At 44.3% G+C, this 144179-nt stretch overlaps 1 protein-coding gene across 1 annotated transcript; it reads left to right on the top strand.

Annotated features, from left to right (window-relative positions):
* Window positions 1–42143: 42143 nt before the first annotated feature.
* LOC131095433 (DDB1- and CUL4-associated factor 12-like) lies at window positions 42144–114495 on the top strand. Its single transcript, XM_058043134.1, has 9 exons — window positions 42144–42215; window positions 42946–43200; window positions 88801–89007; window positions 90193–90253; window positions 91916–92109; window positions 92753–92818; window positions 99483–99645; window positions 113398–113582; window positions 114337–114495. The coding sequence occupies exons 1-9, from the start codon at window positions 42144–42146 to the stop codon at window positions 114493–114495; spliced, it is 1362 nt and encodes a 453-aa protein (XP_057899117.1).
* Window positions 114496–144179: the final 29684 nt, after the last annotated feature.

Raw genomic sequence — 144179 nt, 5'->3', positions numbered from 1 at the left:
AGTATCACCGCTTCAACAGAACCACATCTATCCCTTCAACAGGACTGCTACCACCACCCTGACCAACAGGGTGTCAGGTTGTATCCTGACTGTCAGTTTAAGCCAGTGTTCTTTGCCTTTATTTTAATTTTCCTATTAAATTGCAGTTCTGACTTGGAATCCTCTGCTGGTTTGTTTTCAAAGTAGTACAAAGATGTAGGAAGATAAGCTGATGGAATTTCTGACTGACAGACATATAATTTTACAAACTATAAAAGCTACACAAAACTTTCACAAAGCAGAAGTTTTCTGCACAGTAATATGTAGGGCTGCTTCCCAAAGTTTGGATGCAAACTCCATGGTTACTTTTCCAGAAATTGAGTGAAAGGACTTTATGCGTACTCCATCATCAATTTGGTGGTAAGTTACATTAACTCCTAATCTATACTAATTCTTTGCTAGCTGTAATATAGGTACGTTTTATAATGCACTGTTATTTGTATCTGCTAGAAGTTCTTTGTTTTATTCTGTGTAGTAAGTCTGTTTAAAGTCTTCTGTCTGCTAATCTTGTGTCTATTCAATAAATAATTCATTTTACAATAGCGTTAATTGGCCATTCTTAAGAACTTGTGAGTGAGATCAATTTGAGGTGCAGGCCGCCTCAGAGCCACTGCCAGAAATCTAAGCCTAAGGCAGGATTTGTGTAAAAGCTCTTGTCTCCATTCATAACACTGTCTAATAGTTTATTATCTTTCTTTTATTGTGGTGACCAAAACTGCTAACAATATTCAATGTGAGGCTGCACCAGTGCAGAGCAGAGCGTGACAATCCCCTTCCTTGATTGGCTGTCTTGGTGCCCCCCAGGACACAGTTGGCTCTCCTGGCTGCCAGGGCAGTGCTGACTCATATTCAGCTTTCTGTTGACCAGGACCGCCAGGTCTTGTCATTATGTGCTATCATCACTTAAACTCCCATACTATGCACCAGTGTCTGGTCCCAGAGTCCTGTTGGACAAAAGTATTATTTCTTCCAGCTTTGAAACCATCAGGCCAAATAACCTATATCCTATCTACACCATCAGGATGAAAAAGTGTTCCAGCAAGAATATAGTAGTATTTTCACTGATCCTTAGTGAGAAGCACGTATTCAAGCATTGCACAACACAGCATCCAGATGGCACCTCACTAGCCACCTGATGCCTTAAGTTTTAGCTTTCATATTTTTCAGATTCTGTGCTGCCTTGGTGTGTAACTCTGAACTTCATATTAAGTGTTAGTAAGTTCTCTTCACAGGGTAGTTAGACTAAACAATCCTTTTCCAGCTTGAGAATAAAGGACAACTGTTACAGCCTCAGGCATAAAATCATAACCAATGGCAAATTGAAGACAGCAAACCAGGAAGATGGGACTTCATAACATGAAGCTGTAATTGGACAATTAACCCCAATATGTAAATGGACCAAAACTTATAAAAGTGTGAAAACTCGTGACCCTTTGTCCATCTTGTGACCATCTTGAGTCCATCTTGGGTGTTAGCCCTGGCCAGGCTCTTGTACTGCCCAAGGTGTATCCTTTAAGGCTTTTTGATAAATACCTACCATATTAACTCTGTCTAGTCTCTGTTCTAGATCAGCCTCTTTAGGCATCACACCAACATAGTTATTTGAAGCATGGCATCCAAATTGCATTTGAACTGGCAATTTGAGAACCCGGATATGCCAAAGCATTTGCTTATGTAGAAATAACAACTGACAGCCTTTGCATTGAGACTGATATATCATGACCAGGCCACAGACCGCTAGATCTCTCATCTGCTCAGAGTCTGGTGCGACTGCTGCTAGTATGCTCTGCTTAGTCCCCCTGGCACAAGTCATGCTCTAAGCAGGATGATTCAAGTGAAGCAGTATTGTGGAATGTCCCTGTTCCTAAAAGACAGGAATTTGATCTTACCCTTCTTGTGTTGCTAATAACTCCTCCCTTGACCCAAACTCTGAGTCTACCCCTGTGATACCCTATAAAAACCCCACCACCCTTCCTTTGCCCCATCTTTCTGTCTACATCCCGTCCTTCCTCCCTGGGGGTAATAAATGGATTCTTGAGCTTTCTGAAATGAGGACCTGTCTCGTTTGTTCCCATGCCTGGCGCCAGCAGCTGCACCCTCCCTGGACACGACGAACCCAGTTGCAACGCACTGCAACAAATGGTGGAGAATGCGGGCAGCCAGTGAGAACAGAACTACCGGCACCCCGTAAGTCTTGCAGGACTCCCATGTTAAAAGGGACATGAAGGTAAAAAGCTTATGGGGAGGGGAATCCCCAGTAAGGGCACCAGCTTACTGGGACCGGGCAATGGGACTGACATCTACCGTCACTCAGCGAGATGCTTATGAACGGTTTAAGTTTTTTCGTTCTTCATGGGAGGGAGTTTTTAAGAGCTACAAGCGGCTAGTCTGCCTGCAAAAAGGAGCATTCCGTGGACTCTTGTCAACTTTCCCGACACATCAGCTGCATCTTATGGATGGTAAAAGACCTGGAGGGTTCTTATGGACAGGTATGGATGATTGCATACAGCGTGGTGATGCTCTGAATCTGTAGTCCCCCCTCCTGTAAACCCCCATGTTTTTCAGTTTCTGTGAAGCTGCACATATGTGATAGGTGAGTGAGTAATGTGATGATTGACTCTCACAATTAACAGACAAATATCATCTGTATAGGTTAAGAAAGGTTTTATAGATTTATTGTTATGTTTTACCCCTTCATGTTGTTATCAAGAGACAGCCAGGGTTGGGACATCTGGGAAGGTCAGCTTGTCACTATGGCGACAGCTGACCTCCAATCAGGATTTGAGGAAGAGAACTCCACCACTGGACAGCGAAGAAGGGGTTGATGGACAGAACTTTGGGAAGGGTTAAAGGGTTAAAAGGTGAAACCTCCATTGTGTGGGTGAGCACACGGTCAGGAAAATCCTTTGCTCCCGGCACCGTAACTTTTTCTCTATTCAGTCTTCTGTTGTATTTTTGATAAGGTTTAATAAACCTTTCTAAAATTATGAAAAGCGAGTAGCCATTTCTCATACATATCTTTCCGTACCCTTTTGTTCCTAAGAGTGCGGCAAGGAGTGAAAACTGCCAGGATGGCATGGAGTTGCTACCATCTCTCTGTCATTCTGTGCCCCTCTCTGCCACCCTATCCCCCTTTCCCTGAAGGCAGAACAAGGGACGGAATCCGTCCAGAAGTGACACAAAAGTGCTACCGTCCTTTCGCTGTCCTGTGTCCTCCTTCGCCCCCTGTCTTTCCATATCCCCTGTTCTCTACTCTGGAAGGTGATGGCTGCGCTGTCCCGGGCCCTCTTTCTAAAAATGGCGCTTACTACGCTGTTTAAGAGTTCCCTTTTTCCCACCTAAGTCCTTCTTTTCCAATCCTGAACTTCCCCTTCCCCCCTACCTACCTCCTCCCTCTTTGTGCCACCCCTCTGCAGTTGGCCCCGCCCCAGGCCCGCATGGCAGGGCTGCTCAACCCTGTGAAGAAATCAGCCAGCCTTGCCACCGCACCCCCAGCGCTGGCCCCGCTCCAAGCCCTACGTCTGGGACCCTCGCCGCTTCCCTCGCTTTGCAGTCATCATCATTCAAGATAACAACACCCATAACACCAGTACTAAAGCCGAGACCAAACACTAAAGACTGTGCCCCTCATAAAGAGAAGATCAAAGAAATGCACCCCTTCTGGTGAGAAGATCAAAAGGTAGAAGAGATTAAACTGTTAACTCATTAAGTAAAAATGCCTTCATTTAATCAAGTATCATCATTTCTGTTACTTTATCCTTTATGATTAAGTCTCAAATGCTTTTCTATTCCTTGGTTATTTAGCTTAATAATATTCAGTTTGGTTGTGTAAATTATTAAGCCATATTCCCGAGAATCCCCTTATGATAAGTTATTCAACATGCATTAATCAGTTTAAAAATGGGGGAATTGTGGAATGCCCCTGTTCCTAAGAGACAGGAATTTGATCTTACCCTTCTTGTGTTGCTAATAACTCCTCCCTTGACCCGAACCCTCACTACACCCCTGTGATACCCTATGAAAACCCCACGACCCTTCCTTTGCCCCATCTTTTCGTCTAGATCCCGCTCTTCCTCTCTGGGGGTAATAAATGGATTCTCAAGCTTTCTGAAATGAGGACCCATCTTGTTTGTTCCCATGCCCAGCGCCGGCAGCTGCACTCTCCCTGGACATGATGAACCAAGTTGCAATGCACTGCAATACAGGATCACCTCTATGCACTCATCTCACAGTCCAAATTACTCAAGTGTTGCAAATACTCATCTTATTAGACCTACTGACATACTAAGTGGTGTTGTTCAAAACAACACCTCCCCTTATAAGACATCTCCCCTTGAAGAGACTTCTTGTTTGTCTGAAATTGATACTAGCCACTGAGAATACAAACACACATTGTGGTACTTACATAGCAACACTGTTTTGGTACAGAAATGGACTAACACTGAAGAAGTTTGCGGAGAACTGTCTCCTATGGGAGAGACCCCACAGTGCAGCAGGGGAATGACTCCTCTCCCTGAGCAGTGGGAGAAACCACAGGTGATAAATGGACCATAACCCCCATTCCCTGTCTTCTTGCCTGGCTGGGGAAGGAGGAATGGTGGAGGGAAGGCGTTTTTAAGGGTTTATTTTACTTCTCATTACCCTGCTCTGATTTTGTTAGCAATAAATTCAATTAATATCTTTAATTTTTGTCTGTTTTGTCTGTGACAGAATTTGGGGAGTGATTTCTCCCAGTCTTGATCTCAACCCACAAATCCTTTGTTAGATTTTCTCTCCCCTATGCAACTGGGTAGGGGAGTGAGCGAGCGGCTTTGGTGCGTGCCAGGCATCTGGACTGCATCAATCCACTACATGAAGTTAAAATCTGACCTAGAAAGACAAGAATCCTTTTATTTTTGTAAACCGATGACCCTTCTGCTTGAACACACTGATGGGTAAGAGCGCAAATTGTGTTTAATGAAAGATTCTAAAGCAATTAGAAAAACCTATGTAGAGGAAGTATTATACAAGCTACAGTTGTATAGTCACATCTTAAAGTGGAGCAATGAAATGGGTTTTTTTTAACTGTTATTTAATATGGCTGTTACCCACTTCATCTTTTGCGTTAGTTTAAAACAATCTGGGTTTTTTTTAGTGGGCAGGGGAAGCTACAGAGGCACCTTCTGAGAGAGATGCTCGAAACTTCTACTATGTCCAGTAGAGCCAATCCCTGAAGGCTCTGACAATAGACATGTTGCTGGCCCAATTAGAGAAGTTGATAAAGCCTCTGTGATGACATATTTAAGAAGGAAAAAGATGTGCACAGTCCTTTTCAACTAACTAACTACTTCAACTAGTTGACAGGTGTCTGTTAAGGAAGGCAGGAGCCTCCCTTGAAATGGAAAATGTAAAACCCCTCCTTCCGAAATATGATTTTGAAATTAGGGAGCACTCAGGAAAAAATATGGGAATAGGAATAACAGCTGTTTATTAGGAAAATTAAAAATACAAATGCAATTGTACAAACAAAAGAAAAACAAATGACAGAGTCAGAATACAACCTAACATGCTGTTGGTCAGGATTTTGGTAGCAGTCCAATTAAATGGTGGCTGCAGTCCTCCTGGAGTGACAGATGTGGTTCTGTTGAAGCAGTGATCTTGTAGAAGTGTGTAGTTTTCCTCTGAAAGTCCAGTGGTGTAGATGGCCCTCGTCTTCCTCTGGGAATCCAGTGGGATAAGGCTGTCTGTGGTGTTCTAAATCTCAGATTATATCCAGGTAGGAATGCTTGGCTCCTCCCCCTGGGCAGAGCATCTCACAATGGGATTATGTAATTTTATCAGTCATGCAGTGAGACTCAATGGCCCATTAACAGAGGATATTTCCCCAGAGAGAGGATTGGTTGTGGAAGAGATAAAGAAAACTGCCGAATTAACAGAAGATAATTGCCCCACCTCTATCAGATGGCAATAGGTTACACACCCCCGGCCACATCTTGCAACCTAAGACATTATCTACCCCTTATTCTATTAATATCTGCATCATACCCAAATCAATAAACTCTACACAATGAAACCTTATACACAGTTCTCACTTAAGACTAGGTTTCCCTGTGGTACACAACGGGCTTCTCCATCTTTCTGCATTACCCACCAAGCGTAACCAGGTCCTTGAGCAAAAACAATGCCATGGATGGGTTTACATTTGCTTGAGGTGGGACTAATCCAAACAGTCTTTCCTAAAATACCATTCACTAGTACATGGACTTTATCTCCATCAACTGTGTGCAAGGGTTCAGACAGGACAGGACCAGCTCAATTGATGGACCCTTGGGTGTTGACCATTCAGGTAGCTTTTGCTAAGTTCATTTCCCAATTCCTAAAGGTACCCCTGCCAAGTGCCTTCAGGATAGTCTTAAGTAGTCCATTCCACCGTTCAACTTTCCCAGCAACTGGTGCATAAGGGATATGATATACCCATTCAATACCATGTTCTCTGGCCCAGGTGTTTATAAGGCCATTCTTGAAATGGGTCCTGTTGTCTGACTCAATTCTCTCAGGGGTGCCATGTCTCCACAGGACTTGCTTTTCCAGGTGCAGATGCTGTTCTGAGCAGTAGTATGAGACACAGGGTAGGTCTCCAGCCATCCAGTAGTGACTTCCAACATGGTCAGCACATAGCGCTTGCCTCCGTGTATGTGGAGCAGTGTGATGTAGTCAGTCTCTCAGGCTTCCCCATACATATATTTGGACCACCACCCCACCACACCATAGGGGCTTCACCTACTTGGCCTGCTTGATCTCAGCACATGTCTCACAGTCATGGAAAACCCGAGAAATACTGTCCATGTTTAGATTCCCCCCTCTGTCTCATGCCCACTTACAGGTAGCATCTCTGCCCTGATGACCTGAGGCATCATGGGCCCATTGAGCTAGGAACAACTCTCCCTTGTGTTACCAATCTAAGTCTATCTTTGACATCTATATCTTTGCAACCTGATCTACCTGCTTGTTGTTTTGGTGTTCCTCATTAGCCCAACTCTTGGGGACATGGGCATCTACATGACGGACTTTCACAGGTAGTTTCTCTACCCTGGTAACGATGTCTTTCCAGTCATCAGCAGTCCAGATAGGTTTTCCTCTACACTGCCAGTTGGCCTTTTTTCACCTCTCCAGCCAGCCCCAAAGAACATTGGCTACCATTCATAAATTGGTATAAAGGTATAGCTTTGGCCATTTCTCTCTTTCTGCAATGTCCAGAGCCAGCTGATCAGCGTTGAGTTCAGCAAGTTGACTAGATTCACCTTCTCCTTTAGTAGCTTGTGCAACCTGTTGTGTTTGACCCCATACGGCTGCTCTCCATTTTCATTTCACCTGTACGATGTGACAGGAATCGTCAGTGGAAAGAGTGTATTGTGTTTCTTCTGCTGGTAGTAGGTTGTATGGTGGAACTTCTTCAGCCCATATCACTTGTCCCTGCTCTTCTTCATCAGTGAGACCAAAGTTTTCACCTTCAGGCCAATTTGTAATTACCTCCATAATCTCAGGGCAATTCAGTTTTCCAATACAGGTGTGCTGTATGAGAGCAATCCACTTGCTTCAGGTGGCATTGGTGCCATAGTGGGTAGAGGGAACCTTTGCTTTGAACATCTACCCCAGCACCGGTAGTCGAGGTAGCAGGAGGAGTTGTGCTTCCATGCCAATCACCTCCGAGGTAGCTTGAACTCCTTCATAGGCTGCTAAGACTTCCTTCCCTGTGGGAGTGTAGTTGGCTTCGGCTCCTCTCTAACTTCAGCTCCAGAATCCCAATGGTCAGCCTGGAGTCTCCCCAGGCACCTTCTGCCACAGGCTCCAGGACAAGTCACTGTTCCCGGCTGCAGAGTAGAGCACATTCTTCACCTCTGGTCCCGTCCTCACTGGGCCAAGCACTACTGCATGAGCGATCTCCCGCTTGATCTGGGCAAAAGCTTGTTGCTGCTCAGGGCCCCAGTGGAAATCATTCTTCTTGCAGGTAACCAGGTAGAGAGGGCTCACAATCTGGCTGTATTCAGGAATGTGCATTTTCCAAAAACTTATGATGCCTACAAAAGCCTGTGTTTCCTTCCTGCTGGTCAGTGGAGACATTGCTGTGATCTTATTGATGACCTCAGTGGGAATCTAACACCATCCATCTTGCAACTTTACCCTCAAGAACTGGATCTCTCAGGCAGGTCCTTTGACTTTCCTCTTCTTAATGGCGTGGCCGGCTTCCAGTAGAATCTGGATGATCCTCTCTCCTTTCTCAAATATTTCCATTGATGTGTTCCCCCACACAATGATGTCATCAATACACTGCAGACATTTGGGAGCTTCACCCTTTTCCAGTGCAGTCTGGGTCAGTCCATGGCAGACGGTGGGACTGTGTTTTCACTCCTGGGGCAGCTGGTTCCAAGTGTATTGTACATCCCTCCAGATGAAAGCAATTTGAGGTCTGCATTCTGTGGCCATAGGAATGGAGAAAAATGCATTAGCAATGTCAATAGTGGCATACCACTTTGCTGCCTTGGAATCCAGATCGTACTGGAGTTCCAGCATGTCTAGCACAGCAGCGCTCAGCCGCGGAGTTACTTCATTCAATGCACGATAGTCTAGAGTCAATCTCCATTCTCCTTCAGATTTCTGCATAGGCCAAATGAGGCTGTTGAAGGGTGAGTGGGCCTTACTGACCACTCCTTGGCTCTCCAGCTCACGGAGCATTTTGTGGATGGGGATCACAGCATCTCAATTCCTCCGATACTGCCGGCAGTGCACCGTCAAGGTGGCAATTGGTACTCATTGCTCTTCCACCCTCAGGAGTCCTACTGCAGATGGGTTTTCTGATAGTCTAGGCAAGGTGTTGAACTGTTTAATGTCCTGTGCTGTTGCATTGTGATTTCAGGGTTTACCTTGGAACCTCGGGTCTCTCCCCTGATAATTCCCTGCCAGGTGTGTCAGTCACCTCTCCTTTCCCCTGCTGAGTACTGTCTGTCAATCTTGGCATTCCAGAAAGGCATCAAGTGACTGGCAGATTCAAAAGATGCCCTCTACCCCTGGGGGGACATTGGGCCATCCAGGTGTCCTTTGTCCTTTAAGACCTCCTCTCATGTACCTGGTTGGTGGGCTTCCTACCCCTTCCCTCCCCATCTCCCTGGGGTTAAAAGAGCCAGCAACCATGTGGTTCGGAGAGCTCTGTTGGAGCTGTTGCTGGATTCCGAGGCCTGTGGATCTGAATAAAACTCTGGATCAAAACCCTCCATCAGAACCAACTCCTTTCCTTTGCTATCACCTTAAAGCTTCTCTGTCAGAGGTAAACTTGAGGAGCAGACCCTGTTATGGGGGAAGCTCCATCCCGCAGCCACCGGAGTTCCTGCATGCCTGGACTTGTCTCCAAGCACCCAGCTGCAGTACAGAGCTATCCAAAGGTGTCTCTGGGGTGAAACACCACAGTTACCACTATTTGGTTAAGCACCAAGGGTCAGACAAGCTCAGGCACATCACATCCAGCTATATTGGTATTATTCCGATACTCTGCCTCTACAGTAGCTCTTCCAAAAGCCCACCTGAGTCCCTTTGGGTCTTTGCAATAGCCATTCTGAAGGAAGACTGTTATGAACAAAAATTCGGTTAATGTTTTTTTTTATGAGAAAAAGTTTCAAAAAGGCAGCCAGATCACTGGCCCTGCCCAAGTTCTGTGTGTTTTGTTATTGTAATCACGGGTCGTTGAGGCTAATAGCTCCTTTTGTATCAGCAGAGCCTTGCCCGAGGCTAAGTTGTACCTTTCTCATAGTGAAGACACCTGAGAAGGTGGGGGGGGTTATGCAAAGTGACTCCAAGAGCACAATGCAGCATGGGTCCACCACTGTACTGAGAAGCCCCCAAAAACAACGAGCCAAATAAGAGTTGAGAGACTGGAGTGATGTCTGGATGTGAGGAGCAGAGCGCTAGGCCTGCAGAGATGCGGGAAACCTTCATCGTTCCTCACCCTGTCTTCGAGATCCCCCGGGCCAGGTCTGGGAGGGAGCGAGACCTGGACCGAAGCACCATCTGACGGGGACATCACGCCCTCAAGGCTCCCACGAGGACTGGATTCCCCCAGCCCTGCCCCTAGTGGACAGAGCTGCGCATATCCCCCTCCTCTGAGTCACCCAGGGAGACAACGGACGCTGCAGACCCGTCGAGCCGCCCAATCCTGAGCTGATCACTTTTAATAAAGGCATTAAAAAGGAGAAGAAGTCCCCTGGCCCTGTTTATTTCAGCTGGGGACTCTCGTCCGGAAAAGCCACGCCGCAAGAAGACTCAGGACTGGCCATCTTGGATCTTCAGAGGACAGCTGGCTACCAGGACCAGAGAGGGATGGGCTCAGGACAGCGACGCAGAGGAACACCGGAGCACCGGACTGGTGAGAAATCCGGTGGCAGGAGTGGGAGACGTGCACATGTGTGTGTGAGGGAGACGAGGGCCGGCAGCCGGACCTTCGAAGTGAGAGGGACCCCTCAGTACCCGCGTTTCCTGACTCCTGCGAAGGGGCAGGCCGGAAACAGGGGAAAGCGAGTGGAATTAGCGTGAGTGAAGTCATCTCCCAAGGGGGAATAAAGGGCCCCCCCACTCCAGGCGTGCGGAATGAATTACTGTGTATGAGTGGCACGCACCCCAAAGTCCTGAAAAAGGGAGGTCAGGCACAAACCCCAGCGAAGGAGGCTGCGGTTTGCTTTTAAGTCCTGATACGGTGAAGCCTAAAAATTGGCGGGTTAGGCGAACTAAAAAAACAGGCAGTTGTTTTTCCTGACTGAGGGAGTCAGGCACGACCCGGATTCTTGGCCGAGGCTTCGTGTGTTCAAGTCCCGATAGATGTAAGACCTGACACTGGGAAGTTGGGCAATCAAGAGATTGGGCAGTTGTTTCAGTATAAAGTCCTGAGCATCAGGCAGAAATTTGAAGTTCAGTGGAGGAGGCTGAAGCTCCTCAAACAATGTTTTTTTGATATTCCTGGTGAGTAGAGGCACCTTTGGGACTTTTTTATTGAGACCTGAAAAATGGGATGTTGTAATAGTAGAAAGACTGGCAAGAGACTGAGGTATATACATCCCAATAGTCCCTTAGGAGAACTGTTAGAAAAATGGGATTCTATAGAGGCCACGGAGGGATTAGATAAAGTGAAAATGATCCATTATTGTATGGAAGCGTGGCCAGAATTAGAGTTGCAAGGAGGATGGCCTTGGTGTGGGACGAAGGATAAGTGGATGTGCCAACAATTAAATAATTATCTGACAGCTTGAAGAGATACTGATCCTGAACAATTATTGTATGTGGCTTACTGGTTAAAGAGCGCTGTTGGGGATGAAGGGGTGCGAATTTGTAAGGTACAGAGGAAAAAAGAGGGGAATAAACGAGGGGAAGTTAGAACTAGTAAAAGATGGAACCCTCTGGATTATTTGCCTCCTTCTGCCCCTCCACTTTATAATCCTCTTCTTCAAGCACCTCAAATGGCAGGTCCGGTTCCTCCCCCGGCTGCCATCTCATTACCACCTGCTCAAATATCTCCTTCTACCTCTTCAGCTTCTGCTATGATGAACCCAGTATCTCCTCCAGTTCCTTCTGCACCACCACAAGTGCCTACTCCACCTTCTGCATTCTCCACCCCTTCTCCAGCTCCGATTAATATCTACTCAGGTCCCTCTCCCCCTCCTATTGCTGTCCCTTTACCTCCTTCTACCTGGGAAACAAATGCCTCCTCGCCCAATAGACAGCTATCAGCAAATACACCTGCTGATGGGCAGAACGTTCAGGGTAACCCAGATGTCCCTCAAAGTAGTTTGGCATCTGAAGATGGGCCGTACTGTAGCACCAGATCCAAGACCTCCAAGGCGAAGAGACTCTTTCCCCTCAGAGAGGTTCCTATGGGAGGACTAGCAGGAGGTGTTGGGTTTGTGAATGCTCCCCTAACTGCTTCTGAGGTGAGAAGATTCAAGAAAGAGTTGGGGCATTTAGTTGAGGACCCAGTGGGCATAGCCAACCAAGTGGATCAATTTCTAGGTCCAAATATCTACACTTGGGGGGAGATGAATTCCATCCTGAGTATATTATTTTCCCCAGAAGAGGTCCAGATGATTAGGGTGGCTGGCATAAGAATGTGGGAGATAGATAACAGTCCAGGACCCCAGGTGCCAACAGGTGAACAGAAATTGCCACTAACGGATCCCAGCCGGAACCCTAACCAGGAGGAGGGGAGGAAGGCCATGAGGGAATATAGGTCTTTGATAATACGGGGGATCAAAGAGTCAGTTCCCAAAGGAACTAATACCCAATTGGCATTTGAGGGTACACAGGAGAAAGATGAAGCTCCTGCTGCCTGGCTTAATCGCCTAAGGCGGAACTTTCAGTTGTACTCTAGAATAGACCCAGACACCCCAGAAGGTCAAATGCTACTAAAAGTCCAATTTGTTACCAAATCTTGGCTTGATGTAAGGAGAAAATTGGAAAAGATGGAAGATTGGCAAGAGAAGGACATAAATGAGTTATTAAGAGAGGCATTGAATGTGTATTTAGGGAGGGAGGAAGATAAAGCAAAGGCCAAGGCTAAGATCACGGTTGCTGTAGCTAGAGAAAGTGCAGGGTGGGCGGGTCCACCACCAGGAGGAGGCAAGGATAGGCCAGTGCTGTCAGGTGCAAGAGGGATGGAGAGACCTCAAGGCTCTTCGACAGAACGACATTGCTCTTACTGTGGAAAGGCAGGACACGTTAGGAGGTTTTGTAGAAAGCTCAGTCTCGATGTGGCAATAGCCAGGGAACAAGATAATTTAGGGAAGGTCCTCAGAGGTGACAATTAGAGGGTCAGGGGCTTTACACTATAGGGGACCCGATGCAACATCTAGAAGAGCCCTTGGTAAACTTTAAAGTGGGACCCCTAAATGAAGAATTAGAATAGATACAGGAGCAGATAAGTCCTGTCTCAACAAAGTAACATCTGAAGTTAGACAAAAACAGCTAGGTAGAAAGGATATCCAATACCACAAAAACTGGCCAGTAAAACTAAACTTGTAATAAGTGATGTGAAAGTAAAAGGTACCTTATTGTTGTCTTGTTGTGTGTGTGAGAGTGAGTCACAAAGTCAGCCTCAACTTCCTGGGCAGGTGGGAAGGGGGCAGTGGAAGTGTGTGTATGTGTGACCTGCAAACCAGGCTTGTGTCCCCCGGGCGGGTGGGGGCTGTGACCAAAGAGTGGGTGTGACCTGCAAACCAGACTAGTGCTCCCCATATGTGTGAGGGAGCCGTAGCTGTAAGAGCGTGAGTGACACGCAGACAGCCTCACAGGTGAATGTGCACCAGAGGCAACCAGAGCCAGGGCCCTTCCAAGAGGCCCAGGGATACTGAGACCTGTGGGCCAACCCCAAGGTGAGGGGAGCCACAGTGATTTTCAAGCAATAATGATCCAGTTTGTGTCTTGAGGGCGTGAAGGAATGTGTGAGAATGAATATAGACAAATTAGAATAGAGGTAATGTAGATTGTGCATTACAAGTTTTACCACATCTCCTTAGAGGGAAGAGTACTGTGTAGAAGAATGGTGTAAAAAAAAATATATTTAAGTGTAAGGGGTTGAAAGAAGTATTTAAGCTGTAAGTGAAAGTAAGAAACAGAAGCAAGAGATAAATAGATAACATCTTGAAAAATAGAACAGAAAACCAGTGACTTAAATTCACAGAAAAATAGGGGAATAAAAATACTTTGGGGAGTTAAGTTAGCTGAGAAATACAACTCCTTGCAAAATACAGAGTATGTAGAAGTTGATGAGAGAAACATGCAAGCTATGGGAAAAGAGAAATTAACCAATAACATTTAACAGAGAAACTGAGTTTTTATAAAATCATTAAATAGCAGACCATTAAAGCCTGTGTTTGAAAGTCCGTTTCAGGTACTCTTCCTTACTAATTCGACGGTGCAGACCAAAAGGAAAAGGTTGGACTCACATCACTCTCACCCCCTGGCATTGGACCAGGATTCAACATCAGTTTTTTTTCCCTCTGGCATTCTGGCATTGGACCAGACTGCACCCCATTCTTCCTCTGGCATTGGACCGGACTCCACCCCTTTCTCCATCTGGCATTGGGCCAGAGTCCCAGTTTTTCCCTCTGGCATTGGACCAGAGTCCACATCACTCTCACCCCCCGGCGCTGGACAAGATTCATCTGCTTCACAAGTTAATTCACCTGAGTATACTGTGATTTAAAGTTGACTCTCAGAAGGAAGAGTCAAAAAGACTGAACTGTGTGGGAAAAAAAAATTGGTATCAGAGTTCTAATATTGCTTAAAATGTTTTAAGACTGTTCTGTGTAAACTATGTTGGTAAAAAGTTTTAAGACTGTAAATAAGTAATTCTGGTTAATTCCCCAATTTATTTCTAAAGACTCCAGGTTAATCCTCTACAGAACACTCCCCTGGGGGAAGCCAAAATTGGTAGGGAACAGACCAAGAGAGGTTTAACCAGAGAAGCAGGTAGAAGGGACTCTAAAGAGCTTGGAAGCTTTTCCTCAGTAAAATTCCCCAAGAGGCAAGGCCGGGTGGGCAGGCTGTGTGAGATGACCCATACCGGACTCTTGGGAAGGGGAGTACTGATGGCTCTGATGGCTGGTGGTGCTCAGGGGAGCCCAGCTGAGCCGTGCAATGAATGCTACCAACCCCTCTATGAGGAGGAAGTGAGCTCCTTGTTGAGAGCCCACATCAGTTCTAACCCTGATTGTGTTAACCTCTCCCAATTGGTCCTTTATCAGAAAAATAAGAGAGTGTATTGGATAGCATACAATACTGCCACTTTTAGGCAGCCACTTCTAGGAGAGTGCCCTATAGGGGAAGCCTGGTTGTGCTTTGAATGTGATGCTGCTGAAACAAGCTCAGCAGATCTAGTAAAAAGCAAAGAAATGGTGAAAATGGTAAGAAAAATTGTTTGTTACAAGTATCTATATGAGTATACTGGAAAAGAGATAAACTCCTTTTGGAACACATTTCAGGGGAGCCTTAAACCCCTAGATTTGATCTTGTCTGGCAGCTGCGCCGCTAGAGTGATAAAACCAATTTTCTTATTACCCAAAGAAATTGGATCAAGTTTGGGAGTTCCTATATATAATGATTTGGGAGAAATTAAACAGAAGAGGCACAGTGAAATAGAAATGGAGAAAATCCAAAATTGTAAAAGCCAAATTCGGATCCCAATATCTATGTTAAACAAAGTTATCTGGCTCCAGGCAGTATTAAAAATTAAGAATTAAATTATTAGGAACATTTCAAACAAAATAAAAAGGTTAGCATGTGTAAATAATGAGGAACAAACTCCTACACTTGATCCCAGTGGGTGGGAGAACCTAAAGATTTTCAAAAAGGATGTATGGGAAAATACTTTTTCTCACTGTGTGTGTACTTGGAGGATTGCTCTTTTTACTATGCTTATTTATCTGTTTTAGTAGAATAGTACTTGCCGTGCAGACCAACCTGAAGAAACCAAGGACAGTAACAAGGTTAAGTAACCATGATTACCGAAGTGCACAAGAGATTTATAGTAGATTCAAAACAAAAATTGGGAGTTGATGCGAGCTTAGAATTTAAGCTCGATCAAAGAAAAAGAGGGGGGACTGTTATGAACAAAAATTTAGTTAATGCTTTTTTTATGAGAAAAACTTTCAAAAAGGCAGCCAGATCACTGGCCCTGCCCAAGTTCTGTGTGTTTTGTTATTGTAATCACGGGTCGTTGAGGCTAATAGCTCCTTTTGTATCAGCAGAGCCTTGCCCGAGGCTAAGTTGTACCTTTCTCATAGTGAAGACACCTGAGAAGGTGGGGGGGGTTATGCAAAGTGACTCCAAGAGCACAATGCAGCATGGGTCCACCACTGTACTGAGAAGCCCCCAAAAACAACGAGCCAAATAAGAGTTGAGAGACTGGAGTGATGTCTGGATGTGAGGAGCAGAGCGCTAGGCCTGCAGAGATGCGGGAAACCTTCATCGTTCCTCACCCTGTCTTCGAGATCCCCCAGGCCAGGTCTGGGAGGGAGCGAGACCCGGACCGAAGCACCATCTGACGGGGACATCACGCCTTAAAGGCTCCCACGAGGACCGGATTCCCCCAGCCCTGCCCCTAGTGGACAGAGCTGTGCATATCCTCCTCCTCTGAGTCACCCTGGGAGACGACGGGACGCTGCAGACCCGTCGAGCCGCCCAATCCTGAGCTGATCACTTTTAATAAAGGCATTAAAAAGGAGAAGAAGTCTCCTGGCCCTGTTTATTTCAGGGACTATGCCCAGAATACACGGGGCCTCTGGGCCGGCCACAATAGGATGTTTTTGCCACTCCTTCCCAGTCAGGCTCACCTCAGCTTCCCACAGGGTCAATTGCTGTGATCTCCCTATCACCCCAGCAATGGAAACAGGTTCTGCCCCAACATGTCCCGATGGCATTAGGTTACTACACGCACCAGCATCAACTATGACTTCATATTTTTCTGGCTCTGGTGTGCCAGGCCATCAGATCAACACAGTCCAAAAGACCTGGTTTTCCCATGCCTCTTCCTGGCTAGAGGCAGGGCCCCTCTAATCCTGGTTATTGTTTCTTTCCTGGGTGTACATACTAGAGGTTCCTTCAAGGGAATCTGACAGATCATACCCAGCAGCTCAGTCATGGGAGTTTGAGGCTGCCTTTACTTTCGTGGAACTCCTTCGATTAGTGTTTCCCTCCGTGAGTTGACGCACCTATACTGCCAGGACAGAAGTAGGTTTCCCATCCCACCTCCCCATGGTCACACAGGAAGAACCACAGGTCAGCTTGTGGGGTGTATCCTTTCTCTCTAGCTGGGGGACGTTGGGCTCTGACTTTGGGGCCTGTGACTCGCACTGGTGCCATATGGGAACTGTTCCTCCTCACCTCCTCCCTCACCACCTCTCTCCTCCTTTTTGCGGTCCTTAACCATGTCAGAAACATGAATCTGCATTGGGCCATTGATCATACTCTCATAATTTCCAAGCTTGTTGGCAAAAGAACCTACTGTCTCTCAGTTGGTATTGGCATCAATCGTTGCAATGAAGGTGGTGTATTGAGATGGCCCTAGATTTGCCATATTCCACAAGATTTGTCCTGTGCACCTGGCCTTGTCAGAGTCATTATCATGCTGTCCATCTCTCCCAAAGCATACCTCCAATATTGCCACTTCTCTCAGCTGTTGGATCCCTTCCTCCAGGGTCTTCCAGCACATTCTATGGTGGTGCTCCTGCATTCTCTCCCTGTGGAAAAACCTTTCTCTTACACTCATTAAAAGCTGCTCCCAGAGGGAAAGGGACCCTGGTTCCCTTACAAAAATCTGATTAATACATGAGTCTGGGGTCAAGGGTCCCAAATTCCTTGCCTCACCACCATCCAGTTGCACACTTGCACCCATAAGGTCCCAGAGCTGGAGTAAGCCGGTTGTATAAGCCTCACATCCCTGTCGTACAGTGTCTTGGTGCAGATTATGGAGACTTTCATACATCAGGGACTTGGTGATGATCTCAACTGTTGGCTCCCCTGTGGGTTGTGAGGGCCCTCTTTTGTTATCCTTATCTGGGTGCTTTGATTTCATCTTGGACTTCCTCATTTCCACAGGGGCAACTACTGCTGGCTGTGACTGTCCTTGCAGTTCAGCTGGAACCTGGATGGTTGTAACATCTGTGGGTTCTACTGCTGCACCATTAGACTCTCCTTCTTTGAGGTAGGGGAAGTGTTTCTAACCAGCTGGGGAAATGTACTCCTTCAGCATTTGGCTCATTTCACGTATCTCCTTCACCAGAACCCCCACTCAATCCGGGTGGTTCATTTCTGAGGTGGGCTGTGGGGCAGGGTAGGGCTCTGGGACAGCAGCATCCTTAGTCCCCAGGGCAGTGTCAGGTTTTGGGGCAGCATCCCTGTTTTCTGGGGTAGGTGTCAGGGTGGTTATTCAAGTCAATCTTCACTTATCTCTGAATGCTAAATAGAACAGGCCTATCAGCAACACTAGCCATTGTATATCATTAGCGTTTAGAGAAGATTTGAACCCTTCAAAAACTGGTGGGGCAGATGCAAAGAGCTGGGTGAAGGGTTGGGAGAAATTTTCACCCAGTGCCATTTCCTCCCAGTAAGTACCATTATTAAAGTAACCCCCAAAAAATAAAGTTAGTGTGTGATAGTGCTGAATCCATGTGCCCGCCTTCCAGAGGAAGTTACAAATCCATTAGTTCCTCACCTTAGTAACGCATAAAGCAAAGTGGATAACAGCCACAGCAGTCTTAGTTATAGGACCCATGTTTAGATAAGGGCCTGCAAATGGGAGAAATATAGCCACAACCACGTGCCACCCAAACCAGGGTAAGCTAGACCACATGGTGACACTCAACGAGGTTTCTATATCAGCACAAAAAAATAGATTACTTAAGAACTGTTATTCCCTTTTTGTTTCTATGCCCTCGAGCCCCACATTAGGTGCCAAAATCTGTCTTGGTTTGAAAAGACAGGTGTCTGCTAAGGAAGGAAGAAGCCTCCCTTGAAATGGAAAATTTAAACCCTCTCCCTCCAAATTATTATAATTTTGAAATAAGGGGCTCTCAGGCAAAGATATGGGAATAGGAATAACAGTTCTTTATTAGGAAAATTAAAAATACAAATGCAATAGTACAAAAAACCTCAAAACAATACTGACAGAGTGAGAATACGACCTGACACCCTGTTGTTGGTCAGAGTATTGGTAGCAGTCCGATTAAATGGTGGCTGCAGTCCTCCTGGAGTGACAGATGTGGTTCTGTTGAAGCAGTGATCCTATAGAAGGGTGTTGTTTTCCTCTGGAGACCCAGTGGTGGTATAGATGGGTCTGGGAATCCAGTGGAGAAGAAAGCTGCTCCTCTGGGAATCCAGTGGGAAAAGGCTGGCTCTGGTGTTCTAAATCCCAGATTATATCCAGGTAGGAATGCTTGGTTCCTCCCTCTGGGCAGAGCATCTCACAATGGGATGATGTAATTTTATCAGTAATGCAATGAGACTCAATGGCCCATTAACAGAAGATATTTCCTGGAGGAAGGATTGGTTGTGGAGTAAAGAAAACTGCCCAATTAACAGAAGATAACTGCCCCACCTCTAACAGATGGTAATAGAATACACACCCCCAGCTACATTTTGCAACCTAAGACAGCTGCTCTAAACCTTTTGCCACAGTTCTCTGATTTTCTGAAGTTGCCAATAAAGTTTTTCTTCTTGTTTTGACCTCTTGAGACTATCTTGTTGGTATTTCTCCCATGCATGTAACTCAGAGTACATGAAAAAAAAAAACATAAGCCCTTTTAAGTGCCTCATCAAGTGACAATTTTGTTGTCTTAAAGTAGCAGAATTGAAACATTTCAGATAAAACTAGTTACTAGTTATAAATGGGGAACAGTTTTGAAACCAAGTGGAACTTAGTTTTCGTGGTCACAAAACACACATAATTCTCAGAAATTGCAAGTAGGAGCTTTCAAGTTATATAGTGACAGTGAGAATACAACTATATTAACATACTGCACTTGATATAACAAACCTTTTGTGCAATAGATGAGAGCTGTATTTCTAGATGGTACCTATTACTGAAACTTAAGCTTGAATTTCCAATTATCCAAATGACAAGAGCATTTGAAGTTACACGCTTAGGCATAGTTATAGGTGTATGCTAAGAATACCTTCCAAAACAGGAAAAGTGTTCCTTCCTCTCCATCCATACCTTATGTTCCCATCTTCATCTCCATCTGAACACAGTCCTGAGTAGGTGCTTTAGGTGGCTCTGCTTGAGCAGGGTTTTGGACATGACCATCTCCAGAGGTCCCTTCCAGCCTCAATCATTCTGTGATTCAACAACAGTCCTCTAACCTCCAATAAGCAGCTCAATAATAAGTATAAGAGATACATCAACTATATTGACTGATTCTATCAGCCTGCCAGAGACACTGAACTGATAAAAAACAGGTAGCTGTTCAACTAGATGCTTTACAGCAAGCCAAAATTCACTCGGTCAAAATAATTCTTAACAACCCTGGAGAAAACTGAAAAGAATTGTCTTGCTAATTACTTTAGACATAATAAGCCAAGGAAGTTGCTCTACTACTCCTCAGAAACAATACTATGGCAGTGTCACTGGTATCATTAGGAACAGAAAGTACACAGAAGAGTAGACAAGTTAAGCAGCCAGCTTACGGTACCATTTATTTTGATTTTGTTATTTTGAAGCCAGGAGCATGTTCCACCACAGCATACTGTTTTGAGAAATATTTAAGACAGATTGAATTCTAGCTCTGAGCAGTGTCTTTGCTAGTCTGGTTTAGGAAGCAAAAGAGAAGTAAAAATAGACTCAGAAGACAAGCAGATCAGAATGTTCATAGATACAAGAGAACAAGTGGTAAAAAGCCGGCAGATAGTAAATAAATAAATTCATTATCTTGCTGCAGGATCACTGGGCCACAAAGGAGACCATATAAAAATTGAGTTTTGATTGGTCATTTTTATTAATCCTTAACCACGTATTTAAGTGAGGCATTTCTTATTCTGTAGTTCGACTTTTTACTTGCAAGATTGAATAAAAAGCTGAAAGAAAAATGGAATTCCCCAGGACTCTCTTATCAGAAAAATTACCCAGAAAGATCAATGCTAAGTTTCTATAGCATGAAAAATTGTGTTAGAAATTTCCCATGAACTGCCCTGTACTGCATTGAATGATTGCTGATTTGAAGAAGATACATGACATACAACAAACTGGACTTTAATGTTCCACAGAAATATTAATCCTCAAGAGATAAGCACATATACAGGTAAATAATTTTTATTATACCAATAATCTTCATGACACTATGCATCTCAAATGTGGAAGAAAATATTCTCTTCACTTGCCTGCTGAACCAGATTAGTCTAATTTAGGAAAAAATTCACTGCTGAGCAAAAAGCATAGTTCTATGATATATTAAAAGCTTCACTTTCAATCCAGCTGTTCACGTGACTTCCATAGAAAGGAGCTACAAATCTAGCGTCCACTTCAGTAAACATCAAATCAGTATAACAACTGCAGTTCAGCTTTGATTTTGAAGGGGGAAGTGAGGGGAAGGAGAAGGTATTATTCTGTCATGAGCTGAACAGATTAGTTTCTATGGACTATCTAGGCTGAGACATGAGTCAGCAGCAATAGTAGGATTCATCTTATTGAAGAGACAGGAATACCAAATTTTACTTACCATGAGACTCAGATCCCAACTTCTTAGAAGCCATTTAGAACCTGAAAAACATTTTAAAACAGCTTTAACAACATGTAGTACAGCATAAGCCTATGCAATTCTACACTGTCTTATCTCTAGATTAAGGGACATGTTGCAGACACTTGCTGTGTATCCTGTTCCCAAGACAGATAAGAAAAAACATTTTATAGCTCTGAAAATGAATTAGGCAAATAACTTAGCCCAGGGTATGACAATCTAACTGGCAAAATGAAGAAGAAAGGTCAAAACAGAGCCAAGAAGCAGCTAGGTTGATCAGAAAGGCAGTTTTCCAGATCACAGTGCTCAGAGGCTGCTCTGTCCCAGCACCATAAAGAACACCCTGCCTCCCCTAGCATTAAGACTAGCCCTTCCTACCAGAAATACCACACTTATTCTCTTCAGTTTAATCCTCACTGCTCTAAAAAGGGATACTATCATACTAGGTATGCAGTCAGCCAGCATGGCACTTGTCTTGACACAGTGGATAATGCACAACAGAGCTATATAATAAATGGTACCATTAGGAAGATATTTTTGGATACACACAAGAAAACAATGTTAACAAGAGGCCTCATTCACTGCCCACAGAATTTTATTAGCAGCTTAAAATTTGGATGCAAATCCTACATGGTCAAGATGTTAAACACAGAAGCGCCTAGCCAGCTTTTAACAGTCAGCCTGTCCTGTGAAAGAGCTGATCCAGCATGCTCATGGTGTGTTCAATAACATAATTGGCTCTTTTGCTAGATTAGAAATACATCACAATACCTTTTTTAAGATACCACAGCATAATTCTTCAAATAAATTATTTTTAAAGTCCTCCTTGTGGCATTATACGTAACAAAGAATCAGAGTTTCCCTTTGTTTCTGAAGCCTTCCAGCTATATGAAATATCCAACAGCCATTTTTCCAAAACATTATCTGGTTGTTGTGGTTTAACGTAGTTTGGTTTTTAGTTAAGGAAAAAATCCATGAGCTACAGAAGTGATTCCCTGTAAGGACCTTGGCAGCTTCCTTCAGACCTGAAAGAACCAACCAGACAGCTAGTTTTGAATATTGACACCCTGTTAAATCACTTAAGAGAGCTGAATATGGTTCTGTGAAATCGCATTTAAAAATGAACAAACACCGGGAAAAACTCTCTTGCTTCCAGCTTTTGAACAGGTAACTGGACGCTGGCCGAGCTAGGCTCTGCTCCGCGGCACAGCCTGGCCAGCTCAGCCCGTGTCACAGCTCAGCTGAGATTCTGCCACGAGCAAGTTCCAACCACGGGTGATGGGCCAGGCCGGCTCTGCTCGGCTTCGGGTGGAACCAAACCGGGCCCTGTTCCAGCCGTGAGCTGCCGAGCTATCCTGCTGGCACCGTGGAAAATCATGCGGCTAAGAACAGAGGCGGCCCAGCAGCCCCACGCAGAAAGCAGCCCCGCGGCTGGAACTGAACGCGGCAAGGGCCGGAAAACAGCCATGCAGTCAAAGCAGCCGCTGCCCGGCAGAGATCACATGACCACCCACAGGGCTGGGTGAGACATTAACTCATTCAGTGCACAGATGAAACTTGCAGACATCAATCCTCTCTCGAGTGAGAGAAAAAGGACATGGGGAAGACACGTAAAGAAAACAAAATGGAGACACCGAGGTCAGTGAAAAAGGAGTCAAATCCCAGATGGGAGGAGAATGAGGAGATGCCTTAGTCTTGGGCTGAAATTCTCTTGTAAGGCTTTGGTGAAGATATAATTAATACGCAACACTTTTTTCCTGTAATTCATGAAATGCATTGGGGGGATGTAGCATTCTAGTCATAGCCGTGAGCAGAAGCACCAGTGTTGAAGCAAGCAGATGTTGAAGTAGCTGTGATCTAATGAAAAGCTTGAACAGAGAGAGATGAGAAACCTGGCCTCAGGGATGGGAGAAGAAAACCTCTGTTCCCAGAGATAAAACAAAAAAACTTTTGTTTCTATACTAGAACAGCTCATCCTTAAAATTGCACCCCAATAAGCTGAGATAACCCATGGTGGTAGTTGCGGGAAGACTACCAAACCATGGGAGGGACTTCACCACTGCAGATTTCTGGCCGGCTGCTATTCGTGAAAATTAAAAGCATGAGAGAACTGTTTCTTGTGGAAAAGTTTCCATGGTATGGCATGAGAGGCTGCTCTCCCTAAGTAAACTGAAGAAAGATTATTTTAGAAGTGGTAAACTGACTGAAAATACCAAATTTTGTCTCTTTACATTGTCAGTGGGAAAAGAAAGAGGAGTTGGGGGGAGAAGAAGTGTTCTGAAATTTATTCTGATTTATTATTTTTCTTTTAGTTCTGTTAATAAAGTTTTCTTTATACCCTTTAAAGTTTTGAGCCTGCTTTGCTCTCCTCCTAATCCTTATCTCGCAGCAGAAAATGAGTAAATAATTCTAGTGGGTGCACTGGCGTTTGGCCAGTGCTAGACCCACTACACTGGTACACCCCACCAGCAGCAGACAGCACTCAAAGCACAACGTGGAGCAGATCTAACATTCACATCCATCATTCCCCTACCAAGATCTTACTCTTAGCCTCATTGTTTCCATTGCTGATTCTAACTACTTATGTTACCTTAAAGGGTGTCATAAGGTGAGGATTATACAGACATCTTAGCTATTCCTCCTGATAGCTGCTGACACATCTGGACGCAGGAAGAGCCAGTTTCAAGTACTTTAGGAAAGCCCCTTTCGCTGTGCTCTGTGGAATCCTCTGAATCCCTCCCCCTCAGGGAAATCCCCAGGGCCTTGCCTTGGAATAATATACCATAGTTTTCCTCACCTAGGCTAAAGAGAGGACCTAGCCCATGGTGCTCTGCAGCACTACTGCAGATCTACATTAGATTTCTTCCCTCATTGGCCAGTCGACACTGCCCACCCCAATTATTCATCCCTCATTCCCCCTGCAGGTTGCTGCCCTTTACCCTGTCCTTTGCACTGCCCTGTGCCCTCAGGTCATTGGTCACTGACCCCATACTTAAGTCTGTGCAAACCACACGGTTTTGTCTTTGCCCCTGATCCCTTCAGCACACTTTGGAATAAACCTTCACTGGAATACATTATACAAAGATCCTTCTTGCCTTTCCTCTGCTGAGCCATCTGTGGCGTGTGTGTGTGCATGGACTTGAAATGGCTGTTCTGGTGGTCTTACTCTGAGCGGCTTCTGAAGGAGACACTTCAAAGAAGGTTGCAGCATTTCTACCACCCTGCCACTCTGCAACAGTGCTCAAGTCCCTTTCAACATTTTGTTGAAATCAATAGGTGAACCAACCATATTGGCTAATGGAATTTCAACACACAGCTAAAGCCAAAGCTGTATGGAGATTACCTGGGTGCAACCAGACTGTGAAACACAGTGAGCAGGAGCTGGGCCATGGTCAAGTGAGTCATGCTGGACAGCTCCAGGTGTACCTTGTACATAAAAGTGTCATTCTGCTCAACATTTGTCAGGTTCCTCTCAGCACATCTCACCATCTCGGTCAACGTTGGCGTTATGTCCAAAACCAATCCACTAAAGCCAGAGAACTGGTTTCAGCACTAGCTGGCAACTGCTTCTCAGAAGCAAACAAAACATAGCAGTTTCAAAGGCAGAAAAAAAAGGTGGTGAAACAGTGCTGAGCCTGCCACCTCAGGAAGGATGTTATGGGCAAAGCCACAAGACCACCCAGTACAGTTGCATGTCAACCACTAGAGATGAATGGGCTTTATTAGTCCCAGTGCCACAGAGGGGGAGATCAGACTGCAGACTACAGCACCCTGAATACCTTGAATACTACCTACACATGAAATAGGCTTCACCTTTCAGACACAGATCACACTGTCAGACAAGCTGCTACATTGCTAGTTCCTCTGTATGAGAGTAGCAATTAAGATGCCAACTTGATATGTTATTATCAAAAAAGCCAGGCCACATGTGAAATCATACAGACTCCATGTACCTCACTGGTCTTCTGTATGTCATTGGAGACTGTGAGGCACTGTCTGCAAGCATGTACTATGGCTGCCAATTGTTCACTACTATTATAGCAGAGTTGAACTTGGGAGAAGGCCTCTACACACTTTCTTTAATTTCTCCATGTTTGTCTTGCTTCTAGTTTTTACCTCAGACTGAAAAGCAAGTGCTACTTTTCTAAAGGATTTCATTTTTTTAATGAAAGTAACCTACTCACTTTGGCAACTCAATTGACAAGGAAGTTTTTTCAATGCAGAACCAGTTATCTACAGGCAATAGGGTTTATGCTGTCTACCTCATTTACCAGAAGTCTCTTACTCCAGACTGTACCTACATAAAGGACATTGAAAAGAAAATTCAAAGAGATAATTTTTACAATGGTAATTTATAACCCTTCTGTCGCAGACATCTTTTTCACAGAAATCCTTTCTTTCAGATTTCTGCGTCTTCTGGAGGGCAGAGGCCTCAGAAGAGAATGTAAACAATTGTTATCAGCTGCTGTGGAATGCAATGGGATGCACCTTGATTGGCTCATTTTCTATGTTTATAATTAAGGGCCAATCACCAGTGCAAGCTAGGGGACTGAGTCCCTGGACACAACTTTGTTTTAGATTCTTGCTTTCTATTCTTAGCTCTAGCAAGCATCTGCAACTTCTCTCTTTATTCTATTTAGTATAGTCATAATGTATTATATATGATATATCAATAAATCCAGCCTTCAGATCAAGAAACAAGATTCACCGTCTCTCTCTCACCTCCAGCGACCCACACAGGGCATTGTAATACCCTTCTCCAGTAGGCCATTGCAAGGACATTTTCAGTTTACCATCTCACACACTGATCTTGGGCAACAGAACATTAAGTCACCATGACAAAATCAATTTACTCCAGGGACACTAGTAGCAATGCATAAAAATCCTGCAAAGATAAAGATGTGCACATCTAGCATCCAGGGAGGTTTTAAGTAGTATATCAATCTGGAGCTGCATAAATCCTTGGATACATCCTCAGTGTCAAAATATTCCACATAAACAATAAGTATCTTGCTTTTGTCAGCAATCTTTTAGTAAAATCCTAGTGCAGACCAGGCATCTGCATTAAGTTTAAGGCACAGTGGGAAAAAAATATTCCTCTGCCATATTCAACACCTTATTTTAACTACAGAACTAGCTAAGGCACATAAATAGCAAACTAATCATGAAATGCACCATTTCTAGAGAGACAATCACACTGTAGATTCAAGTAACATTTGAGTTTATATCACGCTAGCTCTTCCTGATGCGCTGTGTGTGTACTTCTTAAGAGACCATTACTGCAGAAGGTACTGTCAAAATTGTTAAACACTGCACACAGTAACACTAGAACAGGCTGCCAGCCACATTTCATCACATTTCCAAAAAACTTTTAGTTAAAATAGTGTCTTACAACTAATCAGATTTGATAGGCTATTCAGAGACCACTATCATAAGCATCTTGCTGTTGCTCTGTCTTGCTGGCTTGGAGGGAAAAAAAAAATTAAAAATTGTAGCCAGTTAGAAAGTTACTGATGTTGCTACTATGCTTCTGGGTCTGAACTATATTTGCTTTAGTCAAAGTTGCTACACTGTGCAGTAAAGGTTTGTTTACATTTGTTACTGCTCCTTTAGAAATTTAAAGGACTTGCTCCCAAAGCCTTACTCCAAATGAGTTAATGGAAGACTGCAGCCCTATCATTGTTGCCTCTGGAGAACAAAGTCCAGAACAGGATGCTGAAGGGCATCTGTGGGAATGGCACATAGGGGAACAAATTTTGGTCTGATGCTTTACTGCATGTTTTAAGTTGACAAAGAACATAAAACACCTTTCCTGATCTAGGGAAACAAGTTAGCTGCATAGTACTACAAGGTTTTCTTAAAGCCACCTACAAGCTCACTCCTATAAATGCAGACATCCTTAGCCTCATTCTCTCATTCTTGGTTCTGGCTAATTATCTGAAGAGGAGATCAGGAATACAGGTGTTGTATTCATATTGTTGCATAATTATATTTCCTGAGTCTCATACCTTCTGGGTGGTTTTCTCATGGCAGATCTTCACAGCAGTGGTGTTGTTGCTTCTCGGTCAGGGCTCCTCTCCAAGCTTTCCCTGACCACCCCGCCTCCTTTTATCTCAGTTACCTCCATGGGCTACAGCTGCTGCCCAATCAAGGACATCACAGCTGCAGCCCATTTACAATAACTAGAATCAGGGCAGGGTCACTAATACAATACAAAGATCTTTCACTGCCATACATATATTTACAATACATAAGTTAACTCAGGCCCCTACATTTCCCCCTTTTCTTTTAACAACTTTACAATTACAATATACATATCTGTCCCAGCTCTCAGGCTGCCACAGCTCTCAGCTGTCTTTTCTCATATCTGTCCCAGCTCTCAGGCTGCCACAGCTCTCAGCTGTCTTTTCTTCTAGAGTCCCAGCTCTCAGGCTGCCACAGCTCTCGGCTGTCTTTTCTTCTAGAGTCCCAGCTCTCAGGCTGCCACAGCTCTCGGCTGTCTTTAAACACACACACAAATCCCTAGATGTTCCCAGGCTCTTCTCCTCAAAGGCCATAGTCTTACAGCTCTCTGAAAAGCCATAGTCTTATAGCTTTCTGCTGTTACAGCTCCTTGATTTAAAGGCCTTTCTATATTCTAGAGTCCCAGCTCTCAGGCTGCCACAGCTCTCAGCTGTCTAGTCCCAGCTCTCAGGCTGCCACAGCTCTCAGCTGTCTTGTCTTCTATAGTCCCAGCTCTCAGGCTGCCACAGCTCTCAGCTGTCTTTTCTTCTGTCCCAGCTCTCTGGCTGCCACAGCTCTCGGCTGTCCTATCTTCTGTCCCAGCTCTCAGGCTGCCACAGCTCTCAGCTGTCTAGTCCCAGCTCTCAGGCTGCCACAGCTCTCAGCTGTCCTTTCTTCTAGAGTCCCAGCTCTCAGGCTGCCACAGCTCTCAGCTGTCCTATCTTCTGTCCCAGCTCTCTGGCTGCCACAGCTCTTGGCTGTCCTATCTTCTGTCCCAGCTCTCTGGCTGCCACAGCTCTCGGCTGTCCGGGGGATTCCATACCTTCTTTAGATGTTCGTTGTGGCTGCAGATCTTTATCACGTCGGGGTCACCAGATGTTGTATTCATGTTGTTGTATAATTATATTTCCTGAGTCTCATACCTTCTGGGTGGTTTTCTCATGGCAGATCTTCACAGCAGTGGTGTTGTTGCTTCTCGGTCAGGGCTCCTCTCCAAGCTTTCCCTGACCACCCCGCCCCCTTTTATCTCAGTTACCTCCATGGGCTACAGCTGCTGCCCAATCAAGGACATCACAGCTGCAGCCCATTTACAATAACTAGAATCAGGGCAGGGTCACTAATACAATACAAAGATCTTTCACTGCCATACATATATTTACAATACATAAGTTAACTCAGGCCCCTACATACAGGTGCCTAAAATTATAAGCAACTTTAATGTCAGCAGCCACCAAGGCAACCTCTTCCCTTCCTGTATGTTCATTTTCCACTTAACACTGAGTCAACAGGGCAACATTTTTAAAACCAGACAATCAGAGGAACATGGCATACCAAAGCCCAAGATGAGAGCAGAGGATCTCAGAGTTATGATGATAAAAGGGGAGGAGGGGGACTCATACAGGGAAGCAACCACAAAAACAAACAAAAAACATACAGATGCAGAAACAGAGAAGTGACAAGACAGAACTGATGACAGAAACAACTGGCACAAAGAGAGAGATGACAAGTTGGAAAGGCTTGAAGGGACAACACAGGTAACCAAGACAGCCCACCTGACATGTCACCACTTAAACCTGAATGACTATTTACTTGTGCTGCCAGATAACAAGGAGAACATAGAGAAGTGTGACTTGGTACAGGCAAGGTATCAAAGGGAGAGTCTCATAAACAGATGAAGAAAAAATTTACTACCACGAGAAGCTGCTAGGAAGTTGGGGTATTTTTCAATTATAATTTTATTTTGATGTTCTTTCTACTGGTGTTTTCCTTGAAGTTTATATCTACATTCCTTTCCTACTGAAAGAGTTCTGACTGGTCAAATTGGAAGCATCCTATTGATAATGGTACCTGAAACACCTTTCTCAGTGATAACTCAAGCCAATTTAACTATTTGTTGAGAAGAATTGGTCTTTTGTTGCTATATCCTTCATTTTGGGGTGCAACTGTGTCTAGATTCCAGACCACATGAATTTTCTGAAGTAACTCCCACCTTCTGAGGAAAGTATTATGGGTCAGAGGAAATCAAAGTGCCCCAAGTTATCAACTATAATCAATGTAGCACATCTGTGATTTTCAGAGAAAAAAATCTTGCAATTTCCATTTTGCCTTCTGATACTCATTGTGTAGCCTAAGAACACACAACTGAGGATGCACCATTCACTCTGAAAACTACAAAAATACCCAAAACCCCCCAACTTTAAAGAGATTATTTTTTGCTGCCTATATTACATTCATTAACTATTACTGATTGTACAGTGAAAAGCACTTTAATTCCAGTGATTGATTTCTAATGCACCACAGGTATTTCAGATTTAGACAGTGGTTTAAGTTTTTACTGCAACTACTTGTTTCAGTGCAAGTGAAAGGCTAAACCAACATCAGCATTCTGTATATAATGCAAGACAGAGCAACAAGATGTTTGTAACAGTGGTCCCTGAATAGCCTTTCAAATCTGATTAGTTGCAAGACACTATTTTAATTAAGTTTTTTGAAAAGGAGGTGATGAAATGTGGCTGGCAGCCTGTTCTAGTGTTACTGTGTGCAATGCTTAAAAATTCTGTTTGCTGTATATACAACAAAACCAGAAGTAGACAGTGCCTGTTGCTAAGATAAAACAAAAGTCAAGGTTCTATCAAAGCATTCCACTTATGTAAGCATTCCATTATTGCTACACAATTGAAGTCTCTAAAACCAACAGTAAAAAGCTGATCAGTCTACTACAGTGCAAAACGGATTCTGTTTTCATTTATTGCAGTCTCCAAATGGATGACATCAGCCCAAAATCTGCAGCAACTGCTTCTACTTTGTACCTCTTACAATTCTGCAAACAAGCAGAGTCATCTACATGGAGATACTCCCCTTTCATAAAGCAGTGATATTGAACCACTGATAATAGCTCTTTGGATAAAGTAATTGTACAGGTATATTTGACACATTGCAACTACACCTCCTGCAGAAAAAAAAAGCAAACATCACTATGACCAGTCTTAACAGAAAAAAAAAAAAGTTTAAAATTCATTTACTGCAATCCAAGAGATAAAGTACATTAAGGTTCTTGGTCTATTTTAAGATCAACAAGAACAAACCAGGCCATCCTTGAAACAAATGCTGGTAGGAAGTTTCCATTCAATTTTCACTATTTGCTAGTGTGGAGGCCCTAGGGGGAATCCCCTAAGTTAGGGAGACACAAGAAGCTTCCCTCAAAGCTGTTACATCCCATTGGATCCTTCCCCTGTTCCTATGTCTGTTCCTATGTCCCTGAGCCACTCCTCCCTATTCCCTGATTGGCCCTTATCTTTGTACTGCCCCCAGACCAGGGTCAGCTCCCGGCCCCTTGAGGGAGAGAGCTGGACCCTGAATGTGTGTGCCTTGGACCCGAACATCTCACCGTGTGGCTGAAATTAAACATCTGTGGATATTATGCAAAGGCCCTTTTTGCTTCTTTACCTTGGACTTTACTAGCAGCAATTCAGGCTGCTACATGCTGGTTGAAGCAAATTTAATGACATGTCTCCATCTTATGGGATACAAGTGGTCACCTTACATTTAACCAAATGCAGAGTAGGGGTTACACTGACAACAGTGGAGTAGGGAAGGGATTAGATCTCTGTGGCATACACACTCTATGGATCAAAAACCCAAGCAATTGTAACAAGAGATCTAAGTTTGAAGGACAGTCCATAACATCAAACTAATTCAGTTATTTCCAGTGCAATGACTGAGGAGCAGAAGCACAGGAATCAGTAAAATAGCACTTTTAAAAATGTTTCCAGAATACATGAGTAGGAAAGACATGGAGAAGAGAGCCACTGAAGAGTAGGTCTGCATGCAGATCACATTATTGGATTACAAGATGACACTCTAGTGAGGGCAATAACATCCATATATAGGACTTCACATGCAGATGTTGGATAGCATCTTCCTAGCAGTGACAAACATTAGGAGAAATCAATTCTTCAAATTGTGCCATTGCTTAGCATGACATAATGGGCAACTAGATCTTCTGCTTCAGTACATATCGGTCAATGGGAAGTTAAAACAGAAGGCAGCCCTTCCATACACTCTCAGAGAAGCATGGCATCTCTCACTCTCTTGTTCCATATGGCTTCATTACATTAACGTTAGACACCTGTAGTTATGCAGCTATCTTCATGTCATGTCCCACTTTGGTCATATCGTCTCTCACAGAATCCTTCTGGACAAACTGTCCAGCACACAGCTGGATAAACACACCATGTGATGGGTGAGCAACTGGCTCACAGGTCAGGAACAAAGGGTTTTAGTGAATGAGGTGACATTAGACTTGTGACCTGTCACTAGTGGGGTTCCACAGGGCTCAATTTTAGGCCCTGTCCTCTTCAACATCTTCATAAATGACTTGGACACAGGACTGGAAGGGGTACTAAGCAAGTTTGCATACGATACAAAACTGGGAGGAGCTGTTGACTACCTCAAAGGCAGGGAGGCCCTGCAGAGAGACCATGACAAATTAGAGGTCTGAGCAATCACCAACTATATGAAGATCAACAAGGAAAAGTGCTGGATTCTGTACCTGGGATGAGACAACCCTGGGGAATGAGACGCTGGAAAGCAGAGCCATGAAGAGGGACCTGAGGGTCCTGACTGATGGCAAGTTGAATATGAATCAGCAGTGCCCTGGCAGCCAGAAGGGCCAACCATGTCCTTGGGGTGCATCAGGCACAGTATCACCAGCTGGTCAAGGGAGGTGATTGCCCTGCTCTGCTCTGCATTGGTGTGGCCTAACCTTGAATATCATGAGCAGTTTTAGCCACCACAATATAAGAAAGGTATTAAACTATTGGAGAGTATCCAAAGGAGGGCTGTGAAGATGGTGAAGGGCCTTGAGAGGAAGATGTACGAGGAGGGGCTGAGGGGAGACCTCATTGAGTGGGGGCCTGAATATATGTATAGTTATGGAGAGAGTCCCTGTTAAGATCTATGTGTGGGTCCTAGTTACTCCAAACGAGCTACAGCTGCAAAGTCCTTAGTTGGGCAGCAGCTGTGGCTTGTAAAGGTAACTGGAATAAATAGGGGTGGGTCGAGAGCCTAGGAGGAGCTCCTGAGAAAACACATGAAGGACTGTGCTGTAGAGAAGAACAGCTTGCTACAGTATGGGACTTGAGAAATATGAATACAACATCATTGCAGTCTACAACTTCCTTGTGAGGGGAAGAAGAAGGGCAGACACTGATCTCTTCTCTCTGGTGCCTGGTGACAGGACCTGAGGGAGTGGCCTGAAGTTGTGTCAGGGAAGGTTTAGGTTGGATATTAGAAAAAGGTTCTTGACCCAGAGGGTGGTTGGGCACTAAAACAGGCTCCCCAGTGAAGTGGTCACAGCATCAAGCCTGACAGACTTCAAGAAGTGTTTGGACAATATTCTCAGGTACAGGGTGTGACTCTCAGGGATGGTCCTGTGCAGGACTGGGAGTTGGATTTGATGATCCTTTTGGGTCCCTTCCAACTCAGCATATTCTGTGATTAAAGACACTGCACTTGCTAAAAGTACATACTATTTGGGCTGTTTAAGGATTTAAGGCTCTTAACTGATAATAGACAGCTCTATTCCTCCTTCAAGATCCTGATGGCATATTTGGGACATAAGTTCATTTGCCATACATTTCACCCAAAAATAAGGGGAAAATGCTACAAGGGTAAGAAAACACAGTACACTAATGCATCAATTTTCAATCACCAAATGACTTACCAGCCATATAAGTTTCCAATGAAGCTGAAGCTTTTATACCACACAAACCTCTAGAACTACAAGTTTCAGAGGCAAGAACATAAGAAAATTAAAATATACTTATAGACAGCCTCATGGTCAAAGCAGATAAGTGCAAGCTTTTTCTTTGGCCAGAGACTGATGTGTCGAACAAGAGTCTAGAAGTTGCACCTATTCTAAATTCCCATTTAACTGTTGCAGCAAATGGGTGACTTTGTTAAAATGGACCCTTTCCAAAAAGAGAGCCCTGTCACAAGAGAAAAGAATCTGCAACTAATATCTAAGGCTGGCCTGACTTCCAAACACAACATATAAGGAGATAACACAGGTTCTGACAACTCCAAGAACAGATGTGGATTTAGTGTAGTTCCTACTATTGACTGCTACCCAAGCAATTTAAAGATCATCTAAATAGATAAGCAGAAAAGAAAAAAGAGTTTACATCTCGTTTTGGCCTCGAGATCAGCTTCCCTAATGTAGAAGATACATCACCACCAAGAAATGGGTGTCATGGTTTAAGCCCAACTGGCAACAAAAGTACCACACAGCTGCTTGCTCACTTCTACCCCACCCTTGTGGGAACAGGAGGGGAATGAGAAAAAAAAAAACAAACAAAAAACAAACTCATAGGTTGAGATAAGAACAGTGTAATAACTGAAACAAAGTTTATAATTATATTCATTAAAATGGAGAGGAAAGTGAAAGATAAACCCCAAGAAAAATGACTGATGCGCAATTGCTCTCTATCTACTGACTGATACACAGCCCATCCCTGAACATCAATCAACCTTTGGGTAAATCCTTGTAGTGGGTTGACCCTTGCTGGATGCCAGGCACCCACCAAAGCTGCTCTCCCACTCCCCTCCACACTGGGACAGGGGAGAGAAAATATAATGAAGGGTTCATGAGTTGAGGCAAGGACCAGGAGGTCCCTAAATACCATCATGGGCAAAAAAAGGCCCTAATTAGAGATATTAATTGAATGTATTGCTACCAAAAACAGGGCAGGATAATGAGAAGTAAAATAAACTTTTAAGAACACCTCCTCCCCATCCCTCCCTCCTTCCCAGCTCTACCTCCTCCCCAAGCAGCACAGGGAGACAGGGAATGGGGGTTATGGTCATTTCATCACCCATTGTTTCTCCCACTGCTCAGGGAGATGAGTCCTTCCTTGGCTCCACTGTGGAGTCCCTCCCACAGGAGACAGTTCTCCACAAACTTCTCCAGCATGAGCCCATACCACAGGCAACAGTCCTCCCCAAACTGCTGCAGCATGGGACACTCTTCCATGGGGTGCAATCCTTCAACGACAGGCTGCTCTATCATGGGCCACACTCTCCACAGGCCTCCCACAGGGTCACAGCCTTCTCTCAGGCATCCCCCTGCTCTGGCCGTGGGTCTCCTCCATGGGTTGCAGGTGGATCTCTGCATTCCCATGTATCTCCATGGGCTGCAGGGGGACAGCTGCTTCACCTGGTCTTCACCATGGGCTGCAGAGGAATCTCAGCTCTAGCACCTGGAGCAGCTCCTGCCCCTCCTTCTCCACTGACCTTGGTGTCTGCAGAGTTGTTCTTCTCACATGTTCTCACCCCATTCTTATTTGTCTGCAATTAGAACTGCACAATCACTTTTTTTCTTTCATCTTAAATGTTATCACGGAGGTGGTACCACCGCTGTCCCAGCTGTGCTCCCTCCCAGCTCTTTGCACAGCTCCACTCTGACAGAGCATGAGGCACTGAAAAGCCCTTGACTCAGGGTAAGCCCTGCTCAGCAACAGCCAGAACAGTGTGTTATCAGCATTATTCCCATACTGAATCCAAAGCACAGCACTGTACCAGCTAAGAAGAAAAAAGGAACTCTATCCTGACTGAAACCAGGACAGGGTGGTAAACTAGACCATTTCCCCCTCCTTGAAATACAATGGCAGCAACACAGACATTTGCATGATAAACCATGCCAGAAAATATAAATATGCTGTGCAATTCTTACATTTTAGGGAAAAAAAAAGGAAGAAAATATGATCTAGCACTCATACTACTCGTGAGGGCTATAATAATCTAACAATGCAGTAATGAAACAAGTCCTAAATTTGATGAGCACAGCAACTGCTTTTAACTACTATTTTCCTATATCTTAAGTCTTGAATAGCAAATGCTTACCAGTTCTGAGAGCTTAAAATAATCAGATGGAAAGCATTTAGTAATTATAAACAAATTTAGCTACTTCAACTTAATTAGCATAAGACTTAATACTGCTCTGAATGAGTAAAATATTTAACAATGCTTTAACAATTTACAGAGTGTTTATAAACTAGGAATCTAGTTTTAATTTAGAGTTCAGAATTGATGAAACAAATCAAGTTAAACAAAAAAGCACAATCTCTATGTCTAGATTAAGCATGCTGCTAACACTTAGCATAACTGGTCATATGCATACTCTTAGAAATCCAACCTCACAAACTCAGGGAACAAACTTCACCAGTCATTTCAGTCATGACTTCATCTGCTGCTAGCCTAGAGATGCCAAATGGTGCAAGCACAAACATATACATTAGGAAAGGGCTTAAATCAAATCTTTCACATAATCTAGTAGATAGTTATCATGAATGCTGATCTTCAGCAACATAAACCAGACTAACCAGGAGCTCATAACTCTTTACTAGCTTCCATGAAAACATCTACTAATAGCTAAGCAGCTTAAGTATATTCAGACCATCTTCCAGCCGAAGAACTGACTGCTTCTTGTATAGGACTCATGTTCTTCTGATATGCCCACTTAAAATGTTACTCTGGTGTAAGAATTTCTGATACAAAATGTAGTTGAGAAAACATAAGCTCAGAATTTCCATTTTAACTCAGTTAGTTAAAAACTGTAGCACTACTAACGCAACATTGGCATTTTGAACCAATCTGCTTTCCCCTCCAGAAAAGATTTAAACCAATGTCAGAGAAATTATATTCTGCTTCCCCTTTTAAACACTTCCATGTTTCAAGTACATTGCAAGCTTAAAGGATTCCAAAAAGACCTTGTAGCCTTACAAAAAAGGGAAAACACACAAAAAACCCCCCCATCATTATCAAGTCTGGACATTAAAGCTGTTCTTTCAAAATTTCCCAACCACAGGAAAGAGAGTATTTCTTCACATTAAAGAAAATGCCTTCCCTATGCAAGCAAGGATTTGGAATAAATCTGATCATTTAAGCGAGGGAAAAGTCCCAACGTTCAGTTTCTCTTAGGAGACCTCATACAAGACTATACTGACTGCAAAAGGTCATTAGGGACACAGAACCCAAGGTTATTCAAACCAAGTCATGGGGTCAAAGCATGAAGCAATGAACTTGCTTACTAGAGAAGATTACCTACCTAAGTAGTTAACACACAACAACTGTGGGCTCACCCTTCTTTACCTTTTCTTCAAAAAATCGTTTTTAAAAACCTCTTTCAGAGCTTTTCAATTACAGCTCCATTAGACCTTCTTTACACTGACATTGATCTGAATTGCACAGATCAATTTTAAATAGATAGTCATGCCTTTAGGCATCATTGTAAAACAACAGCTGAAGCTTTGGAATTTATGATTGGAAAGACTGGGAGTTATTATGTTAGAAACAAAATGCCAGAGAAGGCTGGATAGCAGTTTTGTCTAATAAGTAAAATTAATCTGTTAGAAATTTAGTTTATCAAAATATTTAACCCAGCACTAAGTGTAAAATACGAGAACAAGTTGATGTCAAAAACTTATGATATAGACTGGAAATTGACAACAATATTGAATGTCCTGAATTATCAATCCCTAAAGTTTGTGGAAACAACACAAAATCATAACCTTATAAATTAAAAAAGAGAATAACTAAGATGATAAGTTCTGTGACATTATAGGACTTTTGCCACCAGCACCAGCCAAAACAGCTATGGCTGCCAGTGTGACAGAATTAGATGTAGTCTGCTGGATTGGTTCAGAAACCCGACTCCTATTCTGTTAGAGATTTTTGTCTCTAGGATAAGTACCAGGCACTGCAAAACACCATGTAAACAATGGAGATCGAACTTTTCCACGTGGTTTTGATGATTTTTTATCATTAATTTTTTAATCCATCAACATAAACTATACAGTAAGTCTCCCACCTAATCAGTGTACTCTTACAGTAGTCTGAAAATTGAAGTTTAATTCACTAAAGAGAAACTAACATTTATTCATTCACATATCTTATACATAAGATTTCCTTAGTTTTCCTTTTGAAGTTTCAAGTATTATAATAATGATGAAGAAAAAGAGAAAGGGGAATAAAACCCAAGAGAAACTGCACGGTTCAATTACCACCCACTGACCCATATCCAGCCAGTCCCCGAGAAGCGATTGGTAGCTCCCAGCCAACTCCCTCAGTTTATATAATGAGCATGACATTCTATGGAATGGAATATCCCTTTGGCCAGTTCAGGTCAGCTGTCTTGGCCATGCTCCCTCCCAGCTCCTTGTGCACCCACCCACTGGCAGAGCCTGAGACAATGAAAAGCCCTTGACTCAGGGTAAGCACCACTTAGCAACAACCAAAACATCAGTGTGCTATCAGCATTATTCCCATACTGAATCCAAAACCCAGCACTGTACCAGCTACTGAGAAGAAAATTAACTTTATCCCAGCTGAAACTAGGACAGTCTAAAAAGTTTAAATCACCCAATTGCAATGGTGATCTAAAGTATCAGTGACACTTTTGAATCACAGCTCTGCATGTACAAAAACCTGAAGTCAGTACAGTTGGTGGTACTGTAACGTAACGCCATCCTGGCACACGGCCTTGAAGAAATCGGTCCAACGGTGTTGTTACCACACATACCGTCTCAGTCTCATTCCCTTCCCCATAGCTAGTACAGCACCTCCATTAAAGGGTAACTTCAAAAGCAATACCGAGAGGCCGTGAGGGCGGAGCAAGACCATGCAGTAACGCAGCGCTCACAGGCTCGACCCCCTCCACAGCCAGGGGAGCAGCCCCCAAACATGCAAACCCTGGTCCTGAGAGGCCAGCGGCCCCATAGCCGCCCCGCCTGCACGTCACATCAGCTAAATCACGGTGGGGTCGCGGATGGTCCCTCTCCCCGGACAAGGAGAAGCGGTAGCGACATTTAACCCGGCAGCGGGGCGGAGGGCCCGAGGAGCGGCCGGCTGCGCCCCTCACCCAGACCAGCATCTGCATTTCCATTCCCTACCGGCCCGCTCGTTACCTGCGCGGCACCTGGCGGTTCCAGCTGTCCCTGCGGTCACTGCCCACCACCCGCCAGTACGAAACGCGCACCGCATCACCACCCCCAACCCCTCAACCAGGAGAGGCCATGTTGTCTACCTACCCTCCACCTCGCCTCCTCAACGACACGCTGACGTCACACCGCGAGGTCACCTACTCCTTCCCAGCCAATCAGGAGGTGCTCACGGTGACATCACCTCAGCGGAAGAGGGGTGGGACGAGGATACTTTTATTTCCTTCTGCCTAGAGCGATGTGGAGGTTTTTGTGTCTGTTTCTGTCTGTTTCCGGCCCCGGCCCTGTCCGGGCGTTCCTCTAGCACTTCCTGTCCCTCTCCTAGCTGGGCACAGCGACAGACTCCTCCAGGATGGATGAAGGTGGCGAGCCGGGCCCTAAGGGGACATTTTGCTCCATGCGTCTCAGCCTCTTTCTTTAGCAGAGATGGCTGCCTCGACACCTGCCCTTGGTCCCGTCACGAGGGGCTGCATGCCCGCCCGGCAGAGCTGAAGAGGCACTCCTGCTGGATGCCCTGGAGCATAGCACTTTCCCCCAAGAGCAGCTTTGGCAGCAGGTGTTCAGTCTTTTGAGAGGGCCTTGGTACAAAATTAAGGTTTTTTGTTCAAAATGCAGGCGGTAGTTATGTGTGTGAGGGAGGATGTAGAGAGGAGCACTAATCATGGTAAATCACGACTGAAAACAGCTAAAGACTATTATCCCTTACGTGGTTTATCCTCAGGGAAAGCTAGAAAAGCTAGAAAGCCTGATAGGTTCTTTTCTAGGTTGTTTTGTTTTTTTTTTTCAATTTGACTTTTTGCAGCACCCTTGTCTTTGACGTTTGTTAGGTGAAAAGACACCAAAAAAAGGCATAAAAGAAATGCCATATTTTTCAGGAAAACAGTATGTTTACTGATTTTGTGTGACTTGAGACACCAGAGGGTTTCAGGTGGTCAGGAGCTGGCTTGCTTTTCAGTCTGCCTGTACATCACACTTTATTTCCCTGTTTTTCTTTTCTCCACAGTGTTGCTCGTTGGTGATCATTTGGTTTGGGTTACTCTTAATTTTTGCCTCTATAAGCATAGGAAAAAGTTAATGATCCATGTGAACATAAGGAAAAGCACACATCCATCCACATCAGTTTTAAGGCAGCATAATCATACAAATATTTGTATGCCCTTTATTTCCCCTATAATAAGGGAGTTTCTTGGTGGAGAAGAGTACCTCAAAGTTTGACTAAGCACCTCATTGTGCACTGGGCTCTTGTATTCACTCAGAGAAGCCAGATGATAAAGCCAAGCTACTTAAAAGGGTCTCTTTAAGGAAAACCTGGGATGAAGTTTTGCAAAGTGAAGCCAGTGCCAGGCATTATGTCCTCTGGTCTAGCTGTGGAAGGGGAGGAGGAGGTGTTTTATGATTGTTGTATGGAAAATCATGCTATGAAAAGCCAGTGTCCATAAAGGAGACAGAGGAGTCTTGCAACTTTATTTGAATAAAGAGAGAGAGTCCACTGGAGCACATGCCTGTTATAGATACAAGTTATAATATTTGCAAATATTTGCAAATTTGCTTTTTGCAAATATTAAAATGGATTCTATGTGTGTGATGTTAAAGTAACTTTGTTATAAAGATATATTTTTTATTTCTGTTGTTAATTAAGCTTAATGAAATAGCTGATATAAGTATGCTTGTGTTAAAATGCCTGCTTGGATGGGATAACATCCAATGAACATATGAAGAAGACACCTGCTACAGATATGCCAACTATCAGCACTCACTGTCTGAAGACAGTGTGGACCAAGGCCCAAAAACTGGAGATGATAAGAGTGGACTGAAAACCACAACCAAGGAATATGCATGCTCTAAAAGGGCAGACCCAAGGAGGAGTCATGCTGAACAGTTCTTGGAACATGTAAACTAGTTTGGGGAAAAAGTTTACTATGCATAAGGGTCTATGAATATGTAACAGGCTGATGTAATTAGAAATTAGAATATATAAAGGGTGTTTCCAAGCTAGCAGGTGTGGTCTTGGCTAAGTGCCAAGATGCACTCAGCCAACCTAATACCCTTTGCTCTGTGGTCCTTGTCTCCAATTGTCCTTTATTAAACTTTTTAGATTTTCACATGCCCGTGGGGTTTTCTCTCTCTGGGTTTTGGTGGGCACAGCCTCCTTTTATCCTAAATTCCTGGCTGCATGTTGCCCCCTCTTCCTTTCCCCACTGTCTGAGGTACTAGGAAGGTACTGAAGCAGAGTGGAAATTTTTCAGAGTAGAAATCCATTTCAGATTTAGGTGAAATGTGCCTCTTTGAATTATTAAGTCTGTATCATAGCTGTTTGGTCTGCGTTCAAGACTGCCTGTTCTCGCAAAAAAATTATGCTCGAAAAACTGCCTCAGCCGAAGGACTGAGATAAGAGGGGGACCCCATGAACTTTGAAACAGACGGAGACCAGGGCTGAGGCTGCAGGAGCCTGGGCAGGATGACCCAGGAGTTCTTTCTGTACTTTCTGAAAAAAAAAATAAAAAAACTAGCTGCAAGTGTAACGTGAAATCAGTTAAATGAATATGTATAAACCTATTGTGAAATTCTATGCATATGAATCAGAGTAAGGGACATAAAAAAGGATTGGGAGTTCTCAGGGGTGTTCATGTCCTTTAGGGGGAACAACGATCCCCAGTTCCGTCCAGCACTGTAATAAACATACCGGCTTTACAACTTTTACAAAGTTGTGGAGTTAGATTTTTTCTTTCTGCAAATCAGTAGAGCCTTCCCGAACCACCTACCGCATATCCCCCCTTGAACCTACTGTTTTACCCCAAAGTTCAGAAGTTCAGCCTTGTGTAGACCCCACTTGTCTGTTTCAGAAGCCAAGCTGTCTGGGCCCTGTAACAAACCTGCTGCCCTAAGTTAGTAGAGACATAAAGACCCATTTCAAAGACGTTAACACCCACACCTTCACCCACAGAATTGTTTGTAAAGACATTGGCACACATCTTCCCGATCACTGTGGTCAGATTTTCCCACAGGAGATATGTAGAACTTCAGATTGTGCATGTTACAATCAACAGGAATATGCTCACAGGCTGTCTCAGTAAAAGATCACTGTGCTGGTTTGGGCTGGGGTAGAATTAATTTGCGACACAGTAGCTAGAAACAGTGTTGATTATACAGGGCCTCTCCTATGCTTAAATTGACAGGGCCCGGGAGGCCGCCAGCGAGAGCCGCCGATTCGTGCAGGGCAGCGGGGAACGGACAAGTGGCGAAGCTGGGAAGCTTCGCTCCGAGCTCCGCTGTGGGCGCCGCCCCGCCCCCGACGGGGCCACGCTGCCTGGCAGCCACAGAGGGTGGGCAAGCTCGCCGCTATCCTTCCTACGGTTGCTAGGAAACGAGACTCGGGAGGGGTGGGACAGCCGTCGCAGAGGCACGGTGTGACTGTCGTAAAAACATCTCGGAGAAAATGTCGTGAAGCGCAGTCGGGACGGTCTGTGACGAAGAGAGTGACCGGGCCTGGCTCCCGGCACTTATTTGCCCCGTACCCCGGTGGCCCCCTCCTCCTCTTGCTCCATGTGGTGCCCAGGTTGGGCTCTCGGCTTCTCCTCCTCCTCCTCCTCCTCCTCCTCCTCCTCCTCCTCCTCCTTCTTCTTCTTCTTCTTCTCCTACTCCTATGGCCCGGAAAACAGTTAGCAGGAAGCGGAAAGCGGCGACGGCTGCCGCCGGGGGGCTCCAGGGGGAGCAGGTAGGCTGAGGGGCGGGAATGGGTGTATGAGGGCAGAAGTCTATATGGCGGTGCCTGGGGTGACCCTGACTGGGGGTCGCCGTGTCCCGGTGCCCGGTTGAGGTAGGGGCAAAGGGCGGGGTCTTTCGGTGCCTTGGGAAGGTGTCCTCGGGGGGAGATGGTGGGAAGGAGTAGTCCCGGCCACGGTGGCTGTCGGTGAGATACAGCGGGCAGCCTCCCCCCGTCTCTGCTCTCTGCCCCGGTAGCTCCGGGAGCTCTCTGTTCGGCCCGTAACCGCCGAGTCCCCGCCGCCCCAGAGCTGAGCGTTACTGCGAGGCAACGCCAGGCCGGGCCGGAGGAGGCCGATGAACGGCGCGGTCAATATCAGATGGCCCCCGCGGTGTCACCTCTAAACCTGCCGAGCTCACGCCAGGAGGCTGTCGGGGCTTTTCCGTTTAAAGTGCTTCTTGGCTTCCTCTTGTTTCTATAAGCTTTTGGTGTCCCAACGGTGCCGAGCCGGGGTGGATTGTTTTCAGTATTATGGCAGTGTTACTTCTTTAGCAAATATTTATGCTTGATTTTATGTTGCTGAAGGCTTTATCACAATTTATGAGTTAATCTTCGTGTATGGTATTATATGGGTAGTTTGGAAGGCTTTAGTATTTTGCTGAGAATATATTTGAATTTAGATGGCTTGTGTCTTAAGTTTGTTCTAGTCGCTTTATCTAAGTTTAATGCTTCTTTTCCACAGTATGGGTGGGATCACTCGGTTCACAAAAGGAAAAGACTCCACCGGGTGAAAAGGTCTGTGGTGTACTACCTGAAAGGTAGAGAGGTCAGGATGCAGAATGAGTCCAGCTATCACCGCTTGTTGCATGGATATGCAGCCCAGCAGCTTCCCAGCCTCTTGAAGGAGAGAGAATTTCACCTTGGAATCCTTAATAAAGTATTTGCCTCCCAGTGGCTGAACCATCGGCAAGTGGTGTGTGGGACAAAATGCAACACAGTAAGTGCCACCTATCTTTTGCTTCTTGCTGTTAATTATTCTACCCCCAAATGACACCATAACTGAAGTATGTAGATAGCCAAGGAATATATTAGGAAATAATTAGGTGTGGATTCCAATTTGTGCACAATTAATTTTGAATAAAGGTAATGCTTAATGATCACCCATTCTCATCTGAAAACATGGCACTATGCGTATGGTCTGAAACCTGAACATGAGGCATGCAGGATCTCATGCAGGATCTGTCTAATCCACATAGAGCGATTAACATCTCTTTGCAGCATGGCAAGCAACAGTAGGGTTTGATCTTTCTTCCTGTCCTGCAAATGTAAAGTTAATGAATGATGTTAGCTTTGCTAAATGGTAGCTAACATGCCTGGCAAAACTTGCTAGTAAGACTCTATTTTTATTGTGCTCAGTCTTTTAACATTTGGTTTTATGTATGGTTCTGTGCTTCTGACTTGGGTCTGGAGCATCTCTCTTATGAGGAGAGACTGTGGGAGCTGGGCCTGTTTAGTCTAGAGAAGAGAAGACCGAGAGGGGATCTCAATTAATGCATATAAATATCTCAAAGGCAGGTGCCAAGAGGATGGTGCCAGACTCTTTTCAGTGATGCCCAGTAACAGGATGAGGAGCAATGGCCATAAACTACAACACAAGAAGTTTTACCTCAACATGAGGAAGAACTTCTTTATGTTGAGGGTTGCAGAGCACTGGAACAGGCTGCCCAGGGAGGTCACAAAGTCTCCCCCTCTGGAGACATTCAAGACCCACCTGGACATGTTCCTTTGTCACCTGCTCTGGGTGGCTGTGCCTTAGCAGGGGGTTGGACTGGATGATCTCCAGAAGTTCCTTCCATCCCTAATGATTCTGTGACTTCAAAAAGTTGCTACAAAACTAAAAACTATGGTTAAACTCCAGATATTCTTCAAAGTAGCTAGAAATGTTCCAAACTGAAAAAAAAAAAAAATTAGATCTTCAGGAATATTCTTCTGCTTTTCCAGTTTGTAATTTTTTTTTCCCACTCTAAATCTGTTTTTAGTGTTTAAATAACTTCCCTTGCTGATGTATCTTTACATGCTTTAGCAAAATTGGAAATCTGTTCGGACTGTGTTATTGTGGCAGGGCATCCTCAACACGGGGAATAAAGAGCCTTGACTCCGTGATTGCAGAAGGCTGAACAAATGCTTTATTAAGCTAAGCTAAGCTATGCTATACTATACTATACTATACTATACTACACTACACTACACTACACTAATACTATACTACTACTATACTAAAGAGAAACCCGTGACCCTTACAAACAGTCACAACACAGCTTTGACCTAATCGGTTAATCAATCAAAACCACCATCACCAGAGTCGGATTAAGAAGCTTCCTTTTGGTAAACAATCTCCATAACACATTCCACATGTGCACAACAACAGGTGCAGAGATTAAGATAAGAATTGTTTTTCTCTGAGCTTTCTCACAGCCTTCCCCGGGAAAAATCCTGGGAAAGTTGTGCCTGCTGCTCTCTGTGAAGAGAGCTATGGCCACACTCTGTCATGTTTCAGATTTCATATTTCCAAAGCATCCCTTTATAGGAAAATATTAAAATAATATAGTATGTGATTAATAAATGGAGGACATCATGCTCCTTAGGTAATGCTCTCTCTGCTGGAGTTAGTGGCCCAACTTCATTGGCTGAGGTTTCAATGTCATATATGAAATTCTAATTGACTAAGTGCAAAATCCCAAACCTGTTCTTTGCAGGTTCATTAGTGCCACAAAAATGAATTGAGCATTGTAGAGAATGTATAGATCAAGCAGCTCTAAAATCTCAAAGTATATAACTAGGTGTGATTATTTCTTTGCCTAAAGTTTTGATTTTTTGGGATTTTTTTGTTGATTTTTTTTTTTTTTGTGAAAGCCACACTCAATGATCTGACCTGCAAGGGACAGTGTTTTTTGGTTTTGTTTTGTTTTTTCATTTCAGATGTTCTGTTATTATTCATAGTTACATAGCAGGAGGCTTTCATGCAGTAGGTCTTGAGAAGCAAGGCCTAGCTGTATAAACAAAACAGTCTTTTGACAGGAATTAAGTCTGAAATAGAATCTCTTCCTTCAGTTTCCATGTGTGTTCATTGCCTCGGTCTCAAGAGTATTTGGTTTTCTGTGAACTGCATGTGATACCCATGTCTATCTTCATAATCTGGTAGTTTCTGTGCCAAGTATAGTGTGGGTGGTAGAGATGCCCTTTAGCAAGCAAAGTCTCTCACTTCTCCATCCTTTGTCATCTGTCAACATGTGCTGTCTCCCAACCTCCTGAAATTAAATGTGGAGGTGTTTTGCGGAGAAAAGAAGAAACCTCACAACTTCGTAAAAGTTGTAAAGTTCGGTATGCTTTATTACGACACGTGCCGGATGCAAGCCTCCCCAATAGGCAAGCGTACCTCTGAAGACCTCGGGTCTTCTTTTATCCCCCTCCCAAATGCATATGCATACAGTTTCACAATAAGTTCATACATATTCATTCCGCGTGACATTTAGCACTAGTTCTTCTTTATCAGAGGAATTCCTAGGTGGGCAGATCGACCTTGCGGTAATTTCTGTTTTCCTTTCTCTGTCTCCTTGCTGTCTCTGGAATGCGGCCTTTCCTTCAGCTTTTGGCCCCACAGACCTCTCACCTCTTCCCGGCACTTCACCTAATTCAGAATGGATCCCCACTTCGTCTCATTCCCCCCTTTTCTAGGAAATAAGTAAATTCTTTTACTTAAGGAAAACCCCCGCGACAATAGGTGTCTTTTAACGCTTCACCATGCACGTTTGACAAAGATGTTAGTACAGCTATTCGTTGTAGCATCCTACAGTTCCAAATTAACAATGTAATAGATAGTCCTAAACTTATCCCAACTAATATTAGTAAAACTACAATGGGGTGACACAACTTATTAAAGATTCCATTCGCAGTTGGTGACCACCCAAAGATCACATCCCACCAGTGATGATCCATATTTTGTTTTATTCTCTGTAGAACCCTGGTTATCTCCTTTGTATCGTGTTGGACAGTAATTAAGGTTTTCTTTCCACTTTCTTGGATTTCCTTCAGGATTTCCAATAAGTCTTGGTGCTCAATTGATTGTTTCACTAATGTAAGGTTCATCCCAATAGGGGTAGGTGGTAGTCTGTGATACATTGTGTAATTAGCTTTAATCAGCTGGTGGGATGTCACTGGGGCCAAGTACGAAAAATCACACCCGCTAATCTTAACAAAATTACAAATACAGAAGTTAGAATGATTTTTACTAGACAGAATAACATCATTGCTATCAATATTTACTGCAGCACAGGCAGTCCTTAGACACACACACCCTTTTCCAGTATATACGAGCACAGTTCTCTGGTCAGTGACTGGATGAATTTCAAAGTGACAAATACTCTGTTCACTGTCCAAACACACATCCTGAGCATTAATAGTATTGCCTTCGCAAATGAATCCCATCTGTTCTCTAGTAATGCAGGATTCTAAGTTTACTGTCTGCCACTTTCCATTCATCTTTCGTGCCCACACTCTATGTTCTGAGGGATAGAGTATGGTTTTTTCATGGTTTAATCCTAGGGCGATGATGGGATGGATAACATAAACAGTGGCATTACGTATGGTAAGCACAAAGGCAGTTGCCACATTAGAAACAGGATCATAGGTGAAATTCACCATAGTCCACCAGGACTGAAATTTCCTTTCAAAATCAATTGCATTGTCCCACACAACCTTCCGAATTTCAGCTGGAAAATTACCTTCACCCCCTTCCCGTATGATCAGAGCTGCTGTTGCCTGCATCCATAACTGTGCTTGTATACAACTGAAAGCTAAGGACACATTATCTTGAACTGTACCAAGTGCTTCTACTATCAGTTTGTGGTCTTGGTCCCCGGCCGTTTCCCATTTTGACAGGACTTTCGAAATCTGCCACTGGCTAGTTCCTAATGCTAATAGAGATGACTGCAAGGGTTGCTTCAATTTTGTTAGGCCACCTGCTGCAGTGGCCAGTCTATTCATCAGTATTTCTGAATCAATTCCATTTAAAACTCCTAATCCTATCCCTAATATGCCAATTAGATCCCTTCTTGTTCTGTTTCTGAGATATGCCTGTTTTTGTAACCATGCTGTCCAGCCCCCAAATGAAGTTTTTAGGAAGGAGGAGCAGGCTGGTTGGATTTTTGAGATGTTAATTTGCATTATCAACTCCACACGTTTGAGAGACCATTCTGGATTGAATAATAGTTGCTGCTCAACCACATTCCTTACTACATAGGGGCCTACCCCATACACCTCAGGTTCAAGTTTGGGTTGAGTCTGAACTATTTGAGTCTTGGTGTGGGCTGTATAGGGTTCTGCTGTGGTAAAAGGTGTAGTATCTATTTTGAATTTAAATGAAAGCCCGATATCATCCTGTGCCCAAAGGCAAGTTATTTCTACAGGCTGTATTAAGGTGAAATTACACCAGCAGTCTGATTCATTTAGGCTATCACAGATTTTCTGGCGTTCATGTACACCAGGAGAGGTTGAGACACTAATCTCATTTGGTCTCTCGTAAGCTGTCCCATTTATCATCCGGCATCCTACCTTAATTTCTTCTCCTCTGATCCCTTGAAGTGTCCACAGCCTCCGTTCCTGCCATTCCTGCTCCCCATATACCTGATCTCCATGAATTACCACAGTGGATAGGTTTAAATCCTTTATCTCAGAAGGTTTTCCCATGGATCCAGTATACTGATTAAACGCCTGGGACCAAGGCCATTCAGCATTGCTCTGAATAAAAGTACTTTCAAGTTCTAAAACCTTAGTTATGATTACATACAAAACAATTCTACAAACTAAAATATGAGCTACTCCCGACCGCAATATACTCATTTTGCCCGAGTAAGTTTTAGTCTCAGTTCATCGTCTCCTGGCGTCACTCCTCAAGAGGTTTCTGGGCCTTCTTCACCCGAGAGTGATGAATCCAGGCGTTCTGCTCCTTGATTTTGATTGCGGTGAAGGTGGTGAGAAGCACTTGGAATGGTCCTTCCCACTGTGGTTCCAAGGTCTTTTCTGTAAGAGACTTAACATATACATAATCTCCAGGTTGTATATTATGTACTGGCCCATCTAATTCCCTGCTCCGAGTTCCAGCCACATGTTTCTCAATTTCCTTGAGCTGTTTGTTTAAAGCCACCATGTAGGTGGCTAGTGTTACCTCTCCAATATGGGTGGACACTCCCTTTTGTATTCCATATGGTCTTCCATAGAGTATTTCAAAAGGGCTTAACTTTTCTTTAGCTCGAGGTTTCGTTCGAATTCGCAACAGTGCTATTGGAAGAGCCTGGGGCCAAGGTAGATTAGCTTCCTGCCCCAGTCTTATGATTTGCTGTTTAATCAAATGATTCATCTTCTCCACCTGGCCGCTTGATTGGGGGCGGTATGGAGTGTGGAGTTCCCAGTCTATGCCCAGGTGGCTACTAATCTGTTGTACTATTTTGGAAATGAAATGTGATCCTCTATCTGAGGATATGTGGCTGGAACTCCGAAGCGTGGTATTATTTCTTGTAATAATACTCTGGTCACCTCTCGAGCTTTGACAGTTCTGGTGGGGAACGCTTCTGGCCACCCTGAAAATGTATCTGTCAATACCAGCAAATACCGATACCCCCCTTTCCTTGGGAGTTCTGAAAAGTCAATTTGCCACTGCTGTCCAGGCCCATGGCCTCTCCCAATCTGACCGAGTTTCGGTCTGGGGGTGTTTTTGGGGTTAGTCTGGAGGCAAAGATCACACTGTCGGGTCACCTGAGTAATAGTGGCATATAAATTCCTAGCAACAATTCTTTTAATCAGATAGGTGTATAGGGCATCTATTCCCCAGTGCGTTTTCTGGTGTTCCTCCCTTACTAGTGACCACAATAGATGGGAAGGGATTACCAGCTTCTTTTCAATGGTAGCCCACCCTTCTTGGTTATATGTCCCTTTTTGATCTTCAATTAATTTCCTATCTCTCTTGTTGTATTCTGGCTTACTTTCAAGGGAGATTTGTCCATCTGGAATAAGGGCTCCTTCAGTAGCTACCTCACCTTTTGCTGCTTCTTTTGCCTCTCTATCCGCCAGCTCATTTCCTTCTTCCAATTCTGAGCTCACTTTTTGGTGTGCCTTCCCATTCAAATGCAAAAATTTTTTGGCTGGCTTCATGGATGGGGAGGCAAAAGAAGGCATCCTTTAGATCTAAAACAGTAAACCAGGTTAGCTCAGGTGTTAGGCAAGTTAATAAAGTGTATGGATTGGCTACCACCGGATACAGATCTTCTGTTATTTTATTGACAGCCCTCAAATCCTGTACTATCCGGTATGACCCATCAGGTTTCCGAACAGGTAAGATGGGGGTATTGAAATCAGATTGGCATTCTTTCAGTAATCCTAACCGCAGAAAATTTTCAATTATTGGGCTGATTCCTTCCCTATCCTCTTTCTTTAGGGGGTACTGCTTGATTCTCACTGGTTGCGCCCCCTCCTTGAGTTTGATTATTATGGGAGAGGCATTTTTCGCCCTCCCTGGCACATCAGAGGCCCACACCCCAGGAAATACCTGACTCAGTATTTCTTCATCAATTTCTTCCTTAATGCCAATAGCTGTCAGAGTTAAACTTAATAACTCTATGTATTTTTGATCATTTACCTCCAGAGTAATTTCCCCCTTTTTGAATGTAATGGTTGCTTGTAACTGTTCCAATAAATCTCTCCCTAAGAGTGCTCTTGGTGAGTTAGGCATGTACAAGAATTTATGAATACCCCATTGTTTTCCCAATTTATACCTCAAAGGTTTACAAAAATACGCTTTCAGACTGGCCAGTTGCCCCCTGCACTACAACATAATCATTTTCCACAGGTACTAAAGCCTTATTTAGAACTGAATATGTAGCCCCCGTGTCAACCAAAAATTCCACCCTTCTCCCTTCTTCCCCCAGCCTCATTGTTATAACCAGTGGATCCGCTGGGGTAGAATCCCCCGGTCCTCCTCAGTTGTCTTGTACGCGTGCAGCCATCTGCTGGGTACTCCTTCTTCGTTCTGGGCATTGGTCTTTCCAGTGACCAATTCTTTTGCAGATTGCACACTGGTTCCTGTCCAGCCGAGGTGGTCCCTGTCTCGGCGGTCTCTGGTTGTATTTCCTCTGCCTTTCCTCCTGTACCACTGCCACCAACCTTTTCATTCCCTGTTTATATCCTTCCTCCCGGTTACTAAATACTCTCCAGACTTCCTCTAACAAGGCTTCGAGATTCCTCCCATCTGGTCCCCAAATTTTCTGAAGTTTACGTCTGATATCTCCAGTAGACTGCCCCAAAAATGAATTAACTAGTTGATTTATCCCTATCTCCGACTCCGGATCTAATGATGTATGACGACGCATAGCATCCCTCAAACGCTCTAGGAATTCAGATGGAGTCTCAGAAGGCCCCTGCTTAAGGGAATATAAGGCAGACCAGTTTATGGTTTTTGGAATAGCTCTTTCTACCCCTGTTGCTATTCACTCTTGATACTCTGTTAATTTCTTTACCTCTGCCGACACATTAGGATCCCATTCTGGATCTTGGAGGGGGAAATGTTCTTTTACATCCAGCTGTGTGGCCTTACAGTAATCCTCTGCCAAATTCCCTGCTGTCTTTAAGATCAGCTGTTTCTCAGTCTCAGTGAAAGCATCTAGTAGCAGCTGGATGTCAGCCCAGTCTGGATTGTGTTGTTTGATAACATATCGTAAGCGTTTGGCAGTGAGTATCGGGTCAACACGATAATTCCTTGCAATCCTTTCCCATGCTTCTAAATCAAGGGTGGTAAATGGCACTTTGATCATCAATTTGGTCCCTTCTGGTCCCACTGCCTGTCGCAGAGGGGCCTGTAGCACTACTTGCCTCCTAGTTCTAGATGCAATTGGACTCCCACGCGTAGGGTGGGTTCTAGTAGATGTGCCCTCCCCACCTGAGTCCTCTTCCTTTTTGGGGAAGTTCCCTTCCTCCTCATCCTCGGTTTCAGCCTCAACCTCCTCCGCCTCCCCCCCCCCGGGGAGGAGCTGGAGGACCTTTCACCCACTCAAATGAGTCTCGTTCTTGCTCCTCAGAACGGTAGACCTTATCCGATCTCATACACCGTTGTCCTATACTGCATGCTGAACAACAGCGTTTGATTTGCCCTCTCTTTGCCTTGTTATCTTTTTCGAGGGCCAAGACCAGTGGGTCTGAGGGTGATTTAATCCCACAGTCCTTTTGCCACTCTTGGTGATTCCTTAAAACAAAAAACATATCAGCATATGAAACCTCATCCCATTTACCTTCCCGTCTTAAAAACAACATTAACTGCAGTAAAGTATTATAGTCTAGGGTTCCAGTGGGTGGCCACCTTGCTCTGTCCCCTAACCTGTACAAGGACCACCAGCGTGTGCAATACTGGATTAAATCCTTTTTATTCTCAGAGCCCCCCCGGCTAGTGATTTCCTTCCAGTGGGCCAAGATGCACCCTAAGGGGCTAGCCCATGGAACTTCCTTGCTCTGGTTGGTTCCCATTATTTCCTTCTTGCCCTCTCTCGCTTCCACCCAAATCTCTTTTCACAGGACTTCACAGTAGCTTCCCAGTCCTCCTCCCACACACTCCAAGTGGCAGGTACCAGATGCGATTTTCCACACAAAAGCTTTAAGATCTTAGACTCTGAATCAGTTCGATGAGAAACCTCTAACTTACACTTGGGGCAAGTGCCCCGTCGCCTGCTGGAACAGCAATACCAGCGTTTCCCACAAACTATGCACTCTAATAATACCCACGCAGCGTGCCAGCCCCTTGATGCACCAAAGGCTACTGGAAATTTCCCGCAAAGGCAGGCTATTCCATTTATTACAGGGAGCTCTAAATCCTCTACGGCAAGCTGTTCCCAGTCCAGACTTACGAGAGTGCCAGCTGAAGTCCGGTAGAGCCCCTCTAAATGAACTCGTTCGTCTCCCCTATCTATCCAATAATTCACCGGATTCACAAACTCCCAGGGGTCGAGTCCAAACCACTGAGGCAGAGGAACCCCTCGGGTTCGTCTAGCCACGGTGAGAGTGTACACAACCTACACCACAATTTACCACCTTTATTCAACAACCGTTCTCACCCACACTTTTCTACAGTTTACTCTGTTTTCCTCTGTTTTCTCTGTCGGGCGCTCCCCGCCCCCACAGCCTGCTCTGGCCGATGTTTACTCAGCCTCTCCAGCGGCGGGTAGGGCTTCCCCCCCCCGCGCAGCCTGCTTCGGCCGGCACTTACTCTGCCTCTCCGGCGGCGTGTAGGACTCCCCCCCCGCACAGTAGAGCACTATGGATCTGCTCTCTTTTATACAACATACACTTTATACACTTGCACGATTACAAACACAGCGCGCTGATCACACAATGCAACATACAGCCACACAGTGTCCGGACACCACTCACACACACAGGCAAAGAAAACATACGCGGGTCCAGCTCTGCCCTATCAGAACAATGGACCCCAATACACGCATACACGGGTTCACCCAGCCCACCCCCAGAGCTGCTAGCGGTTCCGCTCTATCAGAATCGATGAACCCCGTCTCTAATACAGTTTTCAGCTGCTCTATCAGCTGAACTCAGCTGCTCTATCAGCTGATCCCAGACGTCTCTGGGTCTCTGGGTGATTTACTCTCTTGCTCCTCTTCCTCCCCCCCGGGGGCCCCTCAGTACATACCGTATCTTCCTCTGCAGGCCAGCAGGTCCTTGTCTGTCCCAGCAGGAGGCAAGCCGAGACGAGCGGAGCCCCACCAGGAAAATCCTGGGGCGCGCCTAGGAGTCCGTCGGTCCCCTCCCTGCCCCTGCGGGGACAGAGATGGAGACGAAAAGTATCTCCTTCTCCTGCCTGGCTCGCCAAGAATGTTTTGCGGAGAAAAGATGAAACCTCACAACTTCATAAAAGTTGTAAAGTTCAGTATGCTTTATTACGACACGTGCCGGACGCAAGCCTCCCCAATAGGCAAGCGTACCTCTGAAGACCTCGGGTCTTCTTTTATCCCCCTCCCAAATGCATATGCATACAGTTTCACAATAAGTTCATACATATTCATTCCGCGTGACATTTAGCACTAGTTCTTCTTTATCAGAGGAATTCCTAGGTCTGGGGCAGATCGACCTTGCGGTAATTTCTGTTTTCCTTTCTCTGTCTCCTTGCTGTCTCTGGAATGCGGCCTTTCCTTCAGCTTTTGGCCCCACAGACCTCTCACCTCTTCCCGGCACTTCACCTAATTCAGAATGGATCCCCACTTCGTCTCAGAGGGCAAGACACAAAAACTGACAAATGTGATTTTGGCACTGAACAATTATATCAAAGTGTGTGCCCGTTAGATAGTGCTTCAGAGTTTCACATCAAGATGGATTGTCTGATTGTGTGATCTTGTCTCCAGAAATGTAGTTCAGTCAGTCAATTTGTTACCAAATGTCTGAAAACCGAAATGAGATTCCTTAACACCAGCTTTTTGTGTTAAAGAGGGCATCATTTATTCATGTGCCTGGAAGGGCATGGAGGATCACTCCTTCCTAACATGCCCCCCTGATTTCTACAAATGTGTTGCTAATATACAGTCACTACATGCATATTATAATTTGCCCATTACCATAAAAATCCTCCCCAAGTTCCCAAACTCAGTCCTTGTTTTGGCTGTAGCTGTATTCTTAAACCAGATGTCTCCTCTTTATCTTCTAAGGTCCTTGCTTGGAGAACAATTTCTGCATTCCTTGCTTCTCTGCTAAAGATCCACAGACTGTCTTCTCTGCTAAAAGTTAACAGTCACAGTGTCTTTCTACTAAAAGCTCACAGTTACAGTAGAAATTGAATTAACCTTCTTGATATCAAATTCACTGGCTTCTTTTACCACTGCCCACTTCTCAGATGTTTCTTTATATCATGAATTGTTTCTCTGCACTCTTTCAAGTACGACATGTGAGGCCATTACCCACTTGCATTGCCTGTACAGCACAACCTGTGAGTAGGTTTTGTGCTAAGATCAGTGCACGTTCTGATCTCCACCAGAAAGCAGGCATACGTTTGATATCTTAGTGTTTAAAGAGTCCATGTTTCTTTTGGGTTTGGCATTTTATCAGTAAATATGTATTGCTGCAGATCAGAAGCCAAGCATTCTGTTAACGTAGAAAAAAGAGGTGTATATTGTTATAAATGATCAAATTGTGAGCCAAAATTATCAAAAATTTAGTAAAGATTTATTAATTTGTCTGTGAGACCAAAGTTTGGTCTTCGAAACCAACACAGCCAAAGAGACAGCGTTGAGCCCGGGGTCGACACCAGGTGAACCTGGATCTGACCTCCAGAGTGTCAGAGTCTCCCCCTCGGTTCACAAATGCTGCCTCTTGCATCGAGGTTTTATACAGTTTATTTTTCCCGAGGCAAAGATGACCAAATTTCCTTTGTATCTCTTCACATGCATGGCTGTTTTTTTCCATGTGCAGAGCTGGACAAAAGCTAGGTCCAGGTGTATATTCAGTGACAATAGGCTCCGGGAAGCCATGTATTCAGATGTATCAGGGTGGAGTCGTTGACTATCTTGATAGATGCAATCGGCAAGGGATAATCGCTTTCCACTGGCTCCCAACAACTCGGGAAACCAACGATCATCATCGATCATTCTCCTGGGAGCCTCTATTCTTACATTAAGGTGTCGATTGTTATCTCAACGTGCTTCTGGGAACTAGTTGAAGCTGAATAAGACAGCTGCTCCCAGCCGAGGTGGTCAAAAGACATGGTTTGGATTTCACAATATTTTATACATTATTAGCATGAATTATCCCTACCATATATTACATTTATAATCTAAATAAAAGTAAAGACTAAGAAAAATCAAAAAGTGCTACTCAGTGTGACCAGTGGGGGTATTGATATAATGACACTGTAAGCGTTGTCTTGCTTCTGTTAGCAAAAAGCAAATCTGAAGGAAAACAATAACATCGTTTTCCAGCTTGGCTGAGGGTGAAATTTTTGTCTGAAGTTGTACTTTTGCAGAATAGGATGTTCCCACATGCTAGTTCTTGCTGGCACCAATGTGTGTATGGCTGGGGAATCAGCTGGATCAGCTTCCTGCTTTGTGCAGATGGACTTTCTTGTAGGGTTAGTTTTACTGAGACAGATATGCAGCTGATCTTGTAGCTATCTGAGGGCTAGTTGCTGTCATGAAACTGTTTGGGTGGATGAAGAGGCAAGTGGATTCTCAAAGATTGGCTTAAGCCAATTGTGAAACTTCATCACAGTTTATTTTCTCTTAGTGACTCAATTTTTAGACGGGCAATGTGTTATTCTTGGGTTTCTTTCAAATGGTAATATGAATTACAAGAATGTGCCTGTGATTTCTGAGAGCTGTATGTGAGAGCTGGGACACAGAGCATGTAAAGTACTTCCTGTATGAGGACTAAGCAGTCTTTTTCATGCATGTTCTTTATGTTTTGTAAATCTATGTCCATTCTGCTTGCATTATAAAAAATGCTGTAGCTCAAGGTGACACCCTTTGTTTGGTTGATTTGTATGATCAACTAAAAGATAGGGCTGCCTGTTCATCTGCTCTTGTGTATGCAGGGGCAGCAACAGAGGACACAAGAGTCTAAGTGCTGCCTTGAAATGACATTTAGTAGGGCTAGGGTTTAATTTTGCTGTATAAAGTCAATGCTTTCCGTTAAAGATGCATGGGAAAGGCGCTTATATTTAATTAATTGGTAACTTTGTTGGGTTCCTGTTTCTCCCCTCCCCCAAACTGTTGTCTCCAAAAGGCAGGTCATAAAATGGAATTATACTTGATGAAAGAGCCTGGCAAACTGTTCTGATCACAGTACTGTATATAAATTAAGGATGGATTTTCCAGTTCACACTTTGGTTTATAGATACTTGATTCCTTGCCACAGTCTTTACTTTTGGCAAGCTGATTAAGGAAGTTCCTTATTTAATGAAGCAGGGCAGTTTCTAACTTGACTGTAAGCAGTTTGAACAGGGCATAGCTGCAGTGTTGCCTTTTTCCCAACCTGGAAATGAAACTCAAGATAATTTTAGTAAGGGGGAAATATAAAAGGGGATCTTTATTTGAAGGCCTTCAGAGGCAGTTATGGAAAGATGTCCACAAAAGCCCACCCCTCCCAGGGGTGAGTACCTATTTATACGTTTTAGGAAATTAGCATAATTGATAAAAAGCACCAATTAGGAGGGCAAGTGGTATAGGGGCCTGAGTAAATATATGTATTGCAGTAAAAGATCTCTGTATTGTATAAGTGACCCTGCCCCGATTCTAGTTATTGTAAATGGGCTGCAGCTGTTATGTCCTTAATTGGGCGGCAGCTGTAGCCCATGGAGGTAGCTGGGATAAAAGGGGGTGGGGTGGTCAGGGAGAGCCTTGGAGGAGCCCTAAAGAAGAAGCAGGAGCAACACTGCTGTTGTTGGGAATTTAGCTGACTAGAGGCTGGAAAAGTACAAAGCCGTGGCTAATTCCAAATCCTGCACCTGCAAGATAGTGTGTCCTTGGGCCTAGCTGAGTATGATAAAGAAATGGACAGCGAGATGTGAGAAGTAGAGAACGTAGGCCCAAAGGAATGAGGAAGAGTTAATGGTATAGTTTAACCAATAGATTGCTTGGCTTACAGAATATTCATAAGCTTATTATTTGCTGTATAAGTGTTTGATGCTTTCTTCAATAAACTGGACCTGTGATGAACCATCTGGTGTCCTGGTCCCCTTCCTTCGACATGCTGTGAAGAGCTGCTGGTGAGAAAACCACTCAGAAGGTATGGGACTCTAAAAATATGATAATAACAATATGAATACAACAAAGTGGTGATTCAATTTCCCCCCAGGTTAAGCCTCTTCTCTGGAGTTCCCCCCTCAGCACTAGCTGTACTTTGTTCATGAAAATGTATCTCTGAGAGTTGTTCTTGGCCTTGATTCCCAGGAAGAACCAAGATAGCAATGGGGCCTTGTCCCCCCTGGGGCTTGGAGCTCTGGAATTTGTTTTGTCTTTCTGCCTAGGGAAAGGCCATAGAAAAGTACTGGGAAAACAAGTCACTAATACAATAGGCTACAAAGCTACAAATATATGTGTGAAGAATACAGAAAACATATAAAAGAAAAGGGTAAAACCCAAACAGCATCAGCAGAGTAATTGGATGGGGATCTGTCGTGGTTTGACACAGGCACCCATGAAAGTCACTCGTTCACCCTCCCCTGCCACATCTGGGCAGAGGAGAGAAAATTTAATGAAGGGTTCATGAATTGAGATAAGGACCCGGAGAAAACAATTCAAGGGAAAAACAGGCTCAACTTAAACTTGCAAAGTGAATTTATTACTAACAAAATCAGAGGAGGATAATGAGAAGTAAAATAAGCCCTTAAAACACCTTTTCCCTCCAGCCCCTCCCTCCTTCCTACCAACAGTGCAGGGAGACAGGGCAAGGGGGTTTTGGTCAGTTTGTCACCTGAAGATTTTCTTCCACTGCTCTGAGAGGAGTCCTTCCTCTGTAAGGCCATGGGGTCCCTCCCACCGGAGACAGTTCTCCGTGACCTTCGGTCGCTATAGGACATGAAATAAAACGACACGCATGCTGGAACCTCCAAGGTAAAAAAAAGTCTTGAAATAAACAGGGCCAGGAGACTTCTCCTTTTTAATGCCTTTATTAAAAGTGATCAGCTCAGGATTTGGTGGCTCGACGGGTCTGCAGCATCCGTCATCTCTCCCAGGGTGACTCAGAGGAGGAGGATAAGCACAGCTCTGTCCACTAGGGGCAGAGCTGGGGGATCCAGTCCTCGTGGGAGCCTTTAGGGCACGGTGGTCCCCGACAGGTCTTCCTGCTTTTGCTGGTTGTCTTAGCAGGCCCTCATCTCCGGGGACTACTCCCTTGGTCAGGGCGAGAGGCTCCGAAGGTGTTCCGCATCTCTGCAGGCTCAGCACTCGGCTCCTCACGTCCAGACATCACTCCAGTCTCTCAACTCTTATTTGGCTCGTTGTTTTTGGGGTTTTCTCTGTGGGTTTGGAGTCGGGGGTCACACAAAGAATGCTGGTCTTGGAGACACTTTGCATAACCCCTCCCCTCTAGGTCTCTTCTCCTCACTGTTTGGAAAGGTCCCCACCCTTCACTGCCTCAGAGAAGGGCCATTCCTCGCCCTAGCCAGGGCTTTTACTAATACAAAAACAACGACCCGTAATTACCATAACACAGGCAGCAGCCCAGCAGTAGTGGTATCTTTTTTTCTCACAGAAAAAAATCAACTGAATTTTTGTTCATAACAGTCCCCCCTCTTTTACTTTGATCGAGCTTAAATTCTAAGCTCGCATCAACTTGCAATTTGTTTTGTTTTTAATCTACTATAAATCTCTTGTGCACTTTGGTAATCATGGTTACTTAACCTTGTTACCTTCCTTGGTTTCTTCAGGTTGGTATGCACGGCCAGTACTATTTTACTAAAACAGATAAATAAGCATAGTAAAAAGAGCAATCCTCCAAGTACACACACAGCGAGAAAAACTACCTTTTCCCATACATCCTTTTTGAAAATCTTCAGGTTCTCCCACCCACTGGGATCAAGTGTAGGAGTTTGTTCTTGATTATTTACACATGCTAATCTTTTTATTTTGTTTGAAATGTTCCTAACAATTAAATTCTTTATTTTTAATACTCCCTGGAGCCAGATAACTTTGTTTAACATAGATATTGGGATCCGAATTTGGCTTTTACAATTTTGGATTTTCTCCATTTCTATTTCACTTTGGCTGTTTTGTTTAATTCCCAAATCATTATATATGGGAACTCCCAAACTTGATCCAGTTTCTTTGGGTAATAAGAAAATTGGTTTTATCACTCTAGCGGCGCAGCTGCCAGACAAGATCAAACCTACGGGTTTAGAGCTCCCCTGAAATGTGTTCCAAAAGGGGTTTATCTCTTTTCCAGTACACTCATATAAATACTTGTAACAAACAATTTTTCTTACCATTTTCACCATTTCTTTGCTTTTTACTAGTTCTGCTGAGCTTGTTTCAGCAGCATCACATTCAAAGCACAACCAGGCTTCCCCTATAGGGCACTCTCCTAGAAGTGGCTGCCTAAAAGTGGCAGTATTGTATGCTCTCCAATACACTCTCTTATTTTTCTGATAAAGGACCAATTGGGAGAGGTTAACACAATCTGGGTTAGAACTGATGTGGACTCTCGACAAGGAGCTCACTTCCTCCTCATAGAGGGGTTGGTAGCACTCACTGCATGGCTCAGCTGGGCTCCCCAGAGCATCACCAGCAATCAGAGCCATCATTACTGCCCTTCCCAAGAGTCCGGTATGGGTCATCTCACACAGCCTGCCCACCCGGCCTTGCCTCTTGGGGAATTTTACTGAGGAGAAGCTTCCAAGCTCTTTAGAGTCCCTTCTACCCGCTTCTCTGGTTAAACCTCTCTTGGTCTATTCCCTAACAATTTTGGTTTCCCCCAGGGGAGTGTTCTGTAGAGGATTAACCTGGAGTCTTTAGAATTAAATTGGGGGACTTAACCAGAATTACTTATTTACAGTCTTAAAACTTTTTACCAACATAGTTTACACAGAACAGTCTTGAAACATTTTAAGCAATGTTAGAACTCTTGATACCATTTTTTTTCCACACAGTTCAGTCTTTTTGACTCTTCCTTCTGAGAGTCAACTTTAAATCACAGTATACTCAGATGAATTAACTTGTGATGTGGATGAATCCTTATCCAGTGCCCGGAGGTGAGTGGTGTGGACTCTGGCCCAATGCCAGAGGGAAAAACTGGGAGTCTGGCCCAATGCCAGAAGGAGGATAGGGTGCAGTCCGGTCCAATGCCAGAGGGAGAATGGGATGCAGTCCGGTCCAGTGCCAGAATGCCAGAGGGAAAAAAACTGATGTTGAATCCTGGTCCAATGCCAGGGGATGAGAGGGATGTGAGTCCAACCTTTTCCTTTTGGTCTGCACCGTTGAATTAGTAATGAAGAGTACCTGAAACGGGCTTTCAAACACAGGCATTAATGGTCTGCTATTTAATGATTTTATCAAAACTCAGTTTCTCTGTTTAATGTTATTGGTTAATTTCTCTTTTTCCATAGCTTGCGTGTTTCTCTCATCAACTTCTACATACTCTGTATTTTGCATGCAGTTGTATTTCTGTTAACTAACTTAACTCCCAGAGTGCTTTTATTCTCTTATATCTCTGTGTATTTAATTCACTGGTTTTCTGTTCTATTTTTCAAGATCTTATCTATTTATCTCTTGCTTCTGTTTCTTACTTTCACTTAGAGCTTAAATACTACTTTTCTTTCAACTCCTTACACTTCGTCTATATTCACACTCATTTCTCATTCATTATCACCCACTCCTTCACCCCCTCAAGACACAAACTCGATGATTATTGCTAGATAATCACGGGTCCCTGTAGCCCCCCTCACCTTGGGGTTGGCCCACAGGTCTCAGTATCCCTGGGCCTCTTGGAAGGGCCCTGGCTCTGGTTGGCTCTGGTGCACATTCACCTGTGAGGCTGTCTGCATGTCACTCACGCTCTTACAGCTACGGCTCCGTCACACATATGGGGAGCACTAGTCTGGTTTGCAGGTCACACACACTCACTTCAGTCACAGCCCCCACCTGCCCGGGGAACAGTATCCTGGTATTGCAGGTCACACACACACACTTCCACTGCCCCCTTCCCACCTGCCTGGGAAGTTTAGGCTGACTTTGCTTGTGACTCACTCTCACACACACAAGACAACAATAAGGTACCTTTTACTTTCACATCACTTATTACAAGTTAAGTATTACTGGCCAGTTTTGGTGCTATTGGATATCCTTTCTACTTAGCTGTTTTTGTCTAACTTCAGATGATTTTTCACTATACTATACTATACTATACTATACTATACTATACTATACTATACTATACTATACTATACTATACTTCTTAGTACTTTGTTGAGACAGGACTTACCTGCTCCTGTATCTACTCAAAAATTCAAATTCTTCATTTAGGGGGCCCACCTGAAAGTTTACCAAGGGCTCTTCTAGATATTGCATCGGGTCCCCTATAGTGTAAAGCCCCTGATCCTCTAATCGTCATCTTTAAGGATCTTCCCTAAATTATCTTGTTCCCTGGCTATTGCCGCATCGAAACTTATCTTTCTACAAAACCTCCTAACGTGTCCTGCCTTTCCACAGTAAGAGCAATGTCGTTCTCTCAAAGGGACTTGAGGTCTCTCCATCCCTCTTGCACCTGACAGCACTGGCCTATCCTTGCCTCCTCCCGGTGGTGGACCCGCCCACCCTGCACTTTCTCTAGCTACAGCAACCATGATCTTAGCCTTGGCCTTTGCTTTATCTTCCTCCCTCCTTAAATACACATTCAATGCCTCTCTTAATAACTCATTTATGTCCTTCTCTTGCCAATCTTCCATCTTTTCCAATTTTCTCCTTATATCAGGCCAAGATTTGGTAACAAATTGGACTCATAGTAGCATTTGACCTTCTAGGGTGTGTGGGTGTATTCTATAGTACAACTGAAAGTTCCGTCTTAGGCGATTAAGCCAGGCAGCAGGAGCTTCATCCTTCTCTTGTGTATCCTCAAATGCCAATTGGGTGTTAGTTCCTTTGGGAACTGACTCTTTTATCCCCCGTATCATCAAAGACCTATATTCCCTCATGGCCTTCCTCCCCTCCTCCTGGTTAGGGTTCCAGCTGGGCTCTGTTAGTGGCAATTTCTGTTCACCTGTTGGCACCTGGGGTCCTGGACTGTTATCTTTCTCCCATATTCTTATGCCAGCCGCTATAATCATCTGGACCTCTTCTGGGGAAAATAATATACTCAGGATGGAATTCATCTCCCCCCAAGTGTAGATATTTGGACCTAGAAATTGATCCACTTGGTTGGCTATGCCCACTGGGTCCTCAACTAAATGCCCCAACTCTTTCTTGAATCCTCTCACCTGAGAAGCAGTTAGGGGAGCATTCACAAAGCCAACACCTCCCGCTACTCCTCCCATAGGAACCTCTCTGAGGGGAAAGAGTCTCTTCGCCTTGGAGGTCTTGGATCTGGTGCTACAGTATGGCCCATCTTCAGATGCCAAACTACTTTGAGGGACATCTGGGTTACCCTGAACGTTCTGCCCATCAGCAGGTGTATTTGCTGATAGCTGTTTACTGGGCGAGGAGGCATTTGTGTCCCAACTAGGAGGAGGTAGAGGGACAGCAATAGGAGGGGGAGAAGAGCCTGAGTGGATATTAAGTGGAGCTGGAGAAGGGGTGGAGAATGCAGCAGGTGTAGCAGGCACTTGTGGTGGTGCAGAAGGGACTGGAGGAGCTGAAGGGGATGGTGAGGGAGTGGTTGCTGGAGGAGATACTGGGTTTATCATAGCGGAAGCTGAAGAGGTAGAAGGAGGAGTTTGAGCAGCCGGGGGAAGAACCGGACCTGCCATTTGAGGTGCTTGAAGAAGAGGATTATAAAGTGGAGGGGCAGAAGGAGGCAAATAATCCAGGGGGTCCCATCTTTTACTAGTCCTATCATCCCCTCCTTCATTTCTCTCTTTCTTCCTCTGTATCTTACAAATTCGCATCCCTTCATCTTCAACAGCGCTTTTTACCCAGCAAGATACATACAATAATTTCTCAGGATCAGTATTGCCTCGAGCTGTCAGATAATTATTTAATTGTTGGCACATCCACTTATCCTTTGTCCCACACCAAGGCCATCCTCCTTGCACCTCTAATTCTGGCCACACTTCCATACAATAATGGATCATTTTCACTTTATCTAATCCCTCCGTGGCCTCTATAGAATCCCATTTTACTAACAGTTCTCCTAAGGGACTATTGGGATGTATATACTTCACTCTCTTGCCGCTCTTTTGACTATTACAACCTCCCATTTTACAGGTCTCAACAGTAAAAAGTCCCAAACTTGCCTTAACTGACCGGTAATTTCAAAAAAAACCCTTGTTTGAGGAGCTTTAGCCTCCTCCACTGAACTTCAAATTTCTGCCTGATGCTCAGGACTTTACACTGAAACAACTGCCCAATCTCTTGATTGCCCAACTTCCCAACGTCAGGTCTTACATCTATCGGGACTTGAACACATGAAGCCTCGGCCTTAAGAAACCGGGTCATGCCTGACAACTGCCTGATTTTTAGTTTTCCTAACCTTCTAATTTTTAGGCTTCACCGTATCAGGACTTAAAAGCAAACCACAGCCTTCTTCGCTGGGGTTTGTGCCTGACTCCTTTGTCAGGACTTACTTTGCCTGCAGGGCTTGTGAGCTACCCGAATCCTTCTCGGGACTGACAAATCTTACTCAAATCCTTCTCGAGACTTACAAATCTGCCTGACTTCCCTCTGTCAGGACTTACTTTAGGTGCGTTCCACTCAAACACAAATATTCCCTCCGCACACCCAGAGCGGGGGGGCCCTTTATTCCCCCTTGAGAGACGACTCACTCACACTAATTCCACATCCTTCCCCCTGTTCCCGGCTTGCCCCTTCGCAGGAGTCAGGAAACGCGGTACTAAGGGGTCCACTCTCAGGTCGAGGGTCCGGCTGCCAGCCCTCGTCTCACTCACACACACATGTGCACGTCTCCCACTCCTGCCACCGGATTTCTCACCAGTCCGGTGCTCCGGTGCTCCTCTGCGTCGCTGCTTCTGAGCCGATCTCTCTGGTCCTGGTAGCCAGCTGTCCTCTGAAGATCCAAGATGGCCAGTGCTGAGTCCTCTTGCGGCGTGGCTATTCCGGACGAGAGCCCCCAGCTGAAATAAACAGGGCCAGGAGACTTCTTCTCCTTTTTAATGCCTTTATTAAAAGTGATCAGCTCAGGATTTGGCGGCTCGACGGGTCTGCAGCGTCCGTTGTCTCTCCCAGGGCGACTCAGAGGAGGAGGATAAGCACAGCTCTGTCCACTACGGGCAGAGCTGGGGGATCCAGTCCTTGTGGGAGCCTTTAGGGCGCGGTGGTCCCCGACAGGTCTTCCTGCTTTTGCTGGTTGTCTTAGCAGGCCCTCATCTCCGGGGACTACTCCCTTGGTCAGGGCGAGAGGCTCCAAAGGTGTTCCGCATCTCTGCAGGCTCAGCACTCGGCTCCTCACGTCCAGACATCACTCCAGTCTCTCAACTCTTATTTGGCTCGTTGTTTTTGGGGTTTTCTCCGTGGGTTTGGAGTCGGGGGTCCCACAAAGAATGCTGGTCTTGGAGTCACTTTGCATAACCCCTCCCCTCTAGGTCTCTTCTCCTCACTGTTTGGGAAGGTCCCCACCCTTCACTGCCTCAGAGAAGGGCCATTACCTCGCCCTAGCCAGGGCTTTTACTAATACAAAAACAACCATTAACGACAACGACGCATAATTACCATAACACAGGCAGCAGCCCAGCAGTAGTGGTATCTTTTTTTCTCACTGAAAAAAATCAACTGGATTTTTGTTCGTAACAGTCTTATAAATGATCAATTGAAAAGCCAAATTATCAAATTACGAAATATTTTGTTTTCCACAACCAAAATATGGTCCTCAGTTAGATTGTGCCTGGGCCAGTCTGACCCTCGCTGCTGGGCCAAAGGCAGCAACTGCGGTGTATCACCCCAGAGATACCTTGGCTTGCTGGTGGTTGCAGCTGGGCACTGAACAAGTCCAGGCTTGTTGGAACCCCGTTTACCTCAAGAGGAGTAGCTTCAGGCGATGGTGAAGAGAAAAAGGAGATGGATTCTGCTGGAGGGTTTAATGTCCAGAGGTTTATTCCATGGTTACAGAGGTCTGAACGTGAGGACCTGCTCCAACAGAACCCAGACCACATGGTCTGATCACCCTTTTAAGCTCAGGGATAGGGGGAGGGGAGGTGCAGGTGAGCCACCAACCAGGTGAGAGGGGCAGGGTCTCAGGGGAAGATGACACCCAGACAGGCCAATGACCCCTGGGCCTGAGTGGCATCCTTTGAACTTGACCAACCACACGACGCCTTGCTGGAATGTTAAGTCTGAGTGACAGGACTCACTCAGCATGGGGGTAAGGGGGAAGGGAGAGAGTATAGGCACACCTGGGAAAGTGACCTGGAAGGCCAAAATGGGACAATACAGCACACCACAACATCTCCTCCTAGTTTTGTTTAAAAAGAAGAGGACTGTGTTTGTGGTGCAGAATGATTGCCAAACCATGGTTGGTAAATCAGTTCTTCCTCTACAGGAGGGTCAGTGTATTCCACTGAGGCTTCCAGGTCATCCATTGGAGCACTGAGGGCTTCCAAATGGTAGACCTCAGGAGGGGGAGATGAGCTTGAAATTAACTTGAGAACCATGCGTTTGATTAGTCCAAAAACAATGCTAACAACCACAATAAATATAACTAAAATAAACAGCACTAAAACACAGTTTTCAGAATAGATCCCAACCAGCCCGAGAGTCCCCAGCCCTTGAACAGTCCATTCAGCCCGTTGTCAGTTTCTCTGTTGAAGTCCGGGAGCTTTTGCCAAGGTAGTCCATATGTGGTTTGGGCTGAGGGACTATGCAGGAGATCGCAGGTGGGATGATCACGAGTAGGACGAGAAGCAGGCTCGGTCTCACAGCATCTCGAGGCTACACATGAACAGTGGGATCTAAACTGGTACAAAAACTTGAAACAAACATACATTATAAACTATTCCAGATAGGAGGCTTAAATGGAATTTCCTCCAGAGAACACGTGCGGCGTTTTCTTCTCCAGGCAGCATGAGCAACCTGGGGCGCTTCTGTAGATTTCTCTGAGACCTTGGGAACATAGGGCTTTACCCATTTGGAAGGAACCCACCTTAAACCAGAGGGGGTGGACACACAGGCATATCCACGTCCCCAAGTAACCAATTTGTAGGGTCCCACCATTTTCCAAGTCTCAGGGTCCTTTACTAAAACTGGAGGTTTTTCTTTCATTAACTTATGATTGCTCCCCCCAAAGTGGCGTAGGATGGGTGGGTTCAGGCTGTCAAAAGAACAATTCAGAAAATTTATTGTGAATAGCGCCCTGGATAACCAGATGTGGGGAGGTTCCTCCTTCAGAACCTGTTGTTGCTGGTCCAGGACCCTTTTAATATCACGGTGAGTTCTTTCTACAATGGCTTGACCTGTAGGGGAGTAGGGGATGCCAGTTTTGTGCTCTACTCCCCATTGCTGCAGGAAGCTCCCGAATTCCTTGGATTTGTAAGCAGGCCCATTATCAGTTTTCAGCTCCTTGGGGATGCCCATGAAAGAAAAAGCCTGTAAGAGGTGCTTAATAGCATCAATAGATGATTCTCCTGTGTGGGCAGAAGCATAGACCGCTCCAGAAAAGGTATCTACACTAACATGAACATATTTCTGCCATCCAAAAGACTGTATGTGTGTTACATCTTTTTGCCACAGTTCACAACTGTTCAGTTCCCTTGGGTTTGCTCCCGTACTCACTGTAGGGAGTGCATGTTGTTGGCAATTTGGGCATGTGGCCACAATCGCTTTGGCCTGTTCTCGAGTGATGTTAAACTGACGAACCAGGCCAGGTGCATTTTGGTGGAAAAGCTGGTGGCTGATTTTTGCCTGTTCAAAAACATTTGGGAGAGTGGCCATCACTGCAGGTGCAGCAAGAGCATCTGCCCTTCTGTTGCCTTTAGCGATAAACCCTGGCAAGTCAGTGTGTGACCTGACATGCATCACATAAAATGGTTGCTCTCGGTGAGTGACTAACTTTACCAGTTTTGAGAGCAATTCGAAAAGTGTGATGTTAGACACTTCTTGCAGTATTGCTTGATCTGCCCTGGATACTACTCCTGCCACATATGCAGAGTCTGTAATCAGATTAAATGGTTCTGAGAACCTTTCAAAGGCCCTAACAACTGCAGCCAATTCAGCAACCTGAGGTGAACCTTCCACCTCAGCAATGTCTGTCTCCCACTGCTGGGTTTGAGGATACTTCCAAGTCATAATGGACTTGTGGGACCTCCCGGATGCATCTGTGAAGACAGTTAGAGCCCTTTTTAAAGGTCTCCTACATAGAGCACTTCTCAGTTTTAAGGTAAATTGAACATCTTGTTCGAACAATTTGTGAGTGGGCTGCGCTACCGAAATTTGTCCTGAGTAGGAATCCAGAGCAAACTGCAACACTTCATTTTCTTGAAACAATTGTTCCAGTATTTTCATAGTATTTTGACCTGATTTTAACTCAACTGGAATGTGAATGCACTTAAAATCACATCCTGCTAACTCCCTGATCCGGGTCCTTGCTTTTCGGATCAGTTCTGCTACCAGCTCCTGAGGCTTTGTCAGTCTCTTGGACCTTTTGTGACTGAGGAAAACCCATTCTATGATCAAGAGAGGGTCCCTCTGGTCCCGGTCCTTTTTAGGTGTGTTCTTTGCCTTAGGTGTTTGTTTTTCCTCCCACTGGAAAATAATTTCATGGAGGTGTGGCAACTTACCTAGAATGATAAATTTGAATTGCAGGTCAGGCCGGCATCGGTTGGCCTGTCTTGTGGACATAGCAATCTGAACCTTTTCTAGAGCTTTCCGTGCCTCTGGGGTAATGGACCTAGGAGCACCTGGGTCCTCTCCCCCTTTCAATAAATTGAAAAGAGGGGCAAGGTCTTCATTAGTCAGACCGAGCCATGGTCTTACCCAATTCAAAGACCCACACAACTTGTGGACATCCACAAGGGTCTTGATCCTTGGATTGATTTCTAGTTTTTGAGGAACAATTGTCTTATTTCCAATTTCTAAGCCCAAATACTTCCAAGGTGGCATCTTTTGAATTTTCTTTTCCTGGAGCTCGAACCCTGCAACAATCAATGCATCGATCGTTAGGTCAAGCGCATGTGTGAGTAAATCATCATTGGGGGCACACACAAGGATATCATCCATATAATGATAGATAATGGCCTTCTCTGCGGCTGCACGTACTGGGGAAAGCAGGGAAGACACATACCACTGGCAGATAGCTGGAGATACCTTTAATCCCTGAGGAAGAACTGTCCAATGGTACCTTTTCATAGGGGATTCCATATTAATAGAAGGAACTGAGAATGCAAAACGCGGTGCATCGTCAGGGTGCAAGGGGATTTGGAAAAAACAATCTTTAATATCAATAACAGCTAATTTCCAATCTTGGGGAAGCATTGTTGGGGATGGCATACCAGGCTGGGGAGAACCCATATCTTCAATTACATTATTAATTTGTTGGAGGTCGCAGAGGAGTCGCCATCTCTTTTTGTCAGCTTTTTGGATGACAAACACTGGAGAGTTCCATGGGGACATGGTCTCCACAAGGTGGCCCTTTTTTAGTTGCTCTTGCACTAGTTCCTCAAGCACCTTTATTTTTTGTTTACTGAGCGGCCACTGTTTTACATCAACTGGTTTGTCTGTTTTCCACTTCAGTTTTTGGGTGGGGCGCTGTTGTTCAATGGCTGCTTTACAAAAATGCTGTGGAGAGTCTGGAATATCAATTGTGACACCCCACTGGGCCATCAAATCTCTCCCTAACAAAGGTTCTGAATAATCCAACACAAATGGACGGATATTTGCCAATTGTCCGTTTGGTCCCTCAAATTGAATAATGCTTTTGGATTGTCTTGCCAATTGCAGGCCTCCTACACCTCGAAGATGACCGGCAACATTTTGCAAAGGCCATGTGCTGGCCAGTCTTGTACTGGAATCACTGTGCAGTCTGCACCTGTGTCTACAAGCATCTCAATGCGTTTAGACTCCCCACCCCCACTGACATTACACCATAATTTGAGTTTGTCTTTCCCAATAACTTGTACTCGGGCAAATGTGGGCCCTTGTTTTTTGATATTTTCAGGTAAAGATGGCACAGGGATAGCTTGCGCAACAATTTGTCCCTTGGGAAGAAACAGGGGTGGATGGAAACAATGCAGGCCGAGAACAAATTGCTCAGGATCTAAAGTTGTCATTCCTGGAGCAATTTCGATCTCTTGTGGTGTGTGTTTGGTGTCCCCAATGACGATGTACTTACAACGAATCCGGTTCCAAGTACCTTTCTGTTCAGGATTTACAGACACAAAATGCCAATCAGTGTCCTCCAGATGGAGTGACTCAGTCAGCTGCAACCTGTAAGGCTCATTGACAGAAGACGTGGTTAACACAGGATCACCTAAATCATACACAGTCTTTGAAGCACCTGCTTCACTTACACAAACATTAATATTATCGCACGCTTGATTTGTTTTGCTACCCTTATTCCCTTGGCCTGCTCTTTTTGTGTCTGCGCGCCTGGCAGGCGGGCGCTTTCTTTTCAGTTTTTTTGTTGTTGTTGACCCCCAGGGAGGGCTTGTAGTTCTCCTCCCCTGCCATTTCGAAATTCATCAAATTCCCTTTTCAGGGGGCACTGGTTACTCCAGTGCCCTAGGTTGTTACAAAGCAGGCATGGTTTTGTGGGCTCAGCCATTGCTGGTCTCCGCTGTTGCCCAGGGTACTGCTGTGCTGAGGGGAAAGGCGCAGGGCTGGCAACGGCGACACGCTGGGGTGGTCTTGGCAGCAGCCTTAGTCTGGTGTCTTCAGCCACACTCATCAGAGGCACTTTCCTGTTACAGACTAGAAGCATGTCCTTTAACGTAGGGGTAGGTTCGAGAGGAAGGCTCAGGATTGCCGCTTGACACTGTTTATTTGCATTTGTAAATGCCATTTCTTCTAAAATTGCTTCCCTAGCATTCTCTTTTTTAACTTGTATTTCAATAGCTCTAGTTAACCTTTCTACAAATTTCAAAAAAGGCTCTGATGGTAGCTGTTTAATTTTACTATAGGGCTCAAAAGGCCCCTCAGGTTGTAGGGAAAAGAATGCTTTTTCAGCTGCTTCTTTTACTTTCTCGAGAGTTTCTGCAGGAATTGCAGTAGCTTGGATTGAGGGAGAAGACCATTGGCCCTCACCACAGAGGTGCTCAATGGTCATAGGGTTACCACTGTTGTCTTTGGCTGTGTTTGGATCAGCATGCAAGCCTGGGAGAGCATCATTCAGCATTTGTTTCCATGCTATTTCCCATAATTTGAATTCTGTGGAGGTCATGAGACAGGAAAAAAGCTGTTTTAAATCATGTGGAATCACTACAGTCCTACTCAATTCAGAATTTAAAAGGCCATGGAAATATGGACTGTGTGGACCATATTCTTTATGAGACTTACAGATCTCTTTAATCAATTGTCGTCCAAAAGGACTCCAATTAGCAGTTGGAGCTGCTCCCCCCTGAGCTGCAGGCTGAAAGGTAACAGGAGCCAGTGACAACATGGGACTATGCATTGAATCTGCTGTTCCCTGCTCTGTATCCCTTGAAACAGAAGCATTGGGATCACAGCTACAGGTTTGGGGGATGGCAGTGGGTGTGTCCCCACCGTGGGAACCCGGGGAGGGGGCGGAGACGCAACGGGTACAGGGGGTGGGGACAGGGGGCCGGCAAGGGGCGGGGAAACCGTGGGAGCAAGGGGCGGGGTCAAGGGGCTGGCAGGGGGCGGAGACACCTGGTGACATCACGTCAGCAGACGCCCCCTGGGAGGAGTAGAGGGGTGGAGCTGAGGGTATTGCAGGGAAGGGAGGGGGAGGGGGGAAGGTGTCACGAGGAACAGGAGGAGAGGGGGATGGGGCTGGAGTTTCGGGATGCTTAAGAGGATTTTGGGAAGAAGAAGACCAGGTTTGGGAAGATGCCACGTGGCATCCACCATCTTGTGGACCCCCTAGGGACTGGGGGCCATTTTGGACATCACTGCTCTCAGGAAAGCTAACTCGTGCTGTGGGTTTCAGAGGAGGGGACACAGGGGATTGGGAAAGGTTCCACACAGCCTCGCCAGGGCCTTGTGAACAGGGCAACTCAGGCATTTCAACAGACTTTGGGCGTCGACTTCCCAATGAGTTTGATCTGTTTAAAATACCAAGTTTTGGGAAAAGAGGTTTAGGGGTTTTAGAATTAGGAGAGGGAGAAACAGGGAGAGCAGAGGTACATGGCTTTACATTTGGCTTTTTCTCCATTTCCTTTTGTTTGAGCAATGCTGTTCGAATTTGTAAACTCCAAAACACAAATTTAGCTGAGGGGGCATTGCCAGATTGTCCTAAGGTTATCAATTCATTCCCAACTTTATCCCAGAATTGAATATTGTGGATTTCTTCAGGGGAGATTTGTGGGAAGTGGAGGAAAAGCCATCTTATAAACTGTTTCAATTTTCCCTTTGAAAACTTCACATTACCACTGACTAAAATGCTAACAATATTATAAAACACTCCTTTTTGTACAATGCTGAGTTTCAAACCCATGTTAGATGTAAAAAGCAAAGTACTAAATCCCGCCTGACCAAAAACAAAGCTAAAATCAGCTACTGATTTTAAAAAAAAAACCACAGATGGAACGCGATAACGAGCCGACAAAAGCTTCACAATGCAGCTGTATATACTGCTTTTAAAATTCCCGGGCAGCAGCAGCAGGGCACGCCCTGCCGAGCCGAGGCAGAAACAAAGCCCCCCCCGCGGAGCAGAGAGAGCAGCCACGCCACGTGGCAAGCCGAAACCGGGGCCCCCCGCGCCGCGTGTGCAGAGAACCCCCCCTTCCCCCACAGAGAGAGAGAGAGAGGGATCCCCCGCGGCAAGAGAGCCGAGAGCCCCCCCTCCCCCGCACAGAGAGAGAGAGAAAGATCTCCCGACCACGTGGAGAGAGCCGAGCCTGCAGAGCCAAGAGGAAGGGCAGAGAGCTCCCGCGCGAATTCCAAAAGACAGCAAAACACGCGGCAGAAAGCTAATAGCTAGAAATCAATGAATTCCCGTCTGTGGGGCTGCGCAGCCAAAAATGCAAATGCAAAAAGGAACAGAACTCACGGCAGAGTCTGTTTTTGAGCTCCTGCCCTACCGAGAGCAGTGATACTCATCCAAAATGGAAGCTGTAGCTGGCTGGGTACAGGCAGGTCTCTTCACCGGAACAGGACCTCTCTGTGGGCGAGAGAGGCTCCCCTGTCCTCCCTCTGGAAAATCTGCTCACCAGAAAGGAGCTGGGCTTTCCAGAGGCGCCGAACAGTCCACAAAACTTCTTCTGGGAATATTCCCAAAGTCTCTAGCTGAGGGCGTTGCAACCAAAGCCCCTTTCAGCTGGGTGCACGGCTGCCAGAAGGTTCTCCGAGGTGCTGCGGGTCCGTCTCGGGCTGCAGAGTCGCTTTGCCCGCCTCAGGGACGCCCAATATTGGAAAAAAATGGCTCCCAATATTATCAGTTAGATTGTGCCTGGGCCAGTCTGACCCTCGCTGCCGGGCCAAAGGCAGCAACTGCGGTGTATCACCCCAGAGATACCTTGGCTTGCTGGTGGTTGCAGCTGGGCACTGAACAAGTCCAGGCTTGTAAGGGACCCCGTTACCTCAGGAGGGATAGCTTCAGGCGATGGTGAAGAGAAAAGGAGATGGATTCTGCTGGAGGGTTTAATGTCCAGAGGTTTATTCCATGGTTACAGAGGTCTGAACGTGAGGACCTGCTCCAACAGAACCCAGACCACATGGTCTGATCACCCTTTTAAGCTCAGGGATAGGGGGAGGGGAGGTGCAGGTGAGCCACCAACCAGGTGAGAGGGGCAGGGTCTCAGGGGAAGATGACACCCAGACAGGCCAATGACCCCTGGGCCTGAGTGGCATCCTTTGAACTTGACCAACCACACGACGCCTTGCTGGAATGTTAAGTCTGAGTGACAGGACTCACTCAGCATGGGGGTAAGGGGGAAGGGAGAGAGTATAGGCACACCTGGGAAAGTGACCTGGAAGGCCAAAATGGGACAATACAGCACACCACAACAGTCCTCAAAAACCCACAGTCAAAGAGACAGCATTGAGCCCGGGATCGGCACTGGGTGAGCATAGGTATGACCTCTATTGCACCGGACCTCCCTCTGTTCACAAATGCCATTTCCAGCAGGGCTGTTTTATACAGTTTTTTATGCCTGAGGCAGAGGCGCCCTGATTTCTTTTGTAATCCTGCATATGCATGAGAGTTTCTTTCACTGTGCAGGGCTGGACAATCACGATTTCCTGAGTAGTGGCAGGCATTGATTGTGTCAGTGGAAGTTGGGTATTCAGGTGTATCTTTCTGGTGACTTCTGTTATCTCGATCATCTCGATCAATGGTATCAGTTGAGCGATGATCACTCTTGAGTGTCTCCTGATTACTCCGGAGGATGACGATCATCTCGCTGGCCACATTTATACATCTATTCATGGGTAAACGGGGGGGGGGGGGGGGTGTGCTGTTCTGCTGTCTTCAGGAATTTCAACATTCCGAAGTAGATATCTGTCTCTGGGCTGCTTGTGGACTCGTTTGGATTTTACAGTCTTATAAAATACATTCTCTCTTGAAGCATGAATTATTTCATAACAAATATTACAGAAGGTAAGTTTATTTTCTGACTCCAACATTTATAGACTTTCAAGAGTGACAGTGGATTGGAGGATGCAAGTGCAACCTCTCCAATGACACTGGACAAACCAAGTCCATCAAATTTCTCCTCCTCCAGAAAAGAATGTAAAACAATAATTATATACAGAAAATTGCGTGAGAAAGTTCATTACAAGAATGTAAACATCAGAAGGCTTAGAAGAACTTAAAACAGGGCGACAACCTTCTTCAGCGTGAGCCCACTATCCCGAATAGCAGCCGTACCGCACCTACTGCAACATAAATTGTCCCCTGCGGGCAGACAGTACTCCCAAAACTGCTGCGATGTGGGGCACTCTTCCACAGGGTGTAGTCCTCCAAGGACAGGCTGCTCCAGCTTGGAAGCAGGGGCCCCCTCTCTCCACCAGGTCTTCCACTGGATCACAGCCTCCTCCAGGCATCTACCTGCTCCAGCATGGGCACCTCCTCCATGGGCTATGGGTGGATCTCTGCATCCCCTGTGGACCCATGGGCTGCAGGGGGACAGCCTGCTTCACCATGGTCTTCACCACGGCCTGCAGAGGAATCTCCACTCTGGTGCCTGGAGCACCTCCTCCCCCTCCTTTTTCACTGACCTTGGAATCTCCATGCTGTTTTCCCTCGCATGTTCTCACCTCCTCCTCTTCTCTGACTAGAAGAAAAAAACTATTGTGCCCACTTTGTTTTGGCTTTCTTCTTAAATATGTTATCACAGAGGCATTACCAACCTCTCTAATTGGACCAGCTTTGGCCAGTGGCTCATCCATCTTCAGAGCCATCAGGGATTTGCTCTGCTGGACATAGCGGAAGCTTCCAGCAGCTTTTCACAGAAGCCATCTCTATGGCCCTCCCGCTACCAAAAACCAGGCCAAGCAAAACCAACACAGTGGTCTTCAGATCCTCTGCATCTCCAACTCTAAAATCCCAGGGGTCAACCTTGAGTCTCCCCAGTGCTTTCTGCCAATGGCTCCAGGAAGGATCATTCTCTCCAGCTGTGGTGTAGAGCACATTTTTTTTACATCTTTCCCTGTTCTGACTGACCTGAGAGACTACAGCATGAACTGTCTCCTGTTTGATTTGCTCATAGGCTTTTTGTTGCTCAGGGCCCCATTGTAAATAATTCTTCTTCCTGGTCCCTTGATAGAGAAATCTTATTATAATTTGGAATATACATTCTCCAAAATCTCGCAATGCCTAAGAAAGCTTGTGTTTCTTTCTTGTGAGTTGGTGGAGACATTACTGTTATTTTGTTGAGCACATCTACTGGTATCTGGCAATGCCCATCTTGCTATTTTATTCCTAAAACCTCTATCTCTTGGGCAGGTCCCTTGACCTTACTTTGTTTTATAGCAGAATAGTCTTTCAGAAGGATTTGGACTATTTTCTTACCTGTCTCAAAAACTTCTACTGTATTTCCCCACACAATGACTTCATCAATGTATTACAGGAGTTCTGGAGCTTCATCCTTTTCCAGTGCAGTCTGGATCAGTCCATGGCAGATGGTATTGCTGTTTCCACCCCTGGGCAGTTGGTTCCAGGTGTACTGGAAGCAAACTGTGGCCTGCATTCTGCTGCCAGAGGGATTGAGAAAAACCCACTGGTGATATCAGTTGAGACACCACTTGGCTGCCTTTGACTCCAGCTCTAACTGAAGTTCCAGCATGTCCAGCATGGCAGCACTCAGTGATTGTGTGACATTGTTCAGGCCACGAATATCCACTGTCAGTCTTCATTCTCCATTAGACTTTTGCACTGGCTAAATGGGGCTAATAAAGGGTGAATGAGTCCTGCTCATCACTCCTTGGCTCTCCAGTTAAGAAATCAGCTTATGGGTTGGAATCAGGGTGTCAGTTATTGCAATATTACTGCTAGTTCACTGTTGTGGTAGCGATCTGCACCTGCTGTTCTTCAACCTTCGGTAACCCCACCACTAAAAAGTTCTCAGAGAGACTGGGCAGGGTAGACAGCTGATAACTTTCCTCTGTCTCCAGGGCATCTATACCAAAAGCCCACTGGTACCCTTTTAGATCCTTGAAATACCCTCTCCTGAGGTAATCTATGCTAAGGACGCAGAGAGCCACTGGGCTGGTCACAGTGGGCTGCTTTTGCCATTCATTCCCAGTCAGGATGATTTGAGCCTCCAATACAGTCAGATGTTATGATCCCTCTGTCACTCCAGAAATGCAAATGGGTTCTGCCCCTCTATAGCTTCATTTCATTAGGATACACTGTGCACTGGTATGTACTACAGTTTTGTACCCCTGTGGGTCTGATGTGCCAGGCCATTGCATCTACAAGTCCAGTAAACCCAGTTTTCCTTCTCTTCCACCTGGCTGGAGGCAGGGCCCCTCTAGTTCTGATCATAGGATTCTCTACTTACTTCTTGTAGAAATGGATTGGAATTTTCTTCTGTAGGATTGGGAGTAAGATCAGTCCTTCCATTCTGCCTGAGAAACTGCCCACTGTAGCTTGAAGCAGCAGCTTTCCTGCAAGAACCCTCTTTTGTGATTGTTTTTCCCTGCAATTCCTCTACCTGTGCCTCTAGGATTGAGGTAGGTTTTCCATTCTACTTCCTCATGCCCTCTCTGTGGTCCCACAGGCAAAACCACAGGGTACCCCATGGTGTGTACCTTCTATATCCTCTCTTTTGAGTAAGAGGATGCTTAATGGTAATAGTTGAGATGCTGGTCCCTACAGGTGTAGAGTAGGGCATAACCTCTTTGAGTTGGTGGAACTCCCAGGACAGTTTTTCCACAGCTGACATGAGAGAGGGAGAAATTGTCTTTGTATTCCCAGAGCTGGTGTCGTGGATTTGGGTTCTTCAGGGAATTTTTTTCCCATCTCAAAGGAGGACCCTGTGAGGAGAGGGGGTTGCCTGAGAAACAGCAGAATAGGCAGCTGGAATGACCATCAGGGACTCCAAAAATATCCGATGACTCATAGGACTACATCAATCCATTGTGAAACTCCCCGCCCTAGGGGAGGTACCACCTGAACCTGACCACATGTAATCTCAAGGTCTAGGGGCTTGGGACACCACCACCACCACTGGACAGATCCAGAGGAGAACCCAAACTTCCACAGGAGGACCAGACTTTCCATAGAACCACCACTTTAAACAAGACTGTGAAAAATGCCAATCACTTGTTTTAAAATTTTAAAAGTTTATTAGTAATGAAATGGTTATAAAAATAGTAATACAAATTAGAGCAATAAGAATTTGGACAATCTTAAAATAAAGGACAATAAAAGCAAAGAATTACAAACATTCAGATGCTTTCCTCTTGAAAGCATAGCTTGCTAACAAAGCATTAACTTTTAAAAGCAATAGCCTGTTGCATATTCATATATCTCATACAAGATACATACATTCCTTTCAAACTAGGGATTTCTCTGGTTATTGTCAACTTTCCCCCCCTTCATCTTGTTGGCTCCTCAGTGTCTGGAAGGAGGTAGAAGGCGACTAGTTCTTTATGATAAGGAGACAATAATTCTTCTCTTTGGGATTTTAGTGTCTTTTTGCTGTTATCTCTGTGTGAAGAATTTCTGGATTATCTCATTCCTTTCTTGAACTAGTTAAAAAAAGTATATTGCATAGCATAGTTTCTATTTTAACATTATGTTATAGCCTAAAACTATATTTAACACACTACTGAAAAGGATTCATGTTGTTGTTGAGGCGGTCACGACACAAAGCAGAGACCACAAGCAGTCTCAGATGGCCACTCTATTATTGAACATGGCTGACCTTTTATACACTTTCCAATTGTTTATGCTTCTTCTACCCTGACTATTGGCTACAATAAATCAACATAACACTATTGGTGAAAAGTTACAGGAACTTCAACTAACTTTCTAAAAATACTTCGTCCAGCTGCAAAGTTGTCTTCTTATCTTTCTTCAATTCGTCACTTCTCTTGGTCTCCTTGGATACAGCCTTGGAGAGAGCTCCTTATCAGCTTCTTTTCGCTCCTTTAGCTAACAGGCCCGCTGTTAGCCCCTTCCACAGATTAATACAGTATAACTTTTTAACACTACACATATAATATTAATTTTAATATTTGCAAAAAGCCAATCATAAAAAAGCATTTTTCACAAAGACTGTGTATAGAAAATCACGCTATCGTTACAGAGGAGTAATGAGATGGTTGGCTCTCACAATTAAGGGGTGAACATTAGATGTATGTTAAAAGAAGGTTTGTAGATGTATAGTTATGTCATTCCCCCCCCCCCCCCCCGAATTGTTATCACGGGATGGCCTTGGTAGTTGGGGCATTTGGGGAAGGTTGGCTTGTTACTATAGTAATACCTGACCTCCAATCAAGATGTAAGAAAGTGATCTCCACCACTAGATGGCAAGGAAGGAGCCGACTGACAAGACACTAGGAGAGGGTAGCAGTATAAACGGCAGAGCATCCATTTTGTAGGGGAGCATGAGGCTGATAGTCACGGGGGCTCCCAGAGCTGTAATTTTTCCTTATTTCGTCTTTTTGTTGTATTTTTTGTTAAGGTTTTATAAACCTTTAAAATTTTAAAAAGCGAGCAGTTGTTTCTCACACTATGAAAAGCTAGTGTCCATAAAGGAGACAAAGGAGTCCTGCAACTTTATTCAAATAAAGGAAGAGAGTCCACTGGGGCACATGCCTGCAGGGTTTTCTCTCTCGGGATTTCGATGGACACAGCCTCCTTTTATGCTAAACTACCAGCTGCATGTTGCCCCCTCTTCCTTTCCCCACTGGCGGAGGTACTAGTGTTGCCCGATTGATAAATGACACAAAACTCGGATAAGTTTTGTGGGTGCTTTATTAAGGGCCCGGGGAACTGGGGGACTCACGTCCCAAAATCCCAGCCCCCGAATTCACGTATGGGTGCTTCCCTCTTATACATGCGATTCACAACAAAGTCTCCAAGGAACAGTTTCCCCGTTCCCCTTGCCTAGCCTCCAAGGAACAGTTCCCCGTTCCCCTTGCCTAGTCACAGACCCCTTGTGATACATTCCTTGGTTCACAAACAAGATCATTAATCCTCTGCTTATCTTATTCTAAGAGCATTGTATGCTGCCTCTAGACAGGTTAGCATTCTTACTTTCTTGCACTAGTTTAATTATTTATTAAATCCCTAAGACTACCTGCTAGGTTACACACAAAACTCAACACACTTTTCAACGGCTACAAAACTGCTTTTTAACAAACCAGTTCACACACAACTCACTATAATTAAATATTTTGCTAAATTTCATTTCTTTTCCAACATTTCCCCCCTTTTGAGCATCCTTCAGTCCTGCTGCAAGGATGCTCAATCAACAGTATTGACAGTAACATCTTCATAACGAGGTGGGGAATGTTCTTCATTCTGCCGCCCACGGGTCATCGCCTTCAGCAACCGGAGAGATTGCCTCTTTTCCTTTTCGATCACACCTAAGAGGCATCTATATACAATCCATATAGTCACTAGAAATACTAAAAACATTAGTACATACTGTATAGCAGACGTAATCCAGCCAGACAGGTGAAGCCCCAAAGAATCAAATACTGCTCCTATCCATTTATGCTGTGCTTCCCTTTCAATTTCCTTGGTTTTTGTTTCCACTTCTGCCAGTTGAGAAATATCTTTCTCAACTTCAAGTGTAACATTTGGAATGTGTACACAGCAATGATCTATTCTCCTACTCAGGTAACCACAAACTCCATGTTCCTTTAACAGTAGCAAATCCAATGCCATTCTGTTTTGTAGGGTCATTCTTGATGTAGCTTGCAATTGCAAATTTAGATCCTTAAATCCCTTCTTAGTAGCTGCTGCCAACCTTTCTGTCTGTCCTAACAAATTGTTGAGCATTTCCCTGTTTCGATATGTCGCTACCGGAGGGAATAATGACTCCAATATCCATCCAAATTGCACTCCTGAGCCAGGTTCATGCCACTGCTCCTCTAGGGATTCTTCCCTCTTTCTGAGTCCTTTCCTTTGGATCAATCTGTTCTGTTTCCAGTATGGACACAATGTGGGAACCCCTAGGGTGATTTGTGTTACTGATCCATCTAGAGGTAAATGTGTGGTCCACTGTCTGTGTCCCAACACCCAGACTAGATTTCCAGGGCTATGCACAGTAGTATATCTGCAATCTATAGGTCCATCCATGGACTCTCTGCTAACCGTGTGATCATACCCCCTACACTCGCATCCCCACTTTAATGCCATTTTCACCAGTACCAATCCAATTCAGTCTTCCGGTGTATCACATGTAAAAACCTCAGTACAATTCCAATCCTCTTTCTGCGGTCTGAACTCTCGGGAAGATGTAGACGTGATAAGGGCCCTATAATGTGACTGATTCTTTACTCCTGACCATTGGATGCACCATTGTACTTCCCCAAGGTAATTATAGTGTTCCAAAACACTAGGTCCCCATAATGTCTTCCAAATATTCCAGGTGTCAAAATTCTGTGTGACATTCTGACAACTCATCTCATTTTGTTGGGATTTCGTTCTATTGTATCATTAACCTCTCGTCTACTCCTACCGTGTCTCTGTAAGGATAACATCATTCTGTCATGCCTCCACCATGCATTTCCTATTCTAGGATTAGTGACACTCGACCACCCACAACCTTTGTCTTCCTTTCCCCACCAATTGGTCCCGTCCTCTATTCTGTCCCAGGTCAGTTCCCTATTTTGCTTCCACCATTTGACCCAAAGGTTCCTTTGATATCTTGATCTTACTAGGAAGGAACAATTTATTCTGAGAGGTGGCCCATCCCACATGTCCACTGCCATTGATACTGGATTAACCTTTATGTTTTCAGCACAATCCCCTGTCCATGGCAAAACCCTCATACTCACTCTTTTGTAATCAAAACTATCCCGTATTTTGACCAAACATGTATATTCTCCCGTATCGTTTGTGGTTACCTTGGTAAGATTCAGTACCGTGTTTCCTTGTTGTTTATCCTGATCCCAACCGACTCCTATCTTGCCTCGGCTTCTTTCAGCCCCCCGTTGCCATATTGCAATAACTTCACCGGCCTCAACTCTCTGGCTGTCAAAGATAACACAAGTTAATTGAACATCCATCCCTTCCATGACTGTAACCTTTGTTTCTTCAACCTGTACTAGAGTAGACCCTTGAACGGGTAATAGTCTCATGATCACTAGCAGTAATATAATTAAGAAGGCGGCTTTGCACGGAAGATCATCCGGGTTGGAGACACTATCTGGGTTTCCCACTGGAACGGTGCCTTCTTTACCCTGGTGTAATGGATCCAAGCATCCATCCCCTGGACCTTCACCGCCGTGTAGGTCGTCATCATCACCTGGTGGGGTCCGCTCCATGATTCCCGTAGCGGATCCGTGATCCACTTCTTGACGTACACCTGGTCCCCAGGCTGGATGTCGTGGACAGAATTCTCCAGCGTGAGCGGTCTATTCCACTGTAACGTATTTCTTAAAGAATTCAAGATCTTATTAAGTGACATAACATACTCTGCAATCGCCTGGTCCCCACTCACATGTACCTCCCCTTTTAATACAGTTGCATGATATGGTTTGCCATATAATATCTCATATGGACTTACGCCTACCTTTTCCCTTGGTTTAATTCGAATCCTGAGTAGGGCCAAAGGCAAAGCTTGAGGCCAGTGCAGTTTATCTTCCTGGCAAATCTTTTTGATTTGTCCTTTCAGGGTTTGATTCATCCTTTCCACCTGCCCACTAGACTGAGGTCTCCAGGGGGTATGCAAATTCCAGGTTATATCTAACATTCGTGCTAATTCCTGCACTACCCCGGCTATAAAATGTGGACCCCTATCTGATGACAATCCTAAAGGTACTCCAAATCTTGATATTATTTCTTTTAACAAGGTTTTTACCTCCTCCTTAGCATGATTAGTTCTACATGGAAAAGCTTCCGGCCACCCTGAGAACGTACATACGTACACTAACAAGTATCTGTATCTCTGTGCCCTAGGCAATTCAGAAAAATCAACTTGCCAGTAATCTCCTGGTTGTGGCCCGACTTGCAACTTTCTCATTTGTATTTGTCTCCTAACTACTGGATTATTTTTCAAACATACTGGGCACATTGCATTAACTCTTTTTGCCATTGTTAACATCTGATTAGAGATTATCTCATTCTTCAAAAATTTTACCAATACTTCTGCCCCCCAATGACATTTATTATGTTCTGATTCCAAAATAAATTTCATTATGCGGGTAGGTACCACTATTTGTCCCATTGGTGTAACGTACCACCCAAGTTGATTCCTCTGTGCCCCTAGCAAGTTTATTAGTTTTCCATCTTCTATTGAATATTTGGGCTCCTGATTCAGGTATGGGGTAGCCGGATTTGTTCTTACCGGTACCAATGCCATTTGAGTCCATACTTCCCGTGCCACTTGCCGTGCTGTAACATCAGCAAATCGATTTCCTCTGTAAACGTCTCCTTCCGCAGTCTGATGTCCTCTAACATGCATTACTGCAACTGCTTTGGGACTGTGTACCGCATCCAGTAGCTGTAGCACTTCTTCCCGGTGCTTGATGTTGGTTCCCTGTGAATTCAAAAGCCCCCTTTCCTTCCACAACGCCCCATGTACATGAACCACACCAAAGGCATATTTAGAATCTGTCCAGATATTAACCCTTTTGTCCTTGCTCAAATACAGGGCTCTGGTGAGTCCAATCACCTCTGCCTTCTGGGCCGAAGTTCCAGGTAACAAAGCCTTTGCCTCTATTACCCGATCCAATGTTACCACTGCATACCCGGCATAGCGAGTCCCATTCTCGACAAAACTGGATCCATCAGTGTATAGTTCCCATTCAGGTTCTTCCAATGGTTCATCCTTTAGGTCGGGTCTGCTGGCATATACTTGTTCAATTACCTCTACGCAATCATGCACCAGTCCCCCAGCTTCCTGGTCACTGCGTAAAAACTCTGCTGGATTAACATGATTAGTAGTCCTTATTTCAATATCATCCTGTTCTCTCAGGATGGCCTGGTATTGCAACATTCGACTGGATGATAGCCAGTGACCCCCCTTTTGCTCCAAAACGGCCATGACCATATGGGGAACAAACACTTTCATTTTTGCCCCCAAAGTCAATTTCTGGGCCTCTTGAATAAGAATTATTGTTGCCGCCACGGCTCGTAAACACGAGGGCCACCCGGAACTTACCGAATCCAGTTGTTTAGAGAAGTATCCCACAGGCCTCTTCCAGGATCCCACCTTCTGGGTGAGGACCCCCAATGCCAGTTTTTGCCTCTCATTCACGTACAACTGGAATTCCTTGGTCACGTCAGGGAGTCCTAGGGCTGGGGCCTCTTTTAATGCCTGCTTCAATTCCTGGAAGGCCTTCTTTTGCTGTGTTGTCCACTCCAACCGATGCTGCTTCAAGGCCTCATAAAGTGGCTTGGCTAGGAGACCGAAATTCATGATCCACAGTCGACACCATCCCACCATTCCTAGAAAAGATCTCAATTCCTGATGGTTACGAGGCAAAGGAATAGCACATATTGCCTCTATTCGGTTTACTCCCAAACGTCTCTGCCCTTGTGTGATCTCACAACCGAGGTAAATAACGCTATTTTTGACCAATTGAGCTTTTTCCTTAGAAACCCGATACCCTGCTTGGCCAAGCATGTTGAGTAATTTAATTGTTAATTCCACGCACATTTCCCTTTCCTTAGTAGCCAGAAAAATGTCGTCCACGTACTGCAGGACTACATACAAGGATGGGGATATTGTTACCTGGGTTATCTTCCATTCCTCCAGCTCCTTGACCAGTTGGTTTCCAAAAATAGTAGGGGAGCATTTAAATCCCTGTGGGAGTCTCGTCCACATGAGCTGCTTCTTTCTCCCAAAATCAGGACTCTCCCACTCGAAGGCAAAATATTTCCTACTCTCTACTGCCAGTGGGATGCAGAAGAAGGCATCTTTAAGGTCAATCACTGAGAACCATTTAAACTCCTCTGATACAGATGTTAACAAAGTATAAGGATTAGCAACAACTGGATGTATGTCTTTCACTATTTCATTAATAGCCCTTAAGTCCTGTACCAAACGGTACTTACCATTAGGTTTCTTTACTGGAAAAATTGGAGTATTATACTCCGATTCACATTCCTGTAATATTCCTTGAGCCAAAAATTGTTTAATTAACGGGGCTACTCCCCTCCTTGCCTCAAGCTTCAAGGGGTATTGCTTTATCCTCACTGGTCGGGCCCCTTCCTTTAGTTCCACCTTTACTGGCTGCGCGGCTTTAGATTTTCCGGGGACCCCTGACTCCCATACTCAGGGTACTACAGCCTGCTCAATTTCTTCTGGAATAGGAGAGGCATCCACTTCCTTGATTACAAAAATGCCTGCTATTTGTTCCTCAGGTATTTCCAATTTCACCCTTCCCCCTTCAAATATTATTTTCACATTAAGTCGGGACAACAGATCTCTGCCAAGAAGGGGTGTGGGGCAGTTTGGCATATACAAAAATTGGTGATCTAATTCCTTCCCCCCAAACCTAAGATTTAAAGGTTGTAAAAATGGTTGTTCCTCTAGCTTCCCTGTTGCCCCCACCACCTGTACCATTGTGTCACTCAAAGGTCCCAATCGTCTATTGAATACAGAATAAGTAGCTCCAGTGTCTACCATAAATTCTTGATCCTTTCCATCTATTTCTAAACTACCCTTAAATCCTTTTCTAGTCAGCTTTGATTCTGATAGTTTCCCAAAACTAGTGCTTGAGCAACTTCTGCTGGTCCTCCCGTGAATCCTCCCACAGGGGCATTTCCCATTGGGGCTGTCCTTAATCCCATGTTTCCCATGCCCATACCTCCTCTAACCGGGCATTCATTTTTCCAGTGTCCCAATTGTCGGCAAAACGCACACTGGTTTGGATCCAACCTCCCCATGTTAAGTGCAAACCCAAATCCTCCCCGACCTCTTGGCAACTCCCTCTGTCCGTGATTAGCTCCTCCTCGACCCCTAATGGGTCTTCCTCCTGCCCCTGTCTGTTGCATTACAGCCAGAATACTAGCTTGTTGTCTTTTTGCAGTTTCTTTTTCCCTGTTGTTGTATACCTTCTTTTCACCATCACCACCATCACTATCACTCTCACTAGATCCCGTTTTTATAGCTATATCTGCAGGGGGAGCAGGGGGCACATTAGGAGCAACCGGAACCCTCGGAGGTGCTATACAATAAGACAAATCTTCCTCGACTGAAGGATACAAATTACGCTCCTTTCTTTCTTTACATCCCACACACTCCCTTTCATCATTCACTTCTAAAACCAAAATACCACATTCCTTTTGCCATTCCTCTTTCCGATATAAAACGAAAAACAAATCCAAATATGGTATTTCATCCCATTTCTCATTCCTCCTTAAAAATTGCATCAAAGATTCCATTATCCCCAATTCCAGTGTACCATTCACCAGCCATCCCGCTTCCCCAATCTCATATTCAGGCCACCAATGATGACAATAATCTATCATTTTGCTTTTATCCAATTCTTGATAATACCCCTCACTTTTCCACCGTTTCAATATACAACCTAATGGTGTATTTCCAGGTATTTTACCATTGGCTTGCACTAAGGTTTTAAAAGTTTTAAAAGACATCATATTACAACGTTTAATTCCACTATTAATCCCAATAAACCAATATACCTTAAACCAATATACCTTCTCGCCGTCCTTCCCTAAAACAAACAGGAGGCGAGTTCCGGTCCTGCGTCCTTAGACGTCTTATGGCCGGAGCCTAGGCTTTTTTACCAACCACCAAATCCAAATCCAATTATCACCTTTTTCCAATATAAAGCACCTTCGGGCTTACCTTAATGCAGTTTGTCCGACAGGCGCGGGGGGTCGGGCACGACCGATGACTCCCCGAGAAGTGCTCGGTGCCGGCTTGGAGTGGATCGGGACGCGAACCGCCCCAGCAGCCCTCGGAGTCCTGCCGCGGTCGCCAGAAAACTGTTGCCCGATTGATAAATGACACAAAACTCGGATAAGTTTTGTGGGTGCTTTATTAAGGGCCCGGGGAACTGGGGGACTCACGTCCCAAAATCCCAGCCCCCGAATTCACGTATGGGTGCTTCCCTCTTATACATGCGATTCACAACAAAGTCTCCAAGGAACAGTTTCCCCGTTCCCCTTGCCTAGCCTCCAAGGAACAGTTCCCCGTTCCCCTTGCCTAGTCACAGACCCCTTGTGATACATTCCTTGGTTCACAAACAAGATCATTAATCCTCTGCTTATCTTATTCTAAGAGCATTGTATGCTGCCTCTAGACAGGTTAGCATTCTTACTTTCTTGCACTAGTTTAATTATTTATTAAATCCCTAAGACTACCTGCTAGGTTACACACAAAACTCAACACACTTTTCAACGGCTACAAAACTGCTTTTTAACAAACCAGTTCACACACAACTCACTATAATTAAATATTTTGCTAAATTTCATTTCTTTTCCAACACTAGGAAGGTACAGCCTTCCCGAACTGCCTACCTCATATTCCCCCTTGAACCTACTGTTTTACCCCAAAGTTCAGAAGTTCAGCCTTGTGCAGACCCCACTTGTCTGTTTCAGGAGCCAAGCTGTCTGGGCTCTGTAACAAACCTGCTGCCCTAAGTCAGTAGAGACATTAAGACACATTTCAAAGACATTAGCACCCACACCTTCACCCACAGAATTGTTTATAACGACATTAACACACATCTTCCCGATTATGCACTTGTTCAGGGGTGAGGTTCAAAAACATTGGAGGTGCTCACTGTCCTAGGCACTTGCCCATATTATCCTGCATACCCCATCACTCAGAACTATTCAGCCTCAGGGCAAATCTCTGGGTGATGTTCTTAAATAGTTGTTTAATCTGAAAGAAGACCTGAACTATATGCAGCAACATGCTGGCTCCTAGCAAAAGGGCCAGGTTGGTTGCAAGTGTATTGAAAGGTTATTTAAAATCTTACACATTCTCAAATACTACTGTAATCATCCTGGAGGAGAAGGAAAGCAGGAAGGCAGGATGGATGTTGGAAGATGTATTCGAGGAGAAAAGGAAGAAGATGTAACTGTTAATAGTTCCCAATAGATGGCTCCTGAGGTACAGATAGGGTGGCAATGGTGAGGACACATACCAGGTTAGTTTCATGACCAGTGGTTCTATCATATCATAGGCAAGTATTATGAAGTACAACAAAATTATAACCTTGGTCCAGGCCTCAAGGATGATAAACATCACCACAGGAAGACATACTGCAAGTAAGTGTCACACAACACAACTCTGAGAAAAAGTGCAACAACTGTGAGAGTAAATAAATCAACATTGTGACCCATGACTATTAAACTAACATAATGAATGCTTATAAGAAATTTGTTTTAACATGCTCTGGTCAGATCTGTCATTGTCTCAATGCTTTGAGCCCCATTTTGGGTGCCAAAATGGACTGTTGTGGTTTAACTCCAACTGGTGGCAGCTAAGTACCACACAGCTGTTCACTCACTTCCCCTCCCCTTCCTTGGATGGATGGGGAGGAAAATTGGAAAAAATGTAAAACCTGTGGGTTAAAATAAGAACAGTTTAGTAATTGAAATAAAGTAAAATATTATTGTTATAATAGGAAAAAAAGAAATAAAATCCAAGAAACAGAAGTGACATACAATACATTTGCTTACCACCCACTGACCCATGCCCAGCTGTCACGAGCCATCCTCACGGATGGGTTTCGTGGCGGTTTGTGATCTCAGGGTGCAAAAAGAACCGACACAGTACAAGGGGGGTTTGCAGAGATAATCAAAACAAATGCACCTTAATTGAAATAACCACAGCCAAAATGTGTTGGGGAGGAATTGGGGAAAAAGGGAAAAATAAGGGAAAAGAGGGAGGAAAAAGAAAAGGGTGAATAGCTACCAAATGTAGAACGGCGAAGTCCTTTGGTGTCTAGCCGATGGAGTTCACCAGGTCGCGTCCGAGGAGATCTCAGGGTTGCAGTTCATCTGGACTCTAATTATACTCTTTTTTGATGGAGGAAGGGGAATAGATCTTGAAACTGAATCAAAGGTAGTCTATTGTATCTTCGGAGGAAAGAATGGTATTTGGAAAGGGTACACAGTCCATGTTCTCAGCAGTGAGCGAGAGCCATTGTCTTTGTGGTCCACTGCTCACACCTACAACATCCATCTTGCTTTGGTCAGCTTGCCTCCCCCCGCACACCTCCCCTGGGTTGGGGGTTTCAGTCCCAGTCCTTGGAAAGCATTGGAGGGGGCCTTCTCACATAGGGATTTCATGTCTCGGTTTTTCTCTGGTGAAAAGGCTTCTTACATCTCAGTTTGGCTGTCACGGTGATTGCAAACAAGCAAGAGGGGTCTTCTTTGGGGGACCACCCCGAAACTTAGGAGAAGTCCAGCCAGGCCGAGAGGTGGGGAAAAATCCTAGAGCTATTGTTGCAAAAAGGTCAGAATGTCCTTCTTTCTTCTTGTTGAGCTCAGTGTAGCATACAATAAATACACCTGTGAAAACAATAACTTAGCAATGCTCTCAGGTCTCAGGGCCCTGCTTGACATGTGACTTTCTCCTACAGGGCTAGACAGGGGGGTCTTTTCTTCAGTGGTCCCCCAATGATGATTGTGAGGCAGATGAGGGATATTTCGGACAGACTCTCACACCAGCCCATCCCTCAACAGTGATTGGCAGCTCCCAGCCAATCCCAACCCCCTGCTTTATAGAGTGAGCATAATGTTCTATGGTATGGAATATCCCTTTGGCCAGTTTGGGTTAACTGTCCTGGCTATGTTCCCTCACAGCCTCTTGTGCACCTGCTTGCTTATACAGAATGGAAAACTGAGAAGTCCTTGATTTAAAGTAAGCACTATGGAGCAGCAACTAAACATCAGTGTATTATCAACATTATTCTCGTACTAAATCCAAAATACGGGACTATACCAGCTACTAAGAAGGAAGTTAATGTTATCCTAGCCAAAACAAGGATGGATGATTAAAGTAAAACCCACAATTATTTAATTTAGTTGTTTTAAGAAGGAATGTATACATTTTTCAACCATATTTGCAACATTTGTGGATTCTACATTTAAAAGAATGTTAGTTCAAAATAGAAAGGATATTTGACCACCTTGGTTTTCTTATCTGTGTGATAATGATTTGTATCTGCTTTTCTTCCTCCAGTTATTTGTAATAGATGTCCAGACTGGTCAAATTACCAAGATTCCTATTCTGAAAGATCGTGAACCTGCCATGGTGAACCAGCAGGGATGTGGTATTCATGCCATTGAGCTCAACCCCTCAAGGACCTTTCTGGCCACAGGTGGAGACAACCCCAACAGTCTTGCAATTTATCGTCTGCCTACACTTGATCCTGTGTGTGTGGGAGATGTAAGTGGGAGTATTTGGGGAAATTTTATTCTGTCCCAAGAATTGCTACTTTGAAGTGCGTAAGGTCAAAGCAAGTGTAAAATTTGGGAGTTTTGTAGTGGAGAGTGAATTAAATATGAATGAGTACATAAATATATGAGAGGATTCTCAGGGTTCTAAGTCAGATTTCTTTCTTATCCTCATTCAAGTCTACTTCAAATTACTTTTAAGCACTGAAAATGTAACAAAATCTTTACTGTCAAAGTCTAATTGGGGTGATGATGATCTCTGAAACTTAGCTTTAGTGAAAAAGCTCATTTGAGAAGTTGTAAAGATGATTCAAGGCTTTCTCTTCTCCAGTGCAGCTTATATATGTATTATTTCACAGGTGGAACTTGGCTTTGAGGAGTAGTTCTAACCCAGTGGCTTGTGGCACTTTGATAGACTTTGATACTGGTTTTATTTCTGAAACATCATGAGGCCTTTTTAAAACAGCCAATCTTAAAAAGAAAACGGCTGAAATGGGTATAGTGGTGTCCTGTAAGCACTTCACTCTTATTTTTCCTTTTTGATTCAGGACTTCGCATAGACATTAACTACAACAGCAGAGCTCAGGTCAGACTTTCTGCAGTAGCAGATAACCAGCTGCAGAAAGGCTTGAATCTGAAGATCTGCATGACTTGTTATTCGTGTGCCACTGTGACTGCAGTTTTTCAAGCAGTACTAGACCCTTATGGTCTTTTTTTTATACACAGGCTTCTCACCTTCTGAGTAAAAGATTCTTGAAAATTTAATCAGTAGGTCATATATTTCAAATATAATTTTTTTGTTTCTTTTTAGGGATGTGCCTTTGAGGAAATAAAAGTAAGCAGCTACTTTATAGAAGTAAAGAACACTGCTTTCAAAATGGAAAAAATCCAAGTCCTTAGAATTGAGATTAATTTTTCCTTGGTCAGAGATCTGTTTTTCTATTGCCTAATTGCTCTCTATTAATTATACATGTCAAAATCAATAAAAGTTAAAATTACTGTTAGGTACTTAAACTGCTACAGCTGGATAGTGGAATATTATTTATATGTTTTTAGCATAGGTCTTCTCTTTCTGAGTTTGCACTTAAGTATTCTTCACTTTGATATTTTTTTGTCTGCCTTGAGACCACTGCAGAATATAATGGCACAGAAAATTCGTCTTTTTTTTTTCTTTTAGGATGGACATAAGGACTGGATATTTTCAATTGCATGGATAAGTGACACTATGGCTGTTTCTGGTAATGTTAATTTTTAATTTTTTTTCCCATAATTTTATACTGATGTACAGCACTTGATAGGTCTTAGGGAAGCACCTTTAGAAGGGATTTGAAACCATTTGGAGCTACTTTGCCTATTTAAACCATTCTTGATCTTAGTACAGAACTTAGCTTTTTTAATTTTTTTTTAATTTGTTGAGCCCTGGTCTAGATTGTACTTTTTTTTCCTAGTATTGGAGGGAATGCTGTTGTCTTTACAGTAGGTGTTGACATGAGAGGGTGTCTTAACACAGTAAGTTCAAGGCAAGGATTCTACACCAGAATAATTTCAAGATACAGCTGAAGAGTACTAGTTTCCTGAAATTCTATGGAAGACTGATTAATGAAAACTCAGTTTGTTTTATCAAGCTATCAGCAAAATTGTGTGTGTGTGTGTGTGTGTGTGTGTGTGTGTGTGTGTGTATGTATATATAGGCACACATACTGTCGGAACTAATACAGAAGGTTCTAATAGAAAAGGTCAATTACTGACTTTTTAGTCAGTGTAGCTGGATAATCAGTGTAACTTTATAAAGTATTACTTACCTTGAGTAAAGGCAGCAATATGCCATTGAATTAATATATTAGTTTACGGTCTTTCTGTGCTGAGAGGGTTTTGTATTCCATTCAAGGAGGTGTCAAACTGCAGGTGACAGAAAATCCTAACAGTCTCATATAAAAATCAAATGCTCCAACTGATGTTTCAGTAATATAAAAAAAACCAAAAGCTAACCCTTGAGTTGATCCTTGCAATTCTCTAACCCAAATATCCGCATTAAAAAACCCACTAAGTGACATTGTGTAGGGAAGAAATGGAGGTACATGTCAAATCTATCAGAGCTGACTTAAATGGAAGTGAGTTGCCTGAACACCAGAAGGGATGGGTATAGGACCTTGGATTAAATCTGTATTGATCTTTGAACCAAAGACATTTAACTTTCTTCATCCAGTATTGTTGGTCTTACTGATTCATATTTTGTATCATTATCTTCAAATTCAGTCAAAAAATAAAATGAATTCTTGCTTGTTTGGCCTCAGTTCCTGTGTTACATTCTTTAAACAAGAGGTTGAATGAGTTGAATTAACAGTATATTTTATTTAAATTGATGCAAATTGTGGTTTTAAATATATGTTTCTGTTCAGTTCACTAATGTATGTGTACATATCCATAAGCATACTGTCAGAAATCAAACTGTCTAGAATTGGTATAAACCCCACTGAGTTTTCTTGTAGGTTTTTGTATTGGTTTAACAGACTGTCAATCTCAGCCTCAGTAAGCCAGGCTCAGGCTATTCAATTGCCTCTGAGTTTATTCTACATGTGAATCTCTAATGGTGATTGTTGTACAGGATCATGGTTTTTTGATGCATCTCAATCAGATTGAAAACAGATGAGGTGATCTAGCTGATTGGAAACCATGTAGACAAACCAGTTGACAATAAGTTCACAATGTTATGAACTTAACACCTCAGTAAAATCATGATTTTGTTAATAATAATTAATACATAGGCACCAACAGTGTGTTCAGTTAGATTAAATAAATCTAAAGTATCTTCTTTTTAAGACCTCATTGTTTATTGCAGTTCATTTTCTAAAAAGGATAATTATGTATATTTGAAGTGCTGTTATGGACTACTTATTCAGGTTCCCGGGATGGTTCGATGGGTCTCTGGGAAGTTACAGAGGATGTGTTGTCCAAAACTGATGCCAGGCATAATCTCTCTCAAGTTCCTGTCTATGCCCACATAGCGTACAGGGCTCTGAAGGATATTCCTAAGGAGAACACCAATCCTGACAACTGCAAAGTCCGAGCATTGGCTTTCAACAATAAGAACAAGGTCAGTAAGATAAGCAAGACAGTTGAGTAGTCCTAATGTTAGCGTTCAGGAACACATAATCACGGAATGATTATATGCAGATGCTTTTATTTAGAGCTCTGGGTGTCAGGGGTACACAGACCCAAATCTGACTCTGACATGGTTTCGGGCTGAACATGTTTTATATTCTATCGTTATATAACATACATATTAATTATTAAACTTACATGATTCTCTTGTATACATTGATTTCATCTAAGCATGGATTTCTCGTGATCCCCCTCAAAACTCTAACATAGTTTCTCATGATTCTTTAAACAATAATTATATCTAATCACATCTAACAATTATATCATTTATCATATACTGACTAGACAGATGCAGTTTCATATGATCTAGCAAATACAAGGCCTAACATTTCCCAGGCCCTACCTTTAATATTTTCCAGAGCCTACTAAGCCTTTCTTTCTAGCTCCCCGAATTTTCTGTGATTTTAAAATCTTTTACTATCACTAAAACTGTCCATATGTATTTGAAAAAAAAGTCATATAAATAAAATATACTAGAGAAGCAACCTGGAGTGTGAGTTTGTAAGGATATCTATAATACAAAAACTAACTCTTACTTTTTTTCTTCTTTTTTTTTTTTCTTTTTTTCATAATAGGAACTGGGAGCTGTGTCCTTGGATGGGTATTTTCATCTTTGGAAAGCAGAGCACACACTATCAAAGGTGCTTTTCTGTTGGTGTAAAACTTAAAACATTGCTTTGCATTGAAGGCTATTCACTATTCTTAATTTCCTATAAATGCTTGATGAAAGAGCAGCAGTGTTTGTAAAACACTGTCCTGGTTCTGGTCAAGATAGGGTTAATTTTTGCAGCAGCCAGGAGGGGCACAGCCTGGACCCTGGGGTTATTAACTACCACCTCACACCAAGTGTAGAGGGAATGGAAGGGGGTGGCATTTTTCCAGTTTTGCTGGGGTGTATGGTTGGGTGGTGCCAGGTTCTACAGAGTGAGCAATCACTTGTGAATCATTCGCTTGTGTTGTACACACTGCTATCAGTATTATTCTTATTTGTTTTTTTTTTATTATTTTGTTGTTGTTTTTATTAAATTGTTCTTATCTCAACCTGCAATCTTTACCTTTTTTTGCCTCAAATTCTCCTCCCCATCCCACTGCAGGGGGAAGTGAATGAGTAGTGCGTGGTCTGGGGTGATTCAATGGGAACACTAAATTGGGAAATACCATTCCTAAACTATGACAGTCAATTTGGCATCCAATGTGAGGCATGAAGCACTGAGATAACAACCCATCTGACCAGAGCAGGTTGGAAACAAATTCAATCTAAGCATTTGTATTAGGTACAGAGCCACTGGTCACAACTTTTGCTTGGTCTGTTCACATTATGGTACCTAACCCTGTATATATTCCCCCATGTACTCCTCATGGTGCTCTTTTTCAGAGCAGGGAGAGGGATCAGAATTGCTTTATTGCTGTACTGTGGGATATCAGTTTATGACATGAGAACATCAAGGGCAATGAGGGTCATTTAGGATGTGTCTTGAGTGCTGCTCTCCTGCATTTGCCTTGGGTGCTACCTCTGGGATTTCATTAATAATTGTACTGTCTGTAGGGAGAACAGGGGAGGATGATTTGGCCCAGCTTTTCACACCCTTTTCCTCCTTCAGGTTTGTTACAACAGCTTGTGAGAATTTTGAATTTCCTTTGGATGTTAAGGAAGGCGCATGTTCTTGTTGCTATGTCTACTCAGTACATGTTTAGAATTATGAAAGAGACTTCTTGTATGGTCATTCAGAGATCTACCCGGAGGGTGGATAGTCATGAGTGGCATGGAATGTGGGAGAAAATGGGACAGTTTCGGAGGACTTCTGTTCTCCAATGGTTTGGAAGTTCACCCCTTAACAGGACCCTGATAAAGTGGCAGAATATCTGAAAGGAAAATGTTATGGTGATTCCAGAGAGGCACAAAGTAATGCGATGTGCTGGGCCCTGGCTACTGTTTACCAGATACCACTCCTCACTAGACAGCACCCTCAGGGGGAGGAGGAGGAGGAGGAGAAAAGCAGAGCAACTGCCACTGTGGCCACTCAAACTGCAACTGAACCAGAGGAACAACACATGCCAGTAGCAGTCATACCTATACAGAAAAAGAAATGCAAGACCAAATCAGTTTGCATAGTGAAGGATGAAGAGGAAGTAGGGCCCTCAGAACAGGAGGAAGAAGCAGGGACAGAGGTAATCACCCAATCCCTATCCCCAGGTGAGCTGCACGATATATGAAAATATTTCAGCCACCAGTAGGGTGAGCCCCTGGTGACCCGGCTGCTCTGATGCTGGGATAGCACAACCCACAGTTGGAAATTAGAGGATAGTGAAGCCAAGCAACTGGGATCCCTTTCCAGGGATGCAGGCATTGACAACAGCATTGGAAAAAGGACAGAAATCCTCAACCTCTGGAGGTGACTCCTGTCAAGTGTGAGGGAAAGATATCTTTTCAAGGAGGATCTGTCAGTGCACCAAGACAAGTGGAACACCATGGAGCAAGGTATCCAGTACCTGAGAGAATTAGCTGTGCTGGAGGTACTCTATAGAGATTCAAATAACAAGCAGTCCCCTGTAGATCCAGATGAAGTTTAGGGCACACAATCCATGTGACACAAGTTCATATGGGAGCATGCCATTGTCATATGCCAACTCATTGGCAGTGATGTCATGGACAGGACAAGAACAAACAGTGGATAATTTGGTTGCCCAACTCTGGCAATATGAGGAAAGTCTCTCTTCCTCCCTTTGGGCCTGCATCTCAGCTGTCCAAGGACTTCCAGCAATTTAAAGAGAAAATGTCCTGTGCCCTGCCAATACAGGCCAGAGTCTCTGCTATTAAGAGCAAGCATGCCCCTTCTCAAGAGAGAGAGGGAATACAACACAAGGTAGGTAACCTCTGGTTTTACCTGCATGACCACAGAGAGGACATGAAGAAGTGGAATGGAAAACCCACCTCTGCCCTAGGAGCTATGGGTACGTGAGTTGAGAGGAAGTACAACCACCATGGGTAATTCTTCAAGGAAAATTCTGCTTCAGTTTCCAGTGAGCAGGTCCTCCCTCAGACAGAAGGGAAGGTGCTGATGTTACTTCCAAACCTCTTGAAGGGACCTGTGGTTGATCATATTTATAAGAAGTGAGCAATGAGTACCATGACCAGAACTAGAGGGGCCCTGCCTCCAGCCCATTGGAGGAAAGGGATAATCAGATCTACTGGACTATTTGGATATAATGGCCTGACCCATCAGACCCACAGGAGTACAATGCTTTAATTTACACTGGTGCACAATGTACCCTGATGGCATTGAGATATATAGGGTCAGAATCTATCTCTATTTCTGGGGTGACAGGGGGATCCCAAAACCTGACTATACTGGAAGCTGAACTGAGCCTGGGTGGGAATGAATGGCAAAAACACCCCATTGTGACTGGCCCAGTGGCCCCGTGTATCCTTGACATAGATTACCTCAGGAGAGGGTATTTCAAGGACCCAAAAGGACATTGCTGGGTTTTTGGGATAGCTGCTGTGAAGACAGAGGAAATTAGGCAGCTGAATACCTTGCTTGGTCTCTCAGAGGATCCTTCTGCTATGGGACTGCTGAGGGTCAAAGAACAGGGTACTGATCACTATCACAACAGTGCACTGTTGACAATACTGCACCAACCAGGATTCTGTGACCCTCATCCACAAGATGATTCGTGAACTGGAGCACCAGGGAGTGGTCAGCAAGACCCACTTACCCTTTAATAGCCTCATGTGTCCAGTACATAAGTCCAATGGAGAGTGGAGACTGACAGTGGATAATCATGGCCTGAACGATGTCACACCATCACTGAGTGCTTCTGTGCCAGGCATGCTGGAACTTCAGTATGAACTGGAATCCAAGGCAGCAAAGTAGTGCCACCATCAATATTGCCAATGTGTTTTTTCTACATTCCTTTAGCAGCAGAGTGCAGGCCGCAGTTTGCTTTTACCTGAAGGGGCATCCAGTACACCTGGAACCACCTACTCCAGGGGTGGAAGCACAGCCCCACTATTTGCCTGGACTGATCCAGACTGCATTGGAAAAGGGTCAGACTCCAGAACACTTGCAATACGTTGATGACATCATCATATGGGGCAACACAGCAGAGGAAGTTTTTGAGAAAGGGGAGAAGATAATCTGAATTCTCATAAAAGCATGTTTTGTCATAAAGCAAAGTAAGGTCAAGAGACTTGCCCAGAAAATTAAGCTTTTAGGAGTAAAATGGCAAGATGGACAATATCAGATTCCAATAGATATGATAAGCAAAATAGCAGCTATGTCCTCACCAACCAGCAAAAAGGAAACAAGCTTTCCTAGCACTGTGGGTTTTTGGAGAATGCATATTCCAGATTACAGTCAGATTGATTGTAAACCTTCTCTATTGCATGACCTGGAAGAAGAATGATTTCAAGTGGGGTCCTGAACAAGAACAAGCTTTTGAACAAATTAAACCAGGAGAGTGTTCATGCAGTAGCCCTTGGGCCAGTCAGGACAGGACAAGATGTGAAAAATGTGCTCTATACCACAACTAGGGAGAATCATCCTTCCTGGAGCCTCTGGCAAAAAGTACCCAGAAAGACTCGAGGACGATCCCTGGGGGATACAAAGGATCCAAGGTCTGTTACACCCCAACTGAAAAAGAGATACTGGCAGCTTATGAATGGGTTTGAGCTGCTTCAGAAGTGATTGGCACTGAAGCACAGCTCCTCCTGGCACCTTGACTGCCAGTGCTGGGCTGGATGTTCAAAGGAAAAGTCCCTTCTGCACATCATGCCACTGATGCCATGTGGAGCTAGTAGATTGCTCTGATCACACAATGAACTCAAATAGAAAACCGCAATCATCCAGCAATCTTGAAAGTCATTACAAACTCACCTGAAGGCAAAAATTTCAGAGAAGAAGGTGGCATGCTGAAGAGGCCCCACCATATAATCAGATATCAGAAAATGAAAAGCAATGTGCTGTCTTTACTGATGCTTTCTGCCATATTGTAGGGATACATCAAACATGGAAAGCAGCCATATAGAGCCGTACATGGCGAGTTGCAGAAGCTACCAAGCAACAAGTTGGATCAAGTCAGGTTGCAGAGCTGAAAGTCATCCAGCTGGCTTTAGGTATCACTGAATGAGAGAAGTGGCCAACACTCTACCTCTACACTGACTCGTGGATGGTAGAAAATACTCTGTGGGGGTGGCTGGACCAATGGAAAAAGACCAATTGGCAGCATAAAGGGAAACTTATCTGGTCTGCTGAATTGTAGCAAGACATCACTGTTCAGGTAGAAGTTGGCTTTTCAAACATTGGTATACACATTTAGTGAAGTCCACCTGGTTAGTTAACTAGAGCCTCTACCAATCAAGCTGGCTCTGCCCTATCAAAACCTTCATATACCATAGAAGGGGATAAAGTCCCTGTGGTGCATATGAGAAATGTGTTGGGGAAGACAGTTTGGATCAGTCCTGCCTCAAGGAAAGGCAAATCCATCTGTGGGATTGTTTTTGCTCAAGGACCTGGGTGCATTTGGCACGTAATGCAAAGAGATGGGGGAATGCAATGTGTACCTCAAGGAGATTTGATTTTTGGGTGAGAACAGCCTGTAATGTTGAATTGTTTAATATTGGTTGCTGAATGCCACTGCCACTGTGTGCCATAACTACCATGGACAATGAGGATCGATTGCTCCAGATACACCAGTCATGAGCTCCTGATGCAGCAAACAGCCAACAGCACACCAGTCCTCCTGTCTTGGAAGACATTTTGAATGGACAGCCATTGACTAAGGGAATGGTACCCATGCTTGTGTGTTACAGGGCTTGCAAGAGTTTTTCAGGGTGAAGAGAGAGACGAGAATGTTGACCTCATGTTCAGAAGGCTGGATTTATTAGGCTATGATATATATTACATTATAACTATACTAAAAAGAAAAAGAGAGAAAGTTCCCAGAATGCTAGCTAAGCTAAGAATAGAAAAGGAATGAATAAACAAAGGTCTGTGTCTCAGCACAGAGTGAGACCCAGCTCTGCTGTGAGTGGTCGGTAAATCCAAACATTCACTCAAGACCAATCACGCATCCACCTGTTGCATTCCACGGCAGCAGATAACCATTGTTTACATTTTGTTGCTGAGGCCACAGCTTCTCAGAAAGGGGAAAAATCCTAAAGAAAGGATTTTTCACAAAAGATGTCTGTGACACTTGTGTGTGTGTATATATCTATAAGTTGTAGGATCTGGGTGTGATTTAGATGGTATAGAATAAGGGTTGGATGAAGTCCTGGTTCTGTCCAGGACAGGGTTAATTTTTGCAGCAGTTGGGAGGGGCACAGTCCAGACCCTGAGATTATTTAATACCACCTCATGTCATGGGCAGAGGGGACAGTGGAGGGTGGCATTTTTTTGGTTTTTCTGGGGTGTATGGTCAGGTTGTGCTGGATTCCGTGTAGTGAGCAACCGCATGTGAATCGTTCACCTGTCTTGTACACTCTGCTTTTAGTATTGTTGTTATTACTGTTCATTTTCTTATTTCATTGCTGTTTCTAGTAAATTGTTCTTATCACATCCCATGACCTTTACCTTTTTTTGCCTCCAATTCTCCTCTTCAGCTCACTGCAGGGGGAGGTGGGGGGGAAGTGTGTAAGTGGTGTGTGGTCTGGGGTGATTCAGTGGGAACACTAAATTGGGGAATACCATTCCTAAACCACGACAAACACATAAATCTTTAAGTAAAATGCAATGTCCTAAATATTAGAACTTGGGGAAAGAAACTTCCCACTCACCTTATTTTTAAGGGTGAGAAGTGCTCTTAACTTTCTGCCTGTTCTGGGTGAGCTGAAGTGAGCTGTTCCATAGAGAGTATAATTGATACTTAATTAGTAGCCTTCATAAAGGAAGTTGCACTTATTTAAGTGTAATTATAGATCAAACCCACAAATATCTATACTACTGTATGAAGTAAGCTTTTTCAGCTGAGATCATGTCTCTGTACACCTGCTGAAGAAATACCAGCTTAGAAAGATGTAAAACAATATGCCAAAATGTCCATTGTTCTTTGCATAATACATGGTTCAGCCTTTATCATCTCAGTTTTGTTCAGATAAGGCATCTAATCTTCAGGGGTTGTTTTTTCTCTGAGTCAGGTTGCTTTTCTCTTAAACTTCTATAGTTGTGATGAACTTATTTTTAGCTGCATTTTGGGTTTTTTCACTGCAACTCCCTTGAACATAGTTTACAGAATTACAGAATTGTTTTATCAGTGTTTTTTTTTCTCTTATCATAATGTGTTGATTTCTCTTTCCTTTGTTTCTAGTTACTTTCCACAAAGTTGCCATACTGCAGGGAGAATGTGTGTTTGGCTTATGGTCCGGAGTGGTCAGTGTATGCAGTAGGATCACAGGCACATGTCTCCTTTTTGGATCCAAGGCAGCCTTCTCACAATGTAAAATCCATCTGTTCCAAAGAACGAGGCAGTGGTAAGAAAATTGTCAAAGGGTGCTTCAAATGGTTTGCTTGCAGAAGTAGCTTTTAAGACTGCAGTAAGATAAGCTTCCAATAAATATGAAGGCTTTTTCATGTGATAGACTAAATTATTAATACCATATATAGGTTTTGTTTTTATGACATTATTCCTTGAGCAACCAACAAACCAAATGTAAAATCAACTCTGAAATCTAATGAAGGACAACATCAGTGTTTTTATGATCAACTAAATTGCACGCCATCTAAATATTACTGAACTTCTAAAAGTATGCATTTTACTTATTACTGAACTTCACTGTGCATTTTACTTCTGCTTATTTTTTACTGCGTCTTATTCTGTTTTACTTAATTTCAAAGCAAATCCAGTCTTTGCACCACCTTATACTGTCTATTCTCACATTTTTCTCTGGGGACAGAAAAAAACCCATGTTGTCTGCTCTGTCCTATCATATTGGGAGTCAGTGCTGTGAGTGAATGCTTGCTTTGTCATTTTAAAGTCATGAGTAAGGCACTTAATTGTCAGTGTGTGTTTATTTGCTTTAAATATACAAAAGCTTACTCTTAAAAAAAAAAAAGTTTGCAGATTTTAGTGCTGTTTTCCTTTTCTGATGTGAATGTAGCATGTCCAATTGAACCTTACACCTGGGTTAAGCCTGGAGGTTTGTAGGGTACATGGCCACATATGCTTCTTCCCATACCCTTTATTTTCAAGCATGAGAAGGCACTGTGTTGTGATGCCCATTTGAAACCATATTAATCTCAGAGTAATAAGTTGCTAGTCCTTATTTAACCTAACTCTAGGCATTCATCTCTTCATTGGGCAAGTTTATTTTAAAAAATGCATGTAGGCAAGGATTAGGAAATTTTTATTTATGTAGTTACTGGACTTTGAACAGTGCTGTCTAGATAAATGTCAGGATCTGCTTCTTTTAGATACAGAAGTTTCTATAATATGAGAAAAGGTCATTTACCAGCTCATGTTTGTTACTTGAACATCTTGCCAGCAACACTCCTGTTGGAACTCTAGTTTGGGAACCCTTCATCACTCCTCTATCATCTAACAAAAATTCTACAGTACCACTGGTTTCCACACCCATAAAGAAACCCAAAGTCCACAATCTTCTGTGGGCGAAACACAAGGGTTGGAATCTGTGCAAGCCACATCTGTGTGACTTCTTCTCTGCTTGTGTAGTGGTCATAGTTGCCTTGCACTTGATAGAGTTTCACATTCTTCACTGAAATCCACCTGGACTCTGCACCTGTTAAAACACAAGCAAACACGTGTCCCTGCAGGGACTGGAGGATTTTCTCAAAATCCTGGAAGTGCAGAACATGCCATGCTATGAGAAATAAAGTATTGATCAGTTCTGTTTTGCAAAATTGCATAGAGACATGTAAGATAATGACATAAGTTGCTATTACTAACACTCTTTGGTTATGAGAATGAGGAAACAGAGCAAAACAATGCATGTAGTAAAGAAGACACTAACAGTAATTAGGAATAAATCAGATAATGCACATAATCAATAACACATGTGAAATGATATAATTACTAAGCACTGCAACACTGAACTGTCATCCCAGAGTCTGCAGCAGCTGATAAACCTCAGATCAGTAGAGAATTGGAACATCATGTCCAGATAATGATTCTCCAAGCTCACTTTAAAAGTAAGTTCAGCTGTCATATAGAGGGTCAAATTTCCAAGCCAAAACTACTTGAATACTTTTTTATGCAGAAAACATCTGAGTTTATTGTCAATCATCCCATCTGAGTAGAGCTAGAGCTTGGCCAGAGCCCGAACTCTAATTGGTGAGTGTCACTTAAAACATTTTAAAACAAGGCTCTTAAAAATAGCAGTTATGAGTAAAAAACCTTAGGGTTAAAAACCAATCAAACCATCAAGTAATTTAATCCCTCCCAAGTTTCCTTCAGGATAGAGGTTCTTTGAACACAGCAAACCTGTTCTTCAAAGATTTGAAAGTGGTCACAAGCAGGATTATGAGCCTGGATCTGGACACTGAGAGTGTGAAGGTGGAGGAAGTGCAGCTGAATGAGAGACTGATTACCTAGTACGAAACCAAAACCCAAAGAAAGAAGTTAATGTTACAGCTGGACTCTCTGCTGGAGTACTTCTGTAATAATAACTGAAGAAAGCCACGAGACTAGCAGTCTGGATAAAGAAAATGTATAAGCTGTTAGAAAACAAAAAGCAGGATCCTGAAGAGACATGTGTCTTGTAGGTGATCACACAAAAGGATGGTAAAACATATGAAAGCCGGCTGTAAATACCACAACAATACCTTAATAATAATTCTTATTACAAAAATCAGTAAATTCATATTACATAGTCAATATATTAGCAGCAAATGTTCAAAGGGGTTAAGACAACCCTTTTTGAAGCATTCATGTAATATTAACAACAATCTCTATTTATCAGTATTACCTATAGAAAACAGAAATAACAGAGGTTACAAGTTCACTACCAGCAATCCCCAAACATCAAATCATTGGGGAATCAGCTGATGACCCCGCAGATAGGATGTGATTGAAGTTTCCCAAATGTTCTGTCTTCAGAGAAATTTTGGGTAGTTGAATCATTACTAATACTTGTATCTTTACACAGTGGTTTCACTTGCTGGGAAACACTTTTCACGGTAAAATATGTCCATCTATGTAATATTTGGAATACCACTGATTTGCATAGTGTCTCCCTTTTCTGCATCTTGGGCAATGATTCAGTGCTGTCGCATTTCCTACAGACTGGGCAATATTTTGTTATATGTCCAAATTTCTCACTCTTGAAACATGGCCTTTTGGTGAGTTCTGCTGCTATTATTTCTATGGAATTATCTTGTTGAGGAGTTACATGGAGAGCTGCGAGGGTTCTTGAAAGTCTTTCATCCTGTGCTTGAAGGAGTTTCCCGACCTGTTCTCCCCAAATACCTGCTTGGATTGCTGCGATGTACTGAGGTGTGCCCACCTTACTGCATGCCTCTATCATTTCAGTCATGGTTAGTTGACCAGGCATGGCACTAATTATACGTTTGCATTCTGCATTGGCATTTGCGAAAGCAAGGCTTCGAAGTAGATGTGGCTTTGCCGCTTCATCACTTACTTGTCTGTCCACTGCTTGCATGAGATGATAGATGAATGAAGTGAAGGGCTCAGAAAGACCTTGCTTTATTTCTGTGTAAATGCCTTCTGGAGTTCTAACTGGTTGAATTTGCAAAATTGCCTTTCGTGCCGCCTCTTTAATGTCCGCAATCGCATCTCGAGGCAACACGGCTGACTGATCTTCATGTTTGTCATGGGATTCATCTCTTGCTAATTGAGCCAGTGTGAGAGCTGCATGTGGTCCTCCCGCATAACTATTTCTCAGTTGAAGGAGAGCCCTCTGCCATCTTGCATTCCACAGCAGGAGTTGTGAATCTGTAAAAATTGTTGAGGCAATGCACCTACAATCAAAAAGTATCAAGTCATAATTGTTGAATGCACCTCTCAAAAGCTGTTTGAAGTATGGGGATCCCAAACCATTATTTTTCACTGCTTCCATCAAATCTTTGACAACATCATGATCCAGAGGTTCCCATCTAGGATTTTCATTTCATCTCGCGTATCTCACTGGCAATGTGATGCTATCTGTGTCTGCTATATCAAAGTCTCTTTCTTTCAGTGCTTTCTTCCTGATGTCTGGCCAGTTTGTTGAACCGGACATATTTCTTGAGACATTTCTGTTAAATGGAACCATATCCATGCCCGTATTCTGTGGATTTGTAATCTGCCAGGATGTACCTTCTGGCCTGAAGGTTGCATGCATTCCATGCATCCCTCACCCTCCTGTTTGAGGCATGGGGAGGGACATTTGTGGTGGTGCACACAGGGGAAAATGTTGTATTCACATTGCTGTACAATTATATTTCCTGAGTCCCATACCTTCTCTCGATGGTCTTCTCACAGCACTGAGTCCCATACCTTCTCTCGATGGTCTTCTCACGGCAGATCTTCACAGCAGTGGTGTTGTTGCTTCTCGGTCAGGGCTCCTCTCCCAGGCTCTCCCTGACCACCCCGCCCCCTTTTATCTCAGCTACCTCCATGGGCTACAGCTGCTGCCCAATCAAGGACATCACAGCTGCAGCCCATTTACAATAACCAGAATCAGGGCAGGGTCACTAATACAATAGAGAGATCTTTAACTGCCATACATATACTTACAATACATAAGTTAACTCAGGCCCCCACATTTCCCCCTTTACTTTTACCAATTTTACAATTACCATAGACATTTTTGTCCCAGCTCTCAGGCTGCCACAGCTCGCAGCTGTCTAGTCCCAGCTCTCTGGCTGCCACAGCTCATACATAGAATATATACATATCCTCCTTTTTTTTCTTTTTTTTTTCTCTTTTTTCTTTTTTTTCTTTTTTTTTTTTTTTCTTTTTTTTCTTTTTTTTTTCTTTTTTTTTTCTTTTACTTCTACCAACCCTACAACTACAATACACATATCTGTCCCAACTCTCAGGCTGCCATACACATATCTGTCCCAGCTCTCAGGCTGCCACACACACATATCTGTCCCAGCTCTCAGCTGTCTTTACCTCTATAGTCCCAGCTCTCAGGCTGCCACAGCTCGCAGCTGTCCTTACTTCTATAGTCCCAGCTCGCAGGGTCCCAGCTCTCAGGCTGCCACAGCTCGCAGCTGTCTTTACTTCTATAGTCCCAGCTCTCAGGCTGCCACAGCTTGCAGCTGTCCGGGGGATTCCATACCTTCTTTCCTTGGCTGCGTGTTCGAATCACGTCGGGGTCACCAGATGTTGTATTCACATTGCTGTACAATTATATTTCCTGAGTCCCATACCTTCTCTCGATGGTCTTCTCACGGCACTGAGTCCCATACCTTCTCTCGATGGTCTTCTCACGGCAGATCTTCACAGCAGTGGTGTTGTTGCTTCTCGGTCAGGGCTCCTCTCCCAGGCTCTCCCTGACCACCCCGCCCCCTTTTATCTCAGCTACCTCCATGGGCTACAGCTGCTGCCCAATCAAGGACATCACAGCTGCAGCCCATTTACAATAACCAGAATCAGGGCAGGGTCACTAATACAATAGAGAGATCTTTAACTGCCATACATATACTTACAATACATAAGTTAACTCAGGCCCCCACAGGAAAAGAGGGTGCAATGGCTGAACCTGCCATTGGTGGCATTGCAGATGGTACCGATATAGATATGTAGCGAGTATTTACAAAGGATGCAGAAAGGGTGTTGCCATCTTGCCCTGGAAAGGAGGTTTGAGGAAAGTGTGCACCATGTTGTGGTAGGAATTCCTGAGCACATTCCCTGACCTGGATGAAGAGCTGCCACATGAAGTCTTTTGAAAATGGGAAAAGGTGAGGGCGAGTCATGGAGCTGGACTGTTGCCCTGGAAACCAAGCTGTTGGGGCAGGCATGTGAAGTACTGGAGTGCTGCCTGTTGTAGTCCAAAAGTCGGATGGGGCCTGTGATGGTACAGGAATGCCTCGTGAGGCTGTGATGGTTATATTTTCGCTGCTGATATCTTGAGCTGGTGGGTTTTGTGCTCCTAAATCACTCATGGCTTGAGCTCTGTTCTCCTGACCAGTCTTTGGAACGTATGCTGCAGTGTTGTGTCTTGTCCCGACACTTCCCATTTACCTGGGAATATATTCATCATATTCTGTTCACCTGAGAAGGGAACTGGAAAAGGTACTTAAGGGGCTTGGCCTAACTGTGTTTCAAGCAGAGGTTCTGAGACTATGATATTTAGTCTGTAGTGTGGTTGAACTTGCGGCAGTGGTACTGTTGTTCCACTTGGTGGCACTGTTGCTGCATAGTTTGGTTGCGAGGATCCCGATCTGGGTCCAGGCTCCGCTCCCTGGATTGCAGAGGGACTGGTTATTGCAGCTGCAGTCGCCGCCGGTGCCGGTGCTGCTGAGCCGTGCCAGGGCTGTGTTCGGGCTGCAGCAGGCAGTCCCGAATCTGCAGTGAGCAGTGACGAGTCTAGGGGCACAGCCATAGCTGTAGGTTCTGGCAGCCCCCACAGCGCAGCTGCCGCTTGGACGAAGGAAGGAGGCCCCGGGCACACTCAGAGGCTGGCGGGAAGGGGGGGCGAGGGGGGGATGACGTCGGACCCACTCGATCCTGCCCATTGTGCCGTGGGTTGGCTCAGAAGCGAATGGGGATAGAACTAAGATTATGTCATCGGGCTCCGAGCCCGCCCCTGCTGAACGGGGGGACTGGAAAGACGCCTCTGACGTCATTTTCAGGGCATGGGAGGGGGCAGGAGCTGTGGGTGGACCGCGAAGTGGCAGGGGCGTTGCCACAGAAGCTCCGGAGGCAGGCTTAGCTGCCTGGAACGTCCCCCAATGTGGGGAGGGGGGTGGAGAAACGTGTGTTCTGGATCCCGCTGCTCCCGAGACATGCGCAGTTGTAAATGATTCGAAAAATGCCATATCTGCCTGATCCGATGGTCCCAAGAGCAATTTGAGTTTTGAACGGCCCCGAGGTCCCTCCTGAAATAAACAGGGCAGAAGACTTTTTCTCCTTTCTAAAGCCTTTATTAAAAGTGATCAGCTCAAGATTGGGAGGCTCGACGGATCCGCGGTCTCTCCGTCATCGCTCTGAGGGCGACTCGGAGGAAGAGTGTGCAGCTTTGTCCACTAGGGGGCAGAGCTGGGGGTCCCATCCTCACGAGAGCAGTGAGGGTATACTCCGTCTTACAACTTTCGGGTTTGCTGTCCTGCGGTCCTGGCTCCAACTGAGGTCTATGCTCAGGGCGAGGGGCAACAAAGGTTCTCAGCATCTCTGCAGGCTCGGTACTTTGTTCCTCACGTCCAGATATCACTTTGATCACTTAATTCTGTGTTGGCTCGTTGTTTTTGGGGTCTTTTGGTAAGTTTGGTGGGGTGGCTTTCCCATGGCATGCTGGTTCCGAGGTTATTTTGTATGCCCTCTGATGTCCCTCCCTCATGTCCCCACCTTTCACTGTCCGAGAAGGGCTATCAACCTGGCTTTTAGGCAGGACAGTACTGATACAAAAGGAGTAGTTAACGAAAACAACTGGTGATTACAATAATTAACAGGTAGAACTCCACCTTATCCATCGGGACGACTCCGTGCCTGCATTCACAGGGATAATGCATAACACCTTCCTCTTGTGATTCAGGGGGGACAGTTTTGCCCGGGACTAAGGGGGGGGGGGGAGGAGGGGGGGGCTGTGGAGGCTCCTGGAGAGTCTTTGCAGCTTCGGAGGAAGGGGCTGCGGGCCCTGGCACTCCCGCCTGCAAGGGAACACCCTGCAGCCCCTGGGGTGTTTGCAAAGTACCTTTTGCAAGAGGTTTTTGGCATTTTGCCTCATGAATTACCTCATAAACAACTCTGCAGATTGACAGAAGGCTCGCAGCCTTCTGGTCTTTGCGTGTCGCAGAATGATAGAGTTCCATATTAACATCCTCCCATAGATCTGGGTCAAATAAATCTGTAACTGTAACATTGGGGAATTCCTCCCTCACCCAGGAGAACACAGTTTCCAGTTCCTGTCTAGAGACCCGGACTGGATGCTACCTCATCATTATCTCTAGATTATTAATGTTATAAATTATCAAATCGGTAGCCAAATTTATGAAAAATTTAACAAAGATTTATTAGATCAATAACAAAAATAGAAATTTCGAAAAAAGAAAAAAAACCACAACAGCCAAGACAGCATCAGCCCCGGGTACAGGCGCTGGGTGACCTAGGGTTGCGGCTGACAGAGACAGCATTTCCCCAGAGGTACCCCTGAGTGCTTCCAGTGGCCAGCCTATATACAGTTTATTCTGCCTGGGGCAGGGATGACCACATATTTCTTTGTGTCCCTTCACATGTAGAGTTGGATCCATACAGGTGTAGGAACAGACAAAGGCCAATCCAGAGATGCAGACGAATGTCTGAGTATCCAGGCAGAAGCAGCATTCACATGTACTAGGATGATACCAGTTCCTGAGTACCGCGATGAAATCATGTCCAGGTGCAGGTCGCGTGAGCTCCTCGAGACATTCCATTCCAGGAAGGTCCAGATGCTATCTCCCAGGTGTAGGTGCCAGAGGAAATCCTCTGTAATAGCCCGGGATCGTCCCATTCATACGGTAACAGACCTGATATTATCTTAACGCTGTCCTGGAACTGGTTACAATAAGAATAGAACTCTGTTCCCAGCCAGAGTGGTCAGAGGCATAACTCTGAATCTTCACAATATTTTATACACATATATATCTACTTCTACAGCATTAATTATCTCTACCATATACTACAATTAACGACATCTGCCTCTGTTTTCGAGACGTTACCCCCCATTTTGGCTCCTTGACAGCTTAGCCGACCCTAATGGGTCTGTCATCCTTGGGTATCTGTCCGTGCTCCAACCAGCAGCTCACAGAAATATGGCTCCCTTGTACCGGGTTTTCCAAGTGTCCAAGACGCCGAGATATTCACCTCTGGAGGAATTTTTCTGGCTCCTGGCTTTCATCAAGGAGAGTCCTGGCACAATCTCTTCCTGCCGAGTTCGCACTTTTACACAGGGGCACCAGTTTGTGGAAACCCTCCCCGAGGATCCCCCTGATGGAGAGACCCCTTCAAAATTCTGTGCCAGTATTGAGAGACAGATGGGACTTCTGTTTTTTTCAGTCTTCAGGTTGTTGTTTATTTTTCTCTTATCAGAAGTTCAGCATGCTGTCTGCATCTCAGACTTAGCATACAAAGAGAAGGCACCAAAAATCACAAGACACACAGGTTTGATATAAAATCTTGATAGCTGAACCGAATTTTATTTCTATATATCTTTTGAAATAAACAGGGCCAGGAGACTTCTTCCCCTTTTTAATGCCTTTATGAAAAAGTGATCAGCTCAGGATTGGGCAGCTCGGTAGGGCTGCAGTCTCCCGTCGTCTCTCCCAGGGCGACCCAGAGGAGGAGGATATGCGCAGCTCTGTCCACTAGGGGCAGAGCTGGGGAATCACATCCTCATGGGAACCTTTAGGGCGTGGTGATCCCATCTGATGTTACTTTTTCCGGCGCCGTCCCTCTCAGTCTCCCCGCTGGGGACGACTCCCTTGGTCAGGGCGAGAGGGACTCCGAAGGTGTTCCGCATCTCTGCAGGCTCAGCACTCGGCTCCTCACGTCCAGACATCACTCCAGTCTCTCAACTCTTATTTGGCTCGTTGTTTTTGGGGTTTTCTCAGTACGTTTGGAGCCGTAGTCCCCCACAGCATGCTGGTCCTGGAGTCACTTTGCATAACCCCCCCCCCCAGGTCTCTTCTCCTCACTGTTCGGGAAGGTCCCCACCCATTACTGTCTCGGAGAAGGGCCATTACCTCGCCCCAGACAGGGCTTTTACTAATACAAAAACAACCATTAACAACAACGACCCGTAATTACCATAACACAGGCAGCAGCCCAGCAGTAGTGGTAACCTTTTTCTCACAGAAAAAAATCAACTGAATTTTTGTTCATAATATCTTTTATTTTAAAGAAAGCAAGCAAGCAGCTCTGGGTGGCTGAGGAGTCACTGCTCCACTCACAGCACACACCACTACAAGTTCACCAGAGTATATATACTGTTTTTAAGCCTACAAAGCATTTTCCAGTGTGCTTGTATTAGTCCAAATCAACAAATATTAATAAGCTGGGGTCAGCAATTTCATAATCTTTCCACGTGGTCGATGGCTTCCTGTCATTCTTGTGGTTGTCTGGAGGGAGGTCTTACTGGTGTCTGCTACATGATTTTTGTCAAGTGCATCAAGGTTTTTATTATACATACGCATTTAGTTGCTTTGTTACAACATCCCTTAGCTTTACCACAACTTCCTCTATTTTATTCTAAGCATCAGTCATCTTGCTACCTCATCTCTTTACTCTACTATACTTCTATTTCAATGCTTTATTTGGCTATTCGGTCAAAAAGTTTCAAAACTGTTCTTTTTAGTTATCCCAGGGAACACATCCACTTTCGACACAGCAGATACAAGCATTTTCTGATTCCATTGCCAATTGACACAAATCACAAAAACATTTTTCACAGGTCTTTTAAAGCTATTTTGTCCAATTAACTCCTAAAACGTACTTTATTTCTACCTTTCTACCAATTACTAATTACTTGTCTGTCCACGCAACATCTGCATTGCAGTTCTTTCTAACCAATCACTCTGTGCCACCAACACTGCAGAAAATGGAGTAGATGAAGAACAAGAAGGAGATCAGACAATGCCCAAAATCCCCCATCTTGTCTTCTATCTACCTCCATACTAAAAACCCAAAACTCTAAGTTTTCCACCCTGTGATATTACACACTTCTAACCAACTACACACCCGTAGTCTCGGTGCTATCAATCAATTTTGGAAGCCAGTTCCATGGCCTCAGGTCAAATGCAGTGCTCTCCTGGGGATCAGTGCCTGTCAGCACAGAAAGTCTCAGCATCCAGGGTTCCAACAGTCACCCTTCAATATCATAAGGAAGAAATACCAGGACAAGGGAGTGTGGTGCCCAGTGGTGACTGGTGGCTAAAAACTTCTGTCTTTAATTATGTGATCATCCCTGCTGAGGGGATGACCTATGTGTAGAGAGTATCTCTGGGGTGCTAGTTCATGTCTAGAGAAAACCTTTGTTCAATACTGTTTTCTATTCTGCAAAGTAGATTTTTTTTTTGGTGTGTGTGGGTAGTGGTGGAGGCACTTAAGTAATATTAATTCCCAAAATACTGAGTGTTTCAACTTTCTGTTGATCTCACTGGGACTTGAAATGGTGCAACACCTCTAGAAAGTAGGCTGTTTATTGATTTGCAGACTAAAATCTGGGTTAACTTTTAAAGTGCTTTGAAGTGTTACTTGAATGTGCTTTCAGCTTCTAAATGCAACTGCTGGACATGGTAAGTCTATATTAACTTCAGTTCATTAATGTTGTATACAAAAGCAGATCAGAGAAATGTCACTTAGTAAGACTGAAACTGAGGGTGTTTTTTACCTAGTATAACCCTGTCTCCTCTATGTGAGAAGGTAGCGAATGTTTTTTAGTGCATCTTGTAAGAGTTGCTTTTCTTAGCAGCTATACAGGAAAGTGCAGGCCCTGGACTGTAGTTCTTGATCTGTGAGAGTGACTTCTTTCTGCTTGATTGGCCTGCAGAGCAATGTTGTGTGCCTGTGACTTTATAATCCTGAAGGCAGCAATGTTAATGCAGTGGACAAAGCTTGCACAGCACAGACTGTGTCTACTCTTTGTGTAGGACGTGCTACTGCATCTTCATTTCCTTCAGGGATTTTTAGAGCTCCCTGCCTCTGAGGAGTAAGACTCAATTTGTTGACCCAAATAGTCCAGGCCTACAGGTGGTAGAGTGCTGGAAATGTAGAAGAGCTTACTGTGATAAGTTCGAGGCACGGGTGGTGCTTTTAGTTTGATGGGAATGATTAATCTGAGGTACTTCAGCCCCTTAGGAGCCAATTTGAAGTGCTGTTCTTGAAGGCCTGTCCTAAACATCCACTTAGTAGTGAGTACAAAATGGATTCCTTCAGTTTTCCTTCAATTTTTTTTTTTTTTTTTGTTAGAGAAAGATTCACAGTTGGTTTGTATTTTATAGCTTTATTAATTAATTGCATTGAAAAGTATATGCCATCTCTTTCATATTCCATCCAAAGCAGTTAAGCAATAGAAGCAATAACCATGGGAATATAGAAGACAAAAAATTGATGGACTAAGTCCTTGAAGAGGAGGCAAAACAAAGAAGATAATACCTTTCTTATACAGGATGTTTAATGATGAGACAATCAACCCCCAGTTTTGACTGGTTCTGTGGTGAGAACTTGCCCTAATGATGAACTTTGCTCATTATAATAATAAAAAACACATCCCTAGCTCAGGCACCCTCTACTCACAAAAAGACCACTACTCATCGAGCATGTGCCATGATTTCTTGGGACACTATGCCTTTAAATCGCAACAGAGAAAGGATAAGCCAATAGAAACTTAGGCAAGTAGTGACTTAAGTAAGATGTGCTAATAGCCTAATGTAACTTTTTAAGTAGGCCTTTGTGTGCCTCAGTGTGCTGGTTTTGTGGATCTACAACCCAGTACCCCTTTCTGGTCAGAGCTGTAAATAAATAAAATACATTGACTCTGTGAGGATTGGCTTCTTGCACACCAGGAGAAAGAACCTGGTTCAGGACAACAATGAAGAGGAAGAGATGTCTCCCAACTTGCTCAGATGCATTTTTAGTTCTCTGAATTAGAGATTCAGCAGGTGTGAGACTTGCACAATGGTTTCCCACCTATTAAGCCTGCAGCCAAGACTTCACCTCATATCTAGAACACAACAATGTGACCTTGCCTGTTCTAAGTGTGTTTAACAGATGCTGGTGGCTGTGAATGTAACATCAGGTTGTGGAGATGGAAGAATGAGGATGTGTTTCTAGTTAGGACTCTGTACAGAGGGGAAGGGTAAACTACATCTACACCCCTTGGATGTCTGCTGTCACATGTACTGCTGGTTATATTCCAGTATGTCACAAGTTTTGTGACATTTAGCCCCACTTGGCATAGTGACAGCAGTTGACACATGGATGTATCTGGCCTAACTCACTCTTTTCCCTTCCTGTTTGAATGCTTGTTTAGGCTGTAATTCAGTGGAACTTTAAAGAGGGCTTAAAAAGCTGTAGGGTTTATAACCTGCCTTTATGTTGCACAACAAAGAGTAGCATAGATGTGGTGGGGTTTAATCTGCATAGAAGAGTTGTTTGTGTTAGAGTACTTATACTGAACAAACCTTTTGCACAATAGAGATGACAGGACATTTTGCAAATACATTTTCCTACATACAGAATCTCCTCAAGACTATTTCCAAGGGAAGGAAGCTTAATCTGAATCTTAATCTGAAGATGAGGCTTCAGATTAAGATTTTGTGAAAACAAAATGTATTATTTTGCTCAATTTAATAGCATAATTGAATTGTGTTAGAATGTTTTGTTTGGATTGGAAACTTGTAGCTTCCCATGTGCTGGTGTAACATGGTGGTGCTTTGCTTGTAGTATTCTTAGTCTGTTTTTATTGCTGGGTAAAGTGCTAAAAGTACTAGCTATGAAGTAAGGTGTGCTGGTATGAGATTATTTGAGCAGGGACAGCCTCAAAATTATTTAAAATCCTGATCTGTCTTAGCAGCAAAGTGACAAGTGCTTATACTTGCTTACAGCTAGCCTCTTGACCAGCAAAATGCACTTGATAGCAGCTGGAACAGTAATTTTTCTCACATAGTCACTTATCACATCTTGGCAGATAGCTAGATAGGGTGTGAGCTTGTGGAGGGAACCAGTGTGTTCTTTCCTCTGTCTGCTGCTCACATACTCATGGTGTGTTCACTTAGAGGCTTGTGAGCAAAACAAAACTACTTTTGATCCTAAATGGCTTGTGATATTTGTTTATCTGTCAGAGCTGGGGCCTGCTGAGAATTAAGCTTCTTACTATACATCATCAGTGTATCTGATGGCATCAGAAAAGAAGTAGTATATGTAATTGAAGCTGCTGTTTCAATAGCATCAATGAGATTTGTCTGCACTGCTCCATAGCAGTGTGTGGCCCAAACTTGTGTGTTATGGAGAATACTATTAGTAGGTAGTTCCTCTTAAATAAAATTTTAGACATCAAGAAGCAGCACCGCAGAGCCAAAGCATCCATTTTCATTACTGCATTGTATGTCCCTTCTCTTTTTGACAGGTATTCGATCAGTGAGCTTTTACGAGCACATCATCACAGTGGGAACGGGGCAAGGTTCCCTATTGTTTTACGATATCCGAGCCCAGAGGTTCTTGAATGAAAAGCCCTCACATGCCTGCTATGGACAGAAGCAAAAATTAGGAGGAAGTGAAATTTTAAAGTTGACTACTGGGAAAGGTTGGCTGGTGAGTATCTTGTAGTTGTAGGAAACCCTTTACACAGGAGTTTACACTGGTTATTTTTGTAGTAATGGAAGCTATTATATGAAATTTGTCCCAGTCAAACAGTGATCATGTAACTAATAACGGTAATCTTGAAAAGCAAGAAGTGCTGCAGTATTGCTCTCTATAAAAGCTTTATGAAAGGATAATGAATGATTGGTTGCTCAAGTGTAAGGCATACTGAGTACTTTTCTTATGCACTGATTCATAAATGAACTAGATTTTATATCTTCATATTTTCTAATGCAATCTAACTTCTAGTTTTCAGAACCTCAAACACAAAATTCATTGTCTTCCTTTAAAAATGTGCTACTCTAATGTGGTACTCAAAGCAAGAGAGATTTAATTGTGTGCAGTATTAGAAACTGTCCTCCTGAGGTAATGCCATGGCAGGCACTTGAGTTCAGTTTCCTGTATGTTATCATAAAGCAGTTAATGGCTTTGTCAAACTTTTCTCCATTATCCTTTGCATCACTGTGATGTAACTTTAAAAACTGATGAAAATATCTTCCCTACCCTTCATCTCCCCTCTCCAATGTTTGGCCCCAATGTCCCCAGAAAAATCTTCAGGACAACATTGTTATTGATCTGTCTGAAGCTTCAGGAGTATTAACAGAGAAGATCCCTTTTTAGGCTCTGGAAACAACCTTCTGCTTTTGTGAAACAAGGTTTTTGGGTTTGTTTGGCAGCAGTAATAATCTAAACTTTCCTTTAACAGAATCACGATGAAACCTGGAGAAATTATTTTTCTGACATACATTTCTTCCCAAATGCTGTTTATACCCACTGCTACGACTCATCTGGAACGAAACTCTTTGTGGCAGGAGGCCCCCTTCCATCAGGACTTCATGGGAATTATGCTGGTCTCTGGAGCTAATGATAACTCTTCATAAATGCTGATCTTGACACAGATTTCTACTTTTCTTTACCATTTTAAAAAACAAAATTGTGTGATGCCATTGACTTCTGGTTTAAATGCAAGTTATTTTTAGGCAATTTTCTGTTGGTCTCCAACAGTCTTGTACATGTTTTTGAACCATTATTTTTGCTTTAACCTGCTTAGTCTTTTATATGAAGGCGTTTTTAAATCCTTTTTTATTGTATTTACTCCAAATGACTCTTCTCCCACATTTAGGCTGTCTTAGCCACGTGCCTCCTTGCCTCCTCCTCTTTGCTGTGACATAGGATTCCTTCTTCTAGCATGGTTGCTGCTGGACTTTCTGTGAAAGTCTAGGGGCTGTGTGTCTTCAGATATTTTGTCAGTTCCATTACCTGAAGTGAGGACTGCTTGTAATTTAAAAATATTAAAAATATTTGTAAGAGATAAAGTAGTAGCTTATATATAGAGCCTGGCCCTAGTCTGGGTTAATCTTAGTTTTTAAAAGTACAAGTCTAATGACACAGTTTATACATAGAGGAGTATGGTCATTTTAATATGTACTCATTGGAGCCCAGGGATAGATTCCTCTGGGGTATTGCCCATCAAGCCCAAAGTGCAGGAGTTTTAAAAAATGCATCTGTATTTGAATTGCAGTTTTCAGCAGTGCCAAAAGAAAATTTATCCATTGTTCCTTTTCTGCTTCTCCCAGTAATCAGCTTGCACAACTGGAGTTTGTATAGGCTGTTCTGCGGTGTGGCTATTGCATGATGACATTACATTGAGGGCCTGCAGAGGTGCTGAGAGGAAATGAGGGCTAGGGACATGAGTATTCTTGTCCTTCAAAATGAACTAAATCGATCAATTTTTCAGATGAGTCAAGATTCCTTAGTATGCTGCTGTGGTAGCTCATGGGTTCTTCATAAACTGCCTAAAACCCAGGACCTCTTTTTGTCCCAGGTTGTGGAAGCTTTTCCCATTTTAGCTGTTCTGTTTGGCCATCTCCTCTAATATGCCAATGGAATAAATAAACTGGGTTTTTTTCTCTGAGGTTAAAGAGTGCATCTTGGACTTGTCTAATGCTAGCTGGAATCTTTCCATGTAGCAAGATAACTTGCTGTTAGCTCACATTGAGCTAGCAGCATCTGTTGTCATCTTGCTTGCTGTAGGAGATGCTCAGGTTTCCTTGAATCCCCTGCTGCCTTCTGCGATCAAACTCCCACAAACTTCATGTGGGACTGGGTGGGGAGAATAGGTCCAATGCCCTTCAGGTCCAACCATGAAGCATGTGCATTCCAGGGTGATGGTCTTACCTAATACTCACTAAAATGCAGGACTCAAGGGTACTCCTCCTAGCCTTTTGGCAGGCACCAAGCTTGGCTTGTCACTGATACCTCTGTCCTCTGCTGGGATGAATGCCTTTCCCATGCCCTTGTCACCAGTGGAGCAGAGTGTGCCTGTATCTCACTGCTGTGGTACCAAATAGGTAGTTGGCTGAAGCTGAGAAGAATGATAAAGCTGGGACATGATCTGTTCTTCTGTGTCTGCTGGAGATCACAGCCACCACTGTAGAGTAGCTCTAATCCCCAATGTGCAGTTCCTGCCAGATTGCCTAGAACTAGTCCGCATGTGTCATTGTGGTCCCTCTCATCTTTGTACTCTATATTTTCATCAGTAATGCCAAGCAGTGAGACTTGGGCTTAATTTCTGGTTGGTAGTGGACACTTGGATGAAAATCCTGCAAGGAATGCAGTTCCCTCCCATCCTGATGAAAAATCCTGTTGTCTCCCAGACATTCACCTGTCTCAGAAGTATAATTTACTCACACTGAGCACTGACATGGGTACTTCACAAACAGATCTTTTTTATGGTGTTTCATAATTCTACTTCCCTTGTGGGTTGGTTGCTTAAACTGAATCAGTTCATGGTGAAATTATAAACTATGGAGTAGCAAAGGAGCTACTATTTTATTTAGAGCTGTTGGTTATTTTTTAAAGATGTAATGGTGCCTGTGTTGTTCTGTGATGGCAGTTTACCTCTGGTTATTTTAGGGGTTTTGAAAAGTGGAAGTATACAGAGAAAAACAAATCTTGGTGAAGTATGGCAGGATGTGTATTTCTGGGATTATTCCTCCGGCTACCATGTAAGATCATGCTGTCACAGGGAACAATTTCTGGTTAGTTGTTTTGTTTGGCTTGGTTTGAGGTGCCTTTTTTCCCCCCTCTTTTCAAAAGAAACTAGACACTTGACTCTGAGTGTTCTCTAATTCTGCTGAAACAACTAGTTAGGTGCTTAGTGTCACCAGTGCCAAAGGAAAACTACTGATCTGGAAACCCTAGCCCTGATGTTGATCTATAAATCTGACACATATTCCAGATCTGGGTGAAGGGGCAAAAAGGGTATTTTTATGGACTAAGCTCTAGCCTCTAAACATGGAGGCTGATCTTTCTGCAGAGTCAGCAGAGTCTCTAGGTTATTGAAGAGGTCACCGTGGCACCCCTGGAACGTGTCCCTCTCTGCCAACTGATTACAAATACCTCAGTGTGTGGTCCTAAAGCTTGGTAGTGTGAGTGCCCTTTTCCTCACTTTTTTTCTGCATAAGAAGCTTTGGACAATTCTCAGAAGAATCTGGACAATGATGTAAAATTTCTGAAGTTTCATATGCTTCTGTGTATTCTGCTTTCGTGGTGCTTTCTTGCAAAGATAACTTCTCATGGGGAGGGAGCCATCCTTGTTGCTGTATGAAAATCCCCCCCAAAAAACTGGGAACAAACTAGATAAAGTGCTGCAAGAACACAAATTGGGCCAGAGAGAACTTAATTTCTAGCCTGTTTTGTAGCAGCCACAGGGTCTGCAAGGCCTCCCTGGTTGTCAGTTGCCTAAGATAAGAAATGCCTAGTCATGATGACTGGACCAAAGAAGCCCTTCTTCCACCTTCAGACCCTTGTTATCTCTCTGTAAGACCATAGGTCATATTCGCCTTGACCCTTACTATTGGATTGTTTCCCAAAACCCCTATACCCTATATAAACCCCTATTTCTGCGCTGGTCAGCAGAAGAGCTGTCACTGTCACCCTTCACAGAAGCTGCCAATAAAGACACATCTGTGGAACCTCATACAGCCTTCTCTCTCTCCCCATGTCTGCTGAGGCACTTAGCAAGCAAAGAGCTGAAATCACTAAAGAGCTGAATTCACCAAAGAGCTGATCTCACTTAAGAGATGAGCTGCTTGCTAAGATTGCCTGCAGCTGGGGGCCTGCCTGAGGGACCTGGACAGGTTGTGCTTAGCAGGACTTTGCTATCCGGACACCTACAGCAGCCAGGGTTGGATAGACCCTGAGAACCCCCTGCCATAATACTGTTTCGGTGGTTTTAAATGCTTGTAGAAATATAGAATTATAGATGTTACGTTTCAGAGTATTTTGTGGTTGGTCATATGTCACTTTTGGTCTAGTCAAGGTTAGAAAAAGAGGCAGAGAAAGGTGATGATATGCCAGCTGTCCAAATAGAAGTCATAGGAGAAATGGGATGAAAAGACAGGTTTTCTTATTTGAATTGATTTTTTTGCCCTACTGGTTTAGAAATCAGTTGAAATCCAGGATCATGGTGTGAGAAGCAGTGGTTTTCCATTGAAGTGCAGGAATGACTGTACTATCTCTCATCTCTTAATGGAGGCAAGTTGAGTGCACCCTGGTGTTCAAAAAGCAGATGACATGAAATGCAGTCTGGTGACTGAGTTGTGCTCACTGTCTTGCTGTGCTTTGCTGAGACCCATTGGCATTTGCATTTTCAGGCTGTCTTTTTGAATGTTTCTTAACAAGTTCCCTCCCTTGCTCTTTCCCACCCATCTGAATGTTCTGTTTGGGGTTGCCTCCTCCACCCCAAATCATCCTAGCTTTTTACTGTAGCAATATTGTGATGTGTTACTCTTCGAGCCAGGTCTTATGAGCTTTCAGCGAAACCCATCACACCCGAGATAGCTCAGCTACCCAGAAGGGTATAAAATTAGCAGGATGGCTTCTGAGGCAGTGTTGGAAACAGGAAAAGGTTTAATAAAAGGCAAAATAACAAAGCTCTTATGGAGAAAAACCGAGCCAGGGGCAAGAGGTCCTTGCTCCTGCTAAAACACCCCACAAAAGTGATTATTTCCTTTGTTCTCTTCCTTTTCTAGTGAATTACCTAGGTGGGACCTCTTGGCCTCTGTCCAGTCCAACAGCCCCAGGTCTGAGGCAAAGTCCCAAAGGTCCTATGAGGTGTCTTTGTACTTAATTTGGGAGAGAAACTTCTGGGCTTTTTGCCTTTTTAAGCAGACAAAGAATAATTTGGTCACTCCGTCAACAGGGGGCACATTCCTACAATATTGTACTTGCAGAGGTGACCTCTGTTAAGCAGAAATGGGCTTGCTGGCATTTTGTCAAGCCATGCTTGAGACCTTTAATTTGTTGGGTTTTTTTTAACTGCATAGACCTTTGACGCTTGCTCAGACCGGAGAACTACATAATTGCCCTAGTACATGTTTCACTAATGGGAACATTACACAGTAACAGTCTATTTCTGGGGGGGAACAGACTCTAGTTTATCTCACATTAGGCACTTGAAGCAGAGAAAAGATCTTCTGTGCTGCCAATGAGTGTAGAAACTAGTTAATTTTATTGCTCAGCTCTTTTCAGTGAACTACCATGCTAATTTGGGTATCTTTGGGTATTGCATTTTCAGTATTCATAATCACAGGTAATCAAACCCAGTGACTTAACTATGGGTTCAGTAGTAAAATTATCCCTGGTTGACTTGACTGTACAAGGGAGAAAGATGGAGAAATTACCAGGAATGAGGTGACAAATAAAATCATAGATTCTACTGGGTAGCAATGTCTCAGTAACAATTGGGTGTTATGTGATAGACCTTCCTAAGGAAGCAGAAGCTATTTTGCAGTACTGGCTTGAGCAGAGAAATGAGGGTGGTGTTCACCCTCTTCACCTTATTTCTGATAATTCCTCCATTTTTTTCCCTTGTACAGTCAAGTCTGATAGGGAGAATTGGTAGTGCTCTCCTTGGGTGCTTTCTGGGATTGTGATAATGAAGTGAGTCCATTTGTTTGGTTCCCCTCATCTGTGCTGCTTGTGTTAGTCCAAGGTGAATAAATTACCAAATAACAGTTAATAGGTGTTGGATCCTAGTCTCAGTTGTTCATTTTCTACATAGATCCATTTTTAAGATCATAGCAAGAGTACCTAGTGATCTTACTTGACTTAGTCTGTCCACAAAGGTTACATTCACATTGTGGGCAACTTGTGACTTCTTTAATGAGGGGAACTCCTGAACTGCATTATGGGGCTATATTTGCTGCCTCTATTTTAAGTCTTTGGCTGCTTTTTGTATCTTAATCCTTAAGATATTTATGTTCAGTTACTCTTCTCCAGAATTTCATCCTCTTCCTTCACCTGAGCACTTGCTTTGTATATACCTTGCAGCTGCAAAATTAACAGATTACAGTTATGATCCAGCTATGTCAAGTGGTGGTTTGGTGTCTTAATTTCTGCCCCTCAGATGAGAGGCACTTACGGACCTTGTGAATGAATATCCCTCACCTGGTGCAGATGTGAAATAAAGCAGTCTTTGATAGAGATCATCTGTTTTCTTTGCTTGCAAGAAACCAAGAACAGATGAACTGTCACTGCATCTTGGCAAAGCAGCAGCATCTTTCAGCAGCCAGGTGGGAGCTCTGAGATCTATTTCTGGTGGTCTGATAACTTTATTTTCCATAAATCTACATTTTCAAGGTGTATGAGAAGTTCTTAGCTTCTATTGCAATTGTTACTGCGACTAAATTACTGAACTGAAGTACAGCTTGTTCCTAGGAACACCATTGCAGAGCTATGTGTGATGCAGGTCAAGCTGATCCTCTGGCCAGCCCATGCTGAGCCCTGGACTCCTTTGCTAGCCAGGCATATGCTCTCTAGCTTAAAGCCAAGTGAAAAATCCCTGTGTGCCTCTCTGGCCACCCTTCAGCCAGAACCTCAACTTAAAATGCATTTCTGAGTGTTGCAGTACCTTCAGTAACTTAGTCTCTGAAGCACAGGCACCAGGAATTTGTCTGTGTTGCAGACAAGGGAGAATGGAAATGAGAATATAGCCACATCTTATCTGAAGGAATCTCCTGTTTATGCTCTCCCTTGCTTCTGCAAGTGGACACTTCAGTGCATGTTGAGGATGGGCAAGGGGCACAAGAAAAATGGTAAAAGTCCAAGAGTGTTTGATATTGCTCTCAGAACTCCTGAGGAATTAAAAAATATAGAGGGGATACTTATTCATTGCTCAGGAGGTACTTGTAAAAGGGCTTAATCAGAAACATTTTCAGAGAAATCAAGTAGATATCCCCATAATTCTTGTTTCTTCATGTTAACTTTCAAGGATTTAAATTGGGAAGTATCTTTTTGTTTGTGATGCTGGGTTTCTTAATGTGGTACTTGTGGTACTTGGCTAATTAGGAGAATGCTTTTGACAGAAAGGAATCTTCTCAATTAAAATTAAGTGCCATTTTCTAATGGCCTTTCCCTCTAGTATCCTGCTGGGAGTGTTGTGGTCTAAGAAAGCACAGACAGATCTAAAATGGAGTGCCAGGGTTGGCAGAGTTAAGAAAATCTGGTCTGCCTGATCATTTCTGTACTTAAAAAACCACCAAGTAAAATACTTGATTGTATACAAATTCTAGTCATTGGACTGAAACTGAGAGGGTGTATACAACCCTTGCAACATAGTGTGAGGTCTCTGTAGTCCTAGAAATTGATTCTTTGACCTCAGAACAAAAATGTCGGCATCAATATGTTGTTTTCTTAGGAACTGCTTTTCCAGATTCCCTTATTAAAAGGGAAAATTCAGGTGCTGAATCTTAAAATCTCATTAAACTTATATTTTTTATTTGCCCATTCACCTGGTCTCCTTTTCTTTTCAAGGCCTCCCGCAGTCTCAAGGTATATGTATATTACTATGACTCATCCGAATTATGCCAAAACAGTCTAACTAGAGGTTAATGTGCCTTCCTCTTCTAGTACCTTGATCTTTGTAAAGTTATCTCAAACTCATCACTCTCTTAGGGTTGGGTACATGCACTGTCTTTTTCTAAGATGTATGTGTTGAAGTTGCAACAGGTTTGTACTGTTACTTGTGGCTTGTTCCATTTGTGTTAGGATGTGGTGTTGACACAAATCAATACACTGTTTTTTCTTGGTATCAGTCTTACCTGTGACATCTATCAGTGCGTGCTTGTTGTCACAATCTGCTAGTACAAGCAGGGGTTGTGATGGTTCATTAACTGATCTCAGAGTGCAAAAACAACACAGGAAGGGGATTTCAGTATTAATCAAAACAAATGCACCTTTTATTGAGTGCCCACAGCAAATGCGATAGAAGGATTAGAAAGGAAATAAAGGATAGAGAGAGAAAAGGGGGGAGGGGCTATAGCTACCAACGGAGAGACTAAATCCTTGTGGTCCAGCCAATAGATCCGTCTTGTCACATTGGGGAGAATCTTGGAGTCTTTGGTTAGTTCAGGGGTCTTTTATAGTCCTCTGCCAGGAGGGGAACAGGTACAGGACAATGGAGAATAAGTCAGTTGAGAGCAAGTACAGACAGTCCAGTTCAGGATCCATTGTTTCAGGACTGGTTTCCATGGGAAACCAGTCGTGGTCCAGCAAACACATCTGCAGGTAACACTTGGCAGACATCCCACTTCAATCAGCCCAGTACCCCCATGTTAGAATTTTAAGGGTCTCAGTCCTTGGGGGAGGGGCTTCAATCTCCATCCTTGAGAACGGTCATGAGGTAGATGAGGAATTTTCTGTGGGGGATCACCAAAGTTACCTCAGAAAGTTAGACTTTCTCTAAAGCAGGTGGTATCTGGCTGAGAGGTGGGGAAATTCATGGGCTATTGTGATGAGCAGGTATCATGAAGCAGGTGTAAGCATACAGAGCAGGCCGGTAATTGCTAGGCCCTGCTCAAAGCAGTGTACGGTGGCAGCACAGCAAGCACACCTGCAAACAATCACTTAGCAAGCATCCACCTCAACCAGGCCAGAACTCCAGTCAGGGTCTTCAGGGTCTTAGTCTCTGTCCTTGTGATGATTGTGAGGCAAATGAGGGAAACTTCAGACCGTCTCTTACACTTGTATGTTAATGTGTACACAAATACTGGCTCTTACCCATGGCCTATGATGTATATGATGCACGAACTACACAAGATGTTTTAAAAAGTGCAGGGGTCACAACTTCTTGCCTGAGGGTATGATGTCTTACAGTGAACTGTTTCTAATGGGTTTTTTTCCAAATATATTTAATAAGATCCAAAGCCTTTGGAAAAAAAAATCAGGGCTTGCTGACACTTGTTGGCTTTTGTTCTGAATCCAGAGTCTGATGTTTATTAACAACTCCTGAAAATCCACCCATCTAACAGCTTTTCTCAGCTTGTTGTTTCTTTCATGAGCTGTGTCAGAAACAGCACTGGATCCTGAACTATCACAGAAGCTGTCAAGTGAAATAGTAACAACTCTCTTCAAATATTACATTGTGCATTTTTAATTGTCAGGTAAAACTGTTCAAAATTATTGATGCAACTTGCAAATGGAACAGTGGGAAATTGCAGATATGTAAAACCAGTCTCTGCACATGGGGCTCAGTGTTCAGTTACCTTGTAAATTGTTTCTTCTCTCTGAAAAGCGGAGGTTGGTATTTTTCGTTTTTATTTTTCATACAAAGACATTACACATTTGGCTTTGTTTTCTAAATTGGAAAAGGATATATTTGTTCTTAATCTGACATCTGGAGTTTGGGCTAGGTTTCTGTCTCTTATGCAGATAGAGAATGCAGTGATTGATACAGAATGTCCCTTCCCAGCTTTAAGGGTAATTCGTTCATAAGAACATAGAAACAGGAACACTTCTTCACTTACTGTGGCCTTCCATGGACATGCATATCCATTATTAACTGAAGTACATTACCACACTCTGTTGATTCGTGAGACTACCTTTGTATTTAGAATCAGCATCATTAGTCATCAGTGTATTGACATTAATAAATGGTCACAGAGCTCTAATGTATGTGTATTTCCTGTGCTAACTGCATCTGTTTTCCCTGTACCCCAATGCAGACTTAATCTGGAGTTCTCTTTTTAGTTCTTGCTAACTTTGGAGTTTCTTCAAATTCAGCAAGGTCCTGCTTTTACCACAGTTCCTTTTAAGAGTAGAACAGATTGGTTTAACTTTGTTTTCTAATCTATTGGAAAAAAAGGCTCCCAATATTACCAGTTAGATTGTGCCTGGGCCAGTCTGACCCTCGCTGCTGGGCCAAAGGCAGCAACTGCGGTGTGTCACCCCAGAGATACCTTAGCTTGCTGGTGGTTGCAGCTGGGCACTGAACAAGTCCAGGCTTGTTAGGACCCCGTTTACCTCAAGAGGATAGCTTCAGGCGATGGTGAAGAGAAAAGGAGATGGATTCTGCTGGAGGGTTTAAATCCAGAGGTTTATTCCATGGTTACAGAGGTCTGAACGTGAGGACCTGCTCCAACAGAACCAGGACCGCATGTTCTGATCACCTTTTTAAGCTCAGGGACAGGGGGAGGGGAGGTACAGGTGAGCCACCAACCAGGTGAGAGGGGCAGGGTCTCAGGGGAAGATGACACCCAGACAGGCCAATGACCTCTGGGCATAAGGGCATCCTTTAAACTTGACCAACCACACGACGCCTTGCTGGAACGTTTAGCCTGATTGACAGGACTCACTCAGCATGGGGGCAAGGGGGAAGGGATTAGACGTATAGGCACACCTGGGAAAGTGACCTGGAAGGCCAAAATGGGACATCACAGCACACCACAACACTAATCTTTAGCACTTTCCTCCCATTTCTTCTTAGTTCACCTTTAACAGTAATTTCAAAGTTGCTTGCCTAGTCTGAAAAATATTGAGTCATAATAAAACCTGCTGCCCTGTGTAGAAAGATCGCTCTGTGCTTTTACCATAAACTTCAGTGTCTGGCTGCCTACCTTGGAAGAGGAGACTCCATTCCTGCATACTCTACAGAAGCTGAAATTCTCTTGCACTCATATTATAAAGTGGATGTCAGCAGATCAGGAAGTGGATGTGCTCTGCATCTGCATCCAGTTTGTTAGACTGATCAGTGGTGCTTTAGTCAACTAAAGAACTGGCATCTTTGGCTGCTACTCGGTGTTATAACTAAACTGAAGGCAAAACTGAGGGTGCATTGGTGACTTTTTTGCCGACTTGGTCCCATTTAAAGGCTTTCTCCACAGACTTTTTGTCTTTTGCATATTTCATGGATGATGAAAAAACTTTGCTATTGTAGGACTATGAGATTAACTCTGTGCTCAAAAGGCAAAAGTTATTAGCTTTGGCCAGCAGTAATGCCAAAGGCTGGCTATGCTCAGAGATGGGCTGGTAATAGAGTGTTTGAGCAATGGAAGCCTTGAGAGTTCCACAACAGTCCTTGCCAGTCTTTCCCAAGCACTGTTCAGCACTATCCCTATATAAAACCAAAATAGGGATTGCACTGAGCAGTGAAACCTGCTGAATTTCCTAGATTTGAGAGATACACAGGAGAGAAGAGTCCAGGTTCCATGTGTTTTAAATATAACTTTAAACTAATGCAGCTATACTCTCAGATCAGCACCACTTCCTACCTTTCCCTCCATTTAGATGGGAATTAAAAAGTAAATTCAACAATACATGATCTGGTTGTGTGCTTGCAAGTGGAACATGGGGTTCTTGAAATTTGAGAATTGAAATTTCTTACGTGGAAGAACTCTGTGGGTGCAAAGAGCTTGGATCTTGGATTACAGTTCTGCCAGCTTGCTAAATGCAATTAAGTACTCTGGACTCTTCTGAAGAACTGATCATTTTAGGTCATCTGTGTGTTGCTTGACCACATGGACAATGTAACAGTGATTTTTACAGCTTACTTTCCACATGTCAGTCACAACTCATAATTTGCCATGTGGAGGAAAATTGTTAATTTGATCTGGAAATGTGGACGTGGAAACAACATGGGCAGTGGGATTGAGGGCACCCTCAGCAAATTTACTGATGACACTGAGCTGTGTGGTGCAGTCAATATGCTGGAGGGAAGAGATGCCATCCACAGGAACCTTGGCACACTTGAGAGGTGGGTCTGTGCGAACCTCATGAAGTTCAAGAAAGCAAAGTGCAAGGTCCTACTACTGGGTCATGTCAGTCCCAGACACACCGACAGGTTGGGCGGAGAAGTGATTGAGAGCAGCCCTGGGAGAAAGACTTGGGGGTGATGGTTGATGAAAAACTCACCATGAGCCGACAGTGTGAACTCACAGCCCAGAAACCAACAAAATTCTTGGCTGCATCAAAAGGAGCGTGGCCAGCAAGTCAAGGGAGGAGATTCTCCCCGTCTGCTTTGCTCTTGTGAGACTCCACCTGGAGTACTGTGTCCAGCTCTGGGGTCCCCAACACAAAAAGGACATGGAACTGTTGGAGCAAGTCCAGAGGAGGGCCACAAAATTGATAAGAGGACTGGAGCACCTCCCCTACCAAGACAGGCTGAGAAAGTTGGGGCTGTTCAACCTGGAGAAGAGAAGGTTGTGTGGAGATCTCTTAGCAACCTTCCAGTATCTGAAGGGCCTACAGGGATGATTGAGAGGGACTCCTCATCAGGAACTGCAGACAGGACAAGTAGTAATGAGTAAAAATTGAAAGAAATTAGGAAATTTAGGCTAGATATTGGGAAGAAATTTTTTACTGTGAGGGTGGTAAGACACTGGAACAGGTGGCCCAGAGAGGTTATGGATGCCCGAATCCTGGCAGTGTTCAGTGCCAGGTTGGATAAGGCCTTAAGCAACCTGGTCTAGTGGGAGGTATCCCTGCAGGGATACCTGGCAGGGGGGTTGGGACAAGATGATTTTTAAGGTCCATCCCAGCCCCATGACATACTATGATTCTATGTATCTATTAAGAGCCTAATTTTCCATCTTGCATTGACCAAGTTACTGTGTTCAGTTACTGTGTTCATATACCAGAAAGATGTTGCTCTTTGAAAAAGCATGTTAGTGTATGTGGCAATGCCCCATGTGCTTTTTAAATACCTAGATCTGTACATTCTCATCTGAGTATTGTTAAGCATGCTGTAGTCTGGCATACAGGTCTTTTACTGCTGCCCTGTTACATAGATAATTATAATTAACTGCAGTTTGATTTTTTCTACTACTTGAGGTTGCATGATCTGAAAATTGGTGAACAAAAAGTATTTGTGCATCTTAGTATGTGTATCTCTAAATAAAATGTATTTGAATAGTTTGTTGGCTTGGCTGATGGTTTCCTTGATTTTGTAATTATCCCACTGCAAGTAAAACCAGGGCAGTTGGGTTTCTCCTTGTAACAGTCCAGCTTCTCTGTTGACATGACGGATTCAAAGGAAAAAAAGTAAACTGTTGTTTTTCCTTCACCATTGAGTGGATTGATATCCCAAGGGTACATTCTCAACATATTCCTGTTTTTCATAGCTTATACATCAGTCCTGTTCTCTGTATAGCTGCAATAACACTCCTTGCTTCTATAGTAAATGTATCTAATGGCAGAGTTGGGACTGTTACGCTTTTCAAAGCATGTCCTTTCTGTTCTCTTCTTCTGCTACCTAATTTGTTCTGAAGCAAGAGTTTCCTTTTAACCATGTTATTTTTTCTAAAAAATATTGTACAGCACAGATACCTGTAGGTGGACAGTTAGGTCTAGGACTAAGGGTTTTAGGGGAGACCTTATGTACTGAAAATGCAGCTGTTGCGCTAGATCTTTCACCATATTTTAATTGCCTAGGAGAGTGAGGCCTCTGTCCAACTGTCCTATTTCCCTGTCTCCTCCTGTCTGCCTAGAATTGGGAAGGTTATTTTTTGGAGAGGAGGAATGTCCATAAAACATCGAAGCTTTATGTTGAAGGTTAAAATCATGTGCCTAAAAGCAACTTCTGCATCCCCATCTTCACACTTGACTTCACCCCACGGTGCTAATTTTCATGGTCATGGACAAACTGCAGCTTTGTATGCAAGCTATGGGAGACCATGTGTCTTGATTTGCCATATCCGCTCTGTAGTATTGTAGTAGGCATTACAGAGGAGAGTCTAAAAAGCATGTGAATGTTATCCTGCCATCCTACTGGCCTTATACCAAAACTGAGAGATGCAAAAAAAGAAACACTCATGGCCCTGGAGACAGGCAGGAGATGATGGGTTAGATGTATGGTGGGAGGAAGATAGAAGGTGTTGGTAGTAGTGGTTCCTGACTTGCATCATGTCACAGCCATGGATTTGGATGAGCTTGTGCCAACCCCTCAATGCAGAAGCTGTATCTGAACTGCTTGAGCTGTGCTCTATTCCTAGAGGGTTATTCTTGGTGCTGCTTCCCTTTAACACAGAACAGGGCCCCTGTCAGGCTGATGCTTTTGTTTATACCCCTATACCTCATAGGAAAATAAGAAGACGGTGAAGGGATAGTTTAAGCTATAGAAAAGGCCCTGGCAATCAGGGTTACTAACTCTCCAGTTGCATCGGATGATCCATTAAGTACAGCATTCAGGTGATGTGAGGCCTGTCAACTGTCTTGTGGGACCAAAACGGATTGGGGATGGGTGAGGGCCTCAGGAAGTATCAAGACAGTCAGTACTCCTCAAGCTCCTCCTAGATGTGTGTCTAGCTTAAATCTCAGCAGTAAAGAGTCCAAATTTTCCCCCAGAAGCTAATTCTTGCATTCATTTATATCGTTCCATTGATTTGTAGAAACAAACTCCACAACTTTTGTGAAAGTTGTAAAGCCGATATGTTTATTACAGCGCTGGATGCATGTGGGAATCGTTCCCCTAAAATGACATGCATACCTCTGGGAACTCCAGATCCCCTTTTATCTCCCTCTCAAATACATATGCATGTAATTTCAGAATAAATTCATACATATTCATTCCACTGATTTTGAGTGACACTTGCCACTAATTCTTCTTTATCAGAAAGAACTCCTGGGTCAGGTTGCCCTGTTCTGTCTGCCCCTCCCTCCCCCCTTATCTCTTGTCCTTTGGCTGAAGCAGTCCTTCCAAACACAGGCCCTTTGTGAGCACAAGTAGTCAGACTAAACAGCAAGCTACAGACTTAACTCAAAGATGTACATTTCACCTAAACCAAAATGGATTTCTGCTCTGGAAAATTTCCACTCTGACTCACCATCCCGTGTCTTGCAGATCCCCTTGCTTTCCTATTCACTGTGTAGATGAAGCAGTTTGTGGGGCTACTCATCTGTTTTTGTTGAAAGGGATTTTAAGTCTTTCATGGCAATGGTCTTCACTTCTTATACTGAACAGTCCAGATTCCCTCAGCGTTTTCTCACTGGCCATGCTTGGCATGTATGTGTGTGGCCATTGTTATTTCTGGCTGTGGAACCAAGATCTATTGTACTCCTTGGCCTTGTAGTATATGATGGAGATAATTCGTGCTATTAATGTATAAAATATTGCAAGATCCAAACTATGTCTTTTGACCACCCTGGCTGGGAGCAGTGTCTTATTCATATACATCTAGTTCCCGGACTACGCTGAGATAACATCGGGTTCTTTAATGTAAGAATAGAAACTTCCAGGGTGATAATCACCGGCTTCCCTGGGTCACCAGGACCACACAAGAGTGATTATCGCCTCGAAGATTACATCTACCACGATGATTGACCACCCTGTTACATGTGAATACTGACTTCCCCGAAGTTCTCTCACAACATCTAGACACCTGGACTGGACCTTTGTCTACCTCTGCACGTGTAAAGCCCTGGTTCTGCATGTGAAGAGACACAAAGAACATTCAGTCATCTCTGCCTCAGGCAGAAAAAAACTTTATAAGAACTCGCTGCGCGAAGCAGCATTCGTGAACACGGGGAGACTCTGACATTCGGAGGTCAGATCTGTGTTCACCCAGCACCGAACCCAGGCTCAACCCTTGGCTGTGGTGGTTTATGACGACCAAAATTCGGTCTTGAGGACAAATTATTAAATCTTTGCTAAATTTCCTTATAAGTTTGGCTCTCGATTTCATCATTTATAACAATCTGGTGACCCCAACATGATTTGATATTGGGGTTCGGGACCCCCTTCCCACCCGGGAGGCGCCCCGCTGATTTCAGCGGCCCGAGCGGGATTGAAGTCCGAAAAACCAATCAAATTCACAAAGAACTGAAACTGGAGCCACAGCCAAGGGGGATAAAACGGGCCCAATTCTCAGCAAGCTCGGAATGATCCAGAGAGATCTCCAAGACCCAAGGTTTTTTTTTTTCACTCGGAAAAATCGACGTGCACGTAGAAATCCACATGGGAAAAGGAACCGTAAATATCATGTGGTTGAGTGAAGCGTGACCGGACGCATGTGTGAGACGTGACTCTGTCACGGGGCGAGTGTGGACCCCACGATCGCAATTCCACCATCCCGCGAGGGACGTGGTCGGTCACGGGGGAAGCAGGAGGCTTTGCCTGACATACATGAGACCCGAGGCTCGGGGAGAGTCTAGGGGGAAAACCAGTCACGGTTGAGATCAGGAGGGGGGAAGAGACGAGCCTAGAAAATTCTAGGAATCTGTCTGCCTTCTGATCCGGAGGAAACAGGTAAAAATCAGTCTAAAAAGTCAGCAGAATGGTTCTCTGCTCAACTGAGTCAGGCTGGTGGCTTTTCGCAAACTGGAGAAACCAACATTGGAAAAAGAAACGGGACCCGCGAAAGACATCCCAACGAAAGGGAGAAGATAAGAAAAATCATAGAAATCCTTGAGAAAATGGGATTGGGAAAGAGCAGACTCCAGAGAAAAACCCAGGAAAAACCTCCCCAGGGTCGCGGGAAAATTCTACCAGAAATCCCAACAGATAGTCCCCTGGGATGGATGCTAGAACACTGGGATGAAAGCCCGAGGAGGGTGGGGAAGTCCTAGGAGAAAGTGGTCCATTTTTGCATGGAAAACTGGGGAGGGAGGGAGATCGGAAAATATGTGGTTTGGCCGATTTTTGGCACGTTTGAAGCGTGGACTTGTGAGTCTTTGTATGACCACGTGTTCAATTGCCGCCTGTGGGATCCTGAGGAAATTGAGTATGCCAAAATGTGGAGGCACGCTTGTACGGGGCTATACCCGATACGAACTCTCCGGCATGCAGCAAAAGCAAGAAAGGAATGGGAGCCGTTGGAAAATCTTCCACCCCCTTACCTTGTGTCCCTGCAACAGCCTGAACCCGTGCTGGTACAAGCAGTGCCCGAGAATGCCTCCCAAGGCAAGGGTTCAGCAGGCTCAGGCGACGGCACCGCCGTCACCACCAGAACAGGCGGCAGCATCCGCTTTCCCACATGGCCAAGCGGTGGCGGCTCAGCCGCTGCCGCAGGCTTCTCCAAAAACCAAGGAGAGAAAGGTAACCATCTCTAAGGATATCTCTCCCCCGGCCCATCGGACGAGGCGGCGGACAAGGAGGGCAACCATGCGGGACAGTGGAGATCAGTAGGAGACGCCCGGCATCTTCCCTTTACAGGAAGTGCCGAAAGCTCCGAGGGTGATTGGGTATGTACACACCCCGATTGACACAAGTGACATGAGGGTGTTCAAAAAGGAGATGGGAAAATTGATGGATGATCCTTTGGGGGTGGCGGAAAGGTTGAATGAGTTTTTGGGAACCAGCATCTACACCTATGAGGATCTCCAAGCGATCCTAAGATCTCTGTTTAACAACGAGGAGAGAGACATGATCCGGCAAGCTGCAATCAAAGATTGGGAAAAGAGAAACCCTACGGGGGGGCCGGGGAGGAAAGGTGGCCAAATCAGAAACCATCTTAGGAAGCCTAGACGGAGGAGGGAAGGCAGAAAATGAAAAAATTTGAGAAATATGGTCATTCAGGGTATCCGGGAGGCAGTACTGAAGGGGCAAAACATGAGCAAGGTACTCAGAGAGTGCCAGGGGAAAGATGAGACCCCCATGGAATGGCTGGAGAGGCTCCGCAAAGGTCTGAGAATGTATTCAGGAACAGATCCCGACTCTCCGGTGGGGATGGTGTTGTTGAAAACGCAGTTCGTGGCAAAATCTCTGGAAGATATTCAGAAAAAGCTAGAAAAGATAGACGGGTGGCAGGAACAGGGATTGCAGGAACTGCTTTGGGAAGCCCAGAAAGTCTACATGAGACGGGATGAGGAGAAACATAAGATCCTAAGCCACGTTTTTGGTGGCTGCAGTAAGGGAAGCACAAAAGCAGGAGCAAGGTAAGGACGTGGCGAAAAAGGCGCTGGCGAAGAAACAGGGTTTGCCACAGGGGAAGGGTCCGAGCAAACAAAGGCGGGATTTTGAGTGCTTTTACTGCAAACAGAAGGGACACATCCGAAGGAATTGTCCCAACAAAGCCAAGGACCAAGCAATGTTTCAGGAAGATTAGAGGTGTCAGGGGATTTTCAGTTTGGGGTCCGGAACACCGAGGGAGCCCTTGATAAAAATAAAAGTGGGATCCCACAGGGAAGAGATGTGGTTTATGGTAGACTCGGGGGCGGAACGGACAACGGTGCAACAAATACCAAAGGGGTGCTCTCTGAGCAACGACTCCATGATGGTAACGGGAGCAAAAGGGGAACCTTTTGAGGTTCCAATCATAAAAAATGTAGAAATGGAAACGGAAAATAAAAAGCGCAAAGGAAATATATTGTTGGTTAGGGATGCTGATTTCAATTTGCTGGGGCAGAACATCATGGTTGCTCTGGAAATTGGGTTGGCAGTGGAAAAATCCTGGCTCAAGGTGAGAATTTACAAACTCACCATCCAAGACGAGGGAAAGATAGACCCAAGGGTGTGGTATGTTCAGGGGGAGGCTGGGAGGCTGGACATAGAGCCGATACGGGTTGAGATTGAGAGATCAGAAGACATGATACGGGTCAAACAATATCCCATCTCCATGGAAGGGAGAAGGGGTTTGAAGCCAGTGATTGACAAAATAATAAAGAAAGGTATCCTGGAGCAGTGCATGTCCAGACACAACACCCCAATTCTGGTGGTGAGGAAAACAGATGGCAGCTTCAGTCTGGTGCAGGACTTAAGGGCTGTGAACCAGAGAACTAAGACTTTGTTCCCCATGGTTTCAAATCCTTACACTTTGTTGAGCAATATCTCTCCTGATGACACTTGGTACAGTGTAATTGACTTAAAGGACGTTTTCTGGACCTGTCCTCTAGCTGAGGACAGCTGCGATTTTTTCGTGTTTCAGTGGGAAGACATGGAGACAAACAGAAAGCAGCAGCTCAGGTGGACTTCGTTGCATCAGGGCTTTGTGGACTCTCCAAACTTATTTGGACAGGCACTTGAAGGGGTTTTAAGTCATTTTGTACCAACTGAAGGGACAAAATTGCTACAGTATGTAGATGATTTGTTGCTGGCAGGTCCAAGGGAGGAGGTTGTAAGGACGAGCACAATCAAGCTTGTGAACTTTTTTGGGGGAAAAGGGGTTGAAAGTTTCAAAGTCAAAGTTGCAATTCACAGAGCCCGAGGTCAGGTACTTGGGACATTGGTTAACCAAGGGCAAAAAGAAACTGGACCCGGAAAGGGTGGCAGGGATTATTGCCTTGTCAGCCCCGCAGACAAAAAGGGAGGTCAGGCAGCTTTTGGAGTTGTTGGGATATTGCCGGCAGTGGATTGAAGGGTACAGCCAAAAGGTGAAGTTTCTATATGAGAAACTCACCACAGACCGGATCAAATGGACAAAGACAGACGAAGAATTCAGGGGAGTCAAGGAGGCACTCATGGCAGCACCACTGCTGAGTCTCCTTGATGTGAGAAAACCCTTTCAGTTTTTCGTGGATGTGAGCAGTCACACAGAACATGGGGTGTTGATGCAGGACTGGGCGGGGGTCAGGAAACCTGTGGGTTGCTTGTTCCGACTTTTGGACCCGGTGAGCAGGGGCTGGCCCACCTGCTTGCAGGCGATTGTGGCCGTGGCTCTGCTGGTGGAGGAGGCCAAGAAGGTAACCTTCGGCGCACCTCTGGTAGTATTTGCATTGCACAACGTGCGGGGCATACTACAGCAGAAAGCAGACAAATGGCTCACTGATGCAAGGTTGTTAAAGTATGAGGCCATTTTGATTCACTCGCAGGACTTGGAACTGAGAACAATGACTGCACAGCACCCTGTGCAGTTTCTGTTCGGGGAAGCTTCAGAGGAATTGATTCACAATTGTGTGGAAGTGGTTGAATTGCAAACCAAAATCAGGGAGGATTTAGAGGAGGAGGAATTGGACGAGGGAGAAAAGTGGTTTGTGGACGGATTGAGCAGAGTAGTCGAAGGAAAAAGGAAATCAGGATACGCAGTTGTGGATGGGAGAACGGCAAAGGTGATTGAAGCGGGTCCCCTGAGCGCGAGTTGGTCGGCACAAGCATGCGAACTGTACGCAGTTCTGAGGGCATTGAAGGGGCTGAAAGGGAAAAAGGGAATGATTTTTACAGATTCAAGGTATGCCTTTGGGGTGGTTCACAGGTTTGGGAAAATTTGGGAGGAAAGGGGACTGATCAACATGAGGGGAAAGGGACTGATGCACAGAGAATTAATCTGGCAAATCTTAGAAGCCTTAAGGGGGCCGGAGGAAATTGTGGTGGTCCATGTAAGGGGACACCAGACCAGGAATTCAGTTCCAGACCAGGGGGAACAACTTGGCAGACCAGGAGGCTAAAACCGTGGCATTGATGATGGTGAGTACCCCAGAGATCGAAGGAGCTGAAGTTCCTGACGATCCTCCTCAGCCCTCCCAAAAGGAGATCGAATGTTATGAGAAGATCAGAGGAAAATTGAAGGAAGGTAAGTGGAGATTACCTGATGGGAGAAAATTAGTTTCCAGAGGTATTACCAGAAGGATTTTGCGAAAATTGCACCAGCGAACACATTGGGAGGCACAAGCCCTGGCAGAACAATTTTTGAAATTTTTTGGGTGCAAGGGAATTTACGAATTGGCCAAACAAGAGGTACAAGGGTGCCTGATTTGCCAGAAAGTTAACAAGTCAACAGCAAAACAGGCTGCCCTGGGGAGTTGTCCCGTTGTGTACCGACCATTTGAAAGAGTTCAAGTTGATTTCACAGAGTTGCCAAAAGTGGAGAGGTTCAAATTTGTACTTGTAATTGTGGACAAATTGACTCATTGGGTGGAGGCCTTTCCCAGCTCACTGGCAACGGCTCAGACAGTGACGAGGAAATTACTGGAAGAAATTTTGCCCCGATATGGGGTGGTGAATTGCATTGATTCAGATCAAGGAACACATTTCACATCGAAGGTTATTAAGCAGATGGCTGATGCACTAGGCATCCGATGGGAATACCACACTCTGTGGCATCCTCAGAGTTCAGGACAAGTGGAAAAAATTATTCAGACTTTGAAAGCGCAGTTATCTAAATTAATTTTAGAAACGTGGATGTCCTGGTTGAAATGCCTGCCTTTGGCACTGCTTAATATCCGAACCATGCATCACTCAGAGATGGGGCTCTCACCATTTGAAATGTTATATGGGATGCCATATAGACATGGAATGCCGGTGGGACACCCCAGGTTTGAGGATGGTCAGATTCAACCCTATCTGGTTGCAATCAACAAGAATTTGCAAGAAATCAGAAAACAGGGGATAGTGGCCCAGAGTGCTCCTCTGGGATTCGCTATTCACAAAATCCAACCGGGTGACAGAGTGCTTGTGAAAGTGTGGAAGGAGATGCTTCTCTCTCCTCGCTGGGAAGGTCCTTTTCTTGTGCTCCTGACAACAGACACGGCCATTTGGACAGCGGAGAAAGGCTAGACACATGCGTCTAGGGTGAAGAAAGTCGAACATCAGGAGGAAGCGCCTGAGTGGAGGGTCTCTTCTTCCCCAGGTGACTTGAAGCTCAGACTCCAACGTCCTTGTAAATGACCGATGGCGAGCGGATAAGTTGTATACCGTCTGACTGTGTATGCTATCCGTTTATACACTTTAAGTGTGAATATTGTCAAGGGATTTTTGTCATTCATTGTAGAAGGGGACAGAGGCCAAAGGGGCTGTGTACTCAGTGTCTGGAGGAGGAGCTTGAGTTGACTGACCATATCCTAACCTTAGCCACCAATTTGGGAATCATTGAATTGGACTCACAAGAGTGGTTTCACATTTTTCAAAACGGGGTGAGCGAGAAGCTTAGATCACAAGCAGAAGTTTTGGATGTGGAGTGCCGGAAATCCATCAGGGTACCGTGCAGTTCTGATGCAATCAGAGTGTCACGGTGGGGCGCCTTTAAAAGGAGGTATGCAGCTAGGTCCGAGGGCGTGTTCCCCGAAGAATACTCCTGTTGCTGTGAAGATGGTCTTCCTCGCCGCTGGTGGCACCCCAGGGGGCAGAGGCAAAGGCAGAGGAGCACGCCTGGTGGGAATCCTGATAGTCGTGTGCAGGACGCAGAGTCTGCGCACTGAGGTCCCAAGGAGAGGCAGAAACGAGAGCTCCGCAGATGAGTGTGGAAATTGCACTCAGGTGGTCCCAGTCGCAGGGGACGGGGGACACTCATCATACCAAGCCTCAAAGGAATGTCTCAGGGAACCTGGCAGGTACTGTTGGAAGAATGGAACTCGGGTGAAATTGTGTGGAGACCGGGATTTGGTGTATCAATCCCGAGGCCGGGCTAAGGAATGGGCAGTCAGATAAACACAAGCATCAAATGCGAAAACGAAGTGTGGAAACAATGTTAATCCTCATTTGTAACCAATGTACCTGAACCATGTGGGTGGAGGGAAAGACGGAATCAATCTTTATCGCATATCACCAGGTGAATCCATTGTGCTATGACAATGCGAGGCTGGGGATATGCATGATGAACGGGAAAATGTACTGGATGGTGAGAAATGCTAAATTTGACAGCAAATTTACTTTGAACAAAGACCCACTCATATTGGACTTGGCACAGGCGAATGACAACAGGGTGTGCCTGCAATATGATCGGGTTGTCTGTTTCACGAGAAATAAAAATGATGAGGATCCTGAGGAGAAAATGAGAGAGATAACTCAGGAACTGAGGTGAAGGGAGTCAGAATTGAGGAAGAAAAGAGTTGAACAGGAAAGATTGAAAACACTGGGAGAACAATATGAAATGCTGGAAAAACAATATGCTGATGGGGAACTACCTTCCCCAGACAGGAACCTGTTCATTGATTTGATGCAAGAGATTGCAACTGAATTGGGATTGTCAAATTGTTGGATTTGTGGGGGGGCTGAAGTCTGCAGAAAAATGGCCTTGGAAAGGGGAAGGTTTGGTTCCAAAACAGCGCTTGAAATGGGACAATCCGAGGGTCTCAAAATTGGCACAGAGACCTGAGGGGTGGATTTTGGACCAAAGGGTGATTGGAACGATTTGTATCAGTCGGGAAGGAAGGGAGTACACTGACATGGTGGGATACACTCCTTGTGTATCTACCTTGATGGTGAACTCAGACACAAAAAGCAAGGTCTGGCAACCAGCACCTCCTTTGGGGTACTGGAGCTGGAGGAATTAAACAAATTGTGAACGGGACAAAAGAATGGGACTGTGTTGGATCAAAAATCCAGGAGCCAACCCTTTCCAATCCTTGGAGGGCATGAGGGAATACTGGGGAGACCCAGGGAAAATAAATATTATATGGAAAGCCCTGGATGGAATTTATTGGATCTGTGGAAAGAAGACATACAGTGAGTTACCCCCAAGGGTGAAGGGATCATGCACCTCAGGCATGATCCAGCCGGTGTTCTTTACTCTCCCATGAACAAAAACCCTGTTACATGTGAATACTGACTTCCCCGAAGTTCTCTCACAACATCTAGACACCTGGACTGGACCTTTGTCTACCTCTGCACATGTAAAGCCCCGGTTCTGCATGTGAAGAGACACAAAGAACATTCGGTCATCTCTGCCTCGGGCAGAACAAAACTGTATAAGAACTCGCTGCGCGAAGCAGCATTCGTGAACATGGGGAGACTCTGACATTCGGAGGTCAGATCTGTGTTCACCCAGCGCCGAACCCAGGCTCAATGCTGCCCTTGGCTGTGGTGGTTTATGACGATCGAAATTCGGTCTCACGGGCAAATTATTAAATCTTTGTTAAATTTTCTTATAAGTTTGGCTCTCGATTTCATAATTTATAACAGCCTGGAGCCTACAGCATCTCCATGCTGCTGCTGTCGACAGCTTCTTTTCCCATATACTACAAATGCAGTGGCAGTGGACATTATCCCTTTCAACATTCAAAGTGCTGCCTGCCTCCAACTCCCAGCCCAACTTCTGCAGGTTTGCTTGGATGTCATCACTTCTCTTCTTGGGTGTATTTTGTTCCTGATCTTTGTGATGAGATCTTAGCTCTTGCCAGCTGGTGGCACCACTGTGGCAGAACAAGAAAGCCAAAACAAGATAGTACTGTGGGAATAGTTTCACACTGTTCTGTTAGTTCTTCCTAGCCATAGCTGTACTCATCCTGTCTGCTTCTTAATGGAGGGTCAGGATAGTCTTTCTCAATTCGAGGTTCTTTCAAGGTTCAGTAAATGGATTAATAAATGAAGGTATGCCAGGAACGCAGTGCTTGAACTGTTCTTTTGACAAGGGCAGCCCATTCTGTCAGACACTGAAAGGGAGCAAATTCAGAGTATATTAAAAAACAAGTACCTTTGTGCTTTGTCTCCCAACCTCCTCTGTCTGTCCCAAGCCTTCACGTCTGGCAAACAAATGGCAGGATGGCTTCAGCCCCCTGCAAGGCTCAAGGGACCATGCAGTCAACATGGCATTTGGGACCTACTGATCAGCTGCTCCAAAGTACCACCCTACATAGAGGGTCTTACCATTCCCTCTTCATTAAGGTGTACCACGAGCTGGGAGTGGTAAGAAAGAAGCCACAGGCCTTGAAGTGCTGAACTGCAGTCAGAAGGTCAGATTGACAGTTGCTTGGACTGTTTGTGCCAAAAACATAAACAAAGCATAGGTTGTGTTCCAGGGATGCTGAAGTTTCAGCAGAAAGATTTTCGGCCCCTATAATTGGTGCCTGTGGTTTTTTCCCTGTGTTATCAAGTTTCCCTGTTTCAGGGGTTTCCTCTCTCTACAGACCCACTTCAGTGCCTCATGCATGTTCAACATTAGGTACATGGACTCATCTACAATAGAAATTTCAGAAATTCTAGATAACTGGAAAGGATGTAACTAGATTTAAGGTTGCCTTTGGGGAGACACAGACTGGCACTGTTGCTGTAAAACTCCTCCCCATATAGCTGCTGTTGTCTCAGTAAATATTCACCTAGGGAGCAATGGTGGCTAATTTCCAAATGTATATGAGCACTAAAAGAGGTCTCAGAGCCAAGAGGGTGAGGAACAGTTGGTCAGCACTAAGAAAAACACCTGGGAAAGCACAATCTATTTCTTCGTGTGCTATGATGGCAGACTGCATCCTACTGCTGGACATCATGCAACAACCAGGCCAGCAAGGATGCCAATAGAGAGCTATCCGGCTATAGAAACTTCTGATCTTGTTCTCTGATAAAACCACTTCATAAGAGAGTTTTCCTGTAAAGAAATTGTAGGAGTAATGATCTTAGGAATCTTTGGAAGAAATTTTTTACTGTGAGGGTGGTGAGGCATTGGAACAAGTTGCCTAGAGAAGTTGTGGATACCTGTAGTGGTTTTGGTTCATCAACTTGAGATTTCACCAATTTTGAGACTTCCCGGGCAGTGCACCAATTAGTGTGGTGGGTTTCAGTGCTGGCCAATCACCAGTGCACTCATTTCCTGCTGTGAGGTGGGATTAGGAGAAAGGCAGAGCAGGCTCAACACTTTAAAAGGATATAAATAAAATTTTATTAACAGTAACTAAAAGAAAAAAGTAATAAGAATCAAAACAAACCCTTCAGGATACCTCTCCTCCCCCCACAACCTTTTCTTTTCCATTGACAATGTAAAGAAACAAAACCTAAAATTTCCAGTCAGTTTACCACCTGTAAAATGGTCTTTCTTCAGTTCACTTAGGGAGAGAAGTCCCTCTTATTAATGTTATGGAGACTTCTCCACAAGAGGAAAAAACAGTTCTCTTGTGGCTCTCAATTTCCTCGACTAACAGCAACCCAGGAAAACCTGCCATTGGTAAAGTCCCTCCCATTTTCCACAAGCATTCTCACAGCTTGTTTACGGGCCATGTTGACTTATGGGGTATTGTTTTAAAGATGAGCTGTTCAAAGGCAAAAGTTCTCATTATCTATCTCTAAAATAATCTTCATCCCTGGGAACAGAGATCTTCTTCTGGGGGCACAGGAGAAGGCACTCTTCTCTCTTTCACTGTTTAAACTTCTCATGGGATTACAGCTACTTCAACATCTGCTTACTTTAGCATGGAGGCCTTTGCTCAATATCAATTTGAATCCTTCATCTCCCCATAGTTTCATGCATTATAGGGAAAAAGAGTCTTTTCTCCATAGCTTACAAGAGGATTTCAGCCCCAAGATCAAGGCATCTCCTCATTCCTCCCATCTGGGACTTGACTTCTTCTTCACTGACCTCAGTGTCTTCATGTTGTTCCTTTACATGCTTGTATCTTATTCCTTTCTCTCACTCGAGGGAGGATTAAGTCACTGAAAAGGTTAACATGTCACCTGGGCCCTGCAAATGGTCACCTGACCCACCGGTAACTTGTCGCAGGGAGCTGCAGCTGGGCTGTGTCAGGATCGGCTTCATGGTTGGTCTTTGGTTTTCTCTGCGTTCAATTCCAGCCACAGGACCACTCTGCACAGGCTGCAGGGCTGCCTCTGGTCTCAGCCATGCTGGGGGGAGGGGACCTGGCAGCAAGATCTTAACAGCCAGGGCCAGCCCTGCTCCGGCCAGGGCTCCACAGCCTCCCCCACCTTCCTGCCTGGCAGCTGCTGAGGCCCCAGCCAGGCCAGGATAGGGCTCGGAGTCCCCCGGACCCCCGGAGAGGGGGTCGGTGCCCCCTTTTCCCCCGGCACGGCCACCCAGCTCGACCTGGATGCGAGATGGGAGTCTGGCAGGCTGTTTTACCTGTCCCAAGGCGGGAAGCAAAAGAAGAAGTTTCTGGGATTCTTTTGTGTTTAACATGTGTTTTTCACAGAGGCGCGTCCAGCTTTCTAGTGGCTGGAAGCTTTGCATCACTTCCTGTGAAAAACGCCAATCACTTGTTTTTAAAATGTTAAAAGTTTGATAATAATAATAAAATGGTTATAAAAATAGTAATACAATTAGAGTAATAATAATTTGGACAATTTGAATTAGGACAATATGAGACAATAGAAACAAAGAGTTAAGGACTTCTGGGTACCTTTTTCTGGGCAGCATAAGCCTGAAAAAGGACACCCGTTAACAAAGGGTTAACCCTTAAAAGCAATAGCCGGTTGCATATTCATACATCTCATACATGATGCATAAATTCCATTCAAATACAGGATTCTGTCTGATCATCGTCACTTTCTTCCTCTGAATCCTAACGGCGCCTTCAAGGTGGGAAGAAGTTAATTTCTTCTGATAAGAGGGCAATAAATTCTTTTCCTCTGAAAGATTTAGATGTCCTGTGGCTACTATCTCACTGCAAGTCTTTCTTTAAAAAAGTATCCTACATAGCATAGTTTCTATTTTAACATTTTTTATAACCTAAAACTATATTTAACACACTACTTAAGAGAATTAATACTTTCTAACACAACACATATTCATTTTAATATTTGTGAAAAGCCAATCATAAAATACTCTTTTTTCACACTTCCCTAAATGTCTCTCATACAAAACCATGACAATACCCCATCCCTGAAAGTGCTCAGGCCAGGTTAGACAGGGTATGGATCAACCTGGTCTAGTGGAAGGTGTCCCTGCCCATGACAGGGGGTGTCGGAAACTGAAATGTTATCATTTATGGCTTAAACATCTTCATGAAGGACTTTTGCCTTTTATAGCAAAACTGTACAAAAGCTGCAGAGAAAACCACCAAAACCCTGAATGGGGCCCTGCACTACTTGTTGATGGAGATAAGATAAAGTAACTCAGGAGGAGAAGAATACATTCACAGAGGGATCAAGCTTAGCACCTTTGGGATGGAGACCACAGCCCCAGGGCTATGACCTGCCAGGTTCCCACAGACCCTCACACCAAAGGATGGGAGGGAGAGGGGCTTTGGGTGTGTAGTCAAAAAGCCTCTGGTTGGGGCAGTGAAGGCCCATCCTCCACTGTGCAAAGGAGCTCAGCTATGGGGCCCCTTCACCCTGGTAAAAGCTGCATCCATGTGAAGGACAGCAGAGGGGGTGTCATGGCCCACCAAACAACCCCCCAAAAAGGTCCCCAGACCCTGCACCAGAGCACTGCAGCATGATGCAACAGATCCACAGTGTTGCAAGGGACAGTGTCAAGCTTGGCCTCCCCAGGGGAAGCACCTGGATGTTCCCACCTGGCCCAAATGTATATTAATCCATTGGCTTCTATATTTTTCGGCGGCGGCTGCGGGGTGGCGGGGGACTCTCACCACCAAGAAGACCAGATGGAGGGGAGCAACAAGACATTGTTGGGACACTTGGAAGGGTGATATGCTTCTACCTAACCCCTGTCACTCTCTCCCTGTCCCCCTACCCTCCATGTACACCTCTCTTTCTTTCTTTCTCTTTCTTTCTTTCTTTCTTTCTTTCTTTCTTTCTTTCTTTCTTTCTTTCTTTCTTTCTTTCTTTCTTTCTTTCTTTCTTTCTTTCTTTCTTTCTTTCTTTCTTTCTTTCTTTCTTTCTTTCTTTCTTTCTTTCTTTCTTTCTTTCTTTCTTTCTTTCTTTCTTTCTCTTTGCCTTCTTTACTATTAAATAAAATATATCAATTTTTTGGCACCAAAATCTAACCTCATTTGGTTTTAATCATGTTTTTTGGGTATATTTTGAACCTTTCTGAGTTTCATCCATTTTATTCACAAAGACTTCATTTTCCTTACTCTTCTGTGTTTAAACCAGTTCATAACAGGAGGGTTGGAACTAAATGACCTTTGAGGTCCTTACCAACCCAAACCATTCTATGACTCTGATATTGGTGCATATACAGTAGACTGCTGCTGTTGTACTTTGAGTGCATTTGGTTTTGTGTTGCATATAGGTAATACCTTACAAAAGAAAGGCCTTGTAAAAATATGGTTTAGGCCCTGCTACTCTGGCTAAGTGAGCAGCTAGCTTGTAACTTCCCATGTGAAAAAATCATAAGAATTAAAGTCAGTTTGCATAACAATCTATTATTGTGATTGAAAATAAGTTGCGCCTGCAAAACCAAGAAATTTGTCCCATGAGAATCAGTGAAGAAAATATGTAAACAATCTAGAAACAGAAAAATTTTATGGGCATGCATGTTGCAATAGGACACAAAATGAACAACACACACACGCCAAAATGTCCAAGGCAAAAAAGGGTAGTTTATTTCTGACTCCAATATTTATAGACTTTCAAAAGTGACCATGGATTGGAGGATGAAATTGCCACCTCTCCAGCCACAGTGGTCAAACCAACAGTCCATCAAATTTCTCCTCCTCCAGAAAGGAATGCAAAACAATCATTATTTACAGAAAAGTGTGTGAGAAACTCCATTACAAAAATGTAAACATCAGAAGGCTTAGAAGAACTTAGAAGAACAGGGTGACACATGCAAAATGCCATTTACTGACCAATGAACTGAGTGTCAGTGTATTGTTTACCAATTAGATCTAACACGGTGGCTTCTGATAATCCTATAAAAATATGAGCTATGCAATAAAGATTCAGCTTTTCTGCATGAAGAAACTGAGTCCCGTCTGCTTATTACTGCAACAGTTTTGGGGAAAACTTTTAGTCCTGTACCCAGGCTTCTCCACTTAGCTTAGGGGAAGAGAAACATCCAGAGCTTCAATATTCTGCACAGAGCAATAGAAAGTGACTACAGGGGAAAATCTGGCTCATATGACATGGATTTTCCTGTCACCTTTCTCAATTTACTAACATACTCTTGGAATAAGAAATAGTCAGTGAAGTCAAGTCATATCCCTTAATGCTTGGTTCCTGTATTTTCTGCATGACAGAATAGTTGAGATTGAAAGGGACCTTTGGAAATCACCTGGTCCAATGCCCTGCTCAAAGTAGGGTCAACTAGAGCAAGCTGCCCAGGACCATGTCCAGTCAAGTTTTGAATATCTCCAAGGATATAAATGCCATAACCTCTGTGGGCATCCCGTGCCAGTGTTTAACCACTCTCACAGTAAGAAAAGTTTTATGTTTAAATGCAATTTTCTGTTTTTCAATTTGTGGGTCATCACTGAGGAACACTGAGTCTGATTTCATCTTCTTTAGTCACTGCCATGAGATAAAGGACTCATAAGAACCCCCTGAGCCTTCTTTTCTCCAGGATAAACAATTCTCGCTTTCAGCCTGTACCTGTATGTCAGGTGCTTCAGTCCCTTAATCATCTCAGCAACACTTCACTGGACTTCCTCCAGTATGCCCATGTCTTTCTTGTATTGTGGAACCCAGAAGAGGACACAGTGCTCCAGATGTGTCTCACCAGTGCCAAAATGGTGAGAGGAGGGGAAGGATCACCTCCCTCAATATGATAGCAGCAGTCTTCCTAATACAGCCCAGGATGTTTTTGGCCTTTGCTGCAAGGGCACATGGCTGGTTCATGT

This window comes from Melospiza georgiana, chromosome W, assembly GCF_028018845.1.
Source record: "Melospiza georgiana isolate bMelGeo1 chromosome W, bMelGeo1.pri, whole genome shotgun sequence".
Lineage (NCBI taxonomy): Eukaryota > Metazoa > Chordata > Aves > Passeriformes > Passerellidae > Melospiza > Melospiza georgiana.
This window is presented reverse-complemented; position numbering and strand designations above follow the sequence as displayed.

Bases quoted from the DNA above. Each gene is read 5' to 3' on its own strand.
- LOC131095433 (XM_058043134.1), top strand. From the start codon at position 42,144: ATGGCCCGGAAAACAGTTAGCAGGAAGCGGAAAGCGGCGACGGCTGCC. The intron at 89,008-90,192 runs GTAAGTGGGAGT...TTTTTCTTTTAG, and splicing joins ATCCTGTGTGTGTGGGAGAT to GATGGACATAAGGACTGGAT. The intron at 99,646-113,397 runs GTAAGAAAATTG...TCTTTTTGACAG, and splicing joins TTCCAAAGAACGAGGCAGTG to GTATTCGATCAGTGAGCTTT.